Here is a 101,336-nt window from a genome sequence, read left to right as displayed (position 1 = left end):
GAGCTATTTACATGCTTAAAGTTAAAAACATGTTCATGTCTGCAGGATTCTAGTGGAAATGTAGACAAGTGCAAATTGGAGTTTGTGTTGAAATTAATAAATTATGGGCCCCAATCCTGCAGTTGACTACATGGAGGTGGACTGCTGGAAATGTGTAGGGCACAACAGTCCACTTGCCTGCAGTTCATATAACTGGGGCCTAAACACACAGTAGAGAAAGGTACGGGGTGAAGTCCTGGCCCTATTGAAGTGAATGGGAGTTCTGCCATTAACTTCAGCGATGCCAGAATTTCACCCATTGTCTGGGCAGGATCAGTGCTTTCCAAAGTTTATATATTTCATTTTATCTTAAAAAACTTCACCAAAAACGTAATTCTGAACTGTGAGTGCAGGGTTTTTTTGTTTTTTGTTTTTTTTAAAAAGGGCCATACTATAATTTTACAATTATTATTTGCCTTTCAATAAGCAACGGATTAGCCAAATATAGTAGGTTGTAGGGAGATATGGACGTGTCCTTATCTCAGAAACTTCCATAGCGGGGGAGTAAGAGGAAGGGAGAAATATTTGCACAATTGCGCAACAATGAAAGATTTCCCAAACCTAAAAGGGAACTATCAGGTTAAAAATCTTTACACGTTATCAAAACTAAAAGAATTTTCGAAATCTAATTTACTTTTTCTTATTTAATTACTTTAATGTCATTCTCTACAGAACAGTGTAATTAATTCATTGTCATCAATAATGACTTCATAGAGATGAAGGGTTGAAGGAATAAAAATCTAATTTAATTTTAACCAGGGGCGCTGATGGTTTACTGCCACTCCTTTTGGACCTGGAAAATAGACAATTAGTTTGACTCTCCAGATCTCGTGCTCCAGTCTAATATAATGAAGCCCCCACTAATAACTACTTGCTGAATCCAGCTGAGCAGGCATGGGGGAAAATGTGCATCTCTCTGCACCTTAGTCTGCTCCCTTATGATTTCAAATGTTTTTTCACCTTTCCTCGGGAATGGTTGGATTAAATGTGGCATCCCTGCATAGAGTGATGTAAAGATGAGGAACATGGGGCTATAAAAGACTTCCTAGTTCTGTCTGCTACTTGCTTCCCCCTTTGAGCTGATGACTGATGACAGATGGTATGGCCCTGGGAAAATGGTTGGATCCCTTAAGTGTTCATTTCCAAATGTTCTAATATTTGGATTTTTTAGTTGTTTTAATATTTGGGCTTTTAAAAAAGTATTGATTTTTTTAAAAAATAAGTTATTTGGGGTGTTGGTTGGACCCATTCTCCACCTTAAACTTTTTAAACTAAGCTTTTGGTTTACTAACATGCAATTATTAGTTATGTACAAAAATTATGAAATGAATGCTGAAAGACAAAATTGGTTGTTGGAGATGATAGATGGCTTCCAAAGGGGAATAATATTGTATTTAGATGAATTATTGAGGTGGAACTACCTCTGACATATCTACAATTGTTCATTTCCAAAAAAAATTGTATCAGACTTATCTTTTTTTAACCAACCTTGCAAAGATATGAAAGCCAATAATAAAAAATTTGTTTCACTTACCTGAATACTTCTTTTCTCTGAGGTATTATGTCCGGCAGTCCCTTTTAGGGCGTAGCTCCTGCAGTCTTCAGAGCTCTCCCTCAACTACTGCTTAAATTTCAGAAATGATAGTAATTCATCAGTCTTCAAAAGGTTGCAGTAGATGAAACACAAGTTTAGGGCCTGGGTAAAAATGTAGCTGTATCTATACTAGGGGGAAGGCGAAAATGCTACAGATATTCTGAAGGAAGAAGAAGTGGCAAGATTTAAAAACTGCCTGGACGTGAAGATCTAGAGAGAGGGTTTTCTATGCTGTTTTAATGGTTGCCCCTCATTTTGGTCTTTGTCTCACAGGATAAAAATGGTGGCTACATATCAGCTGTCCATCTTGTCCAGTGTCCTTTCTCCGCTAACTTAAAGCAATTTTTCTTTAGCTCAAAAAACATGCAATAGCTATGCTTGTGGAGCAAAAGACCTCATTTATGTTCCTGCTGTTGCCAAGAGGTGTCATATGGAGCATATTGACATTATTGTAAATATTGTAATATTGTAAACAATTCTGCACATCTTTCTTAGTCTCCTTTTTTGGTTTTCTCTAGTTAGTATCCAACCCACTATTTGTTTTGGTAAATTGATATTAGTCAGGCAGGCAGTCCTCGCTTACAGACAGCCCCCCAACCTGAAGCAAATACTCACCAGCAACCACACACCACACAACAAAAACACTAACCCAGGAACCTATCCTTGCAACAAAGCCTGTTGCCTACTCTGCCCACAGATCTATTCAAGGGAAACCATCATAGGACCTAATCACATCAGCCACAGCATAAGAGGCTCATTCACCTGCACATCTACCAATGTGATATATGTCATCATGTGCCAACGATGCCCCTCTGCCATGTACATTGTCCAGTTTGGCCAATCTCTACGCGAAAGAATAAATGGACACAAATCAGACGTCAAGAATTATAACATTCAAAAACCAGTCAGAGAACACTTCACCCTCCCTGCACACTCAATTTCAGACCTAAAAGTCACAATTCTCCAACAAAAAAACCCTTCAAAAACGGACTCCAACAAGATACTGCAGAATTGGAATTAATTTGCAAACTGGACACCATTAAATTAGGCTTGAATAAAGACTGGGAGTGGATGGGTCATTACACTAATTAAAAACTATTTCCCCATGTTAATTTCTCCCCCCCAGCCCGTTACTCACACCTTCTTCTCAGCTGTTTGAAATGGGCCATCCTGATTATCGCTACAAAAGGTTTTTTCCTCCTGCTGATAATAGCCCACCTTAATTAATTGGTCTCGTTACAGTTGGTATGGCAACACCCATTTTTTCATGTTCCCTGTGTATATATATCTTCCTACTCTATTTTCCACTGCATGCATCCGATGAAGTGGGTTTTTGCCCATGAAAGCTTATGCCCAAATAAATTTGTTAGTCTCTAAGGTGCCACAAGTACTCCTCTTATTTGTACTGCAGTCAACATGTCGTGGTCTTTAAAAGAAGCAGAACCGAGGGAACATTAAAGCCCTGACAATAGTACTACTCAGTGTGTAAAGGGAAGCACATGCATAAGTCTATGCAGGACTGGGTCAAAAGGTGCAACCTGACCACCTGAGCTGTATGTGTGTTCTATAGACACACAACCTTTGTGCAGACGCTGTGTCTTATCGAGCCAGTTGAAAAATGCCAAAAAAAAGTTTCCACTGAATTTCTGAATATCTACCAGTCTAAACTGGTTGAAAAATCAGCACCCACCCACATACAAATTCTTCTGAAATTTAGAAAAATTTCAGTTAGCTCTACTTCCTAAGTAAACATATATTCAGTCAAAAGAAAAATAATATGCACCCCTTTATTTTGTCCAGCAAAATATTTACAATCACCCAGAACATAAAGATGAATACAGTTAATTTGAAAACAATCCAAGAAATTAAATTGTCCTAATATGTACAACTAGAAAATTAAACACTCGTTCCCAGACTTTACACATTTAAGGAAAGGATAAAAAGTGACTGTTTTCCGTCAATAAAATAATGACCATGGAATCCTTGCAGATGTAACTTCCTGATATTGAGATATGCAAGATGTTTGTCATCCAGCAATGAGAGAAAATAGATTGCAACCAGCTTCTCTTTCCCCTTACTGCAGTAACAAATCCCCTTGTTGGAAGTGCAACTTCAGCTGAGAAAGTGACGTATGTGTTATGTGCACCTTTTAATACTCAGTGAATCCTTGTGGGCTGCAAGCAGCTACTCTGGAACTTTTCCACTGACTATTTTATATAACTTTTTAAAAGTGCATATTCCTTTGAAAGAATTCAGAGAAGATTTTTTTATTGAGGTATTTTATTCCAAAATTCTAATAATAATCAATCTAACATGTACAATCAGATTTTGAAAATCTGTTTATCCAATCATGAATATTTTAAATGATTTCTAAATGTAATTGAATACAGAGCTATACAAATATAACCCAATGAAATCATTTTTAATTGTAAGGTGTCAGTGGATTTCTGGGATTAAAAATGGACTTAAAAAGGAAAATAAGGCAGGCTTGCTAGCCATATCTGATGCTAATACAGTTCTGCCTGCTGCAATACACAATTTGTGTGATTTATATTTTAATAAAAATAAGATGGCTGAAAATGAATATTGCTCTCTTTAAATGTTCTGTAAGGCCCCTTGAAACCATTTTGTAACTGTTGAAAATATTTCCATTTGATTCATGAATATATTTATCAAACAGATAGGAACTCTAGTGGCCCAAATTGTGGCAGTCTTGTTAGTAAGTTAATTTTCTGCTTGTGCAGACAACATTGCACTAGCAAAATGCATGCAAAAACCAGTCTGTTATAAAATGAAGAATTAAATGTTACATTTTCAAAACAGCATTGTCATAACAAGTAAGTTTCCTTTATGGATCAGAAAGGGCCACTCAACTAATATTTTCATTGCAGTTTCTAATGTTATGTTAAATCTTTATTTATTTTGCAAAAGTCAAGGGTCAAGTTATTCAACCATAATGTAAAATATTTTTACAAGGACAATGCATTTAAACTTAGAGTTCCTTTGCTAGTATTAAAAAGTTTCAAATACCTTTTGAAAAAAATTACACTGAAATAAGAGGCACAAACATATGAAACAGTAGTAGCACTACAGACTCAAATACATTATTGTACAGTCACTCGTCAAATTTTCCACAATGGATTTAGAGAAAAACATTGTACCAAATCTCATTAACCCAAACCAATGAGTTAGCAACTGATAAACTTTAGAATATATACTCATTATGTCTGACCCAATGTGGGTGATCAAAACTCTTTCTACAGCATTCATGTATCAACTCAATTTAATACATTTGTTTTGTAAAAGGTTCTTAAAAATATTGACTACTGTAAGTCAACAAATGCTACATCACGTCTTAGGTCAGGCCTATTAAACTTAAAAACAACTTGGCAGTGAATTAGATCCGATTTTAATGTTATATTGCACATGAGAACTAAAATCTAGGGACTGAGTACCAAAAAGTTCAGATCCCAAGGAACTTCGAGAGCTCAGCATCTCCCAGGATTAGATCCTAAAGGGAACAAAAGGTTGCATTTCTTTGTGGTAGGAGTACACAGTACACAAAACTTGTTTCTCAGCTCTTGCATCAACAAGTGAAAGAAGCCCTTATCTCCCCACGGAAGTGACAAGGTCAGTGCACATTCTGCCACCTACCCATTCATTCTGGGCTGCTATTTTCCTATTACATAACCTTAATTCTTTCCCATTCACAGACAGCTGCATTGTACATGAGCAGCCCAACTGAAAGCCAACTGAAGTAAATGGAAAGTCTCCTGTTGAGTTCATAGGACTTTGGAACAGGCCCTACTCTGTAGTAAGACAGAGTTGACTAGATTTTGTCCATGCTAATGCTCCTCTCTGATGTGATTTGGTAGTGCTCAGTAGTGATACCCCATAGCTCCCTCTGGCATGAGCACTGGTTTTAAAATTTGAATCTTTCTCCCTCCTCCCCCCAAAATGGTCAAAATCTCTTTTAACCCCTCTGAAATAGTAGTGGACACTCCTAAAAAACTTCTTTAATGCATTTTTTGCTGTGTAAAGCTCTACACTTTCATAGCTATATATTAATAAAGTGAACATTTCAAAAGCACCAAGAATCCCCTAGTTCCAGCTGAAATACGTTCAAAAGATACCTATGAGAGTTCATTTTAACAAGGTTACAAGTATTCAAGGCTGGACACAATTTTAGGAATAACTAATACTAAAATCTCAGTTTGAATTTAAATCTTAGCTATACGTAAAGAGATATCAAAATTTTTAGTAAAGAAAGGAAATACAGTAGCAGACTTTCTTTAAAAGTATCAAAAGCATCAAGATCGTTTAGTCAATCATAAATTTAAAGGATAGAACTACAAGTCTAATATAGACATTTGTGAACATTTATAAAAGATTTTGACTTTTGATAGATATATATATATATCTATAGTTTGGCTTCCCACTTGTGCTTAACAACAATATATCTACTACTGAACTTTAATAGTGTTTCTTGAAAGACAAATTTAAACCTACAAGTGAGGTTACATCCTTACACCTCATGAATCTTGCCCAAGTATGGTACCAGACAATATAAATTTCTCAATATAAATCTTAACTTTTTAAGATACACCATAAAAAGCTGCAATAATGTAAGTTGGAGTACTTATATAAACTCATAAAAGATCTGGATTTTTTTAATTGCCCTCTTAGGCTAAATAATTTCACAAGTTGTTAGTGCATATACATGAATTTGGACTTATGAAGGGAGTTTCTCTGAAAAGAGGACTAAATAAGCTATCTGCCATATGATTTTATGCACAGCACTTGCTTCAGGGGCATTCATTGCATACAAAAATATCACATTTTCTTTATAAAAAAGTGGACATTATAAAACATTTGCTGTAAGAATACAAGTAGCGTTTGTAGGCCACTACGAAAACTATTATGACAGTAGAAAATATAAATTCTATAATCATCTTATTGCCAAATCTGAATTGTAAAAACAAAGACCTCAATTCAGGAAAGCATCCCTGTTCAAAATATCCCTTAAGCATATGCTTAACTTTAAGCATGTGCGTATGTGCTGTCCTGAACTGGGGGCTGTGTGCACAGTTGAATTCATGATGTAACCTGAACACTGCAGCTACGTTACTGTTTTCTAACAATGAAACTGGAGATTAGTGAATGTACAGGGATTTTAATCAAAGAGGGGAGGCAATTATTTGCTGTTATTCTTTAGCAGAACATAAGAAATACAAATAATTTCAAGAAATATTACTTTACGTAACTTAGTTCAGATGGAAGTTTCCATAGTTACAGCAGTTGTGCTGAAATGATACCTTTGTACCCTAAATGCCAAGAAATGACACGCTTTCGTGACCGTAAAATCAGGGGGTAGTTAATACTAATGTTAACACCCTGCCCAGATGAGCTGAGCTTTCCTGTGCTTTTCTCCATCTCCCCATAATGGCCTCAGTCCTGTGCTCATCCTTAGACAGGTGAGTTGTCCTACTGATTTCAAATCACTGTGGCTACTCACGTTCTTTAAGCACATACATGTTTGCAGAATCAGAGCCATGTTCTCTCTGCTGATAGTCTCTTCAACCTCTAGGCTTAGCCTAAGTTTCAGACTGGACCCAAAGAATCGAATGGTCCTTCTGTGTGCAGATTTCTCACTAACGTCAATGGGAATCTGGTGTGCAGTATAACTGCAGGATCAAGCCTTGACTGAAGCTGAATTTAATAAAAAAATCACTCCTGTCTCATCTTCAAACACATACAACAAGGCCATCTAGGGCATGTCTACTCTGCGTCTGGGATTCCCAGCCTGGGTCCACAAACTCAGGTTAGCAGGGTTTGCACAAGAACTGTGAAAACAGCTGTGTAAACGGGTCAGGTTGGAGCTTGGATTCTGAAGCCAGGGTGGGGTGGGGTGGGATGGGCTTAAGAGCCTGAATTCTGGACCACGATGCAAAATCAAAACATCTATTTTTAGAGTGCTAGCATGAGCTCCACTAGAGCAACTCTGTGGACCCAGGGTGGGAGGCTCACCCCAGATGTCTTGTGGACATGCCCCTAATGCCATGGGTCCTGATTCCTCCCTCTATGATTATAATAACAATACTATACAATTAAAGGCTGTGGGTAAAATCCATTACTTCAGTGAGGCCAGGGTTTCCATTATAAAGTAATTTCATTTAAACAGCTATCTAAAACAATATGTAAATGGATAAAAAAGCAAGCTGCCCAATACACAAATTAACCCCCTACTAACTTTGGACTTTCTCAGTAATAATGCAGATACAATAGTGGTTCAGCTAAGAAGAATGCAAAGAAGACTGAAAATCAGTCCTGGTTTTCCAAAAACCGGACATGAGGCAGAAATGAAAGTCTAAACAAGCTATTAACTTCAGGTAACTTGCGGCAAAAAGGTTCTCTGGTCATTTGGGGTATTTACAGTGGAGATGCTGCCCCAAGCAACCTAGAATACATGCCAAAGTGCTCTGTCCTTGCTGTTACTCTTAGAGCTCGTCAAATACAAAAGTTGCATCAGTTCAACTATCCTGGTATAGTTAAGTAGTATACCACCACTAGTGTGGACACAGTTACATTGGCATAAAGGAATTTATACTGGTATAGTTTATTTCTGTTTAGGAGGGTACTAAGCTATGCTGGTAGAAGGAACCTTTATATTGGTATAACAACATCCACACTAGGGTTTGTATCAGTGTAACTATATTGGGTTAAAAATACAGACCAAGACCTGTGGAGCACCATCTATGAAATCAAGAGGAGTGGGAGGGGAAGGAGAAAGGGTCCCATGGAGGCAGCTAACCCCCAACTCCTTACAGAAAGGGAGACCAGCATGCAGAAGAGATGGCAAATGGGAATGATCCTGCTGAATATTCCCATGTATACTTTTCTGGGGGAAATCATCAGCAAGAGTCTAAGGACAGAAAAGCTTTGCAATCAAGGCAGACTTGTAAAACAAGCTATACTCATTTTGTGCATCTAGCCACCGAGAGCTTGAAAATTAAGTGTAGTGTCTGAATGTAAATGTCCATCAACAGAGAACATACTAAATCTAGCAATTAACTATGAGAACTGCTGGTTTACAGAGCGTAAGTGAAATCTATGTAGCCGTTTGTACAACACTTGTCTGTGCATCAAAGAACAGTGTCTCCTGAAATTAGATTAGCAAAATCATGGCACTAAATATCGTGTATGTTTTTGACATCCAAATCAGTGCATATGCATTAGTCACATCTATTAATGTGATTAATACAGGGGAAGATTTAAATATATTGCTTTTAATCTGTAGTTAAGGCTATTCCCAATGCCAAAAGACATCAACAGTAGTGCAGTCATGGAGTGTCTGTTCCTTAAGAGGGAAATCAAAATTTGTAACCAAGATGCTGGCATTTTTACAGTTTCAATATGTTACAGATAAAACTCTTTTTAAGCTTCTGATGTTCCTTCGCCGTTTTCATGGGGTTGCAGCTGTTCTCTTTCTTGTTCTTCTTGAGGAGGTCGCACCCGTTTGAAGAACCCCATCTGTAATTTGGAGAATCACACGTATTTGGAAAGTGAGAGTCATGTCATTTACAAGCCATTTCTCACTGTGAGAGCGCTTAAGAAACAACCTAACTACTCAGTCACTTAGGTTTTCCTCCATACTCTCTAGTTTCAGCTCATCCGCTAAAACCAGGGAATCCTAACTGAAAAAGGAAACAGAGCCAAACAACAGCCCAGTCCTCCCACAAACACCAACCCTTATTGCAACTCCTCCCTTGCTCAACAACCCAGGATGAATGGATGGACTCTGCAGTTTACCCAATAGATAAACATATTCAGACTGTTTAGGACCAAATTACTAGTGTCATTTTCAGTGATGCATCAATAATGGACACCCCCGCCCCCCCGAAAGTATAATGCTTACCCTGTACATTACAAAGACTAGAACAGCCAGGAGCAATAATCCTGCTAGGACAGCCAAAATTATAACCCACACTGGCACTGGCATGGGCTGTGGTTGAATGCCCCAGGTGATATTTGTGGTAACCTAATGAAAAACACAACAGATCACATTTTATTAGGCAGTGGCATGAATGAGTTTGTCCATACAGTTTGTGACATACATATTTTGAACCGGTCATATTTAAAACACATCCTAATTCACCATGAATTAACATTTCTTTTGGATGAGATGGCACTTCTGTAAATTGATAGAGAATATATGATGGCAAAAAGGCTTTATCAGCCCGAGTTGGAAGTAGCCACATTATCCAAGACTATGAAAGCCTTTGTACCATACTAAATGCATATTCTGTATATGCTTGACATTTTACAGAAGAAGTGTGGTATCTCACAAATGTTTCACAGTTTTTAAAAGTATTTTTGGCATTTTATTTTAAAGTTAGGCACCCTCTCAATACCAAGAATCAAACCTTATAGGGCTTGGAAGGAGAGGAAAATTGGAACTAATATATTTTAGAAACCAGATACTGTATAAGAATGTCCTCTTCCAAATCCCTCTGTAAAAACTCTCTTTTGCTGTGATGCCTACAAAAATCTTGACAATGGTTAGAGAGCTGGTGAGCCGAGATCCCTGTTTGTCATGATGACCACTGCTTTCTAATTGTTTCTCCTCCTCTTTGTATCACTCTGTTGTCTACTGCTTTATACTTTGATTGTTAAGCTGTTTGGAGCAGAGCTCATCTTTTTGTTCTGCATTTGTACACTGCCTAGTGCAATAGAGTTCTGGTTCTTCACTGGGGCTGTTGGGCACGACTGCAGTACCAGATTATTATTATTAATTATTAGTAATAAAAATAGTAATAAATAATAATGTCAATTTTAAAGTTCAAACTCTCCCACTCCATGAGGACTAGAAAACTAAAGATTTCTACCATTCCTGGTTTTCTTATTGCACCAGTTTGGTCACAAGATATTGGACTTCACATCTGTCAATGGTGCAGGACTTAACACTGTCCATTCTGGGGTCTAGCAAGTGTAATGGGCATGGGTGGGGAGGGGAAGAAGGGAATATTTCTCTGGAAGAGTTAAAGGTGGGGGGGGAAGCCCTGTGACATGGTAGGTGTTGGAAAGCTTCTCTAAGCTTTGGAATATTAGCAGCAGTCCCAGCAGATAGATTAGTAGGCAAAAAGCAAGTGAAGCCATCAAAGACAAATGATAAATAGCATTTATCGCATATGTCTGCAGAATTGGGCTGTAAGATATGTTTGGTAGTACCACCACCAAGACATCAGTAAATTGTATTTCCCAATAAAGGACTAAATATAATCCTGAACATCAGAACAAGTTTTATAGGCTCTTTGAATGATTCAGGACTGTCAGTATGTAGACTGAATTGTATCTATTAACCAGGTCTATTTGCGCACAGTATTGTCAATATAGATATATGAAAGCCTACATGCCAAATGCTAGAATTCTAGTTTTCAGATTGCAAATGTTTGGTTTTATTCTTAATTTTATGTGTATAAATAATTTTAATATATAAAACTAAGAGTTAGTTAAAATTTAGTAGCATTATGAAGATGAATGTATGTGCTTCATTTTGACCATTCTATTTCTTATATTAATTTCAGCTGAATGTGCATTGGACCAAACCATGTTCAGACATAAATGACTTACTACTGTAGAATTATGGATATCTTCAAATGAAAGGTTCTTGTAAGGGAACTCTATGACATTGAATGAGGCTGATGACTTGAGTGAGTACGAATGATTCTGGTTTTCTTTCTGTGCATAAAAAACAAAATTGATTTTACATGCTGGATGTAAAAAGACTTTTCATGTTTCAGAAGCGGGGAGAGATTGTGAATTATTAATAGGCACTTACGTTCATAAAGGTCTGGGTCCAAAGGCGGGATTTTACATACAATATTGCACTCTTTCCCCTCTCTAGGCGGCCAACTTGGCAGACTATCTTTAAACATTCAGCAGTTCCACAGCCCTACGTGTGACAAGAGGAATGGTTACCTCACTGATGAAAATGCATTACTATGTCTACATTCAGTCTTAAAGACACAAATGACAGTACATCAATTGCTACACAGATAATTTCTATATGAAAATGTGCAATAAAAACTCCATAAATCACTCAAGTGACTAGGAAATCCATAGCGAAATTCCATAATTTTGCAATTAACAAACTCTATTGATTTAACCCAATTTTAAGGCCCCTTTGTACCATGATTACAATAACAGAATCATAGACTTTAAAGTCAGAAGGGACCATTATGATTGTCTAGTCTGACCTCCTGCACAACGCAGGCCACAGAATCTTACCCACCAACTCCTGTAACAAACCTCTAACCTATGTCTGAGCTACTAAAGTCCTCAAATCGTGGTTTAAAGACTTCAAGGTGCAGAGAATCCTCCAGCAAGTGACCCATGCTGCAGAGAAAGGCGAAAACCCCCCAGAGCCTCTGCCAATCTGCCCTGGAGGAAAATTCCTTCCCGACCCCAAATATGGCAATCAGCTAAACCCTGAGCATATGGACAAGACTCACCAGCCAAACACCCAGGAAAGAATTCTCTGTAGTAACTCAGATCCCACCCCATCTACCATCCCATCACAGGCCATATCTACCGCTAATAGGTGAAGATCAATTAATTGCCAAAATTAGGCTACCCCATCATATCATCTCTTCCACAAACCTATCAAGCTTAGTCTTGAAGCCAAATATGTCTTTTGCTCCCACTGCTTCCCTTGGAAGGCTGTTCCAGAACTTCACCCCTCTGGTGGTTAGAAACCTTCGTCTAATTTCAAGTCTAAACTTCCTGATGGCCAGTTTATATCCATTTGTTCTTGTGTACACATTGGTACTGAGCTTAAATAATTCTTCTCCCTCTGTGGTCTTTATCCCTTTGATATATTTATAGAGAGCAATCATATCTCCCCTCAGCCTTTGTTTAGTTAGGCTAAACAAGCGAAGCTCCTTGAGTCTCCTTCCATAAGACAGGTTTTCCATTCCTCGGATCATCCTAGTAGCCCTTCTCTGTACCTGTTCCAGTTTGAATTCATCTCTCTTAAACATGGGAGACCAGAACTGCACACAATATTCCAGATGAGGTCTCACCAGTGCCTTGTATAATGGTACTAACACCTCCTTATCTCTATTGGAAATGTTTGATGGCAATTCCAGGATATGCATTACAGATATATACTTTAGTAAGATATGTGCTGATCTGAACTCTCACTGAATGTTGGAGTTTGTAATTGTTCAGTGTGTGAATTAGAAAGGTTACATATTGCTACAAAATATGGTACATTGTACCTGATGTATTCTCAGTTACAGATTTACATAGCATTGTATTTCACAGTTGGGTATCACAAACTCATGATGCAATATAATTATTGTTACAGAAGACTGTGCAACATGTAAAGGCCAAATTCCATTATTTAAGATAAATACCCTTAAACGAGAAGCACAAATCCTTCCAGAATGTAGTATCCTCCAATCCCAGAGAACATACCAAAAAAATTATTTCAAATAGAAATTATTCCTGTTAATATGATAACTGACTAGACTGCTTTACTTTCTCTCTTTGTTCTAGAAACTGTGGAAGTTTTGGCTTCTCATTTTATTGTGTACCGTGTGCCAAATAACTGCACAACCTAAGGGCTTCAGTGTTGTTGCCCTTCATACAAAGGTCATAGAGGTTTTAGAAAAAGATTTATGCCAAAGATTCCACCTGCTGTATCAGACACCGATGAAACATTGGGGGGAGGGATAGCTCAGTGGTTTGAGCATTGGCCTGCTAAACCTAGGGTTGTGAGTTCAATCCTTGAGGGGGCCATTTAGGGATCTGGGGCAAAAATTGGGGATTGGTCCTGCTTTGAGCAGGGGGTTGGACTAGATGACCTCCTGAGGTCGCTTCCAACCCTGATATTCTATGATTCTATGATTCTGCTGCTGCATTGTTGATAAACTGAACAAAAGGCCTTCAGTAAGGGAGAGTGACCCTGTGACACTCTATACCTTGAGGGAGCGCCCTGTAACCCCCATGTTCCTCATCTCATATTTGTGAGATTGCAAATAAAGCATGCCATGTGAGATATCAGGGGATCTGCTGAAACCCATTGTTCCATCTAAATATGTGCATCATTAATGCATATAAAATTATAAGAATTGTGTTGCATGTTTTTCACTAAAATATGCTGTGGGTTTGGGAAGTGCCCAGATACTAGCTCTCCAGAGACAATGACAAGGGAGGTAACCAACGCCCAGTTGGGTGCAGAACACACACCACCAGCCTTTGTCCAGCAGAGGACTTACAATTCAATGACATGCTTGGACTACCACACATGCCTGGGCTTGTGTTCTCCAAGCACAGGGATTAAGGGTATAAAACAGAACACAGGGGGACCATGCTTCACCTTTTCTCCTCCCCCTATGCTGCAAGCAATAAGGACACTCCAAAGACTGAAGACTCCAACAGAGAAGACTGGTCCAGGTTTTAAGGGTGAAAGCTGCATACTATGAATTGCAATATCCAGTGGGATGAGAAAAACTGTTTAACCTAGATGTTGCCCAGTCTAATAGGATTGAGAGTTTAGACTGCGTGTTTATATTTTATTTTATTTTATTTTATTTTATTTTGGTAACCACTCTGACCTTTTGTCTATCTTTTGTAGTCAATAAACTAGTTTTACTGTTTATCTTTACCAGTGAGTTTGCCTGAAGTGTTTGGTAAATCTGCTCAGGTTGACAAAGGCTGGTGTATAACCACTTTCCATTGATGAAGTGGTGAACCAATTAATAAACTTGCATTGCTCAAGAAAGGGTCTTGAGCAGTGCAAGACGGTATATTCCTGAGGTACAAGGCTGGGAGGATTTGGCTAGTGCCTTTCCCTGTGTGATTCATGAGTGGCTCTGGGAGGATTCATGCTATCTAGCTGGGTGAGGAGCTCCACATGCTGTTGTGCTTAGCGATAACAGTGCCTGGAGGGGTTTGCTGCTTGTCACTAGCAAAGCATTGTGAGAGACAGCCCAGGGTAGAGAGTTAAGGGGGCACAGCAGTCCCAAGCTGCACCCCAGGGATCCCGTCACAGTCCCTTATCTGTAAATAATGCCAAGGAAATTCAGAGTTTGGCTGGCTTTTCTAACCTGGATTAAACATTTCTATTTTCCACTAGCATCCTATTAACTAATGGGATTAGATCATCAACAGTTCCTGAAAGAGGAACAAAACAAGGCTGCCTCTTTTCCCCTTCATTTTTGACGTGACATTCAGAACTGTAGCTATGCTTATACAATACCATTTGGATGCAACCATCACCCTGCCTTGGAGGGAAAGAGTAGAAGATAAAAACGTAAACTGGCAGCATATTCTTGTCACTCAGAAACTGTCTCTCCTTGATTTAACCTGTCTCAGAGTTGTTTGAAACACTGAGTTATTCAACAAGCTAGTGAATCAATTGAAATATTTCACATATAATAAATCTCAGATGTTAGAGACTGAAGAAATCTACTGTATTGTATCATCTATAATAGGTGCTGTTAAAATTCACTATTTGCTATTCTGCAGTACCTCCTCTTCTAATTAGGGGAAGCTATTGGGGTTATTGCAGACCATGCAAGTTGCATTTTAAATGGAACCTACCTGTAATCAGTCTTCCTGAAAATGCTAAAATACAGACTCCAGATATAGGATGTAATTTTTGGTGGTTAGAGAGTCCAACCAAGCCATTAGGAAGGCTGGGCAAAGGCAGCTACTCTTAAGAAAGGAGTGTTTGGCAACTGGAGGTATAGGAGTTTGGAGCTCTTATGTGGAGAAGAATCAGACTGTTAGATCTTGACTCTTTTTCCCCCCCAATCAGATAATCCCCATTTTCTCCTTCACAGACCCACTCCCCACCACATAGGATGCAGGTACATTTTAATCCTTTTCTTTTTCCTCTCCCCACCAAGGCCTTATAGCAAATAATCCTGGGATTGTGATATTGCAAATAAAGCATGCCATGTGAGGTTTCAGGGGATCTGCTGAAACCCACTGTGTTCGGGTGGCTCTGCCTTGATGCTGGCCTCTTGAGCAGAGCACCAATCCCAGAACTCCCACCACTTCTCTCAGGCAGATCCAGCAGACTGCCCTTCCCAAAGGTCTGACAAATTCATTCCACAGAAATGGGGAGAAATTCACTGTCCATTTCTGCCGTCTCAGGGTTACAAGTGCTGTACAAACACTAGGTAGACACGGTCCCTGCCCCAGCCAATTAAAGACAAGGAACAAGAACCGAGCATAACAAACAAGAGAAAGAAAAGGGAAGGGATGGAAGGAAGACATGGGTGACAGCAACAACAGGTGGATACACAGCTTGATGGTTCCAAACCATTGAAACATTTTTTAGAATTATCCTTTCTAAAGAGTCCTCATTAAACCATAACCACCCCCCACCCTGGATTCCCTTTACATTTGCTCCCTCACCTACTAGATAAAGTGGACTCACTACATTATTACTATATTATTACTTTTTCCTCCTTTTGCAGAGTCGATCCCCCAAATCCCTCTATCTAGCACTACTGGCCCTTTTCAAAGAGAAACGTAGATGATCCCCACACTTCCTGTGAATAATGGGTCCCCTTGGGAGCTGAGAGGCCACAAGAGTTCAGAAATTTTCCCACTCCCTGCTGTTATCCAGAAAACAGGGACAGGTCCCTGCAAACATCAGGAGCAGGAGGGCAGAAAGTCCATTGGTCAGTTAGGCGGAGTATGCTCTGATGTCACTGCAATCCAGGGCTGTGAAGATGCCCCCAGGGTTCATCCAGTCATTATACCCCTCCTTAGTTACCCCAATTTCTCACACCTCCCCCATCCAACTGTCAATCTCCCAACTCCACAGAAAAGCATAGTCTATGGAGACCCTGATGTTGAAAAAGGCCTCAACTCAATTCCCATGCCTGCAAATAACTGTGGGCACAAATGCATTCAGACATCTAACTAATTGATTGCATAATTAGCTATGTTCCACTAAAAATGGAAAAAACAAGGCCCTAGATTATCAAATGCATTTTTCCTTTATAAAACTATTTCCACAGTTTTCATCTCTTCATTAAAAGAGCAAAAGATGACATCTGAAATATATTGGTTCAAGAGCTACTACAGCGCTTACCAAAGTATGTACATCTCCTTCAATGGCAGTTATATCTCTTCGATTTATATGGTGATCACGATTATCTTCATCCCTAAGTGTTTCATTCTTCTCATCTGCTTTAGGAACTGAAATCTAAGGTTACATCAAGAAAAACATAAATAATAAACAATATCTAATATAAGAACATAATGGCCATACTGGGTCAGACCAAAGGTCCACCCAGCCCAGTATCCTGTCTACTGACAGTGGCCAATGCCAGGTGCTCCAGAGGGAGTGAACCTAACAGTGATCTCTCTCCTGCCATCCATCTGCACTCTCTGACAAACAGAGGCTAGGGACACCATTCCTTACCCATCCTGGCTAATAACCATTAATGGACTTAACTGGATAAATTCATGGAGGTTCTCTTTTAAACTCTGTTAAAGTCCTAGCCTTCACAACCTCCTCAGGCAAGGAGTTCCACAGGTTGACTGTGTGCTGAGTGAAGAAGAACGTCCTTTTATTTGGTTTAAACCTGCCACCCATTAATTTCATTTGTTGGCCCCTAGTTCTTATATTATGGGAACAAGTAAATTACTTTTCCTTATTCACTTTTCCCACACCACTCATGATTTTATATACCTCTATCATATCCCCCCATAGTCTCCTCTTTTCCAAGCTGAAAAGTCCTGGCCTCTTTAATCTCTCCTCATATGGGACCCGTTCCAAACCCCTAATAATTTTAGTTGCTCTTTTCTGAACCTTTTCTAATGCCAGTATATCTTTTTTGAGATGAGGGGACCACATCTGAACGCAGTATTCAAGATGTGGGCATACCATGGATTTATATAAGGGCAATAAGATATTCTCCGTCTTATTCTCTATACCTTTTTTAATGATTCCTAACATCCCGTTTGCTTTTCTGACTGCCGCTGCACACTGCATGGACGTCTTCAGAGAACTATCCATGGTGACTCCAAGATCTCTCTCCTGATTAGTTGTAGCTAAATTAGCCCCCATCATATTGTATGTATAGTTGGGATATTTTTTCCAATTTGCATTACTTTACATTTATCCACATTAAATTTCATTTGCCATTTTGTTGCCCAGTCACTTAGTTTTGTGAGATCTTTTTGAAGTTCTTCACGGTCTGCTTTGGTCTTAACTATCTTGAGCAGTTTAGTATCATCAGCAAACTTTGCCACCTCACTTTTTACCTCTTTCTCCAGATCATTTATGAATAAGTTGAATAGGATTGGTCCTAGGACTGACCCTTGGGGAACACCACGAGTTACCCCTCTCCATTCTGAAAATTTAATATAGCATCTTCTATCCTAAAGGATCTTAGGATGCTTTACAAACGACCAAATACATATACAAAAATAACTTCACAGAAGCAATCACCTCTGGAGTAGAACATAGCAACATTTTAACTGCGGAGAGCAACATTCCACCACAGTTTAGTATAGGAATGCAAGAACACTGCCACATACTACTGGGAATGCTGGGGAATTTTAAGTAGACAAAAGTGATTACCTAAAAAGAACTTGTCTAGGACGCAAGGCTAATACCCCTACTCTTGGAAAATGTGATTTGAGATCTTTAAGAACTACTACTAATGATTAGACTTAAGAGCGTGCAGAAATTGGGTTACAAGCCAACAGCTAGCCAAACTACTTTGACCGGGTCATTCACATGTTTTTTGCTTTGTTGTTATTGCTGTTTCTGAGTTCTAGAGAAAGCAAAAAGAAGTGATTTTGCAAATGGATTCCTTGAAATCAGGGATAATTTTGTTGCTATGTCATTGCAACATAGACATAAACATATCAATTGCATAGCAAAACCATTTAATAAACTCAAATTTATTAGTGTTTTGTATTGACTTTCTGGGTGCCTGTAAACTTCAAGCAAAGCAGAACTAGGTCAAGAAAAAATTCAGACTGACCTCACCTGAGAGATTTCACAAAACTTGGGCAAATCAAAACCTATGAATTGCACACAGCCCTACGTGCAACAGAATGGAACCTATTCAAAAGAGGTGTCCGTCCTTGTTTCTAATCCCCATAGGTCCCTTTGTCTCTGTCCTAGCTGAGGTTTGCAAATCTCCAAAATTTATCATCTTCAAATTTAATTAGCATGCTGTTCACTCCCTTTCCTAGATCATTAACATAGATGTTTAATAAGACCTAATTCAGAGCCCTGCAGTGTCCAATTCTTGCCTCACCAAACTCAATACTTTGCCAATTATTAGCACATATTTTTTTACAGTTCAGCCAGTTCAATAAGTAGAATGTTAACTGATGTCAATGGAAGTTTCATTCCTGGAATGAGCAAAGAATCTATTCTTAAAGCTGTCAATAAAGCACTTTCAATGTAGCAATCTCATATTCAAGGGTCTCTCCCCAACACTTCTAATGTATTTATTTGAGTCTAAGAAACTGGTACAAGCACTGTATGTTACAAATGTGTATATGTAAGTGTATCATTTAAGGAGGAATTTGAAATAGGATATTGTGGGCCTTAGCAATTCCTCCAATTTGGGAATTTTTTTTTTTCCAGATTTCACACTTGAGACCTAAGGGTCACTATACTATTCCACGTATGAAATACCCCTTTATCCCTGTGATGAATTTGAAATTGCATATATATGTACACACTGTATTTATACAGTATATTGAAATTGCATGAGAGAAATATATATCTTCATGTATTATATATAAAATACTTTTGTGGCACGCTGGGCCTCATCTAAAGGCCACTGAAATCAATTAAAAGACTTCCATTGACCTCACTGTGCTTTAGATCAGGCCTTAGATAAATAAGTAGTAATAAAATGCAATAATAATGCAATGTCTCCTACTAATCTGAAAAATAAAAATATTTACATAAACAACAAAACAACTTTTGGAATATTGCTGTTTAAATCTAGGTTAAGTAACGTTCCATTTGTAGCCCATGTTTTTAGTTATTATTCATTTATTGTGTGATGTTATGATGAATCAATATGTTATATCATATATATTCATTCTATGTTAATTAGAGTTAATTTGTAAGATTATGAAAGTATAAGATGGAACAGTATTTCGAGGAACCATGTATCAGACATGAGTAAGAGAAGCTGAAACACAAGAACCTGTAGGCTGAGGCCTGCAAGATTTTAGCTTAGCTATTTTAGGTCTTGGAGACAAGAAATGATGACATAAGCGACCAGAAAATAACTCGATGCCCTAAGATTATGGGAAAAGAGGTACCAAGTGGTAATACTGCATAAAATTACCCAGAAAATAAATATTAGATCACAAAAATTCTGTATCCAACATGTGTCTTAACCAAAGGATACAGGCTGTGCATCAATGCCAATGAGAACAAACGTAACTTACACAGCCTATAGAAAACTGGGGTCCCTCAAGTTTCCAGGAGACACAAACCAATAAGAGAAAAGAGGGTTGACACTTTTATGGACATGCGCAGAATGTAGGTATAGACAGAGTCACATTATAAAAAGGGGATGCCCAGAATGGGAAAATTGAGCTCCCTTTGGGAGACTCCAGCAGGAACCGTACCACTGCTGATGATCAAGCCAGTTGACACCCATTAGACCCTAACACTGTTGTTAAGGATGTGAATATAACTATATTTGTAACTCATGCATTTGTAACTCAGGCATGTATAGAACTTCTATGTGCTTGGGTAATCATAATTTTAATTGTAACTTTAATAAAAATTGTAAAACAGTCTAGACCTTGTACTTGTGAATGTATGTGTAGTCACTACCTTTGGTCTTTATGTGTTCCTAGAGACTAACTCTGAAGCAAGTAGCAGAGGTGACTTTTACCCTGTTAAGCTTGAAACTGTAGCCGCCAGAGCTGAAACCACGGTGGTGGTATTATGTTACCCACATTACAAAATTCACTTTAAATAAAATAAAAGGCTACACATTGCTGTGGACTGAAAACTATGCCAACATGAGTTTAAAATAAAAAAAAAAAAAAAAAAAAAGACGACGACGACGACAACATGGGATACTAGATCTGAACTTTTGGCGGAAAAACTGGTGTCTACCTATTCTTCCAGCTGGTGTCTCTTCATACAAGGAGCTAGGGTGTAACAAGGTGTTCGCTTGCCCTTGCAGCGAACCAGCCAGAGACCTCTTCTGAGTGCAATCACCAGTGCCTTTTATTTACAGTGTCAGCTCCCACCACTTTCTATTTACAGACGTTGCAAACTAGCAACCTGGGGGACAGCTAGCTTCTCCAGCCAGCAGGGATGCACACAGCCTTTGGCTCCCGCCTTTCTTTCCCTTCCCCCCCACCCAGCTTCCTGACAGCCCAATACAGCCCCCTGGCTAATGAGGCCCACAGGTGCTTCCCTTCTAGCAGTTAGGCGTGGCATACTCAGCCAGCCCCAATTAATGCTTCTTAATTGGAGCTGGACTAACAGAGGGCTGGCTCAGGACCTAATGGCCAGCACCCTGTTACACAGGGTATAACAAAAAATAAAAGGGAATACGTAAAAAAAGAATAGAGAAAATAGGCAGATTCTCAATAGGAGTAAAACACAGCAAAACTAGCGGCTATGCTTATTTACATTAGCAGGGAGTCTGGTCTATATAAATAATCTTATATTTCACAGTTTATAGTATGCAGCAAAATGACAGGAACAAAAACCCAACTCGACTCAATACCCAAACATGGCATTACAAAAGTCTCCGCTTACCTTAATTTTCAATGGGTTGATCTCCATATCTGAAGTGCAGTTCATGGGTCCATCAATTTCATATTGCATAATATACAACAGGGTGTTGTTGTTGTATTTGTAAGGCCATTGAAGATTTAGCATCACCTTGCTAAAGGCACTTGGACCATTGTTTCTCAGCTAGTGATGAGAAGAAAATTAATGACTGTGTAAGACTATCCTCTTTCCTTTGTTAATGGCCCAGGAGGCACTAGTATATACTTAAAATTATATGAAGGAGCATCTACAATATATCCCCTGACTGTCAGTACAATCAGAGTATCACCAGCGTTACTATGGCAAGAAACTCAGTTTCATCTCCCAAGAAGCTAACTTATAATTACTTGAAATAATTTGCTGGAAAGGAGAGATTCTTCTGAAAAACTTAAAGGAAAGATATTTTTCTGCCTTCAAGAAATTCCATTTGTTAAATGTACTACATTGCCCAAAGTGAGAGATACTGTACATTTCTTATCCAAAGTTGTATGTACGTTATGGGACAGGTCAGATATATGAGAAGAATAATTGTTTTAGATAAGCAGTACCTTATTGGTTGCACAATAACTTGAGTTATAGTCAGACAGTCTTTCTAAAAAGAAATTCTTTAAAAAGTTAATTGAACACAGATGAAATCTGTGATAGTTGCTTAAAAAAAGAACACTCAAAAGACTTTAATTTTCAAGGCAAAAGGCTTTTGTAATAATGACTGCAGAATTAGAGTACAGCTGAGTGTCCAGAATAATTAAACACACTGAGTAGTCATTTTATTGATTTCACTGTTGCAGGATTAAGGTGACCAGATAATTTGTGTAGTTTTCTAAAGGACTGGATGATTTTATGGCCAATAACATGCAGAGTTACGTAAAATAGCAGAGAGGTTTATGATTCAGGTATAAGCTGATTGCTGTGAGGATCAGAGAGGAATTCCTTCCCACTCCCACTAACTGCAACGTATAGCACTGCACAACTGGCTATATTAATTGTTAGGATTTTTGCCTTCCGCAGAGGCTTGGACCAATGAACTCAATTGACTCAATGCAGCAAATTCTAAGTTCCTACTGAATAACGACATGGAGTAAAGCACATTTACCATAAAGGAAATCTTAACTAAAATATTTCCTCCTTCCCCATTATTTCTTGGCTAAAATGCTGGACCTCAAATCAGTAACTATTACATACCTCATATATGTGCTGAACTAGAGGTCCTATGTCTTCTTCTGTCTCTGGATTCTCCTGGGGTTGCCAGTTTGCAATGGGGAGGAAGATGTGATCAGGAGAAGAGACACTACATAGTGAAGGGAATAAACAAAGCTATCAAATACACCTCTACCCCGATATAACGCAACCCAATATAACGTGGGTTCGCATACAATGCAGTAAAGCTCTGACACACTGCTCTGAGCAGCATGTTATGGGTGCCGGGCCGGGCTGGGGCCAAGGCCAAGGCGTTGGATAAGGGGCAGAGGGTCTCGGGGACTGTCAGGAGCTCCCCCCCACAAGGGACTAGGAGGCAGGAGCTGTGGGGGGGCACTTTTAGGGGCCCTGCAGTCCCAGAGTGGCCCGGGGGATTAGCGGGGGGCCGGGAGCAGCCCGCTCCAGTCCCAGCCGTGTCCCTCGGGGGAGGGAGCTTGGGGGAAGGGATCCCCTCTGCATTCACCGGCAGCAGCGGAAGCAGAGCAGCCCGGCCCCAGCCCGCTCCACTCCACCAGCTCCCAGCCACAGCGCTCTGCTTCCTACTGCAGGTGAGTACGGGGGGGGGTCCTTTCCCCAACCTCCCCGCACTCACCGGCGGCGGGAAGCAGAGCGCCATGGCTGGGAGGTGGCGGAGTGGAGCGGGCTGGGGCTGTGTTGCTCCACTTCCTGCCGCTGCCGATGAGTGCCTGTCAGGGAGTGGGGGGTATGGATGGGGTCGGAGCAGTCTGGGGACGGGGGGTTGAGTAGGGGGTGGGGTCCTGGGGGTGATTAGGGAATGGGGTCTCTGGAGGGGGCGGTCAGGGAACAAGGAACGGGCGGGGGGGGGCCAAAGTAAGTTCGATGTAACGCGGTCTCACCTATAATGCGGTGAGATTTTTTGTCTCCCGAGGACTGCGTTATATTGGGGTAGAGGTGTATTTAGCCTAATTTCTAAAAAGTGACCCTAAGGCTTTCATAATGCAGACTCAAGAAACCGAAATTTACAAATATCTAAAAACTAACAATGACCTTTCCATCCTAAATACTGGACATTGGAATGAGCAGAAGTGAAGATTTTTTTGTATAAAATGTTTGATCTTCTGCTCAATATACTGTTAAGAATAATTCTCTCTCAGAGGGATCTTTCTTCATATTCGGGGTCATTGTATAAAATTAATACATGCTGTCTGCACAACCTTCTGTGGTGAAAAATTCAACTGTGAGCAGGGTTGACCACAGAGGCATCTAATTGGTAGGGTCATACATGGAACTCAGCCAGCACCTGGTTGGCAATGGTGGTTTTACTAATTTTTCTTCCTTTTTAAACATGATGGTTTAACAGCACCAGGATCTCAAGAAACTTATTAATGCAGTAGATTTCTGGTGGGAAGGAAAAATTAAAGAAAATGGTGCCTCTTAGGAGATTTTCATTTTTCCCCTAAAAAATATGCAAGGCCTCAATGATTGTGAGCAATATTAGTGTTCCAGCAGGAGAAAAATTAACATCTTCACTGAACAGTCAGGATTCTTTAGAGGTTTAAGAGCTGCACAGAAAAGCACTCTTTGTAAAATAAATATACACATAAAAGCTATTCAGGAAAATTAAAATATGTAGAGAGAGGCATCCTGAGTTGACTGGCTGATCAGAAGGACCATTTAATGGTTAGGTGAAGTGTGGCTTTCAATAAATAGCAGTAGGAGAGAGTCATCACAGCCTCACAGATAGTATACCTAAGGCTGAAAAGGACAAGCTACTCTAAACCTATATTTGGAGAGTATTTTGACATTCTAAAAAAAGGTTTTGGCAGTTTTGGACTCAAAGTGTATTTTCTTAGTCTGTTCAGAAGGTAATTTTTTGGGAATAATTTTTACAAACTGTTCTTTGAATGAATTATAAAGATGAACAGCAGCATTTTCAAAAGCACTTAGGAACCCAAGTCCCATTTTCAAAATTGACTTGGGATCCTAAATTATTTAGGTTGCACTTAAAGCCCCAAAGATGACGATATGAATCCGTGTTTACTTTTCTATTACAAATCCTCCAAGGCTCAATAAGAAGCAAGACCTGCAAGAAAGTTTACCAAAAAAACCCAACCAACCCCAAAACAAAACCATTCATCATAAAAGAAACACATGCTAAATAAGTATCAACACTCACCCTCTAATTTCAACAGATGCTAAGATGGCAAGGTCAGCCTGATAAGATGTTATTGGGCTTAAACTGTCAAATAGATTGGAGCTGAAAAAGAAGATAAGTCCATTTGTTAAATGGAATGAACAAGGTTCTTTTTTAAAGTGTTAAGTACATGTTATGTAACATTATTATGTGACTCCTGTGTTATCAGGGCAAAAGGAGAGGTACTAAAAACTAAGGGCCACATACGCTGCTCCACTGAGGTCTACTTTGCCATATTGTACGGAATAAATGGGCCTTACAACCTGCCCTAAATACTCTACTTGCATGGAAAAAACAAATGGCATAAAGCTGGTGTAGCTGACTATGCCAGCCCTTCCACTTTAACTCTCCTTGGCATAAAGGACAATTGAGGGGCTAGAGGAGGCAGGGTCAGAGCAAAATGCACTCCAGTGATCATTGCTACATAACTGCCACTATCTAGCCCTTAGGCCGCTCTAACTTGCCCAAGGGCTGGTGTGGCCTTCACCTAGCCCCAGCGTTGGGGACGCAGGAAAGTGCCTTAAAAGTCATCTCTGCATACCTCACCCCCTGCCACAGCTACACTAAACATCAGCTGGGCACTGCTGAGGATTGACCCTATATTTAAAACCTACAGAAGGGTGTACTAGATCATAGGGCAGTTGTCACTTATAAATGCTAGGATTACTCATACCAATACAATCTAGCACTTTCCTAGCTCCGATATAAAAGCGTTTCATCAATATAAATTCTTTATCCCTATTTTACAGAAGGGGAAACTGAGGCAGAGAGAGGATGCCCCAGGTCATCCAATAAGCCAGTGGCAGAGCTGGGAATAGAATCCTAGACCAGTGCTCTATCCACTAGAGCACATTGCCTCCTTTGTAAGGATTTCCTAAATTTTCTCTATTTTCTTCACAGCTGTTGTAATTACAAATTACATGTAGCAGAGTAATATTTTCCTCCTAAACAGCAATCGTCATACCCTTTTGGATGCCGGGTTGTACCTGTGACATTGGTGGGCCAGGTGACAGCTCATGTCATGGTGCTCGTGTCTCAACTGGACACTAACAGATACATAGCTGGAATCTGTATGGCTCACTTGTGGGTTAATATTGATAAATTTTTAGAATTTTAAGAAAGTGTTCAGACGAGAGTTCCTGCATGCATTCATCTTACTTGCATTATCTATGTTCCATACTGTAATATGTGAGCAGTTTTATTGTGGGCCTCTGTGATTCTCGCCATATAGGAGAGGGACATTAATTAGTGCAGGGAACTGCTCTTCTGCAGAAGTTTCTTATGCTCCTTCTGAAAGAGGAGACCCAACGTACCAGAGGAGCTCTGGTCGGATCTTGCAACTGAAAACTCCATATGTCTGGACTGAGAAATCCTCAACAAAAGGACTGAAGACTCTTGTTGTTGTTCTGCTCTCCTCCCCAAGAATATGAGTCATGCAAGTGGATTCTGCCCATTAGCTGAGTTTGCAGCTCAGAGCACGTGGCAGGAGGGGAATAAAAACCCCAAACCAAGCAAATAGGTATCTCCATGCTGCTTGGAATCAGGGAGGGGGAGGTGTTTCTAGGCATAAACAAGAGATCCCCAGCTGAAGCATAGGTTAGCTTTAAAGGTCAAGTAGAGCTTGCTCGTTATAGAAGCCTATATTACTGTTTGAAACCTAAAACTACTTCATTCGTGTCTGTGTCTGCTTGCTTTAACCTGGTAATAATTCTGTTTCCTTTTCCTATTTAATAAATCTTCATATAGTTTATTACAGGATTGTCTACAAGTACTATCAGTGGTGTGAGACCGTAAGTGCAACTGACCTGTGGTAAGTGATTGGTCCTTTGGGAGCAGGAGTAACCTGAATATTGCTGTGATCCTTGGTATAAGGAGACATCTATCACAGAAATATGCTCGCCCAGGTGGCAATACAGATCAGAGTACTCAAGGGGACTGTCTGTGACTCTGCGTTAAGGCTGTTAAAGTGCCTGAGGAGTTTGCACTTGGTACAGTTTGTTGGTGAAATCTACGTTTAGATCTCACAACCAGTTTGGGATTTGTGCCCTGGTTTTTAAACAGTCTGCCCTGAGGTTGGTACACCCCTTCTTGTGTCACCATTGGGAGTGTTACAGCCATTTTTTGACTTGGGAGCCATTTTTTGACATGCAGTGCACACCTCTGAGTGCAGCAAAAGGCACAGACTAGATAAGTGGGACATGTTTGTCATATTACTTGGACCTGTCACATGTCACTAAATGCTGCAGTTCCTCTCTCACATTCTGCAGAAGCAATTTCTATCCTGTTGTGTTTGCCCTCTGAAACAGTTACATAAAACTTGCATTTCTCCCTTATTTTAACTTGTAGTATATTATGCTTGGGTTGCTGCCTCAGTTCATTTCCTCACAACTGATTGCCCTACTGAGAGATCGGGGTGAAAAGGGTGGGGGAGCTATCAGAGGTAGGTGGGGGGGATGTTTTTTGAGGGAGGTGGCAATCGGAAGTCAGGTAGGCGAGTTTCTTGAGGTGGGACCTGGGAGGTACTGTAGCAGCTCCCCCTCTCTCCATCAGAAGTATTGCTCCTTCCTCCCCTGCCCAACCCCCACACTTCTGTGTGGAGGAAGCTGGGGAAAGGGGATCTGCAGGGACTGTTATTCCTCTGATGGAGGGAACCAGGTGCCTTGGTGATTGCTCTCACCTTTGAGGGAGGGAGAACCTAGGAGACTCAGTGGTGCCCACCTTTTCCAAGGGAGGTGAACTAGAGTTATATGCCACTGGCCAGAAGCAACAGTACATTGGCTGATAGAAAGGATGGGAATAAAACTGAACCAGACAGCTATGTGAGATCAAAGGGTTTGTAGTGCTGCAAAGCCTTTGATCACCAAGGCAAACTGCTGCCACTAAAATTACTATTCTTATTATCAGTTTTGGAGAGGGAAAATGCATATATGTGTGAGAGTAATCCATTCATTGGGTTCTGGGGACAAAGTCCGCAAGGAGTGTGACAAAGTCACATGATGCCTCAAGGACAAAGTGCTACATTTGAAGCTTGGAATTAACTTAAGAGGTGTAAAAATCATAACCAGAGAGATAGATTCCCATCGACTATGCATCATAGGAGGCCTGTGTGTTTTCTCCAGCAAGCACATAAATCTACTCCATTCATATGCTCCTGATATATTTACTATTTTTATAGTATTGCCCAGAAGTCACCATTCAGGTTCTAGGCCTGGTTGTGCCAGGGACTGTACAAAACACACACACACAGAAATAGTCTCTGCTCTGAACAGCATAGGTGAATAGCCCTGGCATGGAGTAGCACCTCCCCCAGTCACAAGTTCATTAGACATACAAGCTGGGCCTAACATGCTCTTAAGAGCATGCCTGCAGAGGAATGGGAGGTACTACCGAGCCTCAGGTCGGTGTAACTGCACTAGCTTTAATCTAGCTAGCACAGCTAAAAATAGCAGTGACGATACAGCAGCACGGATGCCAGCTCGGGCTGGCAATACAAGTACATACCCAGCGTTCCAGGCAGGCTCCTACACCCTGAGTTGAAGCCCACGCCTTCGCTGCTATTTCTACCTTGGTCACTAGATTACAGCTAGCGCAGGTGTGCCTAACCCAGCTGCAATCACACCTCAAGCTGCAGTGCAGACGTACCCATAGAAGGACTGGAGTGTCCAAGCAAAGGTCATTTTTAAAACGGAGCCTGCTGCTAGTACTTCAAATGAACACGTTGTTTCACATTTTGGCACTGCATGTGTGAAGAAGAGATCCAAACTGAACCCAGAATGCAAAATATTAAGCTCTGCTTCAAATACCTTTCCTGGTTTTGTACCCATTGTCACTAAATAGCACCATTTCATTTGTGCCACATCACGTGAAAGGAAAATCAACTGCATACAAACAGGACTGACCTTTTCCCTACATTACAAACAGAGAAGTGTTTTAAAGCAAGTTAAATCCATGATAAAACATTTATGAGATGGAAAGGAAGAAATTAGCTCAGAACTAAATTGTAAATGATCAGTTCATAGCTTCATCATTTACCAAGGTATCTATTCAGTGCTGGCTACAGCGTAAAGTAGATTGGGAGGCATGGTGTTAGCATCTACTTCCATACCTTCTGATTTGTAAGTCAAACTTCACGGAGGTGTCCATCTCTGACTGCTGATTCACACTGAAACGCAGGCCAGCTAATAGCTTAGAAACAAAACCAAGTGACCAAGGTTTAGTGGAAACAGACTCAAGTTCATAACAAAAAGTGCTCAGCACTACTATTCGTCACTGAAATTGCACGAGGCAGGGGGTCACAGAGGAAGCGAAGGCAGGCTGAACTAGCATTAAGGGCATCCAACTGAACAAGTGTGCCTCTCTCACTTGGTTGAGGTCGAGTCATCATACTGCTGCCCCAGAGAAAGTAAAATTTGCTTCACATTTCCACAGTTGTTTTTACGTATTCCCAGACCCCATGTGCTGCACCAGGAGGCAGCACGGTCTAGTAAACTGGACAAGTGCCTGGGAGGCAAGAAAATAAGATTCAATTCTGAGTTTTGTACTAATTCACCCACGGTCATGCAGTGAATCACTTACTCTCTCTGCACCTCAGCGTCCCCATCCTCAAAATGGTTGGAAGTGACATGTATTCCCTTATGTAAATGGCCTCGAGATTTATGGCGAAAAGTGCTATATAACAGTGCTTAGAATTATTACAGAATAATTCTAGGTAAAGTTGCATCATAAAAACCACGTACATTTTTTTCAGACCTTAGTTTACTGGCAAACTTGCAGCCAATTTTCGGAATGTTTTCTTTGAACTACTCTAACATGTGGGTGGCTTAAAATATATTTTGAGATCTAAATGTCAATGAGATTATATCTTCTAGCAGTATGAGTGCGCATCTTCCTCAATGAATATGAATAGTCATCTTCCTACCTCTTTTAAACCCCAGCCACACATTTGACTTACTTTAGTCCCAGCCTTCATGGGATTTCCAAGGTCACAGACCACCAGGCGAGTTTGATTCTCAGTTTTAAATGCACAGGATAGCCGTGCTAAAGCCTGCAATAAAAACAGGCACAGCTTAAAGAAGAACAGTGCAATATTTTCCGGCATCAGTATGAAAGACAGGAAAAAATTGCAAGCAAGTTGCATTAATTTAAATATTACTGGCCAATCTTAATATAATCTAGTAGCAAACAGCTCTGAAAAAAATCTGGAGGTGAAAACCTCACGAGGTAGAAGTGTTCTGTTTTCTCGAATATACAGTATAAAAGCCGAATACTCTTACTCATATTGGGTAGCAATAATGATTTTTGAGGCCTCAAGTATTTCTCAGGTTGAGTTCTCCACACCTATGTGAAGTACCTATGACTTTTTCACAGGGGAGTTAGTCTCTTAATACTCCACTGTAAGAGAGACAAGTCTTTGAAGGCAAAATGCCATGAAAGGTCAGTAGCTCCTCAGAAGCAGTCCTTATCAGAGAGTCCACAGCGCACAAGTTAACAGATGACAAATCTAGGGTAGCAGAAGGCAAACCTCTCTGAACATGCCATTTGAAGTATGACCCAGGATACCCAAGGGCACACTATCATATGGGACTAAAGGAGCGGTGCCCACTATGACAGTGAATAACAACAGAGCTGAGGAGGCTTAAACAAAAGGATTCTCTCCCCCCCCCCCTTCTTTAGAGCAGGTGCTCTCTTTACAAGTGTGGAAGAGGGATAATCCAACTTCATTTTGTGCATCCTTGGCTATCAAAGAAGTGTGATAACTTGCATCAAAGGTAAGCTTTGTCTTAGCATCCCGGCAGTCCAACTAAACCTAGGGTTCTTCAGCTGTTGAGGGCTGTTCCTCCTCCCTGGGCTGACTAGTTGAGGGTAGGGGGACAGTGCATGTGTGTTGACACATCAGAGATCACCATGTACAAGACATCAGAAGGAGAACCATCCAGTCAGTCTAGGTTGCAAGGACTCATGGCAAAAATAGCATTTACTGATTTATCTCAGCATTCTCCAACTTCGTGGCCATTTTAAACAATCCTATAGGTCAAAGGCCTAACTGTTGAGAGAAAACTAGGATGGGGGAAGTTCTGGAAGCACAGTGGGATCTAAGCACTCTCTAAGGCAGAGCACTGCTGGGAAACTTCACAGAAGCTTCAAGCATCAGCATTGGTGCTTAGAGATTGGTTGCTTGTGCCTGTGCAAGTGTGATGCCAACGAAAACACATTTAGAGAATCTGTGTGTCCCTTCCAAGAAATACAAACATCTCAGAAGGCTACGGGGGCAGCAGTTAAAAGTCAATCCCAAATACTCCATGTGACCAAGAGAACTGAAGCCCCTTAATTTATGAGGATTCTGCAGTTACAAAATTTCCAGCAGAATCCACTCTTTGATTTTTCCCTTTGTTCTTCACTTGTGTGGCAGGGAGGGAGCAGCAGAACCCAGATATTATTCTTTGTCTCTTAGATTTGCTCAGCTCTTTACCCAGGATATGAAATGCTGAGTCTGAATATAAATTAATTAGCAAAGGTGCTGTTCAAAGACCTGTGCCAGAAATAATTTGTATGTATTCACTGCGTCTGTGTGCAGTCTATCCATCATTGCTTAACACCTCTCTCCTGAATCAGAATAATTCAGCTTTGAAGTTCCAGCTGCGCATCTGCTCGGGCAATTTCAAAGTTATTGTGATCACCTGACTAATTGGAAGGCTAACACAGAATATCTGTAATTTCTGGGACCAAGCTAGTGAGAGTTTAGAGCAGGAGAATATTAGTGCACCCAGTCTAATTACTGGTGATCTAGAGCCCCTCTTAGAATAGCTTACTTTTGGGAACTCTTTCCTAAAATGTAAAATAGTGTGTTGTGCTACTGACATATATGCTTGGAGTGCACAAAACTACATAAGGCAAGCAAGAGAGTGTGTGCTGGGAGGCCAGAACAATTCATTAGAAAGTTGTGGTTTTAATATTTCCCACACATTGCTTTGACTTTCTGGTTTCATCTGGTACCAGAAACATAAGTGTCACTGTAGATAAAGTTTCAGAGTAGCAGCCGTATTAGTCTGTATCCACAAAAAGACAAGGAGTACTTGTGGCACCTTAGAGACTAACAAATGTATTTGAGTATAAGCTTTCGTGAGCTACAGCTACACTTTCACATTAACCAGAAACAAAGTAAGTACTGTACCACAGAATTTCTGCAAGGACATCCGTTCTAATGAAAGCTCCAGTCCAGTTTTACACAGCCAAGAGGTTTGGGTAAACATTTGAATTTTTAGGCTTAGTTAAAGACTGAAGCTTGTGCAGCACTAAGAACCCATTCCTGCAAACCTCCACATGAGTAAATGCAACAGGACTAGTCACAGGAAGAAAGCAAGTTAGAAACTTACCTCATTGTTACGAACAACACCAATGAAGTCTGCTTGGGGTGGAATGATAACAAAGAGTTCGGCTTCATATGCTCCTTCCCCTTGGTTCTGGGCATCGACAATCAGGGTTAAAGGATTGTCATCACCAATATAGATCTGCTTCTGATCACTGAGCAAGCACAGCAAGTGCAAAAGTGAATATTGTGTTCACATAAAGTAGTTATGCTTAACAGTTAGGATTTACAGAAACAAGAGGCATTCTGACATTGCACTAGAGCATTAGGGGTCACCGCAGTTAACTTGCAATAAATGTTTTATAGCTCAAAAAACACCAACTTGCAATGGATTTTAAAGGGGAAAAGATACAATGTCACTGGCAATAATGGAGCAAATATGAAATGTCATTAGGAGGAACTGTCCCTGACAAAGCATTTTGTCAATTAAAAAACAAACAAACAAACAAACCACAACACCACACACACTTCCTAACGGCAGAACAGCAGATAAATGATAAGGGCCAGATCCCCAGGTATGCCCTTGCCATTTTAATAACCACAAACATGCTTTTTATATATAAAGGTATATATATATATATACACATATATATACACACACACACACACACACACACACACACACAGTGCCAAACTCATAAACAACAAGGGACCCAAATTTTCCTCTGAATTGGTATAAAATTTCTCAAGCATAAGAGTATAAGAATGGCCATACTGGGTCAAACCAATACTCCACCTAGCCCAGTGTTCTGTCTTCCAACAGTTGCCAATGAGAGGTGCTACAGAGGGAATGAACAGAACAGGACAATCATCAAGTGATCAGTTCCCTGTTGTCCTATCCCAGCTTCTGGCAAGCAGAGGTTTAGGGATACCCAGAGCACAGGATACCCTGACCATCTTGGCTAACAGCCATTGATGGACCTATCCTTCATGAACTTATCTCTCTCTTTTTTTAAACCAGTTATACTTTTGGCCTTCACAACACCCCTGGCAAGGAGTTCCACAGGTTGACTGTGTGTTGTGTGAAGAAGTACTTCCTTATGTTTGTTTTAAACCTGCTGCCTATTACTTTCATTGAGTGACCCATGGTTCTTGTGTAATGTGAAGGGGTAAATAACACTTCTTTATTCACTTTCTCCACATCATTTACGATTTTATAGACCTCTGTCATCTTCCTCCTTAATCATCTCTTTTCTAAATTGAACAGACACAGTCATTTAAATCTCTACTCATGTGGAAGCTGTTCCATACCCCTAATAATTTTTGTTGCCCTTCTCTGTATCTTTTCCAATTCTAATATTTTTTTTTGAGACGCGGTGACCAGAACTGTACGAAGTATTCAAGATGTGAGCATTCCATGCATTTATATACAGTAGAACCTCAAAGTTAGGAACAGCTTGTTCGTAACTCTGAAATGTTCATAACTCTGAACCAAAGTTCAGGATTGTTCTTTCAGAAGTTTACAACTGAACATTGACTTAATACAGCTTTGAAACTTTACTACACAGAAGAAAAATGCTGCTTTTAACCATCTTAATTTAAATGAAAAAAAAAAAACAACAACACAGAAACAGTTTCCTTAACTTGTCAAATCTTTTTTTTAAACTTTCCCTTCATTTTTTTTTAGTAGTTTACATTTAACAGTACTGTACAATTTGTGTGTGTGTGTGTGCGCGCGCGCGCTACCTGATTGCATACTTCTGATTCCAAATGAGGTGTGTGGCTGACCAGGCAGTTCGTAACTCTTGTGTTCGTACTCTGAGGTTCTACTGTAATGGCATTATAATATTTTCTGTCTTATTATCTATTCCTTTCCTAATGGTTCCTAACAGAGTTCACTTTCTTGATTGCCACTGCATACCGAGCAGATGTTTTCAGAGAACTATCCACAGTGACTACAAGATCTCTTTCTTAAGTAGTAACAGCTAATTAAGACCCCATCATTTTGTATGTAGAGCTGGGGTTATGTTTTCCTATATGAATTACTTTGCACTTCATCAGCCACTTTGTTTCCCAGTCACACAGCTGAGTGAGATCCCTTTGTAACTTTTTGCAGTCAGCTTTGGACTTAATCTTGAGTAATTTTGTATCATCTGCAAACTTTGCCACCTAATGGGGTGTGTATGTGTCTACATACTCATGCATGCATGTACGATTGCCCTCTGCTGGATAAAAATCACACCTTCTCATGTGTCTAACTGCGTCTAGTAGCAGCTAATGAAACTGTGGTATAGCCCTTTGGTTTGTAGCCGAAGATTCTACATGCTCTGCTTTCCTTGTCACATGTTTTCACTTTAGCTGAGACAATGACGACTATATACATGCAGCCACAGTGTCTTTACAGGAGTTTAGTCTCTCCTCACAACTCATTTATGTTAACAGCACTCAGTCACAATGGGAAAACAGGTTCCCTTAGGCCATGATCCAGCAAAAACAACTTATGCACATGCTTAAATTTTACACTCCGAGTACTCCCAATGATTTAAATTCATTCCATTCAATGGGACTACTCACAGTACACAAGATCTATGTAGGGTTGGAGCCTTACATAGGAAGTTTACCTTTCCCAATAGTATTATTCCATAGTATTTATTAGGTGTTTATTTTTCCAGTTCACCCAACACTGAAATTTACCTGCGTACTGCAACCTGCAATTTTGGTTTGCAGATATTATCTTCACCACAGTCCAGCAGGATATGTGTCTATGCAAAAATCAAATACATATGGCTTTAATAAGTTCAGCCCATTAATTCATACATGTATCTTCATCAGCACAATTCCCTTATCACAGCTTTTTTCAAAGGCTTTTTTGGAACAATTCAATTAGGGGAACTGTTTACTTGTCTCTATATACATAAATTATGAAAAAAGAAACAGTTTTTATGCATGCTGTATGCCCCTTTTACACTTGCCCACTATATAATTCTAAAGCCAATGTCTGCAGCTATCTATCGTATTTGCAGATCATCTTATATAAATCATATCTGTTTCTTTACCGTCACATCTCCACTATGCTCTCTGTGCAAAGCTTGGAATAAAAAGGTAGAAATTAAGTTGTTTGAAAGAACTGCAAGGACAAATTACTAGTCTACAGAGCATCTGTAGAAACTTATAAAAATGTAAGCATAAGACTGTAGGCAGCATAAGATCAGGAACAATTTCTAGGAACACTGTGCTCCAGAATGGGAAACAGCAAAAAAATGTTCAGAGGTGACTGCATCTTTTGAGGTATCGGGTTAAAAAGGGAGGAGGAGTGCTCACTGATCTACGAACACCAATAAGCTGCAGGAGTGAACTCCATGCTGCAGTGAGTAACTTACTCTTTCCTCTCCCTGGAAACTTCACATAGGTATGGCACGTACAGCAGCTCAAAATGAGAAAATGGATTAAAAGCTCTCACCCTTCTGGACCAGCATGCCTGATGCTGACCTGACCTCTGTTTTCTGTAATACAGCTAAATATGATGGGTGAAAAAGAAGCTCAGCTCTAAAGACTAGGGTGTGTCTAATGCCAAAAAGTAACATATAAAAGAGAAAAAAAATACATACGTGTATTTGGAAAACATTTTCAAAATTCAGTGCCTACGGCTAGACCCCTATATCCATATTTAGGTGTCCTGATATTTTCAGAGGTGTTTCAAAAAATAAGGCCACTGGTTTAACATTAAGTGGATTTAGACACCAAAGGCTAAAAACATTGTCTATTCTGTTTAGCCAAAAACTGTCAGGAATATACCTGTCTGCTAATGTTAGCAGGAGTGAACTGGTTGAGGATGGGCTGTAATCCAGATGAGTCTGTGGCTGTTTTGTAATCCAACCGATATTCCATAAAAACAGTGATTGGAGTAAGTTTGTCTCTAAACTCAGATTCATCCTGAGGGGAGAAATGATTCAGGTCATTCTTAAATCACAACAAAAAGAACCCAGAGGAGCACTGGATTCAAATCAAAAGCCTACCAGTATTGGGTACTATTATTATTTATTGGTTGTATTATGCACCCGGAGTCCCAAACCAAGATCAGAGCCCCATTATGCTAGCTACTCTACAAACAAAGAGAAAATCCCAGCTCTAAAGAACTTACAATCTAAATATACAAGACAGACAATGTTAGTGTTAGAATGTCCATTTTACAGACGGGAAATTGAGGCACACAGAGAGATTTAAATGATGTCCCCAAGGACGCATAGGAAGTCTGAGGCAGGGCTGAGAACTGGCTCTCCAAACCCAGCCCAGTGTTTTAATCACAAAACCATCCTTCTTCTATAGCAATAATAATTCAGGGCAAACAACAACAACAACAACTCTGGTAATTACAGCTCTTTATTCAATGTGTGCAATAAGGCAAAAGACATTTGCCCTAAAAGTTTAATTGAAGTGACCTCTTACCCTCAAAAAAGCCTGAAGTTCCTCACAACGCATTGTGCCCCCTTTGACAACAGTCATATTCTTAGAGTGACCAGGCTGTTTGTTGTGGAGAAACAGAGCTCTCCTTAAGGCTCCTTTTTGCTTAAGTTTATCCAACAGCAGCTCCACTTGGAAGGCTATCAAATCCAAAGCATTTGAGTTAGGAATTTCTTGACCACCCGTATGCATAGCAGGTTCCTCTCAGCTAATAAGTCACAAGTGGACTTCAGCTGTAATGGCAATCTAACAGCTGTGCCCTCTTAAAAACTTGTATTTCTTTCAAGTACTAAATCTGTCATCACAATATTATAACAGAGGTTGATATTGTACTAAAATGAGACCTCAAATCTTCTGCTCAACACTGTAAGCATATTATTTTTGAAGACAAATCTTCAAGTAATAGGTTTGCCTCTATATTGGGATTTCTTTATGAAAGCAGAAGTTAGGATTTTTTCCAGAGACAGCAGCAATCTTACATCCACAATAGTAATAATAAAACTGGAGGATATATAATCTAATCATAGCTTAATATATTTGATATGGATCCCACAACTTAAAAATACAATACATTTCCTTCTACATAAACCTTGCCAGATCATATCTATTACCCACACATTACGTAGAAAACACTGAAAGTTTCCTGTAAGTGGCAGTATAATCAGCCAGAAACCATCAGTCTGTTGCACTGCAAAAATCTACATAGAGCCACCATACAAGCCTCTTAGAATGAATCTTTTATTGAAAATGGTCCGATTCCTGATCCGATTCCCATCCATGCCAATGAGAGTCTTTCCATTGACTTGAATGGGAGTTGGATTAGGCCCTTAGCATCTGAATTACCATCTCCACTGTTAGTTCTATTAATATACCCAAGGGAACTGTTTATCTAAAATTCCCTTTTGTAGATACAGCTAAAGAGCTTGATCCTGCCAGATGACAAGTGCTGTCAGGCCTCAATTCAGCAAGCCCACTTAAGCACATGCTTAAAGCCCATTCAATAGGACTTAATATGCTTAAAGTATAATAGATATTTAAATTCACTGCTGAACTGGGACTTCACTTCCGAATAACTTGAAGGGTGTCTAAAGGGGCTCAGCACTGGGAAGGATCAAACCCTTTACTGAAAAAGCAATTACTTCACTGATTAAGAAACAGTTATGACCAGGATTCATGTTTACAGACAATTTGAAAAGATTGACTTTTTTTAAAACAGTAAAACTTACTGAGTTTATTCGGGAGCTTTCCTTTGCCATCAGCTGTTAAGCAGAACTTTACTTTAAAGCTGTTTAAAAAAATATTTCAAAAAGCATATTTGATTACATATTTTTCAGCAGAATGTGGTTTAAAAGTGCTCTCCCAAAACTTTCCCAGTTCAAAGTTTAAAAAAAAAAAAAAAAAAAAAAGAGAGAGACTCCAAACCCAGTCCACTCCCAAAGTTCAATCCTCATAGCCAAAGAAACGAGAACAGATTCATGACGGTTTCTTTTGTCCCATCTCGTTCCAGTGGGGTCATGGGGCACTGTCCAAAACCTGCCCTGCTCCTTCTCCATTTATGAGGACAAGTGAATATACAAAAACAGGTCATGTGTTTTTTCACCCCAACTGGAGCAGGTAGAAAACTCAATGCATTGCTCTCAATCTGCACTCCCAACCTGGGAGAAAACTGGGAATTTCAGAAGATATGGATGATGTTCTTTCCATATGGGGAAGTTTAATGTTGGGGAGGTTTTCAAGGGCGGGGGGTACAAAAATACCTGAAGCATGTTGGGCAGCCACTCTTTAGGGTTAGGAAGTAAACCTTGCAGTATTATAGCTCTGGGGACTGAAGTACCAGAGAGAGTCATCAACCTTAAACACGATTGTGGAGAATGCATATAGCAGTTTATTCGGCTCAGGGCACTTCTACACTGAAGGGTCATTGTTGACTGGGGAATAGGTCTTACCACTGTAACAATTTAAAACTTCAAGATGGACAGTGACAGTAGAAATGCAGAGCCTTTAGAGCCTAATTAACCTAATAATATTCACTTGTGAAGATCACAGTTCAAATTGTGCTGTAGGCCAGAAATGAAAGTGAGCTGGGGTTGTTGACCTAAATTGTTAAAGCACTCCACAGTGGGGAACAACTGGCAGCCTGGGCTTTGAGGAGTCCAGGCCTAAAAAGGCAGGGCGACTGCAGTCCAGAACTGAATTGTTAAAACAGAACTGCTAGAGGGAGTTTGCAAGACATCTGGTCCCAACACACCCAGCTCAGACCAACCTTAGTGGTCTCTTACTTTCCTGAACAATGAATTAATTCTTATCAGTAATATTAAATGTTTATGCAATAACTTTGCAAGCGATTATACAAGCATTCATGCACAAGATGCAGAACATTGGTGCTGACATTCGTTAGGAACCCAGGACCTGTAGAAATTTCCAAAAGGAAACTGAGGACTCTTATTTTCACTGATATACAGCTGTTCAGCTCTGAGCTGATTTAATTGCAGAGATTTTACTCTATTCAGTGGAAACATTTTGCCATCTGTGAATGAAAGGTGAAAAGTGAGGATCAAATCTAAAGTCCACTGAAGTCACTGGGAGTCTTTCCATTGATTTTAATGGCATTGGCTCAAGCCCCAAGTGTGTTTGCTTTGCTTTGCCTAGCCGTTCAGAAAATCTAGTTCCATTTTTTAAAATCTGTTTATTAGTTAAACTCTCAAGGCCGAGAGGATAGAAGTAAAAACAAACCACTTTACCAGGAAACTTTCACACCAGTATCTGGCAGTTCACAGATTTTTTCCTCAGGATTTAGAATGGTCGGGTTAACTTCTAGGCCGGCGTTTACACTGATAACTGGTCTAGCCCTGTAGACGAAAGTAAATAAATTTGTGTGAACGACGACACTCATATAACACTACATCACAAAATTCTTCACAGTATGAAAAATGTTATACATTAAGTAAAGCCAAAAATAATAGATACAGAATGTAATGATAGAGCAGCAGATGGGAAAAGATACGAGAAGTTTTTTCATTGAATTCAAAGAGATGGAGAGTAGATGGGGCAGAGAGTTAAAGAAAAGCTGCCCCAGATACCAGGAGCTGTGGACTCTCACATCAGTACTACCAAAACGTCAGAATGAATCAAGAAGAGGCAGATGCTAGACAAGTAGAGGCAACAGGGAAGGGAGTGGAATGAGATCAGTCTCCTCCAAAGAACTTGAGTGAATACATGCAGAACTGAACCACCTTAATGGCACTTTTAAACTAGGTTTATCTATCTACACCCTCTTTTCTGTTTTATATAACACCTTAATGGCACTTTTAAACTAGATTCCTAATGGTTCTATTGTAACTTTACACCGTACCCTGGGTAAGGGGCAGGGAACAGCTTCATGGCCCCAGAAGCAGATCAGAAAATGAGTTGGCACTCTGCTGCAATTCCTCCCCTTCTCCCCCTTTCTCTGAGGAGAGAAAGTTACTTCCCTTTTTTGTGAAGCAGCCATAAACTTTTTTGTGCTCAAGTTAATACTCTGGTCTCAGAAAATGCCCCACTCTGCCCCTCTCTCAGTGGAGGAGTTGCCCTTAATGAGTCAGGAGCTCGCAGAACTGTCAAGGATGAGAGCAGGTTTGCACATCTCACCAGGCAGCAGCATTCTACACCTGCAGGCCTCTGGAGAACTGTCACTCAGGGGAGGCCATGGAGGAAGAGCTCATGCAGTGTTCTCTCTCAGCTCAGGACACATCCGCCAGAAGCAAATAATAGATTATGGACTGCATATTAATACAGTGGAAAGAATGAGGTAACCATTTTTATCCATGTCATTCTGCAATGCAGCAAGACAGAACTTCAGACTCTCTCTCATTTCTGTTCCACTCTGTAATCTACAATTTGCACTGAGCTTTCCTCCTGACTGCACTTACATGAGAACATGCACCATGCGCCTACCTGTACAAAACAGCTGTGTCAACACCAAAGGCTCCGACAATCAAATCTGGAAAGGAGACAGAAATGCTAGATTTGAGAGTTTATCCCTTTTTTTTTTTTTTGAAGGGACACTAGTTGGTCAGACATACAAAAGCGATGCAGTCAAAATACTGCAACTGTTCTAAAGCTAAGTCAAGAAAAAAGCACCTGGATATCCATTTTTATCCACATCAGTGGCTCCTTTCAGTGAGTAGCCAAAGCTTGGTGGCATAGTACGGGCAGCCCACTGTCCTTCAAGAATCTGAGATGGCACCGCATTCAAACCTGTCGCTCTTCCATTGTAGATGTAAACAACCCCTCTTTTGTCCTCTCCACCATAGGGCGCAGCAACTGCGATATCTGTGAACCAAAAGCAAGAGCCTTAATGTCTCCAAATATAAACAAAGAGAACTTCTTTGTGCTGACACTGAACAAGTCATATGGGCAAAATATAGTTACAGCAGAGTGATTTCAGTACATGGCAGCAAGTTGATAATTCTCTACTATTCTCTGAAAGGTTTATCTATCTACACCCTCTTTTCTGTTTTATATAACTTGTAGGGTCCTGAGATTTTCCAGGATGACACCAAAATTAATGCTTAAGGAGCACGTGTACTGTAGACTTATCTGCAACACAGAAGGGCCCAGTCCTGCAAACGCACTTTTTCAACCTATCTGGAGTCTGGGTATTTAACACTTTCCCCTAAAACACCCAGGATGGTCACTTCTGGAGACAACTCACCAAACTAGGTTTCATTAATATAATCATGTTCATCCAGAGGGTTCAAGATTTTTAATAGTTCCTACATACTTAAACCAGCCGAGTACAACATGGTTATTAGATCCTAAATGCTATGTTGATGAGTGTTTGGCCATATATCATAGGAAGAATTTTAAATTAATGCAATTATGTCACAACTCAATAAGTCTGAGAACACATATGAGCAGTGAATGATAAATGGAAGTAAACAAAATGCTAAATCTGATTCCTTACAGGAAACACAACTAAAAAACAAGTCAGAACTTTGGAAGTGTATCTAAAATCTGAATTTAACAGTGTCCATGCTGATTCAAGAACACCATTGGTACCCGAAGTATTAAAATATGAAACAACACGTAGCAGATGTTATAACATTACTCCCTGTAAATTTATATAAAGCCGCATATTGAGAAGAAACTCTCAAATATAGTACTGTTGTCTTATGGGCATTGGGACTCACTGCACTGAGCTGATGAAAGCAGCAGAGACAATGGTCCTGTACCATCCTGGGATGGAAAGCATGTTAACCAAATGACCCTATCACAGAGTGGAACAGTAGAGTTTAGGGAAAAGACATAGTAATGACTAAACCCTAGTAAATGAATTAACTTTAAAAAGGCGAAGATTTTGTTCAGTTACCTAACAAATGAATTAAGTCTGATTAAAATACCCTGAGCAGAAAAGCATAACAGAGTAGAAAATGAACCAGAAAAGACCGTTTGTGTCATCTAGTCAGAGGATCAGAATTTTGCCGGACTATTCTTAGCCTTGATCTTACTAACGTCTTATTGAACTTGTACTTGAATGGCTGCTGAGATGTTACCTCTGCACAAGGATTCCATGCTACTAACAACTAAAAGTCCAAATATTCACTTTTGTTGAAACCACTGGCATAGACTATTTTGAGCAGCAAAACATGTTTCTTTAAAAGCTGAACATTAAAACTGTTTTCTCCTATGAAAAGAAGCTGTAACATATACACACTAATACTGGGCCTGAAATCAAATTTTTGCCTCTCATGCATGAGAAGAATCTCCTGGACAGATCATCACCTTTAATATTGTTCTTTAGATCTAGTTTGTATTTCTTGTTCTGTTTTGTAGCATGACTATTTCTGAACTATAACATTTCCTATGGACCAAATGAAATGCTAGAAGATCAGCTATAATCCCTAATGTGTTACTCCTTCATGAAATATCCTTTGTTGAGGTTGTATTTGCTATCATAAAACCTCGAAATTTCACCAGAGCAGTCCTTCCAACTCATTATAGGAATGATAAAGTTTGCTTTACAAACTATTTTTGTGAATAAGTACAGTAGCAAGTACAAAGTTGCTACTGTACTTATTCACAAAGAAGTTCATGGACTGATATAACAGCTTAAAATAGTCATTGTTGTAGTTTAGTTGGTATAGTCTCTGCGTGTTGTGCGCATGTAACTCCTGTTAGCATTCTTGGGAATAGCATATATGCATCAAAGGGAGACTAGACCTTGGTGTCCAACAGTCTAATCTGTTTGTGTTCCGAATTCACATTTCACTATGAATTTAATAATTCACAAAATGAGGTCCTACCATTGAAGCCATCCTGGTCCAGGTCTCCCAGAGGTGCAATAGAACTGCTGAATCTCGCAAAGATCTCAAACCCATTCAGCTTTACAATCCGAAAACCTCCAGAGGCTTGTTGAAGGCATATGGAGACCTGACCCACCTCTTGAAGCTTGCCATCAGAACTACGCTCCATAAAGAGGGGGGCTCCAATAAACAAATCAGTGTAACTGTATAAAAAAAAATACAGTCTTTCAACCATCCACAAGAAACTCCAGTTTCAATTTCACATGTTCCCGTCACCCACTGCCACACAGAATTGTACAGTTATGGGTAAGATGAATGTTTCAAATAGATCTTTAGGTTTCACTTGTAATTTAAAGAAATTTAGTGATGAAGAAAGCATGCATTTCCTATTTGGACAGTGTAGATGATGTATTACAACTTTAAAAAAAAAATCCATGTTGAGTGCTCAAAATAAAGCGTGTTGTGCAGGGAAGCCCTAATAAAATGCAGTTAAAAAGCCATAGGGAAATAGGACATATTCTTTACAAAATTGCTAATTTTGTTCCAGGAAATTAATTTTGAGAGAGACAGATAACTGTTTCCACAAACAACTACAAAAAAGAAAAGGCACTTACTTATCCCCATTAATATCAGTGGCAGCTACTGAATATCCAAAATAGGCAGCCATCTGGAAAACAACAGAAGTTTTACATTTGATCCAAATATTTAAATGAGTAAATTTAAAAATTAGTGTAATTTTTGCCCCTCCTCCAAAATATTCAGTACATGTATTTCATTAGGTGCCACCAATCGTTTTTTCACCCCTTTCCCCTACTCCCTCAGTAAACTGGCCTGTTTCTAGAACAGTATAAGAAGAATTGACGACTCCTTCCCTGCAACTAGTAGAATCCAGTGGTCCATCCTCTTTTCTAGTTCTTAACAGACTAAGCCGAATTACAACACCAAGCAGCACTAGCACAGCTCCAGTCCAATGACTCTTACGGGTTTCTAAAGGGGTTTCTGGGCTAAGACTGTTTTTTTAAGTAATATCATCATAAGAAAGGGAATTGATGGAACACACCCACAGATTACTAAAGATCTGGAGGCATGTGAGCTAACAACAATATATATCTCCTAGAGCCATGGACTTCATATCTATGTTCTGTCATTCTGAAGAATTGTTCTCTCCTGCACCGCTACAGCCACCTCATTGGTATAAAGCAGAACTATATACCTGTTCTCCAGTAAAATTGTACAAGGATGACATATTTTTTCCATTGTAAATAGATACCTGCATAGGAAAAAGAAATGAGCTAGTAGCATGTCACTATACACTACAACAACATTTAACATTAGGTTTTTATTATTTTCAAGTTTAAGATTTCGAGTTTCCTACCATGCCCAGCGTTCTTGCTGCTCTTGGAACCCCAGATACAAAGTCTGAAACATAAGAGAAGACAACCTGGTAATGTTCAGATTCCAGTTGAGCAAAGAACAATCGCTCAAGCTAGATCTTCATTTGCCTGAACCATTTTGCTCATTCCTAGAATTTTATGTATTATACTGTGTATGCATACAAGTACATCTGGGTTTGTTTGTGTTTGTTTGAATATTACTTCAAGTCTGCTTCCTGCTGAACACATTTTTACATACCAACAAAATAAGAACAAGGCTGTACCTTCTATGCCATCACCACTGAACTCTCCAACAGCCACCGAATAACCTGAGCAACAATAACAAAAGTGATAAGTCACCATATGAAGCTAATTAATTTTTGCTTTTCATATAATTTCTCAACACTTCCCATATGATCCACTTTGCCTGCACATTCTATTGAATGATCTCAAAAGTCAGTAAGATAAACAGCTATTCCAAACAGCATATCCATTGGATAACTATACTACCCAACTAAAAATAGTCAGTTAAAGTCTGCATGAGATGCATCACTTTCAGTAGGAACAGCCATGCCCAAATGGGCAGGTTTGTTTTGCCAAATGGGGATCCACCAGTTTGAAACTGGAATGGGTAGGTTCAAACAAACATACAGAACCTAGAGATGGTCCAGAGCTGACATGTTTGGGTCCACATCTGAACTTGCCCAAAGTCTGAAAGGATGTTGCAATCCAAGTTTCTCTCTAAAGGAATCCTTTGACGAATTTATGGTAATAAAATTTGGTGGTGATCGAGACCAAACGAGTATTTACTGGTCATGTTGAAAAAGGGCACATCAGGAATAGTAGCAGAATGCAGAACTATCCTAGTTCTGGACTCAGCAGTTGAATCTTGGCCCGGGTTTTGTAAAAGCGTTTTGAATAATGTCTAATACAGAGAGAGCTCCTATTGGAGATATTAATATTTAGCCTGATTTTTTTTGGTGGATGAGGGGAGGTCACATAATAATTCAACTGATACCGCAGACAATGACGTGTTCTGTGTAAATTCAGACGGCGATGGTAAAATAATCTCAAAGCTCTCTGCTAACTTAATAATACAAAAAAGCCCAATCGCAACACCAATTTTACTGATAGGAAAAAAACAAACAGATGCACAGTGAAGTGCACACAGTTGATGATTGATCCAGGCATGCAAGACAAAAATGCTTGGCTCCTGGGCCTCATGTCCGCTCACAAGACCTTCAGGAAAGAAAACAGGAATTTTGCGAAGACATCATTACTGGCACTTCTGCTTTTGCAAAAAGACATCTGGGATTCTGAAATGACCACAGCATTCAGGACCTCTGTATTAATCTCATCATTCAGGAGTACATATTCCCCATTCTCCCAACCATTACACTGGGCCATTAGTCCAGTACAGTTTCAGAGGAAACAGTATTACAAAGTCACTTTTTGCAACACAACACATTTTTTTTTTGAAGGTAACACATCCACCCAAGTACAGATCCTACTTAACCTGTCAGATCTGACAGACTCCAACATGCTCTGGTTCCATTTATTTTAGTGTGGAAGAACAGTTTCTTCCTTTAGATAAGGGTTTTACTTGGAAGTTGAAGGCACAGAATTTTTTGAGAACTTCCAGGAACTGTAGCAAGAGCATCTATATTAATTTGTTACAGTATTAAATTATGAACATGTTCAGGTCCAGACGGGAATACTTTTTAAAAAGACAATTATTGAAAACAAACAAAATAAAAATGTTTCCCAAATAGCCTTCTCTTAAAGGAGTCCCTGGTCCTCTGTTTTGCACATGCAGTAAGATGGATATATACCCACTATTTCCTGGAATACAGACCTCACATTGGTATCCATAGGAATTCTACACACTCACCCAAGGAACACCCTAAAACTATTCTCTCACAGGAATTTTACTCCAGGTTCCCTAGGAACATTTTTCCTTTCCTTTCTTTTGTCTAAGCAAGACCTATATAAAGCTAAATGATTACTTCCTTCACCTCTCCTGGAGGACACTTTTATTTGTTATTCCCTCAACACACATTTTCATTGTGTTTCATAGAATCCAAAGGCTACTTCCAAATGCTGTATTTCTAAAGTAAATACAATACGTGTCATGGGGTGGATGTGGATGTGAATCTCCATATAGAATCATATATAGTGATATAAGGCCTGATTGAAAGCCTAGTAAAGTCAATGGAAAGACTCCTGCTGGCTTCCCTGGGCTTTGGCTCAGGCCCATGGAAAGTTAGCAGCATCCATTGTGTTGACAAAAATGAAATGAGGTCTCAAGTGAGTGTGACATATTGATGAATTGATGCAATATTGAAAAGCAGACTTTCACTTGTTCCCGACCAAAACATTTTTTTTAACCAAGAAAGGGGACTGCTCTAAGCATGAATTTAAACTAGTAAGTAGGTTTCAAACTCTTCTAATGTTCCAGCATTTTAACAACTCCAGCACTTACTTATCTAGGTTTATGTAAGGGTGGGGAAATGGGTCACTGAGATAGATCTCTGTTCCCATATTAGCAGGGTCTGCTTATACACTTTTTTGGGGTCTTTTGTTCTCCTTTATGACCTCTCAGGGAAAGCTGAATTTTGAATTACCTGGGAAACTGGTATGATTTGAACAGGCAAGTCTGATTCAATGCCAGACTGCTGTACATTAGACTGATCTGTAAAGGCAGAATGGGGCTTGTACCTTTACTTTCACGATTTTAAAGTAATAAAGGACTTAAGAACTAGGGGATTAGGGGATTTTCTGTGCCACGTTACACCAGCTACTGACTTAGAACACTTCTTTTTTTTGAAGGGCAGAGGGAGAGGATTATGGACTAATAAGTAATCTCACTGAAAGATTTCTGGTCACACATTTTTTCCCCCAAGGGCCATACAGAGTCACTGAGAAAGTGAAAAATGTCTTTGACCCCATTTAAAAAGCAAGTGCAAAGCAAATATACACGGATTAGCTAACACGTCCAAGAGCTCAAGATTGACCATGAGTCACTCTCCATATGAGAGAGACAAGATGGGTGCACACAATCCTAAATGGACAGGCATTTAGCAGGTAGAAACACTCTTATCAACTGCTATCTTTATCAACATTAACATTCAATAAGGGTTCAAACCTGCTCCTGTTGAAATCAATGAAGTCAATAAAAGTTATTGGGTCTTTTCCAATTGGTGCAGGATCAAATCCAATGAGACTTGCTGCCATATTGATAAAAATATCCCTTTATTTTCAAAATGACCTACCCAAGTAGCTGTCATCAAAAGCAGCACTAGCGGACCGTGTTGCTAACTGGTCATCATACTTTATACTGTAGACTTTGGAATTGTATTTAGCCACAATTTCTGCCACCCGATCAGAAATGAGTTGACCTGCGAAAAAACAATACATTAAAATAGATAATTGCTCTGGTGAATTTAACTGTGAAGAATGGGACTTAATCAGAGAATGTTTGGATTCTAAACCAATAGCATTTCCATTAGACTAAAGGGGAAACCTCCATTAGACAACAGTAGCAGCCATTGGGAGGCATGAAAATAAAAATGTAGACCATGATCCAGCAAAGACTTCGGCTTTGTCTACAGTGGACTTTCGTTGTTAAAATCTTTGTCATTCAGGGGTGTGGAAAAAACAAAACAAAACAAAAACACACACACCCCGAATGACAAAAGTTTTACCGATGAAAAGTGACAGTCTGAACAGTGCTTTGTCAGGGGGAGAGCTCTCGTTGGGGGTGGAAGTTTTTTTTTTTTTTTGTCAGCGGGAGAGCTCTCTCCTGTCAACAAAGAGCGGCTACACTGCTCGCCTTTTAGCGGCATTTCAGAATTTAGCTTAAAAGAATTGTAGGAAATTATGAAACTGCAAGCTCAAGAGCATTACTTTATTTTTAAATTACTGTTACATTTAGAATTTTTTTCCTTTCAAGTTTTATGTAAAAGATGACAATTTCTCCAAGGAGCTAACAAAATAAATATATATTACTAACTCAGTTTGATGAGCATCAGTAGCATCTGTAATGCATTTTTAATCACTCTTCTTTGTTCAGGGTCTGCACTAATACAGAAACTATGTTATGTACATGGAACATGGGTAATTGCATTTGGCAGCTGCTCACTAATGGTGGTGGCAGCAAGTGTGTTGGCTTTTGTATTCACAGGCTAGGTCTATGCTGCTGTTGAAAGCATGTCTCTCTCCCCGGGTGGACAGACATGTTAACTCTGCCTGAGCTAGTGTGCTAAAAATAGCAGGGTGGACATTGCAGCACAAGCTAGCTGCCCAAGTACAAGCCCAATCGACCCCTTGAGTCCGTACAGGTGGCTAGCCCATGCCACCGTGTCCACACTGCTGTTTTTAGCACACATTCGCTCAAGCATAGTTACTGGGTTTCTGTCTGCCTGGCCAAGAGGACTCTTCCCCAGCTGCAGCGTAGACACACCCACAGTGACCGTGGATGTGCAATGGTTAGTTGAAGGCCTTCCCTCTAGGAGAAGTATATGAAATGTTCTTGTGGAAACTGTAAAGTCAGAGGTAAGGTTTGTGTTACAGCGCAGGGCAGATACACGTGGAGAACGTAGCGTATCTCTGTATCCAAAGGAAATGGAACATACTTCTCTTTGTGGGGCCTGTAGTGTGTCTCATTGACAGTGAATAATTTGATGTCTGTGGAGGAAAGAGGAAAGACCACTTGCTTAACTTTGCACTTTCTTGCTTTTAAGGTTTTGGGTGGACAGGCAAAATATTCCCCGAGATAACCTCATCAGGCTTGAACAAAGTATTTGCCTTTAGGAACAAACACACGCACTTTATGTATTTAACAGAACATTTGTATGGCTATTTAGTTAATAATCAGTGCAAAGAAGTCTTTTAAAGCTGCCTCTAATATTCAGTAAATGTTTTACGGGGATTAAAGAAATACATTTCTCGTGTCTCATTCACTGAGATATTGATGTTTATGGAGGAGTCAAGATAGGTGGAGTGGGGGGTGGAAAATCAAAGATGTTAGCATTTTTTGTCACCTAAGTGATTTGTCTCACCTTGCCAGTAGAAACTTCCAGGTCCTCCAAGAAGTACCCTGTCTCCCTAGAAAGAATAAAATAAAATAAAAAAATCAGAGCCCTCATTACCATACATCTAAAGAATAATAAACAATAATGAAATATATGGTAATTCTAGGAGCACACAGTTCTCTTGTACTGTAAAGTTGCGGTAGCTGTAGTAACCCAGCTGTGGTGTTAGATTTTTTTATTATGATTTGAGATTACACGGGCCTACTAAAAGAGAATCAAAAAACAAAAAGGAAATAATTAAAAATGTTGATCTTCTAGAATGTTATTAGGTTTAACACTACTGAAGCAAATCGACACCTGCTTTTGATCAATTTCTTTTCCCTCCCCTCGGCTCCTCCCCCATCCAGCCTCTTCTTTTTAAACTCTGAACTGCATGATTCATATCATTTTAGCTGAGACTCCTACAGGCATAATTTTAAGACAATAGAATATAGTTAGAACAAAACCCTATGACATTTTGCTAGGAGTCTGTCATATGACTGGTTTCTGTGGAGGCATGCGGATGATGCCTTCCCCTCCCAACATCCCTATTTTTTCCTTAATCAACGACAGACACATGGTACACAGAGAAGTTTTGGTTTTGATCTTTGTCTATATTACAGTAAAAGCTTTGTTACCAGTGTTGGTGGAATGGGGGGTTGACAGTTAAGCCAAAAATTCCGGTTAACTAAGAAGGAGGGAGTTTGGGTGCAGGAGGGGGCTCAGGGCTGGGGCACGGGAGGGGTTTTGGGGTACCGGCTCTGGGCAGCTCTCACCTCGGGAAGCTCCCCAAAAGTGGCGACATGTCCGGAGAGGCGCGGCCAGGTGGCTCTGCATGCTGCCTCCGCCTCTAGGCGCTGCCCCCATAGCTCCCATTGGCCGCAGTCCCTAGCCAATGGGAGCTGCAGAGTCAGCACTTGGGGCAGGGCAGGGGCAGCACACAGAGCCCCCGTGGCCATTTCTCCACCTAAGAGCATTAATCTCAGCCAATGGAAGCTGTGGGGGGGGGGGGCGCCTGCGGGCAGATGCAGTGCACAGAGCCGCCTGGCCGTGTCTCTCCGGACATGTCACTGCTTGCGCAGAGCTGCCCAAGGTGAGTGCTGGCCAGATCCAGCACCCCGAAACCTCTCCTGCACCCCAACCCACTGCCCCGAGCCCTCTCCAGCACCCAAACTTCCTCCCAGAGCCCACACCTCGTACCTTGTCCCGAAAGGCCGGATTATAGAGCTTTCTGGTTTGCAAAGTGCCGGATAACACAGCTTTTCCCGTACTTGGTATGGCTTTCATCCAGCAAAGCATGTTTGTAACTTTAAGCACGAGCAGTCCCATTTTAATCATTGAGACTACTTGTGTGCTTACAGCAATGCATGTACTTATGCACACTGCTGGATCAAACCCTGTTTTTTTTGTGATGCTTAGCTTTGTAAACATTTTGTCTATGTTTGGATTTTAAAAGAAAAAGAAAGAAAATTAAAATATATGAAAAATACATTTTCAAACAGCAACCTACATATATAAAGAAAAAAACATAAGGAATAGAACAAGAGCAAGAAGATACAGAAAATTTAAAGCTGTGGCTCAATAAGGAGCAGTGATTTGGGTCTAAAAGCACAGTCTACTAATGGAGTTATCAGGAGGGATTACACTGTCACTTTCAGAGCAAGTCATTCCTGCAAGAGAACTAACTTAGTGATTTGAAGTGACCAGTGTATGCTTAAGTGTCTAATAAAATTACAAGATTACTGTAGTTTCATTTGACCTGAGGACCAGTGGCAGCAAAGATAAAACAAATAATCAGGTACCATTGACAGAAGCTGGAAATGCAGGGTACTTATGTACAGCATGATCTGTCAGAGCTTAGGTGCTAAGCACCTTGCAGGACCAGGGCTCATAATGATGGCTTGTTCCAAACTTTTTGATTAGTTTACTAAATTTTTACTTTCAGGAATAATGGATCTTTATTTTAAAAAATAGATACATACCTATATCAGGTACTGGTTGGAACTGCTGTAATTTATAAATTGTCTGCTGACTTGTGAAAACAGGCTACATTTAATGAGCATCACATACCTTTGTAAAATCAATGCTAAAGCCTCCTTGACAAAATCCCTGTCCATCAGCATCAATAATTGCTACAAAAAAAAGATAGGTAGAGAGTGATAAATTAAACTTTATGACAGGGAATGGTAAGATGGCTATAATTACATTGATCCATTCTGCTCAAACATTCTTGGATGGCCAGAGCCTGGATTGGGTTAACTTGAACTCCAGGTGATTTTGGTTTGGTGTCAGGGAGATTTTTGTCCCATTCTCTGAAGCAGTGGTCAAAAGCCAGAGGTTAGATACCAAGTTAGGTGCTTCAATAGTTTGTTCTAATATGGCAAGGCAGATATTTCTTCCTGTTCTTCAACTCAATCAAATAACTTTAGGATTAATTCTAGGCCTATCCGAATAGAAGTAAATGGTAACTTCATATTCCTGCTGGGTTAAATTCCAAAGGTCTTTGGGAAAAACAGATGTAAAGTATCTCTTTCTATGCAAAAAAACCAGAAAGCTATATAACTATAATATATTTCAAGGGTTGTCTGAAGAAGAAGAAAAAAGCATTCCAGGGCTGACAGTTCCCATGCTAGGATTCAGCCTAGAGAGAGTTTTTATGACTGAGTTAATCCCCTGAATATACAGCTTTAGGGCAGAAATGTGACAGGCCCTTATTTATAACAGTGTGACTAGTTGAATATTCGTTAAGTTTAAGACATAGTCGTTTATGCTCCTTTTATGTTGGATGACTATGGAATGCACTCCCTGCTGTTCTGCAGAATTTCTCAGTCCGTTTTGTGATTCAAAAGTAGGTTAAAGAAATATGGTAACAAATTTAAAAAGTAATCTCTTATTCTGAGTGCTCAAGTGGAGACATCTTGGGTCTGATTTCAAAGGTGTGAGCCACCGCAGGCCCTACTGATATGACCACGGTTTGTGGGTGCTCAACACTTTCAAACAAATAGGCTCACGATATCTGAAATGGAATACAAAAAACATGAAGGTACCAAAAATCAGAGACCACTTTTGAAAATGTTACCCTAAATTTACTGCTACTTTTAGTTGCTGTTATTTGACACAACTAAGCTGCACAGAAGTGGGACTGTTCTGTGCAGGGCACTTTGTACTCATAATATGTTGCAGTATCCTAGTTATTTCTCTTCTTCAGTAGTTTACTGGCAGAAACTTTAATCTGCCATGGCACATTTCAAACAGTTAAAAAGGAGTATCAATTGGAGCATTAATATTACATTAATAATTCCAGAATCAGAAATTCATGCCTTGGAGGTTGCAACAGAGCAACATCCACCTCTCAGAAGGAAAGTGGGCTCATTTTGAATGCCACAACAATCATCAATGAACTGTGAAATTCTGGATTTTTTCAAAGTTCTGGGATATTTGGATCCATGGTCTTAGTTTGATCCACTGTAGGGAATGGGGGGGGACGGGGGACCAGACATCTGTGAAATTTAAATGCAAATCCTGAACACCTCAAAAGTTCAGAAGTGCCCAGACTTGGGGCTTTGGGTCAGGCTCCTCCCCAGTTGCCAGAAGGACAAATGCCAACCTGACCATGGAAAAAAAGGGAAGGCACAAAACAGATTCTCTTCTTACTCCCCTTACAAATATACATAAAATTGATGTAACAGAAATGAAACTGAAATTATTAAGTTAAACAACAAAATCTTCTATACGTACTCGATCTGCAGGGAGCATATTCAACAGCCTTAGATCCATCATGAAGGTAACAAGTTCCTACAGGCTCTCTCTCCTGTTTCGCTTCAGTTCTCCAGTGATACAAGGGAGCACAGGCCTGAGGAAAAGACATGACAGTCTATAAAACAGATCTCTTTCAGAATGCCTGAGCAGGTTGGATGGATCTTTGCACCATTGTTCTACTGCATGCCCAAGGAAAAATGACCCAAAAGCACTGCATTTAGTAGAAATAAAGCACATTACCTACACAATGGGCAGTTGTAACAACCTTAGACGAGGAATAGTCCACTCGTATTTTTAGAAACGTGCATTCGTTGATAGAAGGCTGTTTACAACTCTCATAAAAATCTGTTGGAAGGGCTTTAGAGGAATTTTTCAGAAATAACTTCAATGTCCACTAGTCATGAATTATACTAGACTTTCCCTAGCACAAAGAAGAAAAGACAGCCAATAAACTCCTAATGAGAAACTCAAGTTGGATGGCAAGGCTATGTTTAATTCTGAATTGTCACAGTCCTTCCATTGCAGTTTTTTCCTGTAGAAGTGTCCAAAAGCAAGCAAGCAAGACTTACCAGAATTTTATCATTTTTAGACCTCACGGATGCTCCAAACCACTGATGAGACTTAAATTCCAGTGGATCATTAGGTGCAAAATTTCTATCGCCTGCAAAGAAAATTAAAAACACAGCATTATTTCACGAGCGCCGAGTGATCTTTAGAGAACCAATACGAATACAAACAGAGATAAAAAGCAAGCCAAAACCAATAATATTTGAGGGCAGAAATAGCTTTGATAGAAGTAATTTTTTCTGATGTGCTTATATATTTATGGGATACATGACTATTTACCAAACATGTAAGAAGCATAGGCAGAATGCTGAATTACTGTAAGAGCACAAGTGTTGCAATTTCCACTCTGAATGTTATCAAATCAAGTAAAGATTCAAAAATATACCAACTGATATGATTAGTCACAAAGCAGGAGTAAAGTTTTGCTGTCTACAGTAACCAAGGAGTTAAAACGTAAGTAAGTTGAATAAGACAGTTATGGCTAACTTGTACCTTCCTAAGGGCGTATGTGAATTGACTTCATACATTGACTTCATACCTTCACTTTCCTGAGTACGCCCATGTATACATGCCCTAAAAGTTAACTGTTGTTGTGGAAGCTTGGGAGGAGTAAGTTAACTTGAATGGTTTCTTGTGTAAGTGTAAATGTAAAAATCATCTAGCATACTCAGTCCTGATCCTTCTCCCATTGAGAGCAATGGAAATTTTGCCATTTCAGTGAGAAGATAATCAAACCCCTAGGGTACAGCACTCAGAGTGGGAGATAACTAAGGGCTTGTCTACACAGGGGAAATAGCCTGGAATAGCCTGAAAATGGATTAACCTAGAGGCACTTTTAGTACAAAAACGAGAGTCCATACAAGGAGGTAGTGAAGAATAGTTACTGCAGTTTAAATCCACACCCTAGCTTATCTTTCAATAGCTTCCTTGTATAGACAAGACATGAAAATTACTGATATTTTGCTATGTCTGAGATTAAAGTATCAGCAAGCTGACTAGTTGATACATCAGTCCCACATGCTGCAAAAAATACCCTCTCTTGTGAATCAGCAGCTCTGTTACTCAATAATTGTGACTACTTGAATCAAAACTTCCTTGTACATTATACACCTTGTAAGGAAATCTCTGTGTCCATAGGCATGCTATTACTTCCTGATGGGGAAATCCTGCGGAAAGGAAAACAAAGCAGACTCCAGTCTCCGCAGGCAGCTAAAAACAAACTGGTGGCTGGATAACCCTTAGTCTGATCTTCGTCCAGAACAACACAGAAACCAAGACAAGTTTTCAAAGAGAAAAGTATTTTATTTTTCTAATTTCAATAGCATAAAGAGGCCAATAAAAAAAGACATTTCAGTCCCTTCTGCTCTCTCACCATATTCCTATTTAATACTTCAGTGGCCAGTAAAAGTGAACATCTCTCCACCATAGGGTGACCATATAGCAAGTGTGAAAAATCGGAACAGGGGGTGGGTATATAAGTAGGTAATAGGAGCCTATATAAGAAAAATCCCCAAATATCGGGACTGTCCCTATAAAATCGGGACATCTGGTCACCCTGCTCCACGATCAGCAGCCTGTAGATTTATATTACCACCCAGCAGTAGCAGAATTTGGTCAATTTCTGTCTGGAGCAGAAATCTGTAATTTGGAGTCAGGTATCTTCTGAATGCTATTTGATTATTTACAGTATGTACACAAGTCCTGTAACCTTTCAACAGGTTTGGTAACACAGCACAGAGGCAAACCCCCTTCTTCCAGAATCCTCAGGGAAGGCACTTTTTGCCCTGACTCCAGAAACATCTGTCTAGTCTCTGAGGGGTCCCCGCAAGTCTCTCTCTTTACAGACTAATCCCTTCAGTTTTACACCTGGGGAACTCCTAATCCCAGGCTGCTCACCAAGGCTTCATGACCTGGAAAAGTGAACCTGGGGCTCTGTAGTACCAAGGAAGTTGGAACCTCAGTGCTTCAAGTGTCAGACAAAGGAGAATGTTTTAACCCACACAATAACAATACCCTTAATGATGTGTTGGGTTGTGGTTACTGTATGCCCTCTAACTCTTTTTATGGGGAGTTTTATCCCAGGTGCTTCCATCTCAGTGATTATGCAACCATTGAGCACCTTTTGCCATAACAGTATTAAAAAGGTAGAGAATGAGGTAGGATTAAAAAAAAAAGAAAAAGAAAAAAAATTAGTTTCCCTAATTAAAGCTTTCCCTATGCTGATGAAAATTGGAGTCTGCAATATATCTAGGACTTGACTTAACTGAGTTATAGGTTAACAGTTGAATTTTCTAAAGCATCCTGCATGACTGTGCTCCCACTGAAATCAAGCACTGAGGCACTGAGTGCTTTTGAAAAATTCCACTCTAAACTTCTAGAAAGGTACCCACCTTGTATAAGGCTATGTCTACACTGGCAATTGAACGACAAAACTGGTCTTTCAGAGATGTTAAAAACAACAACAAAACCCTGAAAGACAAAAGTTTTGCCACGACAAGTGCCAGCGTGAACAGTGCGTTGTCAGCAGGAGCGCTCTCCTGCCGACAATGCAAATGCAAACGACGGTCGTTGGGGGTGGAAGATTTTTTGTCAGCAGGAGAGCCGACAAACAGCGGCTACACTGCATGACTTTTAGCAGCATGGCTGTAGCGACACAGCCCTGTCACTAAAAGCTGTGTAGTGTAGACATAGTCTAGGGAGTCTGGCAACTCGCTGTTGGGGTGGGATGAGAGATTTAGGCATAGTTGTCTGGGTACTTTCTACAAACACAGAAAATGATACCTTTTGTTCTTCTGCACATGCTCAGAAGTGTTTAACATACAGTATTAATGCACAAATGTTTGACATGAGAGATTAAAATTTTGTAACTAAGCCTTACAAAGAAGCTCAGTTACTAAACAAAGTAATCATATTGCATAAGCAGGGTTTGGACAAAGAGAGAAAAGAACTGGCTCCTCTCTCAAGCAAGGCAAAAACATCTCACCTACATGTATCAACAAGTGAGAACTATATGCACTGCAACAGCTTCTCCCTAGAAGCTTTTTGTAGATTGTGCCAAAAGTTAATGTTTCATGAGTGTATTGGTTAGGCCTAATTTACTTTCAGTGACTGCCAGGCTAGAGTCTTAAGTGTGCAATATTGAAAATCAATAAAAGAAAAGGAGTACTTTTGGCACCTTAGAGACTAACAAATTTATTTGAGCATAAGCTTTCGTGAGCTACAGCTCACTTCATTGGATGCATTCAGTGGAAAATACAATGGGGAGCTTTATATACACAGAGAACATGAAACAATGGGTGTTACCATACACACTGTAACAAGAGTGATCACTTAAGGTGAGCTATTACCAGCGGGGGGGGGGACCTTTTGTAGTGATAATCAAGGATAGTGATTATCACTACAAAAGGTTTCCTTGTACTTGTGGCACCTTAGAGACTAACAAATTTATTTATGCTCAGATAAATGTGTTAGTCTCTAAGGTGCCACAAGTACTCCTGTTCTTTTTGGGTACAAGAGTTCACATGCTCAAACCAATGTAAGACATTTTGGTGGACAATTTTTTGTACTATTTATTTTGGAATAAACCAAAGATAAAAAAATTACATCTAGATACTATAAGAACATAAGAATGGCCATACTAGGTCAGACCAAAGGTCCATCCAGCCCAGTATCCTGTCTACTGACAGTGGCCAATGCCAGGTACTCCAGAGGGAGTGAACCTAACAGGTAATGATCTAGTGATCTCTCTCCTGCCATCCATCTCCACCCTCTGACAAACAGAGGCTAGGGACACCATTTCTTACCCATCCTGGCTAATAGCCATTAATAGACTTAACCTCCATGAATTTATCCAGTTCTCTTTTAAACTCTGTTATAGTCCTAGCCTTCACAACCTCCTCAGGCAAGGAGTTCCACAGATTGACTGTGCGCTGAGTGAAGAAGAACTTCCTTTTATTTGTTTTAAACCTGCTGCCCATTAATTTCATTTGGTGGCCCCTAGTTCTCATATTATGGGAATAAGTAAATAACTTTTCCTTATTCACTTTCTCCACACCATTCATGATTTTATATACCTCTATCATATCCTCCTTAGTCTCCTCTTTTCCAAGCTGATATTTTAAATCAACAACTTTACAAACTGATTCATATCTTAATACATTTTTAAATTACTGTAAAACCATCTCAGTGAGCATGTCTCCATAACCATAATGTTGCCGACCCCAAGCAAATAAATAAATAAAATTGGTCAGGTCCTCAAAAATCATGATATTGTCTTCAAAATCATGAGGTTTGAAAAATAATTAATTGGGGCTTCTTTTTATTTGCTTTCTGGTTTGGGGGCCTCAGAGTTCAATTTTGTTAAGCTTTTGTCCACCGGCTAGAAATTTTTTAAATGGAAGCTGAGATTTTCATGTAACCATCAATTGACTGTACTAGCTGGGGCTTTAATACCAAATACCATGAGACTTGTGACTAAAGAAAAGAGTTGGCAACACTTTCACTGTTAACCCCTGCCCATTCTCTCCATTTTGTTTGTTGTATCATCTTGTCTTGTTTTAAACTTAAATTGTAAGCTCTTTGGGGCAGACTCTCTCCCCTACTATGAATCTGTACAGCACCTAGCACAATGGACACTTTGGTTTCTCTGCAGTACAAATAAAATAACTACAAAATGAAAATCCAGGGCAGACCTGACCCGTCCCCTTCCCTTGCAAAGTAAAATGCAACTTTAATCCCAACCAAAAAATCCCCTCAGGAAAAAAATCATCTAAGTAGGCCTTGCAGCATGCTCCACTGTCAACTGACCAGAGTTCCACACAGAAAACACCATGCCACCAGATCTTCTCCTGTTTAAATCCAAAGCCATTGGGCTTGTCTTCACGGCTAAAAGAGCTGTGTTTTTTACCTTGAGGTAGCTAATGCGCATAAGGTATCCTGAGGTAATAACCCAGTGAAGACAAGACACTTAGATTGACCTTGAAGTAAACACACTGAGGTCAGCCCTACTGCCTCCTCCCCACTCCCCCGCAGACTGACAGCAGCAAATTTACCTCACAGTTTAAAAAAAAAAAGGGGGGGGGCGCCTCGTCTTCACTGTGTCTTTACCACAGGATAGCCCACGCCCATTAGTTACCCCTCAGTAAAAAATCAGCTGCTTTTTTTTTTTTTTAGGCATTGAAGACAAGCTCATTAGGTCAACTGGAATGGTACCAACAAGGAGTGAGGTGCCTTTGAGGGTACCCTCTACACAGCAAACAGACTCCTGTGGCAGCATGTCTCAGCCTAGGTCAACTGATTTGGGCTTGTGCTACGGGGCTAAAAATAGCAGTGTAGCCATTCAGGCTTCAGTTGAATCCAGGCTCTGAGACCCTCCCCTTCTCCCTCACTGAGTTTCAGAGCCTGCAATCCAGCCCGAATGTCCACACTGCTATTTTTAGCTCCATAGTGGGAGCCCGAATCAGCTGATCTGGGCTGAGAGACCCTCTGCTGCAAATCTTTTTTGCAGTGTAGACATATCCTAAAATAGCCAGGGCCTAACCATGCAGGGCTTCTTAGGTCAAAACCAACACAGGTGGATAACATAGTTAACCTTGCTGCTCTAACAGTTTCTACAGCAGTGTTCATTGTTCTTTTATTTTAACTCTTTTGTAGCTTCTCAAGGCTGCCTAATGAAAACCTGTCATGGGGTGTATGTACCCCACACTGGGCCAGCAACCAAAGAGTTAATAAAGGCGCTGCTGGCCAAGGCTGATTGGAAGCCTTGCAGCAGCTAGAAGGCTGGGAAACAGAGGGGTGGGTGGCTACCAGAGTAGCGAGCAGGTTAGAGAAAGGAACTCCTGCCAGCAAACTACTAAAGAGCTGCCCAGAAACAACAGCTCAGGAGGGGATGAACTGATGGACAGGCTGGAGAGCCTGCAGAGATCCAGGGGAAGCAGCTGTGGGCACCGTCAGAGTCAGAAGAACCCTGATTTTCCTTATATAACTTGAGGGCCTTGAACTGGAACCCAGTGGAGTGGGCAGTCCTGAGTTCCCCTATCAACCCCCGGTGGACCTGGAACTGGAGAAAGGCTTTTCAGACTCCCGTGCACCAGAATTAGATGGACAGCTCCACTCGGCTGGGTGAGCCCAGGGGCTGTGCTATAAATGGCCAGAGGGGGCACTGTTGCACTGACGCACTACCTCACAATGCCCTTAAAACACTGAGTCCAATTTTTAAATGGGTATTTGAACACACACCTAGGAGGTACACCTTTTGCTCAGACAGATTTGTTAATTTTTTAAACTACATCTACAAATCCCCTTGCCAAATTAAAATGCATCCATTACAAGGGACACAGTTGGTGGGTAAGCCCCTTCATTTTCAGTTTAAACCAATTTTTACTGAAAAAATTATGGGTTTTACAAAAAGTATTATTCATTTTTTTCTTGATTTTCACGCTACGTTTGCATCATTCAAACAAATAAAAAAATTTGTTGTATTAGCAAAATACAATACATTGCATGAGATATATGTATTACAATAATACATTAGTCTGTGTGTGTATATGCAAAGCTGCCTCTTGAAGTAAGGCTATGTATTAGTCTAGAAAAGTGGTTCTTAACCTGGGGTGCACGCATCCCCTGCGGGTGCGAGAGGCTCTTTCTGGGAGTGGGAGAGGCTCTTTCTGGGGGTGGGAGACATGCCAGATTCTTTTAGAAGGTAAATCATCGAAAACACAAATTAAACACAGGCACGTAAGTACAACTACTTTGTTTCATCAAACCTATGTATTTATTAACATACATTTTTAAAATGATTACTGTAATATACAAACAAAAATATATCTAGGTTTAAAGAACTGACCTACTTCAACGATTTTTGATAAGGGGTGTGAGAATATATTTTGAGAACCAAAGGAGTGCAGGCTGCAGTAAAGGTTAAGAACCCCTGGTCTAGAAAATACACACAATAAACAAACTGGCATGCACTCAAGGACTGAAGTGCGTGCACATCTGAATGTACTGATGAATCACACTGTCACGGAGTGTGGGGGAGTCCAGGCCCTGCACCCCTCTTCCTGGGATTCACTGAGACTCTCAGCCAGCCAGTAAAACAGAAGGTTTATTGGACAACAGGAACACAGTCCAAAACAGAGCTTGTGGGTACACCCAGGACCCCTCAGTGAAGTCCTTCTGGGGGAGCAGGGAGCTTAGACCCCAGCCCTGGGGTTCCCTGTGTTCCTCCACCCAGCCCCAAACTGAAACTAAACCCACCGAGCAGGTTCCCTGCTGCAGCCTCTGTCCACATTCCTGGGCAGAGGTGTCACCTCCCCCTCCCCCTCCTGGCTCAGGTGACAGGCTCTCAGGTCTCCCGTCCCCAGGGCACATTCCCAGGTCAACACTCCCCCCTCCCTGCTGCGTCACATCGTCACACACACATCCACCATGTACACATTTCAAGATGTTAGCAGATAATGGTTTAAAGATTTGATACACTAAAATGGGAAGAAAACAAAAATCTGTATCAGAATACGTTTCAAAACACAAGGAAGTATTCAGAGGTTTTTAAAAAAATCAGGAGAAAAGGATGAAAGTTGAGTGTATGCAGTGCAAATGGTGTGGCCAATTGTTAAATGTAAATATTTATAGGCTAATAGTTCTAAGTCTACAACAGCAAACTGTTTATTCAGATGAAAAGTTTTATTTGGGGATTAGAAATATATTGTTTTCTTAAACTCAGGGGTAGTATTGTGTTTTGAGTTCAGTTTTAGTTCTGCAGCAAACCACATTTAATTCCTTTCATCAAAGCATTAACCTATTGAATACTCCCCCCCCCCCCCACCCCGTCCTTCTGTCCACCAAAATAAACCCTGGTATTTACCCAGAAAAAATAATTTTGCACCGATTTTCACCTGTTTTTGTTGCTGTAGTGAAACTCCCCAGAAACATTAAATGAAATAAAAACTGAAAACGAAGGGCCCTAATCATGGGGTACACGTCACAAATAAAAATGAACATATAAATGTCTGATTTATGTTGGGGCTTTTCCTTTGTGTATCTGTTCCACCATCCTACTTATCATGATCTTATGTATCTTTCCATTAGGGAAAAAGACCTAATGTGCCAACTCAGTAGTGCCCAGCCCCTTGAAATCTCATCCCTAGGACTTTTTCCTCTTCCTAGTCAGAGCAGGCAATTACTCCAAACAAAAAGTGCCTTCACCTAACTGGTCCTAACACAATTATTCCTTGATACATTCCAGTTCTATTATATTCAAGCCTCCTGCTCAAGAACAAACTTGGTAATCTTTCATGATCAGTTTTGTGGGTGTATTTTTTGCTGTTGGAGAAATGGGACATTGTCATTAGTATATTAAATAGGACTTAAATTTAAATCTGGAAGTTGGGATGGGGAGAAATGGCACGAAGAGGAGGAGATTAACCACTCTCTGTCAAAGAAGGCAGAGAGATTCAAGGAGGGGGGAGGTTTATTTCTGACATATTTTTGCCCACCAGTCTGCTACAGTCTATGCCTTCTTCATTCAATATAAATGCTATTTGCTATATAAACAATGGTGAAGTTACTGTTAAGTGATCTGCAAGTTGTGCTATGCAAACCTTGACATGCTTGGAAGCAGGAACTCATGAAAACTGCATGGTAATGAGAAGATCGGACTGTAAACATTGTCCCCCTATGGAAGTGAGAGTCTGAATTGAGGTAATCGTATGAGTCAAGACAAGAGGCACTGAACTGGTGACATTTGGCCCAGACTATGAATACTTAAAAAGCTGTAAAATTTAAAGTCTGACCTAATTTACAGAATAGATTAAAGTCTCCTCAGTAAAATCAGGACTGGTGCAGTTAAAATGAGTTTTAATAAATGGAAACTTAATGCAGCTAGCGAAAAAAAGGCAACCTTATAAAATATACAGGCATGCTCTTCTCAGAAAGCAGTATTGTAGATGGTTTGAAGCTGGACATCTTCCACTTAAAATCTGAATAAAGGTTTCAATGCAGGGGATTGTGAGCCAAGAGGGCGAATGTTAATCATCATTTAAAAGTCCCATGCTGTGAAGGGACTGACTCCTGCATGAATATCACTTGTTTAGCAAGGCTGTTTGGATAATGACCCAGTGATAAACGGGAACACAAAGCACCTGCTTACCTCTCATTGGGGAAAAGAATCCTGTTACTTCCTCCAGGCTCTGTTGGAGCAACAGAATTCACCACCACCACCTCATCTGATGTAAGCAAGAAGCTGTGTGTTCCAGCTAGTCCTTAAATCATGATCTAACTACACCCAGTGAAACAATATTCTGGCAGAAATCTACCTAATCACAAACACACACAGAATGAGTGATTTCTCCAGTGTTGGGAACTGACAGCACATTGGTAAGGTTTTACACATGTAACACCTCTCCCTGCGCTGTAGTCACTGGAATTACCCTGAGCCTGATTCAGATTTCACTTACTCCAAGGTAAATCACACAGATGACCATTGGGTTTCAACAGAGCTACAGGAGCATGGAGGAGGAGTTAGCAAGATTGGAATCGATCCCTCTCATTACAAATGGGAAAATAGCCTTCACACAGGTGACTGGTTTGTTTTTGAGATTACCAGGTTAAGTCTCTGCCCATGTCAGTGGCCACATCTACACTACCACTCACTTTGGTATAATTTTACATTATTCACGGCATACAGCATTTTCACCAAATGTGTTACAACAGCGCAGCTGCACCAATGTAGCACTTCTAGTGTGGGCTAGTCCTACCCATTTAAAAACCAATATTTTGCTAAAAGTGGATAATTTCCAAAGATACCAGCTTCCCTAGTCCTGAGATCCACTGATGAAAAGTGCTATACAACAGCTATATTATCATCCCAGCTTCCCTTCCTTATCCTACTCTAGGGAAAAGCGGGAGTTCCCCACTATTTCCTCCTCAATATACATAAATTTGCCTTCAAGAGTTTTGTTCAAGTTCACAACATGCTAGTTCTGCCCTTAGCTCTCTATCAGAAGTTCCTAAACTGTGGAACACTGAAAAGATGAAGCTGCACAATGCAGCTAATATGCCCTCCTAAAACTAAATAGGTCACAGATAGAGCCAGGCCAGACTAGGCCTTCCAAACAAAGCCTTTTATTGTCTAGGATCACCCCCACTTCAGTATGGAAAGAAGCTGGGAAATGTAAGAGGGGGCAGGAGGGGACTAGTATTTATTAATTATTATTATTTCCCTTTGAAAACCTTATTTCTCTTTTAGCATGGATCAAAACAATCTATCTCAAACAAATTTCAGCCAAAATGAATTCAGGACAACTCCTTCGTAAAGACTGTGGTAGACTAAATGTGGGCAGTGGAGGAATACAGCTAACTGGGAAAGTGCCAAACTGTACCTGGTCAGACTTAGCCTACCTAACTTTTTTTCCCTGGAGCAATCAGGAAAAAACTGGAAGGGCCTCAAACATTTCAACCAGTACATGAAAACCCCAGTCTTGAAGCTTGGTAATTTTTGTAGATGTTTTTTCCAGTTCCCTATTGCAGGAAGTGATACAGAAAAGGCAGAGAGTTCTGAAGAAATCCTCATTGCCAGGAAAAAGACTGAGACTAACAGTGAGTCACAATTGGTGGTTAAAATTGTGTGTGTGAGTGTGAGTGTGAGTGTGAGTGTGAGAGAGAGAGAGATACACAAAAATAAAGAGGTGGGGACACAGTTTATCACTGGGGAGCCAGCACTTTCTGTGCTAAAATGGAATCTGCCAAAGAAATCTGCAGCTCATTACCATGGAATTTCAACGTTGTTTTAAGAGCATATTTTAGTTTAAAATAGTTTAATGGAACTTTCTGTATTTTGTCAGATAACTCAGTATTTGAATTAGCAAGGAATCTCTTGAAGCAGGGACTCAAAAATACATGTTATGAAGCTGACTGCACAGGGCTGTACACAGAGGCATTTTGAAACGTAACAGTCACATTTTCCCAATCTAATATGTGATTTAAGAGCTCACAACTACACTGCATTGGAACTTTAACAAGAAAGTTTGTCATTGCAAACTTAAAAATTTTTACTATTCTTTTCAAAAGCTTATGGGATTCCAAACAATGCCCTAAACATTTTTGAAAAAGGAAGAGTTAATTTCAATCTTGCAGGCGTGATACTCAGGAGAATTACAAGAGACTTTAAAGGAAGAAGAATATAATTTCCTTTTTGGAAGCAAGCACATAACAGAATCCTTTGGTTCACGTTCATTTTCTACATATTGCTCACATGTGTACAATCTGATAGACTCCAACTGGTCATGTAGGTCCTTGAAAAATGCGTGTGCATGTCCAGAATAAAATTTCATAGCTTTTAGTGATCCACTCCCCCAAAATCCTATGGCAAAAGAATGGAGGCATTTATCTAGACTGCATAAAGCCAGTAAAGGTTACGCACCCTGACATTCACTACATCACTGGTAACAAAAAAATCTTAATGTGCCTTGTACGCTGCTGCTAGTGGGTGTGTAGTGTAGATGTAAACTAGGAATCAGAGATTTTCAGAAAAAGCTCCATGTAGGTGCGCAGTTAGGGATGCCAGGTGTCCAGTTTTCAACCAGAATGCCAGCAACTCCGGTCGGCACCACTGACTGGGCCATTAAAAATCCAGTCGGCAGCGCAGCGTGGCTAAGGCAGGCTCCCTACCTGCCGTGACTCCACACAGTTCCCGGAAGCGGCTCCCCAAGCGCTGGTTCCGCAGCTCCCATTGGCTGAGAACTGCAGCCAATGGGAGCTGCAGGGCAGCGCCTGCAGATGGGTCAGTGCGCAGAGCCGCCTGGCCATGCCTCTGCATAGGAGCCATAGAGGGGACATGCCACTGCTTCTGGGAGCTGCTTGAGGTAAGCGCCACCCAGAGCCTGCACCCCTGACCCCCTTCCGAGCCCCTCATTCCCAGCCCCACCCCAGAGTCTGCACCCCCAGCTGGAGCCCTCACACCCCCATGCACCCTAAGCCCCTGCACCAGCCCGGAGCCTCTCCCACACTCCAAACCCCTCATCCCCAGCCCGATGCCCCCTCTTGCACCCTGAATCCCTCATCCCCACTCCAGAGCCCTCACCCCCTCCCACACCCCAACCCCCTGAGCCAGCCCGGTGAAAATGAGCAAGTGAGGTAGGGTGGTGAGAGCGAGCGACAAAGGGAGGGGGGATGGAATGGACGGGGCCCCGGAGCAGGATGGGGCAGGGCAAGGCAACGGTGTTTGGTTTTGTGCGAGTAGAAAGTTGGCAACCTTATGCGCAGCCCATAGTCTGAATCATACCTTTTAGCAAGTTTTATATAATTTGGTTTCAGAAGGAAAAGAGAGAGAGAGGGTGGTGTGGTAAAATTTAGCTACAGTTCAACGCCTGTGCAGATTTTCACTATGAACAAATTACCAGATCTGGCTGCCACCCAGCAAGGACAGGAAATCAGATGCAAAACCCAGAGTATCACCTTCTACATTAAAGGACCTCTACACAAAATTTGGTGGGGAAGGAAGGAGAGAAATGAGAAAAGAAACTGTATTTGTTATAAGGATGATAGTTTTCCCATCTGAATCCCAAAAATCAAATTTTTAAAGCTAGAGTTTAAAACACAAGTTATGTTTTCACAGATAGGTTGTGAGGGTGAAGGTAGACAAGGTTTTCCCAACATGGTATACAAGTTTTGTTTATAGCAATTTGGTTGGGAAACCAATAACTCTCAGTATCTTCAAAGGAAGAGAAATTACTACTACATGAGCTCTTTGCAATTATACAGTGTATATTGTTCTGGGAGTAGATTTCACCACAGTGTTTGTATTGAAGAATCACTAAACACCCACTTAGAGCTTCTTAACAAATGCTGAAATGTATTTGCACACAGAAAGAAAACTCCAGGTAGTTTTAAGGAGTAATTCAGTTCAAAGGAACTGTGCTAGTGCTATGTTATATTTACATTGTTAAAGTAATAAGAAGTCAGGAAACTCAAAAAATTAAAATTTCCAGTGTTAACACACTTTGACAGTGCTATATTAAGCTACTCAGTGAATATGATAAACAGAAATGGAAAAATTACTTAGCACTTATACAGGACACTCATCAACAGATCTGCAACATAGTCAAGTTAAAGATACAAAAACAACGTGCACTACCTGACATTTCATTTTGAAACCTTATCACTGTGTTAACACAAGATATTTTGCATTTACCCTAAAACAAGTATTTTTTGCACTGAACGTCCAATGTATTTTTTAAAAGGAAACGAATTTTGAAGCATTTAACTGGTGTTGTTGTGACACCATGACACCCCAATATTCACCACTGTCATGTAATTAGGTTGTGTTTTGTACAAAGTAAGTCTTGTGAGGTATCATTCAGAAGTCTTGATCTGCTAGACCAGGGGTTCTCAAACTGGGGGTCGGGACCTCTCAGGGGGTCGCGAGGTTATTACGTGGGGGGTCGTGAGCTGTCAGCCTCCACCCCGAAACCCCACTTTGCCTCCAGCATTTATAACGGTGTTAAATATATTAAAAAGTGTTTTTAATTTATAAGGGGGGGTCGCGCTCAGAGGCTTGCTATGTGAAAAGGGTCACCAGTACATAAGTTTGAAAACCACTGTGCTAGACATTAATATCTCGTTGGATTGTATGGGTTAGCATCATATGTGAAATGATGATGTTTGGCTATGTATGTGTAACTGAAACATGTGAGGTTGAAAGCACCCATAATCAGCCTTTCAGACACAACAGTAAAAAGGCCAAACAATGTTAATGGCTTATTGAGGAAATGCGCACAAGCCCAAGGATTACCCCAGGAACTACGTACAATAAAAACCTCTCTGAGATAGCACTACACCATGGGAAGTGTTTGATCCAGGTCACAGCAAAAGAGCTTTCCAGCAAGTGAGAAGAAGATGAAAAAGGGGGGCAATGACATCACGAGGGGTCCTCACTCTCCCTGCAACAACACACCTGGAAACACCTGAGGGACAAGGACTGAACTGGGGGAAGTCCCAAGCTAGAAGGATCTTTAGCCTGTGTAAGAAAGCCATGACAACTTGTGCCTTAAGAATCTGCCAGCCTGTTTATCACTCAGGGTGAGAATTTGCTAATTTACATCCTACCTATCTAGTGCGTTAAACTCAGTTTGCGGATTTTGTTTATTTACTAAAGTCATCTACTCTGATCTGTTTGCTATCCTTTATAATCCACTTAAAATCCATCCTTCGTAGTTAATAAACTTATTTTTGTTTCTCTAAACCAGTTTGTAAAATTCATATCTAGGGGCAAAAAGCTGTGCATATCTTCCTCCACATTGAGGGAGGGAGGGAATTTCATGAACTTACGCTGTACAGTTTTCTGTGCAGCACAACACAATACAATTTTGGGTTTGCATCCCAGAAAGGGAGGAGTGCACTTGAGTGCTGGGCAATCCCCTAGCTGAGTCTTCCCATGCAGAGCTGATTTCAGCGACTGTGTCTTTCTGCAGCTAGGCATGTCCCTACCTGTGTGTGTGTGTGCTAGAAGAGGCTTGAGGGCCTGGCTCAGCAGGACAGAGGGAGGGAGCCCAGGCTGGTGCAACAGGCGGGCTCAGTGGTACCCCAGTACATCAGGTGGCACCCTGGGGAAGGGGGAAGGCAGCAATCCATCACAGAAGTTTCCAAGCCTTACCAGCAGAGCATGTAAATTCCTTTAACCAGTCATGCTTATTCTAGCCCTGCACACACAGGCAGCATAGCTATGTTTCAATGAACATGAGGAGACTTTGTACTGCACATGTTCAGTATGCAATTTTCATGCCGTCATAACTATATCAAATCAAAGCCAAGTGACGCACGTTACAATGCTTAGAAGTCATGCAGGGAAGCATCTTGTAGTTTACTTTTCTTTACATTTGGGAAGTGTTAATATGCAACAGAAACTGTCTGCCTTTCACCCTAAAATGTCAAGAGCAATTAGTTTAAAATGGTGAAATAAACAAGAAAATACGGAAGATATTTGCTAGTGGCTGGTACTTTAGACTCTTGCAGCCTTTGTAGTAGAGAGCAAACAAGACAATACCCTTTATGGAGGGGGTGGGGCAAGCTATCTCCAGTTTTAAATTAGAAAGTGTCACTTGTAGAAATATGGGGGAAGGATTTAACCAATTGATAGTTATTGATTTTAAAACATGACTGTCTTTGTCCACACAAAGGGCAAATCATCTTTTACACTGCGAAAGTTAACATGGTTTTCTAACACAATGCACCCCTTCCTTACCCCTTCCCCACCCTACCCACAGCACTATAGACAAAAGCCATAGGGTAGTTCTCTCTGCATGGTTCTTCAGTCCTGAGACTACTAACCAATGCCAATTAGGTGCTAGGTGTGGCAACAGCTTAATGATGTGTGGTCTTGACTGCGTGGTACTAGACAGAAGACACCAAATCATTTCACACACTGAAAAACCTTCAGATAACTTTGGGTGTCTCTGAATTTGTTCATATTTGTGAGGTGCCCAGATACTGAAAGAGCTAAGCAGTACAAAGAGAAAGGAACAAGAATCTGGATTCAAAATGGGTGACCAGTGATTATTAACCTGATTACTATCCCCTCCCCTTGCTGCTCCCCTTTCCAGGAACTGGAGAGGGGACGTAGCATGGGGCAGGCGAGCAGCAGTGGGTGCAGTGAAAGCTGACTGACCAAAGATCCAGAGGCTGCAAGTAAAGCAGTCAGCGACTCCATGGTTGCAGCTCACTGTACATGGTTGCAGATTCTCTTACCAGATGAACCAGTGGAAGCAAACGTAGCCCAGCTCCATGTACCATTGCTCTTGAGCATTAAGTAGCCCTCTTATGAACCAGAGGGGGAACGTGACACATGGGGGAGGAAGAAGTGTGATAAAAACAAAAGCCAAACAACAGAGGGAGGGAAACAAAAACAGAAAAAAGTATAGAACAGACAAGGAGAAAAAAAGGGGGCAGAAAAAAGAAGAGACAGATGCAACTGGGCCTGGGCTAGGGTTAACACCTGGCAGGTATTTGACTGGCCTGGCTGGTATTTTTATGGACCTGCCAGTTGCCAGAAAAATAATTTAATCCGCCAGGTTGTTTCTGCACATGGGTCTAAAGATTTGCATTATCACCACAATACACTGGCATACCTCATGTTAAAAGTTTCTGTGTCCAACTGAAGATGCTGCAGTGTTCCCGCTTCTTCAGCTTAAGCCAGGGGTGGGCAAACTTTTTGGCCCGAGGGCCTCATCTGGGTGGAGAAATTGTATGCAGGGCCATGAATGTAGGGCTGGGGCAGGGGATTGGGGTGCAGGAGGGAGTGCGGTGTGTTGGAAGGGGCTCAGGGCAAGAGGCTGAGGTGCAGGAGGGGTGTGGGATGCGGCAAGGGGCTCAGGGCAGGGGGTTGGGGTGAAGGAGGGGGTGCGGAGTGCGGGAGGGAGCTCAGAGGGTTGGGGGCTCAGGGCAGGGGTTCGGGGTGCAGGGTCCAGGATGGCAGCGGCACGCAGCAGGGCTAAGGCAGGCTCCCTGGCTGCCCTGGCCGTGCACCGCTCCCAAAAGCGGCCAGCATGTCCGTCAGTGGCTCCTGGGGGTGGGGTGGGGCAGGTGGCTCTGCAGCGCACTGCCCTTGCCTATGGGTACCACCCCCGAAGCTCCCATTGGCCGCGGTTCCCTGTTCCCAGCCAATGGGAGCTGCGGGGGGGCAGTGCCTGCACGTGAGGGTAGCGCATGGAACCCTTTGCCCCTACCTCCCCCAGGGGATGCAGGAATGTGGTTCTGGCTACTTCTGGGAGCAGTGCGGTGCCAGTGCAAGCAGGGAACCTGCCTTAGCCCCGCTGCACCATGGGGCTGGCAATCCCACAGGCCGGATTGAAAGCCCTGACAGGCTGGATTTGACCCATGGGCTGTAGTTTGCCCTCCCCTGCTTTAAGCAACAACATATCAAATCTGTTGAAAATATAGCAGCTGTCTGCCCACCAACACACAAGTGCACCACACGTGTGCGAGAGAGGGTTTGAGTCACATGAGAGTGGAGAGACATGCAATGTTATCAATCTTATCTATATGTGTTATCTCTCTAGATACTGAAAGTGGCTGTTGAAGGTGGGTGGATTGCAGAGTTGTCTTGTAGTTGGGGTTGCGGTGGGCTTGCCTTGGGGGGGTGGATTGCTGGTTCTTTTGCATTTCAAAAGTAGGCCATTCCCAGGCTAGGGTTACTGAGGGCTTACCACCAATTCCCAGCGGCAAAGCCTTTTCAGAGGGAACCACCAATGCAGAATTCTGGAAACTACTGATGAAGGTAACCTGGACCACATTTTCATTTTGACCTTTCTCTTCTTGCTTGTACATTCAAAGAAACTGCAGTACTTATTCTGCAGGAAATAAAGAAGCGATAACTGCCCCACTGATTTACACCCATATATAGACCTTCACAGGCAGGGAATGGCTTTTAGGAGGATCAGTAATTGCTTTAGAACAAGTGCCTTTCAGTGTCTGAAAGCAGTTTGAGCGGCAATTTTTAAAAAGCCCCAGGTGGCACAATAGCATCTAGAAATCTTCAACTCACGGGGAAGCACGCCCATTGTGTCAACCCTGAGGAGGGTGTAGTGCGTGCTTTCTTCTGGGACCAGCTCTGTACAACCCTAGTACAACCACCAGGAAGCAGTTCCTATGCAAAGGAGTTTCAAACTTGTCTAACTACAACAGTGGCTAAAAACCCTAACGTAGGCAAGGCTTCTACTGACTCCAGCTCCTAGTGAGTTTGAGAGAGAGAGAGAAAAACTTCTGTCTTTGACCCCAGAACCACTTAAGACTGAAATCTGCTTGTGTTATATACCACAGGCAGGAAAGCCATTAATTAAGTTCCATATTACCTTCATAAAATGGAATTCTCACTGGATATGAAGAATTAAATGAAGAATTTTGAAGAAACCCACTCAATTAAATGTTAGCCCATGCACAGAGAGAATGCTAAGTTTTCCATTAACAAAACAGAAAATACTCTTGGGAGTAATCTGTTTTACATTGCCATTTCCAAACTACAGTCAGGAATTAGCATTTATCCAACATATGAGAAATAAAGTAGTGATGGATGACCCTGCAAAGCTGCAGAGGTTCCACTCAGTTAACTACTCAAAATAAACAGAGAGAAATATGTACATGATGTGAGACTTAAGTCATTCCCTCCCTACCCCCCACCATATGCTGTGGAGGAATTACAAGCCTTCTCCAGTTCCCTGCATATGATCTTCTATTGAAGAGTCCCTCAGTAAATGACAATTTATGACCGTTTTTATGTTCTTAAGGAAAATCTTGGGTCAGACCAATGGTTCATCTAGCCAAGCTCTACTTTTGGCCTTCCCAGCATCCCCAGGCAACAAATTCCACAGACTGACTGTGTGTCGGGTGACCAGGTGTCCGGTTTTCAGTTGAAATGCCCAGCTGAAAAGGGACCTTGGCGGACCTTGGTTAAAAGTCTGGTTGGCGGTGCTGCAGAGCTAAGGCAGACTAGTCCCTACTTGTCCTGTCTCTGCACTGCACCCCAGAAGCCAGCAGGCCCGGCTCCTAGGCAGGGGGGTCACGGGGCGCCACGCGCTGCCCCTGCCCCAAGCACCAGCTCTGCAGTCCCACTGGCCGCGGCTCCCCACTCTTGGGAGCTGCGGGGCAGTGCCTGCAGGCGAGAGCAACATGCAGAGCCGCCTGCCGTGAATCCACCTAGGAGCTGGACCTGCTGGCAGCTTCTGGGGTGCAGCACGGAGTCAGGACAGGCAGGAAGCCTGGCTTCCCCCCCGCCACTGTGCTGCAGACCAGGAACCACCAGAGGTAAGCCCACACCCCAAGCCTGAGCCCCAACCCCCTGCCTCAGCACTGAGTCCCCCCCAACCCAGACCCCCTTGCACCCCAAATCCCTCATCTCAGCCCCACCCCAGAGCCTGCACCCCCAGACAGAGCCTTCACCCCCCTGCATCTCAAACACTTGCCCCAGCCCAGAGCCCCCTTCCACACCTTGAACCCTATTGCCCCACCCCCACAGCCTGAAGCCCCCTCCTGCACCCCAAACCCATTCATCCCCGGCCCCACCCTAGAGTCTGCACCCCCAGCCAGAGCCCTCATCCCAACCCCCTGCCCCAGCGCAGTGAAAGTGAGTGAGGGTGGGGGAGAGTGAGCCACCAAGGGAGGGGGAATGTAGTGAGTGGGGGGCAGGGCCGGACCTCAGGGAAGGGGCGGGGCTAGGGTCCTCGGTTTTGTGCAATTAGAAAGTTGGCAACCCTAACTGTGTGTTGTGTGAAGAAGTACTTCCTTATGTTTGTTTTAAAACTGCTGCCTATTAATTTCATTGAGAGCCCCCTGGTTCTTATGTTAGACTCTAGACCAGGGGTGGCCACATGTGGCTCTTCAGAAGTTAATATGCGGTTCCTTGTGTAGGCACCGACTCTGGGGCTGAAGCTACAGCCGTCAACTTTCCAATGTCCTGGGGGGTGCTCACTGCTCAACCCCTGGCTCTGCCACAGGCCCTGACCCCACTCCACCCCTTCCAGTCCTCTCCCCTGAGCCTGCCATGCCCTCGCTCCTCCCCCCCCCCTCCCCCAAGGCTCCTGCACACCACAAAACAGCTGATCAGGAGATGCGGGGAGGGAGGAGGCAGCGCTCATCAGCAGGGCAGCCGGTGGGTTGGAGGCGCTGGGAGCGGGCTGTGTGGAGCTGATGCAGGGCTGCTGAAGTATTACTGTGGCTCTTTGGCAATGTACATTGGTAAATTCTGGCTCCTTCTCAAGCTCAGGTTGGCCACCCCTGCTCTAGGGCCTCCCCATAAACTATTTTGAGGATTCTTATAGGCCCTGCTTTGGAAGACTGCTTAAAAAGGTCATAGGAAGAGAAATATAGGAACATAGAATTCTGAGGAACATCTGTTTGCAAGTGGCTGACTAAAGGGACACAGGATGAAAGAAAATGAGAATCTCCAACACAAAAATAACTATTATGGGCAAGATGCTTAGTTTAGCTTTCTCACGGATTTTATCACAAAAGGTTGTGTAACAGACTTACATCCATTAGCAACCAAACTTCACATGTACTTTACAAAGTATCTGAATAGATTTCTCCTCTAAAGAAATCAAAATGCCATCCTTGTTCCTGCCATGGGCTTTAAAAAAAAAAAAAAAAAGAAAATATGATTCTGCTTTGGCAGTCTGAAATACTGGCCTGATAATGGCAGGGAACCAGCTACAGCATTACACACTTTAAAAGAGATTGCATTGTTACAATGCATTGACTGCCCTGTTTTTTTGGAGTATAAACATACTTTTTAATCTCCCATACACAATGTGACAAATTCAGCATTTCCAGAAACACCCACATGAAATTTTAACAACTGAAAATGTATCTGAATAAAAATTCTCCTGAGCCACCATGATTCTCAACTATGAAATTCTTATCTTTAAGTTCCAGGAACCTAATGTGCCCATTACCTAAGCCAAAAATACATTAAAATACTGCTTGTTTGCCCAGTAGTACATACCGTAATAAGTAGAGACATGCATTATAGTAGTGAGGCCTTTTCCTCTACCTACTTTGCCTGGCATATGAGAAAGCCTATTGTAAATATTCAGAGCCTAAACTGATTCATTAATTGTGATCACCACAGAAGAGGCACATCTCCCTTTGCCACTTGCCCCGGAGGTGTTTTACATCAAAATGGGGATTCTGTATCTAGCAGAAATCTTTCAGCTAGCGTAGAAAGATCTATTAATTACAGAACTCAAGATTGCTAGCAGTGTCCAAGACACAACTTTAGCAGAATCCAGAAACCATAAAGCTTATCAAAGACAGAAATACAGACAAATTCTGCTCTCTTACATGGGTGTGAACAAGAGCAGATTTTGTTCCACTATCAACATTTGAAACCATATTTAAAACAAAATTCTCATCTGTTTTACTTAGACCAGCTTAAACCCCAATCCTACAATTTGAGTGGCATGACCCGGGTTCCCACCGAAGTCACTGACAATCTGCACAGAAGTCCTGCGTGGAATGGATTGCAGGATCAGGGCCTATGATTATTCATATTGAAATTATGTTACTATCCAATATACTTTACAGCATTTACAGTTTATGTTTTTTAATTACATTCAACTTGGACATTGAAACCATACTCCTTCAATTCACAGGTTCACATCATTTAAGGCCAAAAAGGACCATCTGTAGCCTGTATCAGAGGCCACCAAATTTCATCCATTTACCCCTGAATTGAGCCCAATAACTTGTGTCTGGCTAAAGTATATTTTTCTGCTTACAGCTCCAATTCAAACACAGCTTTACCTCTACTAGCAAACAGTTTACAATCAGTTTCGCTTTTTTGATCTTGCACACTAACCCAATGCAAATACAGCTACTGTACGGCAAGGGAGTGTTTAAATAAAAGTTTGCAATAAAAATACATTTTTATAATAGGTTTAAAAAAAAATTAATTTAAACTTGGGGCCCAAACTGCATAGTGTCCTTGAAAGAGAGCTACTGTGAATGTATAGAGGTATCTGAGCATCTTGGAGTAGACTACAAACATATTTCTCCTTAATCTGTTGGACAGATGCTAACTAACTAACATCCAGTGGATGAAAATGAACTACAAGATTTGAAAGAACTATGTTTAACTGAACTTTTAAAAATACAGCCTGCACAGATAGGGCTGCCATCTTGCTTTCCTTGACTAGATAGTAATATCTAACTCTTATATAGCGCTTTTCCATCAGTAGAATTCTCAAAACCTTCTTCCTACACAGGAAATTTTACTCCTTTACATCATTTATGGACTCCTACACGGATTTCTGTAATCGTGGCATACTTATCAGTCTGCTTGTAAAAATCCTATAAAATTGTATTTCAATACATCTCAGCCATACATGTCAATAACATTTATCTGCAGTGCTTAATATCAAAAATAAGTTTAATGACCAAAATATCCCCTATATTTCTCGGTATTTATAAAGCATCTAATAATGATGATATTTAAAGGGGGGGGAAAAAGAGATCCCCCAACAAAAAGTTTGTTAATCATGAACTGCTAAACGTGTGCAATTTGGTTATGCAGAGCCATTTGTACTACTGACTTAATCCAGAATACCAAATTTTCAAAAGAGATTGCTGCAATGAGGAGATGTACATGAGCGGTATTCTGGTCGACAAAGACATTTGTACAAGAGTCATTGTCTTGATTGACAAGCCTCAACTATACTAAAACCAATCTTACCCTATTCAGAAGGACTGTTCAGGGTGGTTTGCAGAAGTGTTATACTCAATGATCTGGAGTGAATATAAACCTGAGAATCTGAGTTTCTAAAGCTCATGTAACATCAGAAGTGTCAGCTGTGTTAAACATGCAGATTCCGGGTGTTCTGCTCTTAAGTCTTGTTGCCTGAATACAGCTTTGAGTACTAGTCCATCCCTTATGTGAGAGTCAGAGAATATTTTTGATATCAGGAGTATGTTTGTAAGATTTATTTGCTTAAAATATGTTTTATACTAATCTTTCAGGACTAAATTAGGTAACCACGGGTTCATATTTAAGTTTTGTCCTCCCACAACCTACACCTCTTTTACCACCTAACTTTGGACATGAGGGAAACGAGAAAAGGTTTCTTTGAGGCAAGGACCTGGGGTGAAATCCTGGCTCCACTGATGTCAATGGGAGCTTTGCCATTGACTTTGATGGCGTCAGGATTTCACCCTTGTTGTATTTGTGCTGTAAAGCACTTAGCATGCTTTAGGGCATTGTGAAATAAAGGTAAAAAGATCAGTCTTATTTCTAGATATATGTTAAGAAATATTTTGAAGAACAAATATGTGATAGACCATTATGATATGTAAAGCTAGTGCCCCAACTCTACTTTCCAGTCAAATCCAACCCCCCAATTTCATGACTCTTACCCTACCCTGTTCAGAAGCGGAAAAAAGCCTAGTAACTTGAAAATAATCGTTGTACACAGCTTTTATGCCCTAAGCAGTCTGACAAACTGACAGCCGTGTACTGAGATTTTACAGCGAAAACAACATGGTTTGTTCTCAATGAAGAAAGAGCCAAATCTTGATACAAGTTTTATACACACTATGCCAAGTACAGCTTTCAACTATTTAGAAATTAATAAACAGAACAATTTCCAGTATCGTATGCAGATTTCAGAGACTTTGGGGAGATATCTTGACAAATTAATGCAATAGAAGAGTAGCATCTTCATTGTACTGTAGTATAATTTACAAATTCTGAATAAGCATGACAACCTATCAAGCCAAAACTCACGTGCGCATACATGTACATAGATAGTACTGACAGACACATGGATGGATGGTGACCTGTAATGATCTAAATCACCAGTACTTCCTCAGGCCACATTAATATAGGTCTTGCTAATCCACACTCATGACATGCAACGGTTTTTCCACATTCTGGCCTAAAACAAGCTGTGGGAAAAAGGATTCAATACCCATGGGCTCAAGTGTAGGAACACGTGCAGTGGATTATCGCATAGCCTGCTACAGCTGGTGGAAATCACTAAGTGTAACAGAGCGTGAAGACTGAATGGAACGATAACATTGCACAGTATAATACATCACCAATATTGTTTTCCATTTCAGTACAGTGCTGACATGGGTTAAATTTCTCATTGGATACCTATTGAGAAATCCTGACAAAGATGTGAGGTAAGTGAGGTAAGTATTGTGAAATGACTGGAGTTGTAAAAACCCCACTGATTTCTGCTCATGAAAACCTTTGCTTTTGTTTCAGTTTACACCCACGGGTTTCAGTTTGAGGTTTTTGAATAACCTGAGTGGGAGCTGCACACATGTAAGTCAGGGCCGTATTTACCATGTAATGTCTTATATATTTCAGAATACAAAAGAGAAAGTATGAATGAATAACCAGGGCTGTATCAGGTTAAGCAAAAAAAATTAATAAAGAATTACTTATGATCACATAAGCTTCCAGCACACACTGAAATTCTCAATGAGAAAGAAGAGTAAGCCCTGACTAGTGAACCAAATCAAGAGAACTTGCATTCAAACTAACTCGGACCACAGCCCCGCATCTGAATCTGAACGGTCCCACACTGTCAGACATTGCTTAGGCACAGCGCTTCTCAAATGTGGCCACCAGGGGCCTTTCTTGTGGCCATGACAGCCTCCTGGGCAAGTATTGGCCTCTCCCTGTTACTCCTGGATGCACTGCCCTGCACCGCCTTGGGAGACAGGTGGTGCACAACGCTGCAGGAGCAAGGTGAGTTCTTGACCAACCTTGCGGAGGGGGTGGGTTTCAGGTTCCAGCAGCAGGGGACGGTTGGGCAGCAGGCTCCAGCAGTGGGACTTCAGGAGCCTGGTTGCAGGGCTTCGGGTGCCCTCCAGCCCTGGCTCCGGTCCCAGGCTCTCACCGCCACACGGCGGGAGATAGCCCTGGGTGTTGACCCTGGTCCTGGCCGCACAGCAGCAGGTTTCAACCTCTGGCTTCAGCTGCACAGCCCCCAGCTCTTACCAGGCAGCAGCAGGCACTGACCCCTAGCTCCGGCCCTGCAGGACACCCCCCCAAAATCACACTGGGCCTCCACTGCCTTTCCCAGCCCCACAACCATCCCTCCAGGCCTCCCTGCCTCCCCCCTTCAGGATTTAATTTGTCCTGGTGCTTGCTGAGAAAAGTGACAAACATACAAGTATCATTTTTCACCTGGGAAGCCGTGATAAATAATACTCGTTGTGAAAAGTAATATTTGTATGTTCTTTAATATGAAAAGTGATATTAAAGAGCATACAAAAATATTGCTTTTCACACCATTATTCTTATTAATGAGTCCACAAATAAAAACCTACATAAATAAATTACAATGATTTGGATGTGTACATGTCCATATTTATTTGTTTTTCCTAAAGTTAATTAAGTATTTTAGGAAAAAGTGTCAGTGTGTGTCACTCTGAGGCTACCAAAAACTTTGTTGTGAAAGCCCCCTGGCTTAGGAAATCTTACCAGGTCCATCTACTTACAGCAAGTAAATCATACTTTACCTGTGGAATCAAATATAACCGGCTGGCAGTTTTTGTTGGAATTCCAGTTACACTTGAGCACCTGGCCTCCTTCTACAATGTCAGGTTGTGTAGTGTTGGCTTTTGGAGCACCCACCAGAAGAAATATCCTGAAGTAAAAAAGAAAACAAACAGAAGGTTCAAAAGCACAGTCACTAATTAATAATAATAATCCTTAGCTCTTATACAGTGCTTTAAATGGTTATGTAACCATGGTTCTAAGACACAAACTTAGAATTTGGATCCAAACTACTTCAAGTTTCCGGGATGTTTAGATTAGGGGGGTTGTTTTGGATCCTGTGTAAATGCAAGTTAAAACAAAATTTTCACTAAAAACCAGACAGCTGAGAAAGTGTAAATAAAGATTCATGTTTAAAATATTTCCTGATGGATTCTGATTTCAAACAGACCTTTAGCTGGACAGCCTGTCCTTCCCTCCTTGCATTATTCAATCGTGTGTGTGTGTGTGTGTGTGTGTGTGTGTGTGTGTAAGTGTGTGTGTGTGTGTGTGTGTAACAGAAAGGGATGTAGTGTACCCTGGTTAACAAACAAACAAAAACAAAAAATAGTCTGGCATCACATCTAGTTCATTTCATACCTAAAAGCAATTCAAGGCAGATAGTCAAAGGCCAACCTTGATAAAAATCTGGGATTTTTCATCTTACAATATGCTTACTGGTAAATCAGCTTAGTAGTAGCAAAACTTTTTTTTTTTTTTAAATTAGGACCTCCAAGAACCCCAGCTGATGTCAACCACACATTTGCATATTTGGCATATGACTGAGTCTTTATTGAAACCCATCAAAACAAACCCTTTTCTCTCTCACATCCATTCTAATTTTTAAAATCTTCATGTGTATTTAGATTTGCATTCTGCTCAGTGGCTGCTGTGACATAAGGCTGTGAGAACTTGCAGACTGCAAAAATCTATTTATATATATTCAGATTGGGAGTGACAAAAAGAGAGAGAAACCAATTCAACTCAAGATTATTACATCTTTCAGAAACTTGGACAATTCCGTGAACCATGTTTGACTAATCAGCACTTTCTTTAGGGTCTGAATCTGAAACACAGTGTGGATATATAATAAGAAGAGGCAATTACGAAGCACTACTGTATTATTTCCATTTTATACTGAATACTCTGACACTGTTCCCCCCTTTAAAGCCACGGATGACCATTTTCCTCAAATACTTTTTAAAATGCAGACAGTGAGTAAAAGTGCTACTACCAATGCAGAGAGGAATGCTTAATAAAACATAGAATCACAGAACCATAGGGTTAGAAAAGACCTCAAAGGGCATCTAGTCTAACCCCTGCCAAGATGTAGGATTTGTTGTATCTAAAACCATCCAAGACAGATGGTTATCTAGCCTCCTTTTGAAAACCTCCAGTGAAGGAGCTTCCATGACCTCCCTAGGCAGTTTGTTCTATTGTCCTACTGTCCTTACAGTTAGGAAGTCTTTCCCTGAGATTTAATCTTAATCTGCTATGCTGTAGTCTGAACCCACTGTCTCTTGTCCTACCCTCTGTGGCAAGAGAACAACTTTTCTCCATCTTTTTTATGGCAGCCTTTTAAGTGTTTGAAGACCACTATCATGTCCCCCCTTAATCTCCTCATTTCAAAACTAAATATACCCAGTTCCTTCAGCCTTTGCTCATATGGTTGCATTCCATCTCTTTGATCATCTTTGTCGCTCACCTCTGGATCCTTTCCAGTTTCTCTACATCCTTTCTAAATATTGGCGACCAAAACTGGACACAGTACTCCAGCTGAGACCAAACCGGCACTAAGTAGAACGACTTACATGCTATGCCTCTGTTAATGCAACCTAAAATTGCATTTGCTTTTTTTTGCAACTGCATCGTATTGCTGACTATTGAGGCTGTGATCCTTTTCAACTCCCAGATCCTTTTCAGCAGTGCTGCCGCCCAGGCAGTTAACTCCCATTCTGTATTTGTGCATTTGTGTTTTCTTCCCTAAGTGTCACCATCATGTTCCCATTACGCCTCTGGCATTTAGGGCAGCGATGAAGCTCATCCACTCCTGTCTGTTTTTGGCAAGTCTTTCAGTGGTTCCTCAGCTGTGCCCCAGGTTTTCAGCTCGGCTTCCACAGCTCTCCGCCATGTTGTTTTTGGGCGGCCTCGTTTTCGCTTGCCTTCAGGTGTCCATCTTATTGCTACTCTGATGATGGAATCAATTTCCAGGTGATGCATGTGACCGATCCATCTCCAATGCCTCCTGGCAATGATGATGCTCAGATCCTCTTGGCTGCACTGTGTCAATAAATCTGGGTTTGAGATTGTTCTGGGCCAAAAGATATGGAGGATTTTTCTGAGGCAGGTTGTATGGAATGAAAACAGTTTGGACATGTCATACTTTCTCATTCCCCAGCATTCTGCACTATAAAGTAGTGCTGAAAGTACACCGCTCTTATAAATCTTGAGTTGGTTTTGGTGTTGTATTTTGATGATTTCCAGACTGTATTTAAGCTCCTGAAGGTGTTTCTGGCTTTACTGATTTTGTACCGGATGTCCTGGCTTTTTCCACCGTCCTGGCTGATGGTGCTGCCCAAGTATGTGAATGTTTCTACATTGGTGAGCACATAATCCTCTATCCATACTGGTGATGGTGAGGCAATATTAAAGGTCATGATAGCTGTCTAACTGCAGTTGATTCTCAGTCCAATTTGCTGGCTGAATGTGTCAAGTCGAATTGTTTCTTCTTGTATATGGTGTTGGGTATGTGATAGGAGAGTGACATCATCTGTGAAGTCCAGGTCTTCAAGGAATGAGAAGAGTGTCCATTTAATGCCTCTTGGCATGTGTTCTGTTGTACGCTGCATTACCCAGTCGATGGCAATGCTGAAGAAGATTGCAGACATGACACACCCCTGCCATACATGTTTTGACTTCAAAACTGAGCTCACTGTGATCAATACTGCATGTAAAGCTGTCCTCTAGTGTCTGTCCCTAAGTGTAGCACCTTACATTTGTCTTTGTTGAATTTCATTGTCATCTATAGCCTAGTTCTCCAATTTATCAAGATCCCTTTGAATTTTAGCCCTATCCTCCAAAGTGTTTTCAAACACCCTCCCCACAGCCATCTTTGTGTCATTTGCAAATTTGATCAATATACTCTCTAGTCATACACCAGGTCATTAATAAATATATTAAACACCAGACCTAGAACAGATCCCTGTGGAACCCCACTTGAGACCTCCCTCCAATCTGACATCATTCCATTTATAGTTACTCTTTGTTTGCTGCTACCCAATTATGTATCCACTTATTGGTAGTTCCACAGAGCATGCATTTCTCCAGCTTACTTATCAGACTGTCACGTGGGACTGTGCCAAAAGCCTTGCTAAAGTCCAAGTATATTAGGTCCACAGTATTCCCCCTACCCACCAAACCAGTTACTCTGTCAAAGAAGGATATCCAGCTGGTTTGGCATGATTTGTTTTTAGTAAACCCATGTTGGCTGTGAGTGATTACCCCTTCATCCTCCAAGTATTCCCGAATTGTATGTTTTATACATTGCTCTAGTAGCTTACCAGGTATCAAGGTCATGCTGACTGGTCTATACTTCCCCTGCTTCTCCTTTTTAAAGATGGGCACTACGTTAGCCCTTCTCCAGTCTTCCAGGATTTCTCCTGTCATCCATGAATTTGCAAATATTATTGCCAGTGATGCCAAGATTTCTTCACCTAATGCCTTCAGCACCCAAGGGTGAATATCATCAGGCCCCTCTGACTTGAATTCATTCAAATTAGACAGAACATCTCTGATGTGTTCTTCACTTATCCTGATCTGCATCCCTTCCCCTTTACTGTCTATGGTAACTTCACCAGTCATCCGGTCACATATTATTTTTGTGAGAAGACTGATGGAAAGTAGGCATGGAGCAGCTCTGCTTTCCTATTGTTTATGTCAAATATGTATTTGTCAGAGCCAGAGACTCCAGCCAGTAGTGGCAGAAGCAGCCAAAGCAGGGTCTGCTGCACTGGTGGGAGGAGGTAAAATGGGGCAAGCTGGGGCAATCCCTCCTTCCACACCACCTGGACACAGAACTGTGCAGGGGAGACCATATAAACACAATGAGGACCCTAGGACCCCGGAAACATCGCCTCCCTCCTTATCTGCTCATGTGGGCTCCATATTTAGAGAACCTTCAACACTTTGGAGTGGACTTTTTCTGCCCTATGCTGATTGGCTGTTTGTTCCAGCTCTCCCCTGTCCTCACTGGGTATGTCCTGTTGTATAGCCACGGCTAGCCTAGGACAGCTGACTGTAGCTTGTGGGGCTCAGGCTAAAGGGCTAAAAATCATGGTGTAGATATTCAGGCTTGGGCTGGAGCCCAAGCTCTGGGACCCTTCATCCTTGCAGGTCCCTGCTCTGTACCCTTCATCCCTCTTCTCTTCCCTTTCCATTTACCTCATCCCCTCCTAACTAAAGGAGGGGAAAAATTGTGGAACCAACATGCTCTTTGCTGTCATCACATTGTTTGCTCCGCTTATGTGTTCTACCCCTTCCCTCACCCTGTGTCTGTCTAGTCTATTTAGATTGTAAGCTCTTCAGGACAGAGACTGTCTATTACACTGTGTTTGTACAGAGCCAAACACAATGGGACCCCTTTGTTGGTTGGCCCTTACGTACAAGCAAAATTAATGTGTTAAATAAGAAAAGAATACTTCTAGCAAAAGGAAGAGAAAAGACAGCACACCCAGTGTATCTCACCCCTAGAAACTCATAAGAACATACTATGTTATAGGATCCCCCTGTCTATGCTAGGAATATTTTCAGATAGATTTTAAAACCAGAGAGAGCCATAACAGAGACCTGGTTTTAGACAGCTTTAGATAGCATGGCTTGTTTAAACAGAGTCAGTCTTAAAACTGATTCAGTGAAACTGATTCAGATAGCCATAGTGTAAGGCTGGCAAATTAGTTACCTAACCAACTTCAACACTGGTTAGAAAATATCCCCTGTGTAGACACACCCAGGTTTCTTAATCTTCTCTACATTTCAGCTGCTGCTTTCTAAACTGTCACTTAAGCAATTCTTAGTGCACTTACCAAAGTGAAGCAAGGGTGCACCAGATTTTTAGCTGGGGTAAATCAGTATAGTCAAGGGAGCTACGTAACTTATACTAGCTGAGGATCTGGCTCACTGTTTTGAAATCAGTCAGAATGATTCCTGAACAGCTAGTCATGTTACAAGTGAATCCCAAAAATTTAAGGCCTGATCCAAAGCCCAGTGAAGTCAATGAGATTCTGTTTTTAATGTTGCTGGTTTTCATGCAGGGATGGTAGTACTGGTGGTGGCAGTCAGAAATGAAACAAAAAGGTACTTGATGTAGTCAAGACAAAGGAGTACTTGTTTCAATGCAATATGCAGTGCACCACGGGTAGGTATCCCAGTGTGCAACTCACTACTGTCCACCAGTGCACTGTCTTTTGGAAAGTTTTAGCAATGCATGGTGGGGTCAAAACTAGTCGTGCCTCCAGGTCAAGTTCCCATCATGCAACTTTCTCCAACCCATAATGCCATCGCTATTCCATAATTTTTGTTCCTATTTTGAAAATCCCATGAACTTGCAAGGGACTTGTCAGTCTGTCATCTCTGACGGAAGCATGGAGCCGGCACAGCTCTGAACTATTGTCATGAGCATTGCAACCACGGGACACATGATACTCCGGTATCTGCAGAGCCTCAAGAAGAGCCACGGAGAACGTGATGATTCTCTGGAGAAAAGACTGCAGTGGGACATAGTGAGAACCAATTCAAGATTGTTGGTGGTGTTCACAGAGCAGCTGCAAATGGTGGAGTGCCAGTTCTAAGCCTGAGAAACGAGCACTGACTGGTGGGATGGCATTGTTATGTAGGCTGAGGATGATGAGCAGTGGCTGCAGAACTTTTGGATTCGCAAGGCCACATTCCTGGATCTGTGTGCTGATCCCCCCACAGCCCTCCAGTGTAGGGACACCAGAGTGAGAGATGCACTGACAGTGGAAAATCAAGTGGCATTCACACTGTGGAAACTTGCAGTGCTGGATTGCTACCAGTCAATGAGAAATCATTTTGGAGTGGGAAAATCCACTGTGGAGAGCCATTGTCAGACAAGTGTGCAGGGCCATTAATCATCTCCTGGTACACAGGGCTGTGACTCTTGGCAGCTTGCAGGGCCCAGTAGATGGATTTGCAGCAATAGGGTTCCCAAACTGCAGGGGCAATAGAGGGCACACATATCCCTACTCTGGCACCAGACTGCCTTGCCACAGAGTACATCAACAGAAAGGGCTACTTTTCTGCAAGAACTGGTAGATCACTGAGGATTCTTCACAGACTTCAATGTGGTCTGGTCAGGGAAGGTGCATGATGCTCACATCTTTAAGAACAGAGGGCTGTTCTGAAAGCTGCAAGCAAGGACTTTCTTTCCCAACAGGCAGACTACTATTGGAAACACTGAAATGCCAACAGTGATCCTGGGGGACCCAGCCTTCCCCTGCCTTACGAAGCCTTCCACCGACCACCCTGACAGATTCAACTACCAGCATAGTATCTGTGAAGCAAAGGGGGAAGAGTTGTTGCCAGCATGTAGGGCAGAGATAGAGCAGCTGTCTGCTGAGTTTGAATAGCCAGACACAGGGGCTATCAGAAGAGCTGATCATGGAGATATAGGAGCTATATCAGCGAAGCTCTGGAAGAGCACTTTAACAGAGAGCCACAGTAAGACACTGTGGTGTTCTGTGTTCTACATGGCTCTGCAGTTTGGGGACCTGTTACGAATTGTGCAATGTTTGATGCACATCTACGATCATAAAACCGGCAATGCACCTACTAATTTTGTGATGCTTGCTGTACATTTATGATTGACAGACACAACGTCACAATGATCCTATGAGTCGTGTCACAGTTTACAATAAAAACTAAGTGGGTGCTCTCATTGTCGCCAGGCACTCTGCAGCATATGTTCAGAATTAATGAAGATGAATTATTTTCCAAACAATAAAGTTTTATCGAGTAACAAAAAATGCTGCTAAAATTATGTGCAAGTTAAAAATAAACACATTAAAGCCTTAATAAATTTATGAAGAGGAGCTTAAAAAAGCTAGGTCAAGTAAAGAGTTGGTGACCCCCAAAAAACCAAAAACCACATTCTACGTAGCAACAATAAAAAAGGCTACGAGATCAATGATCCATGTCACAAGTTTGGCAGAAATCGTATACAGGAAAAGCTGTGTTATCCAGCACTTTACCAACCAGAAAGCTCTATAAACCAGCATTTCTGATCTTCCCTACCTGGCTCAGTGTGGCTCCCCGGAAGTGGTGACATGTCCCCGCTACTCCTAGGTGGAGGGACAGCAACAGGGGCTCCATGCACTGCCCCCGTCCGATGGGCAGAGGCAGCACACACAGCCGCCCAGCCACACCTCTGCCTAGGAGAGCAGGGACATGTCACCACTTGCAGGGAGCCGCCTGAGGTGAGCGCTGCCAGAATATGACACCCCGCGGCCCCTCCTGTGCCCCAACCCCCCCAGCCCTGAGCCCCCTCCCACACCCAAACTCCCTCCTTCTTAGTTAACCGGAATTTGACTTACCAGCAAACCCCCCACCCCCACCCCCATTCCCCCAACATGCCAGATAACAAAGCTTTTATTGTAACATGATCCAATGTTGATGTCACTAAATGCCTTTTCCTAATATAATGAAAAACAGTTTTCTGGGATTTCTGCACAATGGTCCGCTGAAGATACCATGTAGTTTGTTGTTCACTGCTTATTTTCTCTCACACACAGTGGTTGGACCAAATGGGCAAGCTATGTTTTCACATACATTGTCAAGCTTCTGCGTACCACAAAGGAAGAATCATGGATCTGATCCTGCACCACTGAAGTCAATGAGAGTTTTGCTATTTAGCCACAAGCATGCAGTGGGGATAAAGAGAAGGCTAACTGTTCAGTGTGTGACACAGGAATATTTTGTACACAAGGGACAAGCTTAAAGATTTATAATCAGCTTTTTGGAGGGGACTAAGGTTTATAATTTGTGCTTCATTCCATTCTTGACGTTAAATTTTCTGGACATTAAACTTCGCAGCTCCCATTGGCCAGGACTAGCGCTCTGGGTGGAGGCAACGCACAGAACTGCCTGGCCAGTCCTCCGTCTAGCAGCTGAGCGAGGGGGATGTCACAGCTTCCAGGGATGTCACCGCTTCCGGGGAAAACCCCCAGGTAAGTGCTGCCCAGAGCCCGCCTCACCCCATCCCATGCCGCAACCCCCTGCCCCACCCAAACTCTGCTGCTTCTGGGAGGGGGAGGCACGGAGCCAGGTAGGAAGCCTGCCGGCCCTGCCAACCACCCCCCAGCACCAGGAGGGGTCCCGGGCCGCATGCCACCACCCGCATGCCCCCAGCATCAGCAGAGATACCAGGCTGCACGCCACTGCCCATGCATCCCAGCACCAGCGGCGGTCCCAGGCCGTGTGCTGCCACCCATGACCCCCCCCCCCAACACCAGTGGGGGGCCCAGGCCGAACCCCAAACCCGCTCAGAGCCAGTGGGGGACCCAGGCCACCCTACCCCAGCGCCCGCGGGGACCCCGAGCAGCCCCCTGCCAAGCAGCCAGGCTGCCCTCCCCCAACACCCACAGGGGCCCAAGGAAGCTCCCCGCCAAGTTTTATTCACTGGTATTTTTAGTAAAAGTCAATGACAGGTTGCGGGCTGTGAATTTTTCTTTACTGCCTGTGACCTATCCATGACTTTTACTAAAAATACCTGACACTAAAATATAGCCTTAATTATGATCACTGCTTTGTATGTATGCAATCTGGTGTAAATATCACGAAGTTGATATTTCAGAATGTGTCTCTCTTTCACAGCAAATATATACATTTATGAAATATGCAATACAGCTAATGATTCTGCAAACACCTGAACCGGTCCATTGTATAAAATGTAGGGTAGCACATAAAACCTTGATCCTGCAGAGTTATACATATTCTTAACTTTAAGGGCATTAACAGTGAATAATTTCATTGAATGGGACATGCTTAAAGTTAAACAGATAGTAAATCTGCAGTATTGAGGCTTAATTTTGTAGGGTAAGCACACAAGATACATATTTTGACTGCATAAAGATATAAAAAAATTAAACAGGTACTGTTCAAAAACAAAACAAAAACAGTCTCTCTCATTTGGCTGGTCATCTGGAAAATGCCAGTACTCTAAGGATTAAAAGCAAACAAACACTATAGTAAACCAAAAAGAAAAGGAGTACTTGTGGCACCTTAGAGACTAACCAATTTATCTGAGCATAAGCTTTCGTGAGCTACAGCTCACTTCATCGGATGCATACTGTGGAAAATACAGAAGATGTTTTTATACACCCAGACCATGAAAAATGGGTGTTTATCACTACAAAAGGTTTTCTCCAGCAGGAGAGTGGGATGGGGGAAAAGAAAACCTTTTGTAGTGATAAACACCCATTTTTCATGGTCTGTGTGTATAAAAACATCTTCTGTATTTTCCACAGTATGCATCCAATGAAGTGAGCTGTAGCTCACGAAAGCTTATGCTCAGATAAATTGGTTAGTCTCTAAGGTGCCACAAGTACTCCTTTTTGCGAATACAGACTAACACGGCTGTTACTCTGAAACCTATAGTAAACCAAGACCGTTTACAATAAGGCATTAAGAGGTCTCTCTGACTCCCATTAAAATCAATGGGAAAATCCCCCATAATTGACTTCAATGGGAGTTGGATCAGACCTTTAGTGCCAGAAAACAATAGGAGTGTCTCATTTGTTTACGTATTTACTATTGTTACTCAAGATATACAACCAAAAGATAATAGTATCAAACTTGCAGAATGAAGACAGCACAAAAAAATGTTGCAACCTTTACAAGTTAAGGCAGGGTGACTTCTATTTAACTGGAGGAACAAAGAATGCAAACAAGACTGATGCTTTGCAAAAAGTGTTACTCAATATTTATATAATTTTATAAACAAATTCTAGCTGTTAAAACCAAGAGAGGACTAGAAAAATCACCCCATATGTCAGATGTATGCAAGTCTTCTACATCTAAAGTTGATTTTTGGAGGGGTGGGAAGGGCACAAAAAGGGAGAACTATAACATGTATCCCACCTAAAACAGACAGAGTATTATAATACTCTAATTTGAGAGTTGATAGAAGAACTATGGAACACTTTTGTGAATCACCCACTACATCATTCTGAATCCTTATTTTAAGGTGCCAATTAAAATCGGACCGCATCGTCCTCAAATCTCACACCTTCAAGAAGAGCACACGAACAATAACAAAATCTCTACAGCACTTTTGATCCTTTAGAACCCTCAGATACTTCTCAAAATTCAGAGATATACCATTGAAATATCTCCACCTTTTCAAAGGGCTATATCAATGGAGTCAAACAGCTTCATACACAAGATTGGAGTGGGAAACAGATATTCTGATTACACTGATAAAGTCAGCAGAAAAAAAATCCTATATTTTTGTTACCTGCCAGGGGAGCGACTTGGGCAGATTTTTAAAACAGGATACTCAGTGTATTGTATGCAACAACGCAAATACAAATCTGTGCCTAGATTTGCATACATAATATTTACCATGATTACGACAGTCTTGCAATACTGTTAAGAAAATTTTCCAGCCCAAGCACATAGTCTATTCCCCTGCCCGTAACTCTGATGATGAGTATGAAGAACTATATATTTTGCACACCAGTTTTAAAACAAAAGTGACCTGTCCTATATTTGCAGGGAGTAGCATTTTGTATACCCAGTTTGCACAGACAAAGCATACACAGGCACACATAAAAGGATGGATCTGTTTTTAAAAATGGCCCTTAGTGCCCACACAATACAATTTTTATGGTCTCATTCAAAAGCCAAGCCAAGATTGAACTGCACAAGATTAGGTTTGGGCCTAATGAAATCAGTGGAAGTCATTTTGTTTCAAGTGGGCTTTAGATCAGTATACCCTGGAAGAATGAAGGGATGATTCCATCCACCTGGGATTTAAACCTATTGTTTCAGGGTGTGGATATATTTAAATCCTTAATGTTAGGCCATTTAGCCATCCCCCTCAAAGCAAACAGGCCAGCACTAATGCCTGCCATCCGCTTTCTTCTGAAAGGCTTAATACAGAGAACTTGGTTGATTTTCTCCCAAACAAAAAATAAGCTACAGTAGCAATTTAGATGCTTAGGTAGCCTCCTTTTAGCTCGGTTCTTATTATTGTGTGAACTTCTGAATTACTTTTCCGGCTGAAAAAGTTCTTTGCCACTGCTGATAATGGATCAGAGTTTCAAAACCAGAGTTTCCTTTAGCCACCCAGTTATGACTTCCACAGCCAAAAGCCACTCACCCAACGTCCTCACTCTTTCATAGAAAGCGACCCTCAACACTATACGCTTGGGATGCATCTCTTCAATCTCAAAACCACAGTGCGAGGGGACGAGAGAGGGGACAGAGCCAGGAAAGAAATCAAATGCCTGGAGAGCCGAGCTAGAGTAGAGCAGGATGTTCGCCCGCTTCGGGGGCCGGGGAAGAGGACGGGACGGGAGGCTTTGTTCATTTCACGATTCTCCCGGCCCTCCAAGGGTGACCAGACGTGCTGATCTGACAGGCGCAGTCCCGATAGCCGGGGCTTTGTCTTATATAGACGCCTATGAGCTCCCTACCCGCGTCCTGATTGTTCACACCTGCTAGCCCCCGACCACCAGGGGCCACAGCCCCCCTGGGGACTCACGCGGCCCTGGAGACGCCAAAGGGGACCCAGGCTGCAACACCCCGCCAGCAGCGTGCGGACCCCCGCCCCAGATACGTACGAGGAGGCGTCCGGGGCGAAGAAATCCACGGCGAAGCCGAAGTAACTCCCCTCCGAGCCGGAGTACACAGCCGGGCGCTCCACGTCCAGATTGAAGGCGCCGCCGAGCGCCAGCCAGCGGCCCAGGAGCAGCAGCAGGCGGCAGAGGCGAGCCATGGCCGGTGCCCCGGCGCCTGGCGATGCCCAGCGGATGCCCGAGCGCCCGCCGGCCCCAGCAGCCCGAAGCGGATCCCGCGGGCGGAGGGACGCCTGGCAGGGCCCGCTGCCGGCAGGGACCGAGGCGCGGGACGGGGGCGCGGGGCGGCGCAGGGCTCCGCGGCCGGGTCGCTTCCTTTTCGGTTGTGTTCCCCGAGCGACTCTCCCCGGCCACTGGGGCGGGCGAGGCTCCGCCTCTGCCCGGCGGCCAACGCGCCGCCCCACGCCGGGGCGGGGGGAGCCGCATCCTGTGGCGCTGGGGCAGGAGGGAGGAGCGTCCGGCCGAGGCGGGGACCGGACAGGGGCGGCGGCGGCCATGAGGGCGGGTGCTCGCTTCGCTCCGCGCACCCCCTCCGCCCCCCGCCGGCCGGGGAGAGGAGCCCGCAGGGGGCACCTGCTGGGCTGCTCGTGCGCCGGGCCTGGGGCGCCCCTCTCTGAGCGCCAGGCCCCGGGGCGGCAGGAGGTCGCGTAGGACACTTAGGTCGCCAGTCTAAGGTGCAAAAAAAAAAAAAAAAAAAAAAAACCTGGGACGTCCAGGATGCTTCTGATCCCAGAAATCCAGACAGCGGCAGCGTGTGCTGAGCACCCTTGCGGAGTTCCCAGGACAGCTGCCTCCGAAAAAAGGGAGGATTCCGGGAGAAGGTGGGCAGGTGGCACCCCTACTCGGTCAGTTGCCACTGGAGGGGAAGGGAAATGATGACAGCACAAAAGCCTGAAATCAGAACTGAGGGAAGAAGGGATATTTTTTTTTTTTGTCAAACTATCTACAAAACCAAAGAGTGTACCTTAAAAGATCCTTGGAACAGGGATGTGTCTTCATTCTCCCGGGGTGAAATCATGGCTCTGTTGAAGTCAGTGGTCAAACGCCGGTTAACTTCAGTGAGGCCAGGATTTCATCTTGTTTCTGTGGACAAATGCAAAATCATCATAATTAAGGCTTTTTTCTCACACATTTATTCTAATCCAAAAGGTGGAATGTTTTGGAAAGTTTGCTAAAGTTATAAAGCTATTTTTGAGTACTTTCAGGGTCGAAAGAAAATATATTTGGCACAGATTAAGAAATCAGATTTCTTAAAGTTTAATTTGTCATACACTTAATCTTTAATGAGGTCAAGTGCTTTGACATTATTTAGAAACATCTGAATCTACAGATAACGGAGAAATGGTTGATGTTACATGTTTGGACTTTCAAAAAGCCTGTGATGAATTCCCTCACAAGAGGCTATTAAGGAAAAAAAGGAGGAGAGGGAAAGTGCCTTCATGCATTACAGTCTCGCTACAGGGGCAAAAGAAGTGTCAGAATGAAGGGTCGGTTTTCAGCATAGCAAAAGGTTAATAGTAAAGTGCCCTAGAGTTCTTGGTGGGATCATGGTTTCTCAGTATTATTTGGGAGGAAGTTGTATGGTCTGTGTTACACAGGAAGTCAGATTAGGTGATCAGTCCCTTCTGGCCTTAGAATCTATTAATATAGTTGTCAGTGATCTCAGGAAAAGGTTTAAATAGTGAGGACCGCATTTTGGAGACTGCATAAAATTTAGATTAGTCCAAGCAAGAGAAAATTCTGGGGAACTTCAGAATACCTAGGAGAATGGGCAACATGATGGCAGATGAAATTCAAGCAAAGTAATAAACATTGTAAGACATAATCTGAACTATCCGTACACTGTGATTGATTCAAAATTAACTTTATTCCCTCAAGGAAAAAAGGCCTGGATCCCATTATGGACACTCAATGGAAACCTCCGCTCAATGTAGAGTAATGTTCAAAACTCCGAAATAAAATGTTAGGTTGCGTACAAAATGGGATAAAGTACTGAAAATGTTATGCTATTACATCAATCAGTTGTACACCTTCATCTGCAATACTGTCTTCGGTTCCAGTTCCTTGCTGAAAAAGAAAATACTGGCAATAAAAGAGGTTCAGAGGCAGATGAACGTAGTAGGGAGATACCTAGAGGCAGAGAGAGACTTTCAAATGGAGGAGAGACAGAAAAAGCTGGGGCTGTTTAGTTCAGAGAGGAGGTAAATAAGAGGGGGAATGATAAGGATACATAAGATGACTGGTATAGACAAGGTAAAATGAGTGTTCAGTCTGGCTTTTCTCTTGATATTGAACAAAGGAGACATTGAATTAAACAGCAAGGCAACAAAATTGAAAACTGATAAAAAAGCAATGCAAAATTAACCTGTGGAACTCACTGTCAGACGGCCAACAGTTTTGCAGTCTCCAAATAGGAATACAGTTACATTAGTTAACAAGTTGGCATCCTTTCGTCTGCAAGAGATGGTGGGAATTGCAGCCTATGATGTAGATGGTTTGCAATGTCTCATGTGACTGAATAGGCCAGTCTGAAATTTTCTTGATCTTTGGCAGTTATTGCAAATGTATATGTCTTGGATAGGAGCTGCTTGCTTCCTATGGGCTCTTTTCAAGCTGTAGGAGCCAGTTCCTGTCATGGACTTTGATACCCTGATGGAGACAATGGCGCCACTTGTTACAATCACTTGCCAAGATTTCCCATTGGTCAGGATCAATTCTAAATTTAGACAGGTTTGAATAAACAGTATCTGAATCAGGGTTCAGAATAAACTTCCTCTATGAACATGTTGTTCCAGAATTGTCAGAGTTTTTGGCACCTTCCTTTAAAGCATCTGGTACTTACCACTGGCAGAGAAGTGGGGGAGCGAAGGTGTTGGTGATGCACACAGGTACTGAACTAGACGGACCTTGTGTCTGAGCCAAGTAAAAGCAAAACCAATGACAGCAAATAATAAAGGCTGCACACAATATATTAAAGATACCAGGTAGGTAGATATTAAGATATCTTAATAGATACATTTCTGATTTAAGGTCAGATGCAGAGTTCTGGGAATCTCTCTTAAAAAGAGGGAATCAGCAAGGAAATAAGTGTATGAAATACACCTGAAGATGGGGAGAAGATTTCTATTAGTAGAGAGCTCTTTAACCTAGCAAAGACATAAGATCCAATGCCTGGAAGCTGAAGTTAGAAATAATGCACATATTTTTAACAGTGAGAGTAAGTAATCATTGGAACAACGTGCCAAGGGATGTGATGAATTCTTCATCACTAAGGGCTTGTGTACACTACTGCAGGGGGTCAATCCAAGATTACGCAACTTCAGCTACGTGAATAGCGTAGCTGAAGTCGACGTACTTAGATCTACTTACCGCGGTGTCTTCACTGCAGTAAGTCGACAGCTGACATTCTCCTGTCAGCTCCGCTTGCACTCCTCATTCTGGTGGAGTACCAGAGTCGACAGGAGAGCACTCAGCAGTCGATTTATTGCTTTTATACTAGATGTGATAAATCGACCCCCCGGGATCAATATTTAAGTATTTAAGTCAAGATTGGATGTATTTCTAAACGATGTTCTTGAGCTTGATGAAGGAATCACTTGTTGAAATTCTGTGGCCTGTGTTTTGTAAGAGATCAGATTGCGTGATCATAGTGTTCCCTTTTGGCTTTAAAATCTGTTAATTGACTAAGTGGAACTGCGGGTGCTCACCACCTCTGAAAATCAAGTGCAAGATGCCTGAAGTTGGGGGTTCAAAAAAGGGAGGTACCCAACATTAGAAGTCGCTTTTAAAAATGTATCCTGTGATTCTGGGAGGGCAGTCAGCATCTATAAGAATTAGACTCTTCTTTTTTTTTTTTCAAGTGGAAAATACATCCAATAGGAAATAATTCTTAAAAGTGCTAAATTCTTAAAGTGCTGTTTAAAAGAACTACTATTAATCTATCCACCATTGTTCCTGAACAAAATCCCTTTCCAAAGGAGGCATTTTAATAATTTATCTTTTGATAAAAAGGCTTAATCCATATCTAATCAAATTAATGTATTAATATTTAATAGGGTTGTCTAGTCTAACAAGATTTGTCTTTCCTTTCCTGTAAGAACTAACCCTCTTAAGACCCTTTCACAAACAGGGGGAATATGATCTTTTATCCACAACCACAGTAATGAATCATATATTAGGATTAGTATCAGAATTTCCTGTTTTCTATCCAATATGAAATCACAGTCTTCTCTTTTCTTTCCCAGATAGTTCTCAACAACTCAAATGCATTGATCTCTGAAGTCTTTAGGGCACAAGCTAAGAACAAACTGTGTAAGGGTCCCATTGATTATCAGTATTGGAGATGGAGACATCATCTAGCGCTAGATTAAAATCTAACAGAGAAAGTCACCTTAAGTGTAAAAGGCCTAATATATTTATCTCTGGATAAAGTATAATTATATTATTTTGGTTATATACAATATAAATTAAGTCAGTCTGAAGTCAACTAAAGATTGCACAGATTATGGTAGACTAAAAAGGAAAGATCAAGATAATGGTAACCTTCGGGAAAGTTTCTGAATCTATTTTGGATTTAATAAATATGGAGAATTACTGCTAAAAGCATAGTAATGCTGCATACTTAAAGTCGCAAGGCAAGTTCTGCCCTTGCTTACACAGTGTAAAAGAGCAGAATTTGAGGCGTAGTTTTGAGTAAATTTGGAAAGTTTGTCAATAAAAAAGCTCATAAGTTATGAAGGCAGTGGCGTTTCTCACACACACTGATTTTATGTAATATGAGCAGCAAAAGAGGGCAGGGCTTTGGAGCGGAGCCCGGAGCTGGAGTGCGGAGCAGCTCCGGAGCAGTGGAACTGCAGGTTTTTGCCTGGAGCTGGAGCAGAGCCGGAGCACAGTTCCAAAGCCCTGAAAGAGGGGGAAAAGAAAAAGAAGAAAAGTTTCATCATAAAACTTTCTTACCCCTGAATTCTTTTTTTCCAAAACAGAAATACTAAGCTGCTTTCTACATCCATAGAAATTGACTGATAATCTGTCTAGTGGGCCATTTATTCATCTAACCATGCTAGTGTAGTTATGTTGGTTTTGAGAAATGCCCCTCCTATGCCTTGCCTAATTTTTCTTTCCATTTCACTGCATCTGGGAAACTTGGATTGATTTCATATGCACTATAGGGAAAGGATGAAGATGAGGATTGGAGGAAAGGTTAAAAATGAGGGATTGAGCTGCCTGTGGGGTATTATGCTATACTAACTGTCTCTGCTGGACCCATCAGTGTCTGCAGAATCTAAATTTCATTTAGTTTCTAGACCTTGTAGCAGAGAGGATAAATGCACACTGACACGCGGCTGAGTCCTCACACGAACAAAACCAAACGAGGGCCAAAAGTATATCCAGGTGAGTTTTTTCTGCAGAAAAAATCGTATGACAATGGGAGAAGTATATACTGCCTCTTCCATTCAGACCTAGCTCAAAAACAATTGACGATTAACTTTAATTAAAAATAATCATTTTGCTGATACTCCCCGTGCATCATGTCACATTATATATAACTCAAGCTGTAAAACTCTCAAAGCAGGGATTGTGTATTTATATCTAAAATGCCATGCATGCCTGTTGTGCTAAATATAATTTTAAATCACAATCCTTATAAATGATAAGCAATATTGTTTTTAATTAAATAACAAAGTCAATACTCCCAGCCAAGCAAACACTGCCTTTAATAACTAGAGTATGGGATATATTCTCAAAAGGGAATTATATAGTTAAATTGAAAAGATTATGTCCCTAAATCCAATAATAAATACTGTACCTTATATTCTTAAATACTTTATATACTTCTCCAGAAGTTTTCATCTGATAATCTGAAAATGCTTTATTACTACAGCTAGCTGAACATTTTTCTATCAAAGCTTTTTTGACAGAAAACTGGGGTTTCACTTACATGATTTTTTTGTTTTGCAGAAAGTGTCTACTTCCTTGAAAAATTTTCAATATTTTGTGAGATTGGTTTTTTAAAAAAAAAGTCATTTTCCGCAGGGGAAAAAAAAGCACTTTCCAGCCAGGTCTCTTTACTACCACTAATTAATTCTCACAATGTCAGCACTGTCAAATAGTGAAATCGTATACCCATTTTATGGCGGGAAGAACTGAAGCACAGAGAAGCTAAGTGGCAGATAAATCCTGGCTTCCAGTGATACTGGATAACACTCCCTCTTGAAGAACACAGACTTAAAATCCAATAAATTAAGAACAGAAGGAAAGTTAGGCAATGTCTATACATACAGTGCTGCAGCTGTACCAATACAGCTGTCCCACCGCAGCACATCTGGTGAAGATGCTCTGTGTTGACGGGAGAGAGGTCTCCCGTCAGCATAATAAAACCAGCTCTGTGAGCGGTGGTAGCTAAGTAAGTGGGAGAAGCTCTCCCGCCGACATAGCCCTGTGCACACGAGCACTTATGTCGATGTAACTTATGTCGCTTATGTCGTTTTTTTTCACACGCTTGAGCAACAAATTATGCTGACACAAGCTGTAGTGTAGACATAGCTTCAATAATTTCATTTACTACACCTGCCCTTAAGCACCTCTGGCAATTTTCCTGCTTTTTAACAAAAAATGTTCTCTTCCCTGCTATGGATGTGTAAAAAACATAAACGAGATGAGGTCAGCTAAGTGACTGACTATAAAGGATAAAAAGTGAATCGACACAAAGTGCTGGCAAATGTGCAACATAAACTCGGAAATAGAAAAATGCTTTAATCTCTTTTGGTTATAGACAGTTTAGGTGTTATTGCAAGAGTAGGTAAACAGAAAGAGAAGAGTGGGGTTTTTTAAGTTGACAGTGTCCCTTTAAAACTATATCCAAAACACTGAAAAATGCTTTATTTTAGTGTCAGAGCTGCTGTGTCAAATTATAAGTTTTAGTGATTACTCTTCCTGCTTAGCTGTCCACTGTTATCTTCCATTGTCAGTGAGGAGAATTCATTAAAAAGAGGTATGTGAAAATATCACACGCTGGGTTCCTTATCCTTATCATTTATCTAACTTCTTCAAACAACTTCCCCTCTGCTCTTTCCTTCACTACTGTTTCACATGCATATCTCTTCTCATTTTATCTTGAGCTATACCAAAGGGAGTAAGGTAATAAAGCCTGTCATTTTCCTGACTCAGCAGACAGCCTCCCACTCTTCTCCCACCAAGTTTAGTCACTAATCCAGCTAAGCGGAAGTCATGGAGTCATTACTGTCTGGGCTTAATTCAGAGCACAATCAGACTCAGTAAGTCTAGACAGTTTCAGGGTGTAGCCACATCTCCTAATATGGCATTATTACCCCTGCCTCTAGTCCAGGTAGAGCTGGAAAGTGAAGGGGATTTGGGTCATATTTGGTTCTCTGCTGATATCTCTTAATCTGTTGCACCGCTGTGTGTCCTGATCAAAGCCAGTTTACTCTGCATTTAATGAGGAAGAGTATTTTGTGTTCTAGAAAAGCTTAATTCATCTCTCTGTTTATTGCTTGCGCTGAGTAATTAGGTCTGGCAGAGCGATAAGATGGACTGCTGTCTGAATACAAAAGAATGGGTTTGTTAATATTTACAAGCAAAAACACTGTCTCACCAGGCAAGGAGATGTGATTTGGGGGGCAGGGTTTCCTGCTTGCTCAGTGTTCCAGCATAACTATAAAATGAAGCCTGTAAAATCATGTTTCAGACAGTGAAAAAGCAAAGTATGTGCTTATGTGTTTGCTTTCCTGTTATCTCCACTGTTAGATTTGCAGTTACTGACTAGGATACTTGGTGATAAAAGCTAACAATTAAAGAGTGGATGGGAGGACAGGCTCCATTTTTTAGAAATGCTAGGGATAGGGTTATGGAGAAAGGCAGGATTAATTTAAAATTAATCTAGCCTCTTTTAGGGTCTTACAGTCTAGGGATAAACTCTGCCCCCTATTGGGATCTGCTAACTCTGGATTAGTCTTGCAAGCATCTATTTGTGTGAATAGTTATTACACGAGGACTGCCAGGGGAGTCAACAGGACTACTTACCTGAATAAAACTTTGCAGGATCAGGCCCTCAGAGAGATCTGGGTTCCAGTCTTGGATCTACCACAGACTTCCCGTGTGCCCTTGGACAAGTCACTTCCCCCTTTCTGTGCCTCAGTCTCCCATCTGTAAAATGGGGATAATATTTTCTTTCTTCCATTCTGTGTCTGTCTTGTCTATTTAGTATAAATTTATTTCCTTTCCTTGTTATTTCCTTTCACCATGCATTGCCGCAGTGGTGAAAGGAAATAAAGGTGTATTTTACTGTGACCAGGTCAATAGTAGCAGGGATGGGAGGACACAGAGTTCTAGCTAGTTGGAGATAATGGGAAATATTTCTCGAGCACACTGATATTTGCAGGCCCAGCTTCATGCCAGATGAATTGCAGACTGTCTTGACTATCTGTAGGCCTGCATCCCCAGTGCTGGCTGTGGACGGATACATTTACAAGCTTTTTTTAAACTTGCCAAAGAAAGGAAGATTAGATAGTGAGTAATAGTGCCAAAGAAAGGAAGATTAGACTGTGGCATTGAGGGATGGTTTCTTCAGGGTTGGTCTGGCCATTGTAGTCTTTAAGACAGGAAGAAGGATGTACAAAAGAAGCATTAGCAATCTCAATCTGGAGATATCTTGGTTGTTCATTACTCTTCTTTACTAATCAAAAAGGCCAGGCATCTGATTCATAAGTGTTGGGTCATGACTGTGTTATAGTGTCCCACATGTTTTGAATGGGATGAATTCATGGAGTGAAGGAGGGCTGATCATGGATTTGCTCATGGGTTCCAGTACCATGCCGCCTGAGAAGCCCTTACAGACATGGACAGTGTCCTCAGTGAAGAAAGATATCCCATGATATCCCAGATATAGCATGAGCTATGGGTAGGTTGTGCTGTGGACTGTAGACACTTGGGGTTGGCAAAATCACTCACCATCTGAATATTTCTACTGGGCATGGTTTGGTGCACTAATGAAGGTGAGCAGCAGTAATCTCTTGGCCTGAAATACAAGCTTTGGATAGGCCTGGAAACAGCCTCAGGCTGCATGATTGTATGGCTTTCATGTAGTATAGAAGGTGCCAAGACCCCTGCCTGAATAATGCAATAGTCCAGTCAGGACAATGGCTGGATGAAGATGTCCTTTGTGTCAACATTTAGCCCAAAGATCACGTCTAAGGTGTGGCTGGCTAAGTAGGTTAAGCCAGAAACAACCTGAAAGAGTCTTGAAGAAAAAGGAAGTGAGTTTCAAAACATGTCTGTGTTTGGATTTAATTCCTTGAGTATTTTTAGTAATATTACTTCAGTATAAGACAATGACATTTTCCTCCCATGTTTCTTTGCTTTCTGTAGAGGATAAGTTACTCATCAGAGTTTTATTTCCACGACCTCAGACAGTCAGAATAAGAAACAATTCCACTGACTTTAAAAATAGACTCATATTTCCTTGGTTTGGCCAGAATTAAGTCCTCATAACTCATGCCTGTTACTAAACATTCATTCTGATTAGCAGTCCTGAAAACTTGAAAAATGAATATAATCCATGTAGGCATTAATTGCTCATATTTCCATGTTGTTGTTGTTTTTAAAATAAAGATTTAATAAAGATTTTTTTTCTCCCTTAGAGAAACAGCAGAAAATAATTTGATAAATTAGAAACTAATAAGGGGAAAGAACCATGAAAGTTTCTGAGATCAATGTTGCTGTTTATGTAGGAAAGAATAACTACTAAATTGGATCTTGTATAGCATAATGAAAATTTTTTTTCATAACATTAGTGTTTGATGAGATATACCAGAATATTTGCCTGTAGTTGCAATGAGCTAAATGTTCTCCACTCCATGGAAAAACACAAGGGAGGAGGAAAACTGCTTGAAAAATGCTCCAAAGAACATTTGGAGTTGAGGCTGCATTCTCCCCTCAAACGATGAGGGGGTTTGTAGCTTCAAGGAGATTGGGCCTGCAGGGCTTGAGGATCTGCTGAGAAATCTGGTTCCAGCCTTGTGAATCCTAGTGCGGATAGACTGTGGTCTCTGGTGCACTTGCAGGTAGTCTGTGGAGAGCTAGATGGAGCTGGCTGTCCGGATCTCCAGTTAAGAAAAACAACCGCTGTGAGAGGAGATGAAATGAAGAGCAGAGAGCGACTGTGATTAACCTTTTGCCCACTCCCAGGAAGAACAAAACACCATGCATTGAAGACTGCTACATGCACACTCGTAGGTACATTTCCTAATATTACTTTTCCTTATGTAAACAATTGCTAGAGTTGCACAGGGATGTTATGTGACATGAATGGGTTATTAATACCTACATGACACTTCCCAGGGGTATCCAGCATTGTGAGGCACCTTACCACCACCTCCCCTCAGCACGAGGAAGCCTGTTGTGGAGCAACTCCCTGAAACCACCAGCCTCTGCGGGCTTTGCTGTCTCTGCACCACCTTCCAGCCCTCTGCAGGCTCACTCTCTCTGCACAGGTTAGCAATAGGCACACGCCAACCCCCGGGAGTCCCTTGAGCATCCCTTTGGAGTAATCAGCTCTGTTACACTGAACGCTCATAGAACTCTTAGACCCGCTGCTCCCTAAGGAATAGTACACATCAGCTTGTATGATTCAGCTTGTGATCGCCACTGTACTTAAACACAGCACTTAGCTGTAGAGAGACAGTGAAAACTAGAATAAGTTTTCACTATCAAAGAACAGAGATTCAAGTGATAGAGAATGAGACTATTGGAAATTTTCTTTACATGAAAAAGAAAAAGAAAATCATAACATCCTTTCAGGAGCCTA

The 101,336-nt window shown here is 41.5% G+C and overlaps 1 protein-coding gene across 1 annotated transcript; it reads right to left on the bottom strand.

The window, feature by feature from the left end:
* Window positions 1-3,418: 3,418 nt before the first annotated feature.
* Window positions 3,419-90,654, bottom strand: ITGAV (integrin subunit alpha V). Its single transcript, XM_074967737.1, has 30 exons — window positions 90,500-90,654; window positions 78,626-78,753; window positions 53,617-53,708; window positions 53,027-53,141; window positions 51,359-51,420; window positions 49,277-49,322; window positions 47,489-47,614; window positions 44,501-44,545; window positions 44,219-44,262; window positions 44,057-44,113; window positions 43,458-43,510; window positions 42,844-43,046; window positions 40,679-40,870; window positions 40,493-40,538; window positions 39,301-39,408; window positions 37,786-37,844; window positions 36,545-36,699; window positions 35,894-36,031; window positions 34,793-34,860; window positions 32,166-32,313; window positions 29,744-29,836; window positions 28,898-28,977; window positions 24,775-24,855; window positions 22,623-22,728; window positions 21,426-21,584; window positions 16,749-16,862; window positions 11,472-11,585; window positions 11,264-11,371; window positions 9,549-9,671; window positions 3,419-9,163 (listed from the first exon to the last, which is right to left on the bottom strand). Exons 1-30 carry the CDS (start codon window positions 90,652-90,654, stop codon window positions 9,068-9,070), a joined length of 3,114 nt encoding a protein of 1,037 aa, XP_074823838.1. The 3' UTR covers window positions 3,419-9,067.
* Between the last annotated feature and the right edge of the window lie 10,682 nt (window positions 90,655-101,336).

The sequence above is a fragment of the Natator depressus genome, chromosome 11, assembly GCF_965152275.1.
Source record: "Natator depressus isolate rNatDep1 chromosome 11, rNatDep2.hap1, whole genome shotgun sequence".
In the NCBI taxonomy this organism is placed as follows: domain Eukaryota; kingdom Metazoa; phylum Chordata; order Testudines; family Cheloniidae; genus Natator; species Natator depressus.
The sequence above is the reverse complement of the archived record's forward strand: the minus strand, read 5'-3'. Positions and strand labels throughout refer to the sequence as shown.

Bases quoted from the DNA above. Each gene is read 5' to 3' on its own strand.
- ITGAV (XM_074967737.1), bottom strand. From the start codon at position 90,654: ATGGCTCGCCTCTGCCGCCTGCTGCTGCTCCTGGGCCGCTGGCTGGCG. The intron at 43,511-44,056 runs GTATATAGTTCT...GTTGTTTTCCAG, and splicing joins ACAATTTTACTGGAGAACAG to ATGGCTGCCTATTTTGGATA. The intron at 37,845-39,300 runs GTAAAGTGGTTT...TTTTTTAAACAG, and splicing joins ACTGGTGTGAAAGTTTCCTG to CTTTAAAGTAAAGTTCTGCT.